At 54.2% G+C, this 138,451-nt stretch overlaps 4 protein-coding genes and 1 pseudogene across 7 annotated transcripts in view; 3 read left to right on the plus strand and 2 right to left on the minus strand.

The window, feature by feature from the left end:
* The first annotated feature begins 373 nt into the window (after positions 1 to 373).
* SPATC1L (spermatogenesis and centriole associated 1 like) lies at positions 374 to 9,826 on the plus strand. The gene is made up of 4 exons (XM_045852627.1): positions 374 to 810; positions 1,373 to 1,723; positions 8,857 to 9,008; positions 9,480 to 9,826. Exons 2-4 carry the CDS (start codon positions 1,612 to 1,614, stop codon positions 9,804 to 9,806), a joined length of 591 nt encoding a protein of 196 aa, XP_045708583.1. The 5' UTR covers positions 374 to 810; positions 1,373 to 1,611; the 3' UTR covers positions 9,807 to 9,826.
* LOC123828078 lies at positions 5,192 to 5,742 on the plus strand (annotated as a pseudogene).
* Positions 9,827 to 13,118: 3,292 nt separating the features above from the next.
* FTCD (formimidoyltransferase cyclodeaminase) lies at positions 13,119 to 28,387 on the plus strand. Of its 3 annotated transcripts, none has more exons than XM_045852530.1 (14): positions 13,119 to 13,276; positions 14,079 to 14,262; positions 15,644 to 15,772; positions 16,650 to 16,738; positions 16,876 to 17,055; positions 18,174 to 18,311; positions 18,438 to 18,569; positions 23,740 to 23,801; positions 24,195 to 24,324; positions 24,434 to 24,595; positions 25,268 to 25,311; positions 25,531 to 25,669; positions 26,864 to 26,959; positions 28,120 to 28,387. In XM_045852530.1, the coding sequence occupies exons 1-14, from the start codon at positions 13,223 to 13,225 to the stop codon at positions 28,294 to 28,296; spliced, it is 1,716 nt and encodes a 571-aa protein (XP_045708486.1). In that variant the 5' UTR covers positions 13,119 to 13,222; the 3' UTR covers positions 28,297 to 28,387. The 3 variants fall into 3 exon arrangements, with proteins under 3 accessions (XP_045708486.1, XP_045708484.1, XP_045708485.1); XM_045852528.1 differs by having other exon boundaries at positions 28,100 to 28,319; XM_045852529.1 differs by having other exon boundaries at positions 24,195 to 24,264; positions 28,100 to 28,319.
* Positions 28,388 to 33,857: 5,470 nt separating this feature from the next.
* COL6A2 (collagen type VI alpha 2 chain) lies at positions 33,858 to 65,700 on the minus strand. 2 transcript variants are annotated; one of them, XM_045852436.1, is made up of 28 exons: positions 65,547 to 65,699; positions 51,094 to 51,236; positions 50,301 to 50,899; positions 50,037 to 50,057; positions 49,221 to 49,286; positions 48,372 to 48,425; positions 48,245 to 48,289; positions 47,914 to 47,940; positions 47,640 to 47,666; positions 47,489 to 47,533; positions 46,836 to 46,889; positions 46,355 to 46,417; positions 46,139 to 46,201; positions 45,784 to 45,873; positions 45,070 to 45,132; positions 44,481 to 44,543; positions 44,201 to 44,263; positions 43,728 to 43,790; positions 43,426 to 43,476; positions 43,063 to 43,098; positions 42,631 to 42,693; positions 42,351 to 42,413; positions 42,136 to 42,171; positions 41,828 to 41,873; positions 41,479 to 41,631; positions 40,848 to 41,300; positions 40,633 to 40,671; positions 33,858 to 34,955 (listed from the first exon to the last, which is right to left on the minus strand). In XM_045852436.1, the coding sequence occupies exons 2-28, from the start codon at positions 51,206 to 51,208 to the stop codon at positions 34,357 to 34,359; spliced, it is 3,060 nt and encodes a 1,019-aa protein (XP_045708392.1). In that variant the 5' UTR covers positions 51,209 to 51,236; positions 65,547 to 65,699; the 3' UTR covers positions 33,858 to 34,356. The 2 variants fall into 2 exon arrangements, with proteins under 2 accessions (XP_045708392.1, XP_045708393.1); XM_045852437.1 differs by lacking the exon at positions 33,858 to 34,955 and adding an exon at positions 36,249 to 37,661 and having other exon boundaries at positions 65,547 to 65,700.
* A 70,268-nt stretch (positions 65,701 to 135,968) lies between these two features.
* The window catches only part of COL6A1 (collagen type VI alpha 1 chain), a 19,111-nt gene continuing 16,628 nt past the window's right edge, over positions 135,969 to 138,451 (minus strand). Inside the window, exons 32-35 of the mRNA XM_045852702.1 lie at positions 138,413 to 138,451; positions 138,137 to 138,317; positions 137,581 to 137,610; positions 135,969 to 137,402 (exon numbers count right to left, since the gene is read on the minus strand). The exon at positions 138,413 to 138,451 is cut by the window's right edge and continues 145 nt beyond it. Coding sequence (XP_045708658.1) covers positions 136,780 to 137,402; positions 137,581 to 137,610; positions 138,137 to 138,317; positions 138,413 to 138,451 — 873 coding nt within the window. The 3' untranslated portion in view covers positions 135,969 to 136,779. The remainder of the gene's footprint in view (positions 137,403 to 137,580; positions 137,611 to 138,136; positions 138,318 to 138,412) is intronic.

A 138,451-nucleotide genomic window follows, 5' to 3' on the forward strand; every position in this document is an offset into this window, starting at 1 on the left:
GATAGATTAGTTGGTCTCTGAGTAGCCACATTTTAGGATTTAATTTTGTAATATAGCTCTTAAACTATTTTTTAAAAATATATACATTTGAGCCCTGTCCTGCGTAGCTCAGTGGATTGAGCGCGGGCTGTGAACCAAAGTGTCACAGGTTCGATTCCCAGTCAGGGCACATGCCTGGGTTGCAGGCCACGGCACCCAGCAACCACATACTGATGTCTCTCTCTCTCTCCCTCTCTCTCTTCCTCTCTTCCCTCTCTAAAAATACATACATATATACATACATACATACATAAAAACATAAAAAATATATATACATTTGCTTTATTACTAGAAGAAAGGTGACACAGGAGTAGATGACCTAGGACTAGAAATGCATTTTATAAATCACAAAAGAACAGTAGGTTCTGTATGATAAGAGTTACCATAAAAAGGGTTAAAATGTCACCAAGGCACCCACTGGAAGAACACATTTTATCAATAAGCAATTGGGATGCGGAATACAAAAGTAATGCTACCGATAATTTAAAATGGCTACCCAACCAAAAAAAAATGAGCAAAGAAGACACATAGATAATATACAGAATGGAACCCTGACAGGCCCATGGATACATGAGATGTTCAGCGTCACCAGGGATGAGGGAAAAGCTATGTGTCATCGTCAGCTTGGCCTGCACATACCAAGGAGTGATGAGGGGTGGGACCAGAAGCTGCTGGTGCACGCCGAACTGCCATTGCTGTTGGAGAAAACAAAGTTAAACGCACACACCTGAGCCCTGCTGGAGACAACAGAAGTACTCTGGGAGCAAGGAGGTGGGTCAAGGGATGCTCGTCACAGCTTTGCTTTTACAAGAAAACCTGGAAACAGCCCCACGTGCAGTAGGGCGCTTGGGTAAAAAAGTTCACCGTGCCCAAGTGTGTACATATCCACACGTGCAGGAAGTGGTTAGATGAACCAGGGAGCTACCCAGTGACTCAACGTAGATAAATCTCAATGAGGATAATGCTGCAGCAATAGGTATGTTGCAGAATAAAACAGGCGTAGGTTGATACCATTTACGTGAAATTTCAAAAGCAGTCAAGGTCACTCTGCATTGGGTGTGAATGCACAGGTGGGTAGAAGCTACGGAGGCACCCTTGCTTACCACGCCCGTAAACTTGAGGCTGGTGGCTTCCTTGGACAGGGGTGGGGCCCACAGTCATCGCACCCACATCCTTCACCTTCTCCAGAGGGGAGGGCTCTGAAGATGGGGATTGCGAGCAGGTCTCAGAGCTTGGGGTGGGGCGTGGGAGTGTTCTTAGAGTGTCCTCTACACTTTCGGGGATGTTTTAGGAACATCAGCCTGACCTCTCCTCCCCTTCCTCCTTGTTTCAGTTCCAGAAATTGGAAGGTTCACCAGCGTTCCCGATGTGCCCTCCCAGCTGCAGACACCCTCCCTAGAGGATCTGCTCTGCTCGCACGTGCCCCTCTCCAATGAGGACGATGCTTCCCCAGGCTGCGCGACCACCTCCCAGGTGCCCTTCAAGGCTTTCCTCAGCACCCCGGAGCTGCACACACCTCGTAACACCGACAGGAAGCTCTGCCCACTCCTGAGCCCACTGCAGGACCCCCTGATGGACAAGACCCTGCTGGAGTCCAGGGAGATGGTGCGGCCCAAGAAGGTGTGCTTCTCAGAGAGCAGCCTGCCCTCAGGGGACAGGACCAGGAGGAGCTACTACCTTAATGGTATGGGGGGCGGGGTACCAGGCGGGCACTTGGTGCAGTGGCTAGCAGTTGGGTAGGGAAGCTCTGGGCGGACAGTTGGGCACAGCTTCTCCATCCATTTAGCACAGGGGGAGAGTGTGGCTGGGAGACCAGGGTCAAGGGCTGCTGTATCTGTTCACATTTTTTGCCCATTTAAAGAAAACTGAGTTGCTTTTCTTATTGTGCTGTAAGAGTTCTTCATATAGTCTGGATACATGTCCTTTTCTGGGTGTACGTGTTGCAGATATGGTCTCCCAGTTTGTAGCTTTTCCACTTTTATAACTGTCTTTTGAAGAGCAAAACAATTTAATGTGGTGAAGTCTGGTTTATTGACTGTTTTTCTGTCACATACTTCACACTTTCTGCGTCCTGTTTAAGAAGTCTCTGCCAAACTCAAGAATGTAAATATTTTCTCTGATATGTTCTTCTAGAAAGTTTGTAGCTTTAGGTTTTACATTCAGATTCCTGGTCAATTTAAAGCTAATGTTTGGTTATGGTGCGAGGTTTGCATTAGATATCTACTTCTTGCAGCATTTACAGAGATGACCTTTTCCCCATTGAATTGACTTGACATTTTTTTGTCAAAAATCAATTGTCCATATATGTATTAAGTCTATTTCTTGATTCTTCAGTTTGTTCTATTTTTCTGTGTCTATGTTGACTCTAACACATACCGAGTGAAGCAGATTGCTCTCCGTAATGTGGGTGGCCCTTATCTAATCAGACAAGAGCCCGAATAGGACAAGAACGCTGAGTCCTCCCAAGGAAGAGAGACTCCTTCCTGCCTTTGGACTCCCACGGAAGCCTCTCGGGTCTCTTGCCTGCTGCTCTGGACTGGAGCCACGTCGTCGGTCCCCGTGGTTCTCAGACCTCCGCACTCAGGCCAGAGCTGTGTTCACCAGTCCTCCTGGGCCGCCAGCTTACTGACTTGCCCTTCGGGTCTTAGTACTTGTCAGTCTCCATAATCACGTGAGCCTTCGTTGTCTGGAACAAACACACACATGCGCACACACGTACGGGTTCTGGTTCTGTTTCCCTGACAAGTGCAACCTTGTGTCCCGAAACCTTACTGAACTCAGTGATCTGGCAGCTTTAAAAAAAGATTCCTCAGGATGGATGATCATGTCGATTGTGAATGAAGACAAGGTTATTTTTTCATTTCTAATCTGTGTGCCTTCCCCCCACCCCATCTTATTGCATTGGCTGGAACCCCTGGAATAATGTTGCACAGAAATTGTAACAGTGGGCAGTTTTTCTTTCCTTGATTTAGGGGAGAGCATGCAGTCTGTCACCATTAAGTATGATGTTAGCTAGGGTTCTTGTGTGTGCCTTCATCAGGCTGAAGGACTGCCCTTCATTTTTCAGTTTGCCTAGAGTTTTATCATAAACGGATGTTGGCCTTTTTTCCTGCATCTGTTGAGATGAGCATCTGGTTTTCATTTGTAGTCTGTTGATACAGTAACTTACAAGGATGAATTTTAAAACCACCTTTGCATTCCTGAGATAAATCCCACTTGATCATGATGTATTATACTTTTCTGTATTGCTGGATTCAATTTGCTAAATGCGTCTTAAGAATTTTTGCTCTCTGTGAGAGATATTGGTCTATAGTTTCCTTTTTTAAAAAAGATTTTATTTATTTATTTTGAGAGAGAGGGGAAGGGAGGGAGAAAGAGAGGGAGAGAAAGGTCCATGCGTGGCTGCCTCTTGTGCGCCCCCTACTGGGGACCTGGCCCTCAACCCAGGCATGTGCCCTGACTCGGAATTGAACCAGTGACCCTTGGTTCGCAGGCTGGTGCTCAGTCCACTGAGCCACACCAGACAAGGCTATAGTTTCCTTGTAATGTCATTTTCTGGTTTTGATGTGAGATTAATGTTGGCCTCAATGAACGAGGTAGAAAGTGTTAAATCTTCTTTAATTAGCCAGAAGAGTTTGTCTAGAATTGGTATTATTTATTTTTTAGATGTTTGGTACAATTTTCTAAGCCTTGAATTCTCTTTGTGGGAATACTTCCCTTCTGCACATTCAGTTTCCTCAGTTCATACAAGGCTGTTCCAATGATCTGTTTCTTTTTAAAGTAAGCTTTGGTAGTTCAAGTACAAAAATAAACTTTTGTGTCTTTTAATGAATCGGTTCATTTCATTTAAGTTGTCAAATGCATTGGCATAAAGTTATTCCTAATATTCTGTTATTATCCTTTTAATGCCTGTAGGATCTGTGGTGATGCCATCTCTAATTTCTGATGGTGGTAATTTTTGTCTTCTTTTTTTTCTGTAGTAAAGGATGTTCATCAATTTTATTGTCTTGTTTTCTTCGAAGAACAGGTTTTGGGCTAGACCCTGGGAGGCCTGGGCTGGACTACAGATGGTTTCTAAAGTATCTCAGGGACAGCTTGTTTTTTCCGCCTGATTCATGCTTCAGAGAGAAAGGAGGTAGGGAGAGAGACCGATTCCCAACGAGGGGAGTGTACTGACAGAGAAGGGGGGCATTGTATCCGGCGCTTCTACCCCTCATCCCGCCCTAACCTACTCCTGTGCAGTGGGTCTGGTTCTCAGCTTTAATTCCTTCTGCAGCCTTGCAACGTGAGTAGGGAAGGAGCACACTGAAAACCACAAAACGCTGTGGGAAGAAAGGAAAGAAGAGCTAAATGAATGGGAAAACATCCTGTGTTCATGGATTGGAAGACAATATCATTCAGAGGGAAAACCTTCCCAAACCGATCCACGCATTTCGATGCAATCCCTACCAAAGTCCCAGCTGGCTTCTTGGCAGAAATGAACAAGCTGAACCCAAAATTCCTATGGAAATGCAAGGGGCCCAGAATAGGCAAAACAATTTCAAAAAAGGAGAGCAAAATGGGAGGGCTCACACACACCAGTTTCAAAATTTACTGTACAGTCACAGTAATCAAGACAGTGTGGCAGTCCTTAGGATATGTACACAGGCCAGTGGATAGAACTGAGGGTCCAGAAATGAACCCACGTATTTAGGGGCTTGATGTCTGACAAGGGCGCCAGCACAGTTCAATGCAGAGAGAGTGGTCCTTTCCGCCCGTGGTGCTGGGACAACTGGGTGTCCACATCCACACATGAAAATGAACTCGAAGTGTTCAAGGACTTAAAAGACAGAGCTAAACCCATAAAACTCTTAAAACAGAGATGAATCCTATGATCCCAAAGTTGGCAATAGATTCTGAGATATGACATCAAAAGCATGAACAACAAAAGAAGAAACAGGTACACTGGACTTTTTAAAAAAGAACTTTACTGTTTCAAAGGAACACATTTCAAGAAAGTAAAAATTCGACCTACAGAATGGGAGAACATATCTGTAAATCATGTATCTGACAAGGGAATAATACCCAGATTATCTAAGGACTTTAGCAACTCAACAGTAAAAGGACTAACAATCTAATTAAAAATGGGCAAAGAGAGCCGGCCAGTTCCTGGATGCAGGAGGATGTAGCTGTGGCGGACCCCCAGCTGCAGCTGGTGGCACAGCGCATCTGCAGCTTCCCCGACTTTCCCGTCTCAGGCGTGCTGTTCGGGGGCACCTTGGCCCTCCTGAAGGACCCGGCCCCTTGCACTTCCATCAGCCCACTGACGAGCCATCTGAAGAAGTCCCGCAGCAGCAAGATTGACGACATCGTGGGCCTAAACTCTTGAGGCTTTCTGTTCGGCCCCTCCCAGGCCCAGGAACTTGGTTTGGGCTGTGTGCTCATCCGAAAGGGAGGAGACCTACCTGGCCTCACAGCGTCCACCTTCTGTGCGCTGGAACATGGGAAGGCTGACCCAGAAACCCAGAGAGACACCCTGGAGCCAGGGCAGAAGGTGACAGTTGTGGACGACCTGCGGGCGGAGCTGTGCGTGTAGCCCGTGGGCTGCTGGGCCAGGTGCGGGCAGAGGTGCTGGAATGCATGAGCTTGGTGGAGCTGACCTTGCTGAAGGGCAGGGAGAAGCTGGGGGCTGTGCCCTTCCTCACCCTCCTGCAGTGTGATTGACCTCAGCGCCCTCCCCCACGCCAAGTAGAAAATGGAGAGGGCCCGCCTCCTTGGCTACAGTGGCCTCTCCTGGCTGGCAGCGGGCACGTGCTGCCCACCTGGACTTTTTTTTTTTTTCAATGTCTGTTTCTGTGGTGAGTGACTTTATCCAGCACCCAGGGACCTTCCTGCAGGTTCTGAACGTGTGAAGGCCCGGAGCCAGTAGCCCAGGGCAGAGCCAAGCACCAGCTGCTCAGGCTCACTTACAGTGAAATGAGAACATGAACGTAAAAAAATGAGCAAAGAACTTTAGTAGACATTTCCCCAGAGAAGATACACACACGGCCAATAAGCACGTGAAAAGATGCTCCATATCATTAGCTGCCAGTAAAATGCAACTGAAAACCACAATGAAATGCCACTTCATGTCCACATAGATGGCTAGAAGGAAAAAGATGGACAATGACAGCTGTGGCAGAGGGTGCGGAGAAATTGCGCCCACTGTGGAGAACAGTCTGGCGGTTCCTCTGGAAGTTAAACGTGCCGTGCCCGTGGGCCCCAGCAGTTCCGTTCCTGGGTGTACGCCAAAACAGCTGGAAACATTTGTCCACGCAAACGTTTTTATATGGATGTTCACAGGAGCATTGTTCACAGTAACCAACAAGCGAGAACAGCCCAAATCCCTGTCCATCTAGTGGAACATGAATCAGCTGTAATTAGGAGTGAAGTTCTGGAGCACACTATGGCATGGATGGACCTCAGAACGTCCTGCCAAATGGAAGCTAGACACAAAAGGCCACAGGCTATGCGATCCCATTCATATGAGATGGCCAGAATGGGCAAATTTATAGGGACAGACAGCAGGGGTGTGTGTGTGTGTGTGTGTGTGTGTGTAGAATTGTGAGTGACTGTTAAGGGGTGTAGGGTTTTGGTGATGACAATGCTTTGGAAGTAGATTGTGGTGATGGTTGTACAACTCTGCGAATACAGGAAAAACCACAGAATTGCATACTTTAAAAGAGTGGATTTTATAGTACGTGAATTATATCTCAGTAAACACCATTAATGTGACTGGGGAGGCAGTGGGTCCCGGGGCTCAGTTCCTTCAGCTGTAAGCAGGGTCAGCAGCCCCGGGAAGGGTCACTGTGAGGGCAAATGGGGTCAAGGACAGCTCCAGTGCAGGGCTGCGCCAAACCTCAAGAGGTACGGGTGGAACCTTAGCAGGACCTCCCTCCCTGATTCAACTCTGAGGCCCAAAGCTTTGCCGGGAGCTGCTCCAGCTGCCCAAGTGGCCACAAGACCACTTTCTGGACACCCTCACCCAGAGTTTCTCCTGGGCCCTGGGAACCTGGCCTCTGCCCCACATCCCTCCTTCCTCATCCTGTGACCTTGCAACCCTCTGCCCAAACCCCCCAGCCCTCGTGTAGCTCTGGGTCCTATGGCTCAGGAGGGGCCTTCTGCCTGGGTCAGCCACTCCTCTGTGGCCCCTCCCTTCCCGCACCCCCACTTGCAGAGCCCACCTCCCCTGAGGCCTGGAGTGTCCCCAGTGTGCCTCCCCATTCAGCCCCTGTGAGCAGGACAGGGGCCGCCTACCCAGAAAGGAAGAGGCCACCAACACCTGGGCTTGATTCGCCCGTGCCAACCAGTGGCCCAGTTCCTGTGTGAGAGTCACTGGGTGGGGTCCTGGGACGAGCGGTTCCACGGACACAGGATGGAGCCACGGGAGGGTGAACAACTGCCGAGGTCGCAGGCAGAGCTGTGACCCGGCCACTGAGGCCACACAGATTCCTGTGCTCCCCTTGGGCTGGTCTTGTAGTGGCCTAGCAACCCCTCAAAGGCCACAGAGCCAGTGAGGGCAGGGGGCCAGCTGACCTCTTTGCATGGTGTCGGGGGCAGAGCCTCTGGTGGGCACAGGCATCCGCAACAGGACCCGGGGCTGGCTGTCCACAGCACAACACCTGGCCCGTGTGCCCACTGCCGACCACTGGGCTGACCCAGAGGGGCTGCACGCAGTCGACACCCTGGGAAGGAAGGGCTCTGGGGTTTTAGAAGCGGGTGTGTTGTAAGCATCTCCTGTAGGGATGGATGAGCAGAACCTGGAGAGTCTGTGCCCACAGGTTGGGAGGGGGGCTGGCCAGGCATCCACTCCCCGCCGTGCGGCCTTCGGGCTCCGGGTGTCTGACCAAGTTTCAGGCCGCCTTTCCTCCCTTTGCGTCTTTCGGATTCGGAGGCATCTCAGTTTCCGTCAGTCGTCATTGGCGGAGTGTGTTCAAAGAGCACGCCCGCCGGTCTGAGGGGTGTTGACACGCACCACGTTGTGTGATGGCGACTAGTGACCTTGGGGCTGCAGTGGAGACTTGGAGGGGAAGGGTGGTAGATGTGACTGGTAATATCCGGGAAGCTATTAAAACTAGAATCCCCTGCCAACACAGCCATCCTCTGCACACACATAGGAAAGGAGTCTTGCTATCGAATGAACATTGAACCAGTCTGCGAGGCCCTGAGGTTGCTAAGACGGACAGAACCTCCCCTTCCACCAGCCGGGCAGACAGGGTCCTTCACGTGTCACAGACGTGCTCTCATGTCAACCGGTACCCCGCCCTCAGGGCATGGGAGACCCAGATGTGAGCCTTCACCTGGTCATAAGGCTGGGGGCTCCCTTGACCCAGGGCAAGCTGGCAGACCCCCTGGTGATGGGGGAACGGGGACACGAAAAACAATCCTGGGCTGTGAAACAGGCTTTTACACATTTCTGTCCATATCAAAGGGAGGAACGAAGCAAGGACTGAGCATCCCAGGTTTCCCAGGGAACGTGTTAAGAAAAGGGAAGAGAGGAAGGGTCCTTCCCCTTTTTGGCAATAGAAAATTCAGTTTTCCTTTAAATTAGTATTTGCCCTCACAGGAGGGCAAATCCTGGAGGATGGTGCCCCCCCACCATGATCAAGACCAGGGTGCTTGGGGAGCCCCCACCAGAGGCCCCCCAGACTTCACCAGGAACCCACAGAAGCCACTTTCAAATCGGTTCTTTGCCTACAGTGGACTCTGGTGCCCAGGCAGGAGGAAGGCGGGCGGCCCTGGACCTTTCATGTGGGGGGCCCCAGCCTGTCTCACCGTCCTCCCCACATCCCCTCACAGAGATTCAGAGCTTCACCAGCGCCGAGAAGGATGGGCGCATCGTTGGGGAGATTGCCTTCCAGCTAGACCGGCGCATCCTGGCCTACGTCTTCCCCGGGGTGACGCGGCTGTACGGCTTTACTGTGTCCAACATCCCGGAGAAGATCAAGCAGGTGTGCCTTCCTGCCCCATGGGGGTCCCCTCCCTGCCCCAGGGTCCCCTTTATACCCTGGGACGGGAGGCTGAGTGGCCCACTGCCCTTTCACCTGTGGTACCCACGCAGCTGTAGCTGGGCAAGGCTGAGAGGTGTCCGAGGCCCATGTACCACGGGGTGTGCTGGGCTCCTGCCATGAGTACCTCTGCTCTGTGGCCTGGAACAGCCTCAGGAGTGGTTCCTGGGGCCACGGAGCATGTTGGCTTTCTCCTCATCAGGGACGGGGCCTGCTCTGGTCCCTGACACCCGCAGCTGGAGGGGTGAGCTGGGCAGCTCACTCACCACGGTGGGGGGCTTGGCTCTGAGCCTGGTTCCCCATCTACGAAGCTTCCTTCATAGAAATCTGGTCACTGTCCCTACCCTGGCTTTCCGTGGTGGGTTCTGTGGCTCCTGTGGCTGGGCCCCACCTGCCCCTGTGCCGTGTCCCCAGACATCCATCAAGTCCCTGGATGGCTCGGTGGATGAGAAGAAGATGCGGGAGCTGACGCACCGCTACCTGACGCTGATGGCGCGCCTGGAGAAGCTGGGCTACAATCGCGACGTGCACCCCGTGTTCAGCGAGTTCCTCATCAACACCTACGGCATCCTGAAGCAGCGGCCCGACCTGCGCTCGAACCCGCTGCACAGCAGCCCGGCCGCCCTGCGCAAGCTGGTCATTGACATCGTGCCCCCCAAGTTCCTGGGCGACTCGCTGCTGCTGCTCAACTGCCTGTGCGAGCTCTCCAAGGAGGACAGCAAGCCACTCTTCGCCTGGTGAGCCCGCGCCCCAGCACCCGCCACGCCTTTCCTGCAATAAACGTGTTTGTTCCAAACCCGGGGGCAGCCGTGCCTCCTGCGCGTCCCCTCCAGCTGGGGGAAGGGCCGCGTCCGCCAAGGGAGTGCCCAGGGCCACAGGCAGGAGCGCTGTGCCAGAGCAGGCGCCCTCATGGACCGGCCGGGCGCACCCGGCGTCCACAGCCCCGCCAGCTGCCCACACCTGCGTGGCACTTGTCACACTTTATTAAATACATCTGTTTACTTGTTTACCTTTACCTTTGGCTCTTTGAGGGCGTGGAGAGCGTCTTGGTCACCCCTGGGGACACAGGAAATGCCCCTGGTATTTGGAGAAGGAGGCCTGGACACAGTCCCCAGGGGAAAGGCAGGGCCCCAGCCCCAAACCAGGGACTGCAAGAACCTTCCCCTCAAAAAGGCCAGAGGGTCCTGTCACAAAAGCAGTGTCTGAGGCAAGGGGTCAGGGGCGGGCAGGATGGCTGCAGAATCTTCGGGGCCCTGTGCAAAATGAAACCACAAGCTCCTAGTTCAAAATTCGGAATTTCGAGATGGCTATCTTGGAGAGTGAACCCAGGAGTGGGTGGGTCGTGCGACTGTGTGGCTGGTCGCCCGTGAAGCTGGCCCAGGGCCGTCAGTTTATCTGGGGGATAGTTCAGGGAAGCAGGGGCCTCCCATGGAAGCCAGGTGAGCCCCTGGTGTGCCCAGAGGCTCACCGGGCCTGTCTCCTGCCTGGGTCTGGAATGGGCGTGCTGACCCTTTCATCGGAGATGGTGACAGAAACCAGGGTGTGGGTGCCAGGTGAGATCACTTTTCCCTATAAACAGTGGAGCTTTCTGGAGTCCCCTATTCAGGGACAGTGTATAGCACCTACTAGAATGTTCACTGTCTCACAGCCCGGCATCACACCGGGTCCAGTCCCTGCATCTTGGGTCCCCACCATGGCCAAGCCCTGGCGCGGGACTTTCCGCAGGAAATGCACTGCAGCTCCTGCTGGAGCCCTCCGGGCCGTCTCTCCTGCGGGCCACGGCAGCGGGGGGGACCTCCTGGGCCCTGAGGTCAGGCCCAGGGCCTGGCGTCGCCTCCTTTCTGGGGTTTAGCTTCAAGTGCAGCGTCTCCGGTCACTTCTTTGTTGTGGGGGCTGGGACGAGGGTGTTGGGGTTTCAGGGCCAACCCGAGTGTGGGGTAGCCTGTCCCTTGGTGCTCACCGCCTGGTGGTGCTGGATGCCCAGGACCCCTTGAGCCCCTGTCTTGGTCAATTTGGGTCACAACAAACACCACAGACCAAGTGGCTGAAATGACAGACACTCCTTGTCTCACAGTTCCGGAGGCTGTGCAGCCGAGGTCGGGGTGTCGCTGGGCTGGTTCCTCCTGGGACCTCTGGCCTTGGCCTGTAGACACGGTTGCCTCCTGTGCCTCCACATGGCTGTCCCTCTGTGTGTCTGTGTTCTGCTCTCCTCCTCTTCTTGTTTTTCCTCTTCTGAGGACACGTTCATTGATTTGAGAGGGAGAGAGAGATGGGCCCCAATTGAACCCACAACCTAGGTATGTGCCCTGACTGGGGATTGAACCCGCAACCTTTTGGAGATGTAGGAGATGACACTCTAACCAACTGAGCCACCTGTTCAGGGCATTTCCTCTTCTTACAGGGACACCCATCTTGTCTGATTAGGGCCCACCCTTGTAGCTTCATTTAACCTAATTACCTCTGGAATGACCTCTCCCTCAGAATAGTCCCCTCAGGGGTTAAGGCTTCAGTGTGTGAATTTGAGGGTCACAGTTCATTCCATAATAGACCAGGATCCTTCCCTCCCAGCCGCCAGGCACCGGCCTCTGGCTGAGGGGCTCCTGCCTCTTGGGGGTTTCTGTGGGTACACGATGCAGCACCAGGGGCCTCCACTGGAAGAGGTGCTGGCGGGCACTTCCGGGCACCCCCGGGCTGCAGGCTGTCTCCAGGTGAGGCCTGGTGTCAGGGTGAGTTTGGAGAGCCGCCATTGCTGGGCCTTTGGCATTTGCCGGGTGTTGCTGAGGCTTCCACAGTCCCTCTGGGGGCCTGAAGATAGTACAGTGGGCACCCTCAGTCACCCACAGTCAGCCAGCGGAGCCATGGCTGGAGAGGGCCTGGCTAGTCCTCAGCCTCTGAGGGTCTCCGGGTTCACCTGTCTGCTCTGGGTGGTGGGGCCTCTTCTCCTCTGAGTACCCCTGAGTCGAACAGCTAAGAATCTGAAGATCTGAACATCTGGGCACCTCCTCGCCCTAGCCCCATGGAGACTGCCGAGGGGTGAAGTAGCCCCAGGCACTGACCGCCCTAAAGGCTGTGTGGGGTACCTGTGCCTGGGAGAAGGACAGATGGGGTGCAGCCTGCTCTTGGGAGGGGACTGTGGGGTGGCCACCAGATTGGTGGGTCTTTGCAGAATGAAATGCCCACCTTGATTAAAGATCATCAAAAATTTTGCCTGGCCGGTGTAGCTCAGTAGATTGAGCACAGTCCTGCGAACCAAAGGGTCACTGGTTCCATTCTTCGTTGGGGCACATGCCTGGGTTGTGGGCCAGGCCTCAGTAGGGGCCGTGCAAGAGGCAACCACACGTTGATGTTTCTCTCCCTCTCTTTCTCCCTCCCTCCCCCTCTCTCTAAAAATAAATAAATAAAACCTTAAAAAAGCAAAGATCATCAAGAATTTTAAGACAGCATTGACCTGAGTGGAGCCCTCCGAGCACAGGGCCTTGTGCTGCTGGCGGGGGTGCGTTGCCCCTTTGAGGGAGCCCCCGGCCTTGGGGAGCAGCGGCCGCAGCTGGGGAGAGCCGCCCCGGGCTTGGCCTGCCTGCCCCGCCAGGGCTCCCACGCCCCTGCACACACTCGCTGCCCTCCCACTCCCCTGCCGGGCCGGGCTGCGCTGGTCTCTGCCTGGAGCCAGGCCAGGTCTGCAGTCTCACAGTTCCCTTCTTGTCCCTTGGACGCCCTGATGCCCTGAGACTCGGGTGCGTGCATGAAGAAACGGAGGCCCAGCGGGCCACCTGGAGGGTCCTGAGGGAGGTCACACAGAGGGCCAGCTCTGGCCACAGCCTGGTAAAGAGTGGAGTCTCAGCTGACCTGGGGTCGCAGTCTGGCGAGGGCTTTTCCCCCTGCTGAGGGTCCTGGTCACAGGCGCTTCTTTCAGGGGTTCCCATGCTGGACAGAGTGATCCCCCCTCCTCCTCAGAGTCGCTGTGGATCCTGGTGCTGCCCCGCCCCGACCTCTGGGTGTTTGCCCAGGGGCCAGCCTGCCCCTGTCCCCTCGCCGTGGCTGGTGGTTAATGAGCAGCCCGGCGGGGAGTGTGCAGGCCCTGCAGGACGCGGAGAGCCCCGTGCGTCCTGCCCTCCTGCCTCACGCGAGCAGCGTCCCGACCGAGGCTCAAGGCCCCAACCATGTCTCGCCTGGTGGAATGCGTCCCCAACTTCTCGGAGGGGAACAACCAGGAGGTGAGGGGCCAGTGTGGGGGGCGGAGGGAGGGTGGGCAGGCTGGGGGCAGCGCAAGCGGCTCAGGTGTGGCGTTGGGGCTATCTTCTCTCGAAAGGGACCACTCCCTATCACCACAGTGACAGGCACGCCCGTGAGTGTGGGAAACTGAAGTGACCAGCCTGGGCAGTCAGGCAGGGGGCCTGACCCCAGGTTTGGACAAATCACTGGGCCTCTTGTGAAAATGGGGCCCCCGCTTCCCACCCACAGGGCTGTTTGAGGGTCCTCATCACGGTTCCTCCGTCGTCCCCTTCCCACAGCTTATTGGGTGGAGCTCGGTCGTTATCCTCACAGCACCTACGAGGGAGCTGAGGCGCGGAGATTGTAGGCCGGCTACTGCGGGCCCCGGAGCAGTTTGCACACTGAGCCCCTGCTCCTGACCCCTGGGCATTTCTGTCACCTCAGAAGGTTCTGGGCCTTTCATGCCCACCCCCGCCCCCAACACAGCTGTTCCCCTGGAGCCCTGACCTCTGTGACCTGGGCCTATCGGTCCCCTTCTTGGAGCCCAGGCAGCTCCTCTGCCTGTTCTGCTTTCTGCCTCAGTTTCTCCTGGAGGGTGCCGCTCATTGCCCCCTCCTTGGCAACCATAGCTGGCTGTGGGTCTCCCCGGCTCCTGCTCTTTCGGGAATTCCCCAGTGCTCAGTGCCAGCTTGCTAGGAACACCTTTGGGTGGGCGGGGGACAGGAGAGAGACAGCCACCTCTGAAGCTCCCATTCCTTCTTCCAAGTGGGGAAACCGAGGCGTGGGCCGGGCTCTCACCCCCAGGTGATCGACGCCATCTCCCAAGCTGTGGCTCAGACCCCGGGCTGCGTGCTGCTGGACGTGGACGCCGGCCCCTCGACCAACCGCACCGTCTACACCTTCGTGGGGTCTCCCGAGGATGTGGTGGAGGGGGCCCTCAACGCCGCCCGGGCTGCCTTCCGGCTCATTGACATGAGCAAGCACAAAGGTGAGGGGCCATCTCACCCACAGGGCACGGCCTGGGGTCTGGGGGCTTGTCCTGGGAGGACCCCTGCAGCCCCTGAGGGGTCTCGGATACAGCCCATGGAACCCGCTTGGCCAGGTGGAGGTGCCTGGTGACTCGGGGCACTGAGGCTCGGGCGCTGTGAGCGTCCCTGAGGCAGGGGGTGGAGGGCCAGGGGAAGCTGGCCCTGCTGGAAACCAACCTGCCAACAGCCTGCAAAGCCAAACACATCGGGGCGGCAAGCAGGGTCCAAGGTCTCTGGCCGCTCATGGGGGAGGCCAGGCCCACAGGCAGGGAGTTTGCAAGTGACCACAACTGGAGAGGAGATGGGGGCACATCTCCAAGAGTGAGGGGCTGCCTGGGGGATGGAGAGGAGTGCCGGGGAGCGGGGTGAGGTTCACCATCTCGAAGGGGCGCTGCTGGCCGGCAGCAGGGGCTCGGCATGGACTCCCGGCTGTCGGGGAGGGAGGACTGGACGGCCAGTGCTGGGCCAGGAAGCCTTCCAGCTTGGCCAGGACCCCGGGAGAGCATTGGCAGCGCCTCTGTGTTTTTTCTCTGTGGTTTTAAGGAGAGGGAGGGACTTACACTGTTAACCTGGAAGTAAAAGGGCAAAGTGAGAAACACCACTTATTTGAGATCAAAGAATAGCCACTCAGGCCCTGGCCAGGTTGAAGTGCTGCCCCCCGCCCCCCCCCCCCCCCAAAGGGTTGTGTTTGATCCCCGTGGGACTGGTCTGGGAGGTGACTGATTGAGGTTTCTCGAATCAGCGAATCAGCGATTCTTTCTCTCTCTTCTCTCTCAAACCAATAAACATATCCTTGAGTGAGGATTAAAAAAAAAAAAAAGACTAGCAACTCAGGAGGCGCTGGCTCAGGCAGAAGCCCAGACGGTGTTCTGATTAGGAGACACAGACAGAGGGCATCTGTGAGAAGGGGAGGGGAACTGCTTCACCAATAAAAGGAAGTCAGTTCTGTTGTGCAGATCACACAGCGACACTGATTCTAAAGAATGTCTCAGTCCCGTAGTCCTAGTATCTGCTTTCTATTATCCTTGCAAACAGTTCTCCGGGGCGCAGGGCTGCTTTGGGCCCAGTTCACAAGTTATGTTGCCCTGTTTTAACCTTCCCAGTGTGCAAGGCAGTTCCTCTGGGGGTCAGCTCGGGCTGCATTTTGAAATGGCTCCATTTATGTTATTTTTGACACAACACAGGTGCCAAAACCCCGGGGGCCTACTTCTCCCGGGGTCCCTGCGGTCGGTCGGTGTGAACAGCTGGGAGTGTGGACGGTGGGGCAGATGGGGGCCTGAGGGGTGCCCCTGCCCAGGCCCACCCAGGGCCTCCTGGCGCTCAGCCCCCATCCCTCCGCAGGAGAGCACCCTCGGATGGGCGCCCTGGATGTGTGTCCCTTCATCCCGGTGAGGGGCGTCGGCATGGCCGAGTGTGTGCTCTGTGCCCAGGCCTTCGGCCAGCGGCTGGCAGAGGAGCTGAACGTGCCAGGTGAGTGGCCCCTGAGGAGGGGCACCCCGATCCCAGGGGCTCCCCCAACCAGCCCCTCTTCACTTTCAGTTTCCATCAGCATCTCTCTCGCCCTTCTCTGCTTGGGACTCCTTAAAAATGCAGATTATTGAAACAAAACAAAACAAAAACCCGTGCCACTAGCGAATGGACAGAAAAGAATATTTCTGCTTCTTCCATAAGGAGATACAAGTGTTGGGTGCCCCAGCCTCTGGGAGGCCCTGGGGTCTCCTGCACTGAGGTGCGGCCGGGGGTGTGGAGCAGAGCAGCCAGTTTGTGATGTAATTTAGCAAGATGAGTGGGTAGCCCCATCAGTCCGTGCGTCCTAATGGAATCATCTCGCTTTGGAGGATGATTAACCGAGAACATGACTGGGAGAGAGGGGCAAATTGGAAACAATGTGTGTGGTGGATGGGGCACGTGAGCTCGGGGGCATACCCCCTGCCCCATGCAGATTTGGGGGGTAGCACACACCTGTTGCTATGCTTGTGCGGGCGTTGGGAGTCTGCGGGGAGTTTCCTCAACTTGTGGTCCTATTCACTGTACAGTGAAAATATACTTTAGAAAGAACTATGGGCGCCCTCGCAGTAGCATGCCCTCATTCTCCTGGTCAGCCGATGGCTTTTGCAGGGACACCTGTATAGGGGGAGCAGAAGGGTGGGGCCTGCCCTGTCCCTGGTGGGCAGAGGAGCCGTCCTAGCCCATGCCGAGTGTCCGCCAGTGAGCACCCACAGAGAAAGGGCACTCCTGGAGAGGCAGGAGCCGAGGCTGGCGAGCTCAGCCTGCCTCGGTTCTCCTCTGGGAATGGGGGTCTGGAGTGCCCACCTGCCAGCTCCTGACCAGCGGGCCCCCCTTGCAGTGTACCTCTACGGTGAGGCAGCACAGGTGGCCAGTCGCCGGACCCTGCCGGACATCCGGGCAGGGGAGTACGAGGCCCTGCCTGAAAAGGTGTCGTGTTCTCCTGAGGGCGGGCGGGTTTGGGGTGAACCCTGCAGGGGTATGTACCCTCTTCCTTCCCCCTCCCCTAACCCCAGCGGGGCGTCCCTTCCATGGAGTGCAACACCCCAGGGTGAGTCTTTCCACAGCTTAAGCAGGCCGAGTGGGCGCCCGACTTTGGCCCCAGCACCTTTGTCCCCAGCTGGGGGGCCACTGCCACAGGGGCACGGAAGTTCCTCCTCGCCTTCAACATCAACCTGCTCAGCACCAAGGAGCAGGCCCACCGCATCGCCCTCAACCTCCGGGAGCAGGGCCGGGGGAAGGACCAGGTGAGAGGCGGCCAGGCTCACCTGCCATGGCCGTGCGCCGGGCTTGTCCCATGGGCCACCAGGGGCACAGGGAGAGGGTCAGAGGCTGTGTGGCACCATGGGCTGGACCTGCTGACCATCCCAGCCTCAGAGTCCATGCCACGTGGGAAGAGGCAGGGTGGGGTTCCGTGTTTGCAATGGGGGAGCATTTGCTCTAAAGGGCATTTTCCGTGGAAGCAGGCAGGGCTGGACCTGCTGTGGAAATACCGCAGCATTTCTGCCCTGCAAGGAGGACAGCTGCTGTCTGAGACCCAGTTCCCCTCGGTGCTCTCAGGCTCCCCTGGACATTCCCAGGGACCCCAGATACTCCCAGGGACCCCGACCCACCTGGTCTGCCATGGCGGCTGTCGCCTGGGTTGAGCACCAGTGCTGTAGAAAGTCTGAGTTGGACAGGTAGACACAGGGACACCTGGTTAAGGAGGCGGAGGGCAATGCCCTGCCGGCCTGTTAGCCCACCACCCCCAGAGGCCCCCCACTCCCCCGCTGCCCCGTGTGGACACCATCGTGTGAGTACAACACAGAAGCAGGGAGAACCCAAACCCTTCTTCTGCTCTCAAGTCGGGGCCAGAGGTCCCTCCTCAGATGGGCTGAGTCACCCCGGGGCTGAGGGGCCGAGAGCCCCTCTGGAGTGAGGGGTTCAGTGGAAGGAAGGGTCCAAACGGGATTTCAGAGCTGCATAGGCATGGCCTCAGGTCAGCCCCCACCGCACCCCACACGCAGTGCTGACCGAGAAGCAGGGTCTCGTCTGAGCCTGAGGCCCGTGGGGTAGGCCGCCTGGAGCCTGGCCCTCTGGGGCCTCAGTTTCCCTGGGGCGGGCAGTCCCCTTCTCGCCTGCTCCTATGAGAGAGTGGGAGAACGAGGGGGTGGGCCATGTGTGCTCGGCCACCTGGAGTGCCACCTGCAGGCCATGGGGGGCCAACACACCTGCCAGCATCCTTGCCAGCCTTGTCCAGGGCCTCTCGGGAGGAAGGGGCCCCCTGGCCAGCGGGGGGGGGACGCAGGGGCAAGTAGCCCTCAGCACCGGTGACCAGGAGGTGTTGCACAGGGCATGGGCTGAGAAAGGCTTTTCTCCTCTGCAGCCAGGACGTCTGAAAAAGGTTCAGGGCATCGGCTGGTACCTTGATGAAAAGAACCTGGCTCAGGTGTCCACGAACCTCCTGGACTTTGAGGTCACAGGGCTGCATACGGTCTATGAGGAAACCTGCAGAGAAGCCCAGGTGAGCAGGATGGGTGCCCCTCCCGGATGGGAGATCCCACCAGGTGAGCAGGGTGGTGTCCCCACCACCCTCCTGGGGGTTCTCACGCCCGGTCCCCTGGGGGCTGACGCTGGCCCACCTCCGCAGGAGCTGAGCCTCCCAGTGGTGGGCTCGCAGCTGGTGGGCCTGGTGCCCCTGAAGGCCCTCCTGGACACTGCTGCCTTCTACTGCGAGAAGGAGAACCTCTTCATCCTGGAGGAGGAGCACCGGATCCGGCTGGTGGGCTGTGCCCCCGAGGGAGGGATCGGCCCGAGGGTGGGGAGCAGGCTGAGGGCTGAGGGGGGCCGGGCCAGCGGTGAGTGAGCGCCAGGCCCCGGGAACAGGACACCCGGGCCCGCAGCCCTGTCCCTGGGGCCTGGACTCACTCTTTTGTTTCATTGTCTGTGCTTAGAAGATGAGACCACGCTGTCTGCGTTTTGGGGGCACCATTGAGGTTCGCTTTGTGACCTAAAATGTGTTCTGTCTTGTAGAAATTCTGGTGGGAGGACTGTCTTTCGGCCCCCCTTCCTTCCCCCGGTGTCTGTTCTGGAGCCACCGTGCCCCCAGCCCCCTCCCACTTCTAGGGGTGGGAGTGAGTCTCCGGCCCCTGGGTCCATGGATTTTTGCGGTTCCACGAGTCCCACGTGACAGCTTTGCCTCGAGCTCCCCTGGTCTGGCATTCCTCCCATTTTGAGTGCGTTTCTGACGTTGAGCAATGATAGGATCTCTCCGACAGTTTTTGTTCAGTACTTTAAGTTATTTCCAAGTACTTGCCAATGTAGCAGGTGCTCCTGGACTTACCTATGTCCTATTTTCAGGCATGTCAGGGCAGGTGGGGGCGTGTCAGTGTGTCCTTCTGGTGACCATATATGGACGTTAGTCTATTTTTTAGGTATTCTGGTGATTACTGTTATAACTTAATATACTTACCTCTTTTTATTTAATTCTTTCCATTTTAAAATTATATCCAAATTTTCAACTTCACTGATTTTTATCGGTACATTGACTGCCTTCCGTGAAAATGGGAAAACAAACACACAATACTTAGTCCCACCTTTTTTTCTTTCTTTATTTCCTGATTTTTTTTTTTTTTTGAGTTACAGTATTTTCCAGGGAGGTTCTTTTGGTGGTCAATTTTTCTCCATTTTTTTTATTGTGGTAAAATAGGCAGAACATAAAATCTGTCATCTTACCCCTTTTTAAGTGTATAGTTCAATAATGTTAAATGCACTTGTAATGCCATGCAGCCCGTCACCACCACCCAGGATGGGCTTTGCTGTTTCTGCAAAACATGTCGTGGGAGTCCGGCGAGGTCCCTGCGGCTGTAGGGTGCTGGGCGGCATCGCCGTCCTCACAGCTCGACGTCCTCCATCCCTGAGCATGGCACGCATTTGCATTTTTTGCATGTCTTCAGATTCTTTCATCAGTGTTTTGCCGTTTTCACCGTGCAAGTCTTTCACCTCCTTGGTTCATGGATCCCCAGGTGTTTAATAATTCTTTTGGATGCTATTGCAAATGAAGTTGTTTTTGTAAGTTCTTTTTCAGATGGCTCATTGTCCATGTATAGAAACGCAGCTGATGCACGTGTGTTCACTTGGTATCCGGCTACTTGTCTAAATTCATTTATTAGTTCCAAGCGGTTAAAGTTTTAAGTTGAATAACATACGTCCTCTCTTAGCACTTTATGAATACCAGACAATGTTGACCCGGCGAAGAAAGACGAGAAGATTAATGCACTGCGTGAGCGCCATCTTTGCTCCAGATTTGAATTGTGGTGTTGTTACATGGTGGCATATATGGCATTGACCTTTTGTGCCCATAGCTGCATATGTTAACTGTACTACATATCCGCAGATAATTAATCTTAGTTCTGTAAGTAAGGTCAACTTGTGGCTCTCATTCCCCGCCCGCCTCCTTGCTTGTCTGTTGGCTGGATTTCACAATTAAGCTGATCTGTAATGAAAGGCTCACAGTGGCTTCCTTCTGTGGTTTGTGGCATGTTTGGGAATGTCTTTCTTTCCGTGACTTTACTCTTGCGAGACAGCTGGACAACTGAAACTCCAAGTCACTGGTTGTTCCCCGAGAACGATGTGATCGTACTTGTAATTACTGTCTTTTGGAATTAAATGTCACTTTGGGAGGTCATCTCCCCGCTCGAGGTGACCCATGCTTTCTCCTTGATGCCTGGCGGATTCCCCACCTTCCCCGGGAATTCAATAATGCTGCCTCATCTGTGTCACTGTGGGTGGTTTTATCTTACTTGGGAACAGTGTTCCTTGAGATTTATGGGTTCCATTCTTACTTGCTTTCAGGCACACTCTCTTTTATTATATTTTTGACCCAGTTATTCGGTTCTTTTACTTCAGGGATGCTGATTATATTGTAGAAGCAATTTCTGTCTTCTAAATATTGTCTTTTCTATACTTCCTTTCCATTTATTTCCCCCTGGATTAGTGTGTTTTTCTCAAACTTCACTTCAAGTCACTGGTACAGTTTATGGCCAGTTTATTTTCTCTTTCTTTTTTTTAATTCTCTTTGCAGCTTTTACAAAAGTTGGTGTAACTTTTTATTTTGATGTGGTTCTCTACTCACAGAGGAGATACGGGACTAGTACCAGGGACACTTTTCCACCGTCCAGGTTCACCAGCTGTTTGCAGTTTGCTCCGTTTGCGTTATTACTCCCTGTGTTCACACGCAATCGTATTCTTTTCTGGACCATTTCAGAGCAGGTTGAAGACACGGTGCCCCTTTACCCCTGACTTATTCAGGGTGTTTTTCTTAAGAACAAAACATTCCCTGACACAATAGTATAATTACCAAAATCAGGAAATTCAACATCTGTACAAATTCTAGCATCTGATCTATAGGCTATAATTAATTGCACCGGTGTCTCAATAACTTCCCTTGTAGATATTTATCCTCCGCTCCAGGACCCAGAGGACACAGGGCACTTAGTTGTCATGTCTTTTGTCCCCTTTAATCGGAAACAGTTCCCCAGGCCTCCTGGCTGCTCTTCGTTGACCTTGGCAGACCTTGAAGGACGAGCTAGTTGTTTTGTAAAGCGCTCCTCAGAGGTACGGGCCCCATGTTTCCCACGAGTGGATGTGGTCACGCATCGCCTGTAGGAGCAGCAGGGCAGGGCCGGGCCCTCAGGGCGGTGGGTCGGGAGACCACGTGCCCATCTGTCTCAGGGATGACTTGGGTCCTTGGCTGAGGTGGCGTGGGGACCCAGAGTTTTCCGCTGCCGTCTTTCCGTTCTTCAGCTTGTGACTAGTAGGCACTCTGTGGGGAGGGAGTTCGAGGCTCTGCACACATCCCGTGACTCCCCAAGCTCCAGCCCCAGGCGTCGGGGCCGGCAGGGGCTTTCTGACGTCACCCCAGAAGGAGCTTCCTCCTCGGCCACGTTCGGGCGTTCCGTGTCGACGTGTTGGGTGCTCTCCATTTTCTGAGGTGCCACTTTGTGCTCTTTAGCTGGAAGGTCTGATTTTGCCCATGGTTTCTGCTGACCCTCTTGTGGTGGTTTGTGACTTTGGGGGGTGAGTGTGGGCTCTCTGGAACTTTCTCAGTGGCAGTTCTCAGGCTCCTGGGTATGATGTCAGTGTTTGCCGGCTAGATGCTTGGGAATGCTGCCCCATGGGCCTCTTCATTTATTTTCTTTTTCTCATAACGTTTACTTTTTATTAAGTACATTTTATTGATTATGCTACTATAGTTGCTCCATTTTTTCTTTGCCCCCCGCCGCCCCATACCTCCGTTCCCTCCAGAAATCCCCACCTTACTTCATGTCCATGGGTCGTACATGTAAGTTCTTTGGCTTCTCCGTTTCCTATACTATTCTTAACCTCCCCCTGTCTGTTTTGCGCCTACCAATTGTGCTTCTTATTCCCTGTACCTTTCCCCCCCTCCTCCCCCCGGCCCCCTTCCTGCCGATAACCCTCCATGTGATCTCCATTTCTGTGATTCTGTTTCTATTCTGGTTGTTTGCTTAATTTGTTTTTGCATTTCAGATTCAGTTGTTGGTAGTTGTGAGTCTGTTGTCATTTTATTGTTCAGAGTTTTGAGCTTCTTTCTCTTAGATAACGGGTCACTTTAGACGGAGTCTCCCGCTTGCCGCTTTGGATGCTCACGGCTCGTGAGCTCAGTGAGAGCAGGGCCCACGCCTTCAGCAGGGTGACTCAGGGTCACTGTTTCCAGGAGAGACGGTTTTCTGCTTCCCCGAGAGGAAGGCAGAGAGACAGGGGCGGGCCCCAGTTGCGTCCTTCAGAGGACTGTTACTCTGGTCCACGCTTGGAGATGTCACCTCTCAGGGCTCTGCTGTCCGACACCCACTCGCTGAAGGCTCAAGGCCTCCCCAGGTTGGTGGGGTGGGGGGCCCTGGCGGTGCTCATGTGTCCCCAGGATGGACCCAGCCTTGGGGTGAGTGGGCCTTTCTGGCTCACCTTTCTGGTCCCTACCGGCCTTGAGTGATTTCCTTTACTCTGCAGCTTAGCTGGGTGTTCACATCCATTTTACAAATTCGGTTCATCTCTCTGGTGTTTTTTGTGTCAGCGGGGCTTTGCCTAGTGATGATCCACAAGCACACTCACTCCTCAAGGGCCCCTCCACCTGTCCCCGTGTTTCTGGAGACACCTCACGACCGCCCCGGGACCCTGCTGGCTTGTTCCTCTGAGCAGCACCTGCCGCCTTCTCTTGTTTTGGTGTGGAAATGTCAGCCTGTCTGGCTCAGAAAGAGCTGGGCCTTTGTCGCTGGCATACGGCACCACGAAGTGTTTTGAATGTTTTTTTAGCAGAAGGAATTCTCATCTTAAATGGGGGTTGGTCCACCTTTATTTTGAGTTTAGGTAAAATTCACTGTTCCCTGTGTAACAAGTCTTATGTTCAGGCCCAACAGGCAGCTGCTGGGCCTTGGAGGCTGGTTGGCTGCGGGCTCCTGAGGAAATGAAGCCTCGTCCAAAGGGCAGTGCTGCCGGCCTCTGTCCGCACGATGTCCCGCATGTGGTGCCACCTGCGTCGGGGCAGCCGGGAAGGCCTGCGTGGCTCAGAATGAGGGCCAGGTGCTGAGGGATCGAAGGGCCGGCTCCTCTCTCTGGGCCTCAGTTTCCCTCTGGAGTAACACCTGCAGGCAAATGCGTCAGAGGGTCTGGCAGGGCCCAGGTACCCGCTCTGGGCTAGGTGCTCTCCCGGGTGGGCCCAGCGTGGACGGGGCCCACAGGGGCCGGCAGGGGTCAGCAAGGCCCCTAGTGGGCGAGGGTGTGGCCGGCTCTCCCCGGACTCACTCCCCTCACAGCGGCCGGCGACCAGGGTGGGAATGCTGCCGTGAGCTGGGGTGGGACTGAGCCTTTGGTGGCCTTCCTTATGCGTGGGGGGTGGGCTGAGGGGACCTGTCAGTCACCAGCCCCTTCTTTTCCAGGTGGTGAACAGGCTGGGCCTGGACTCCTTGTCTCCCTTCAATCCTAAAGAACGGATCATCGAGTGAGCAGGCTCCCCCAGGCCCCCCCTTTGCCCCCACCCTGCTGGCCTTCTGCTTGGTCACTTATTCCTCAGCAAACGCCTTGGTGCCTGTGCCAGCCATGGGGTTGGGGGCTGGTTGGTGGGTGCAATGGGGCCCCAGTGAGGTCCCGCACGGCCCTCAGGGAGTTTCCAGGGTGACCACAGCTCCCTCCCTGCACCCCAGGCTCTGGTTGCTCTGCAGACCGGGACTGTGTCCCCTTTCTCATGTTGGCGAGGAGGAGGTGAGGGGCGAGGTGGAGTTAAGGACCAGGGTCTAAGCCAGACCTTCCTTGACAGTCTGTAGTTACCACCCAGGCCCTGTCCCTGTCCGCACTCGACTCAGGACCCCATCCCTGTCCCTCCTGGGTCCTGCAGATACCTGGTCCCCGAGGGCAGACCTGAGCAGCGCTTGGTGGACAAGTCCCTGCAGGCCTTTGTCCGAGAGGTGGGCGCCCGCTCCGCAACCCCGGGGGGCGGCTCAGTGGCAGCGGCCAGTGCGGCCATGGTGAGCTCAAGCAGGAGGAAGGGATGGGAGTGGGGGCGGGGTGGTGGGAGTGGTAGACAAGGACCGGGTGGCGGCAGGGCTCCCAGGCCCTCAACTTGCCCCTCCGCAGGGCGCCTCGCTGGCCTGCATGGCCGGCCTGATGACCTACGGGCGGCGCCAGTTCGAGCCCTTGGATGCGTCCATGCGGCGCCTGATCCCACCCTTCCATGCAGCCTCGGCCAAGCTGACGGCGCTGGTGGATGCCGACGCCCAGGCCTTCGGGGCCTGCATGGTGAGTGCCCAGAGGGGCCAGGATGTGGTCAGTGGTCAGTGGTGATTGGAGGAGAGAGCGCTGTGTGCCCTTGGAGGTATCCAGGCATGCTGCGGGAGGGCAGGGCCTGGACGGGGCTGTGCTCACAGCACAGTGGGGCACAGACACGGTGACCTGTCCACGCAGCGGTCAGAGGGCCTCGAGCACGTCGTGTGGAGAGTGACAGGCCTGGTGTGGCCGCTCCCAGGCAGAAGCGCCTTTGGGGAAGGGAGGGACACAGTCTGAACCTTTATGCCTAGACTTTGGGGGCCACGCTGTTGCCTGGGTCACTTCTGAACAGTGGCTGCAGCCTGGGGGCGGTGGGAGGGGCAGGGCGCAGGGACCTCACAAGACCCCTTTGGGGCTGGCAGCCCTGCCCAGCTGCCAGCCCTTCCTCTCCAGTCCCTTAGCGCCCTCTCTGGGGTCCCCAAGCCAGGTCGCCTGCCTCTGTGGGGGGCCCGACACCAAGGGCTTTAAACCACGAACCCGAACCCGACAGAAGCACTCTTCCCGTGAAGTCTATGCCGTGTGGAAACGCCAGCCCAGTTGGTGACGTGGGCGCTGCCACGAGGGCGCCCCCACCCTGCCCAGGCCCCGTGTGGCCTGGACCTGGCTGCCCCTCACCACAGGCGTTTCTGTGCTCTGTTCCTGCAGGAAGCGATGAAGCTGCCAAAGAACACACCGGAGGAGAGGGAAAGGTGGGTGTCGCCCAGCCAGTGAGGTGCGGGAGGACCTCCGGGCTCCTTGAAGGACTTCACCTCCAGTTAAGCTACCCTCGGGGCACGTGTTTGTGGTTAAAGAATGACCTTCCTGTCGTCCCCACCCTGGTTCCGTCCGCTCAGAGCTGTGGGGGTGGGGTCCCGGGTGGGGCTCCTGAAGGACCTGGGCCATGACCTTTGGCACTCCCTGGGTTTCAGCCGGGCAGCTGCCCTGCAGCGGGGGCTGAGGCAGGCGGTGGCCGTGCCCCTGGAGCTGGCGGAGACAGTGGCCTCGCTGTGGCCGGTGCTGCAGGAGCTGGCCCTGTGTGTGAACTTGGCCTGCCGGTCAGACCTGCAGGTACGTGGTGGAGCCTGGCCTCCCACGGTGGTGGGTCCCTGGGCCATCACGGACGTTTGTGAGTGTTTACCGAGTGCAGCCTGGGCGTGAGCACGTCCCGGGTGGTCTTGTGTGTTGATCTCGTCTGAAGATGGAGAATTCAGGACCTTGCCCGAGGTTTCAGGATAGACAAGTAACTCAAACGGGTCTCCAGAGTCCACCCCAACCCTCTCTGTGCCTCCCCCGCTGCCTCCTCCTGGCCTCCTGGTTCTAGAAAACACAAAGACCACTCTCGGACGTGCACACATCACACCGTCCGCAGCCTGAGTGCAAAGGGCTCGGGCCTGGGATTTCTGCAACTTATACTCAGACCCTGCAGTGTGCAAGGTCTTTATAAGTGAGACACCTGTGTTCTGTGTCTGGTCTTGGGGCTGCAGAGAAGTGTCCCCTCCTTCCCTGGGAAGGCGGCTGCATGTGATTTGTCAAGTACGGAAGCCTCCTGGGCACAAAGGCTGTGCCCCCCCCCCAGGTTCCCCGTGGGCCTCAGTCTGAGCTCTCCTTGCCCCGTGGGATTCTGTGAACATCTAACATGTTGGAGCTCATTGGTGAGGACCCTACCTGTGGCCAGCTCCACCCAGGCCCGGGCACCACGCAGCGTTTGGTGCATCAGGTCAGGGAGCTCTGGGGCCAGTGAGGTGTGGGCCTGGGTCAGCTGAGTGTGAGCCTCTGCATGCTGGACCGCACGGGGTCCAGGGACCCCCTGGGAGGGCCATGCTCCTACCGAGTGACAGGCCACCGTGCTCACTCCATCCCCCACCACCTCCACACCCGGGGTTTTGACCCAGGAGTGGGCCCAGGCTGCCCTGAAGCTGATGTGCTAGGAGGCCGGGCCTTGCTCAGATGAGAGGGGCCTCTGTTTCTAAGCTTGAAGGCGGAGAGTCGGCCGTGGTCATTAGCTTGGTCCTCTGGGTGGACAAGGCTGGAGCCCACTCCCTGCTGCGGGGCACAGGCAGGCAGCCTCAGACGGGCTGCCCGGCTGCCTCTGGGGGCCCTCGGTGATTGGCGTGCCGTCATCGCTGATGAGGTGTGAGGGTCCGAGGGGCAGGCACGTGCCAGGGTGCCAGACGCCGCTGCCCAGCCCAGGCCTAGGCCCCTTGCTGAGAGTGGACGGGGCAAGCCTCACGGTCCCCCAGCCCTGTCCCTGTGGCCTTGCAGGTGGCGGCCAAGGCCCTGGAGACAGGCATGTTTGGTGCATATTTCAACGTACTTATCAACCTGAAGGACATCAGTGATGACAAGTTCAAGGACCAGGTGAGCTGCAGCGCTCAGGGCTGGCCCCACGGAGGGGCCTGCAGGAGCCCCTGGGGCCGTGGTTTGCAGCCGTGGGCCGAGCCTCTGGCAACAGGCCTTCGAGGGAGGTGTCTGTTCATCTTTCTGCAGGGGGAGGAGGCCTGGCTGTGGTCCTCTCTCAGGGTTTCTGGGGAGGCAGGTGGCAGCTCCCTTTCCCTCACCGTGAGGCTATGGCTGGACTTGAGCCAGTCCTGACTGACTGGGGACTGGGAAGCTGCCAGCATCGGGGCCCCTGTGCCCTTGATGGGGCTGTGGCTTGGCTACCCTGCGACTGCCCACGGTGCCTACCTGACTCGTGGGGCTGCCTGGGCCCGGGGTCCCCTGGACCGGCCAGGCCAGACACTGGCACCAGCATCCCAGGCCCTCAAAGAACAGTTGCCCGTCAATGAAATTCCCTCAGCTTTGGCACTCACTGTACTTTCATTGTTATTGTGATTGAGGTCAAATTTACAGAACATACAATTTACCATTTTAACATGTATAATTCAGGGCTTTGGCATACTTAGAATGTTGTGAATTCACCACTTCTCTCCAGTTCTGGAACATTCTTGTCACTCCCAAAAAAGAAGACTCCACACCCCTTAGTGCCCTGTTCCGCTGCCCCAGCCCCAGCTGCCACCGAGCTGTGCGGTTTCTCTCTGTGATTTTGTGAGAATTGTTAGGAAGCGGGAATGGGGCCACAGTGGCCTTTTCAGGGCCAGGCTCTGCCTCCACCTGCCTGGTCCAGCCAGGCTGATGACGTTGGCCATCCTCAGGGAAGTCACTGTCCACGGTGTGGGCACTGAGTTAAAGGACTGACCACCTGAGCACTCCTCCTCTGGCCTTGGGGACAGAGCCCTACCCTCGGCAGTCATAGCTAAAGTGGGAAGACCGGGGGTGGGGGAGGAGCCTGGGGCCTGCCTGTCCCCAGAGCTCAGGACAGATAAAGGGCCCCTCCCATCTCCAGTGAGAGGCCTGTGAGGAAGCCCAGGATGGCCCATCGTCTGAGTGGACAGGCCAGGGAGCTTGGGCCAGAGGTGGCTCGAGGAGGTGGCAGGGAAAGCCTGGGCCGGCGGGGATGGGCACGGTCGCAGGGTGCTGACCAGGCCCCTTGTCTGTCAGATCCGCCAGCGCATTTCCAGGCTCCTGCAGGACGCCAAGACCCAGGCCGAGCAGGTGCTGGACCGCCTGGGGGAGCGGCGGGAGTGACGGCAGGGAGGGTCTCACTGGACTCCACACCCCCAGCGCCCTCTCTCCCTTCCCAAGAGGATCCGGCTCGCCTGACAAGACAGGGCGGCCTTTGGAGACCGTCCCTGTGAGGCCCAGGCGGTGGGCATGGGGGGTGGACGGGGCCTGTCTGAGGTTGGGGGTGTCGCCCACCATCCCCTGTGGCCTCTAGTAAAGTGACAACACACCACTGCCTATGTAGAGTGTTTGGGGTGTGGGGGAGAGGGCTGAGCCCAGTGGGCAGGAGTGGGGGCTGGTGACGAGGGTGAGCTGGGGAGATGAGAGGAAACGGAGGCCAAATGAGGGGACATGCCAGCTCCAGGGCCCCACGTGTGAGGTGTGACGGGCCTGAACCCGGTCACTGGTCACTCCAGGCACCTGGGCCCTGGTGCTGGGTACCCGGTGACCCGGCACGGTGGTCTTGGGGTTGAGTATGGGCACAGCCCCCATGGAGTGACAGGTTCCCTCCAGTCGCATCACTTCCAGTGTAGGGTGGCAGACAGGTGTCTGCAGAACAGGGTGGCTGAGTCCCAGGGACACGCAGGGCAGGTGAGAATGAGGAGCTGCCGGTGTGTCAGAGTTCCTGGGGAGGTGACAGTCTGAGCCCAGAATGAACCCCCTGGGCACGGGTGGCCCTACTGACCCACAGCCCTCAGCGTGAGTGGGGACTAAGCCCCCACAGTGTAACACGGAGCTGCCCTGGCAGGTGCGTGAGCATTGCCTGTCCTTCCATGGGCCTCCAGCTGCTCAGTGCACAGCAGGAGCGGACTGCCGTGCTTCCCAGCACAGCCTGCTGCCAGACTCGGGGTTTGGCCCTGAGAAGTGGCAGATGGGCATGAGTGTAGTCTCCCCATCTTTCCTTTCTTCTTCTTTATTTTATCCAAAAACTGAGGACATGCTTATTGATTTTGGAGAGAGGAGAAGGGGCAGAGAGGGAGAGGAGCATTGATGTGAGAGGGAAACATTGATTGTTTGCCTCCTGAACACACTCTGAATGGAGACTAACCTGCAGCCTTGGCATGTGCCCTGACTGGGAATCGAACCTGTGAACTTTTGGTTTATGCGACAATGTTCCAGCCAACCAAGCCACACTGGCCAGGGCTCACTATCTCTTCCTAGATCTGAGGTTGACCATCTTTTCATGTCATTAACGATCTATTTTCTTTTCTTTTTAAAAAATATATTTTATTGACTATGCTATTAAAGTTGTTGCATTTTCTCCCCTTTATTCCCCTTGGCCCTGTATACCCTCTCCCACCCACATTTCCCCCCCCCCCTTTAGTTCGTGTCCACGGGTCACACATATAAGTTCTTTGGCTTCTACATTTCCCATACTGTTCTTACCCTCCTCCTGTCTATTTTCTACCTACCATTCATGATACTTAATTCTTTGTACCTTCCCCCTCTCTTCCCATCCCACTCCCCCGCTGATAATCCTCCATGTGATCTCCATTTCTGGGATTCTGTTCCTGTTCTAGTTGTTTGCTTATTTTGTTTTTGTTTTTGGTGTGGTTGTTAATAACTGTGAGTTTTTTATCATTTTACTGTTCATATTTTTTATTGTTTTCTTTTTCTTAGATAAGTTCCTTTCACATTTTATATAATAAGGGCTTGGTGATGATGAACTCCTTTAACTTGACCTTATCTGGGAAGCACTTTATCTGCATTTCATTTTAAATGAAAGCTTTGCTGGATAGAGCAATCTTGGATGTAGGGCCTTGCCTTTCATGACTTGGAATACTTCTTCCCAGCCCCTTCTTGCCTGTAAAGTTTCTTTTGAGAAATCAGCTGACAGCATTATGAAAACTCCATTGTAGGTAACTGTCTCCTTTTTTCTTGATGCTTTTAAGATTCTTTCCTTATCTTTAATCTTGGGTAATATAATTATGATGTGCCTTGGTGTGTGCTTCCTTGGGTCCAACTTCTTTGGGACTCTCTGAGCTTCCTGGACTTCCTGGAAATCTATTTCCTTTGCCAGATTAGGGAAGTTCTCCTTCATTATTTGTTCAAGTAACTTTTCCACTTGTTGCTCTTCCTCTTCTCCTTCTGGCACTCCTATGATTCGGATGTTGGAACGTTTAAAGTTGTCTTGGAGGTTCCTAAGCCTCTCCTCATTTTTTTTTGGATTCTTGTTTCTTCATTCTTTTCTGGTTGAATGTTTCTTTCTTCCTTCTGGTCCACTCCATTGATTTGAGGCCCAGTTTTCTTCCCGTCATTGTTGGTTCCCTGTGCATTTTCCTCTATTTCACTTTGCATAGCCTTGACTTCTTCCTCTATTTGTGACCATATTCAACCAATTCTGTGAGCATCCTGATCACCAGTGTTTTGAACTGTGCATCTGATAGGTTGGCTATCTCTTCATTGCTTAGTTGTGTTTTTTTCTGGAGCTTTGATCTATTCTTTAGTTTGAGCCTTTTTTTTTGTCTTGATGTGCCTGTTACATAGTGAGGGGTGGAGCCTTAGGTGTTTAGCAGGGTGGGGCAACTCATGTGACTGAGTCGTGACGCTGTATGTGGGGAAGGGTTGAAGAGGGAGCAATGCGGCTTGCTCTGCTCTTGCCTGGTTTTCAGTCACTTCCCCTGCTACCCACAAGCAAACTGGCCCCTTCTGGTGCTGACTCCCGGGTGGGTGGTTTGTGCACGTCTTAGGACCCTGTGGGTCTCTCCAACGAACTCCCCTGTGAGGCTTGGAGTTTCTCCCACTACCGCCTCAACCCCCACAGGTGTTTTGAGGCTTTATTTCCCGCTGGGGCTCTGGTTTGTGCAGTCTGTCTCGCTCCCCAGTTGTTCCTCCTGGTTTATCTGCACATGAATGTGGGACCACCTGATCGGCCAGCCACCGCCTTGCCTCGAGTCCTCTCTACCTGGCTGCCCTTCTCCGCCCCTCCTACCGGTCTGGGTGAGTGTTTCTTCTTTAACTCCTTGGTTGTTGGACTTGCATACAGTTCGATTTTCTGTCAGTTCTGGTTGTTTTTTGTTTCTAAATTTGTTGTTGTCCTTCTTTTGGTTGTGCGAGGAGGCACAGTGTGTCTGCCTATGCCTCCATCTTGGTCAGAAGCTAGAAGATCCTGTAATTTTCTTAAATATCCCCTATTTTCTTTTCTGAGGCATGTTCATGTGTGTTGCCTGCTTTTCTACTGGCGCCGTCTCCCGACTCAGCCGCACCTGCGGAGGCGGCCTCCTGGCCCCGGAAGGTGCCCGACGTGGCTACCGCCGGGAAGGAGCAGTTTGGGGACATGGGAGCATCCCTCACACCTTTACTGTGTGTCTCCTACGTAATGTGCGTTTGTGGCAGCAAACATTCGAGGACTACGTCATACAAAACACCCAGGACCGCCGTGGTTCCTGTGAGTGAGCAGGTCCGTAGGAGTCACAGGTGGAGCCCAGGGGACTTGGATGTGGGGGTGCCGGTGAGGGAACATTGACGAAAAAATGTTGAAATGAGGATGTTAGTGAGGGCATGTGCCACTCCGAGAGACAGGAGCATGGCCGGTCCAGGCCCTTCGTCTTTGCTGGGTCCTCTTCACTCATGTTCATTCTTCTGAGGGGACAGGATAATGTCCAGATGGGGCCGGGGGGGACAGGCAGGCAGAACACAGGGCCCTGCCAACTGGGGCCATGGTGGAGGGTCCAAGGGAGTCCCATGTATATGATGAAGTGAAGGTTCCTGTATGGAACCATCATAGAACACTAACTCCAACATCACACATGACAGGCAGTGAGGCTGAGGGTCCCCGAGGGGCTGAGGGGTGGGGATGTCGGGCTCAGAGGACAGTCCCAAGAGAGGGTTGGCGTCCTTGCCCTCTGGGGAGGTTGGGTGGAGAGCTTTGTGGACACCAGCATGGCCAGCACTCTGTGGGGCTTAGAGCTGGGAGGCACCCTCAAAGAACCCCAACTGCCCACTCATGGGTATTGTAAGTCCCTTCCAAAGGGACAGATGTTCTTGCCTCCTGAGGGTCAAAGGCAGAACATGCACGTGCCAATGTCAGAGAGACGGATGTGCTTATTCTTGCAGAGGGGACCCCGGGCGGGGTCTGGTGGGCAGGACAGCAGCCATGTGGAGGTGGGGGAGTCTGTGCCTCCCACCACCCTTCCGACCCCTGGAAGTCCACAGACATGAATGCTGTGGTCTGAGTCTTCCAGGTGGTCGCAGGGTCTTCTCTTTCTCTTACTGGCAGTTTGTATGGCTCTTTGTGTGGTGGAGGAAAGGGGGTATCGGAGGAGAAAATGCTTGGCTCGAAGCCCTGCCTCCAGCTGCAGGCTGTGTAGGCAGACAATGAGCAAAGAGGAAGTACCTCCCGATGAATTAGTCAGCCCCACAAGGGAACCAACAAGGTGACAACATGGTCTGGGCTGAATGGTGTCCCCTCCAACTCACACATTGAAGTGACAACCCCTGGTACCTGAGAATGGGGCCTTATTTGGAAATAGAGTCAGTACGGATGTAATTAGTTAGGGTGACAGGAGGTCATGCTGGAGCAGGGTGAGTCCTAATCCCAAATGACTGGTGTCCTCATGAGCAGGGGAGCTGTGGGCACAGACATGCACAGAGAGAACAGCACGTGAAGATCGGGGTGCCGCCGACAAGTCAAGGAGCAGCCTGAACCTGGAGGACGCCTGGGCAGACCCTTCCCGGAGCCTGCGCTGGGGCCTCCAGACTAAGACGATCCACTTCTGCTGTCTCAGCCGCCAGCCTGGGGCCCGTGGTTAGGGCAGCCCCAGGAAACTGGGAATAGCAAGAATGGAGCATCTGCATGGGCCCCAGTGGTTTAATGGGGCGTTTCCCAAGGGGTGGGCTTGAAGACCTGGAAGTCTGAACAAGAAGTCACTGAGGTTGCCAGGGGAAAAAAAAAAGAATCTGTCCATCTAAATAACCACAAAGTAGCCTCATGCAAACCAACAAACATTTTTAAGCTCTTTGGCCCTAGTTTAAGGACAGAGGGAGATGTCATTGACCAAGTAGCATTGTTTTTAGCCCAAAGCTAACTAGATAGGTGTGGATTTCATGGTTGATGCTGTGAAAATGAATAAAGGAAAACTCATTAAAATTGGGGCAGGAATCTCTGAAGGGGGCGTTCTTCTGCAGGACCACCCAATGCCCACACCCCACTACTCTCTGCAGACTCCAGCAGGAAGAAGCTACTTTTAGACCATTTTACTACCCAGGCAGGAGGAAGTTTTTCTCTTTGCCCAGCAACAGCCCAGCCAATGAGAAGCTACCACCAACCTGAACTCTCACTCTCCTCCAGTGGGCTTCTGCCCATAACTGCCCCTCCCAGGTCCTCCTTTTTCTCTGTAAAGTAAGGCTCCCCTCCTTTGTTCTCCAGACTGGCCTACAAGTTTACCATGGTTTGCATGTCCCGAATTGCAACTACTCTGCTACTCCCAAAGAAACCCATTTTTGGGAGTAAAGGACTGGCTATTTTAAGGTTGACAAGACTGTCCGGTCTGTGCGCTTTGGGATAGTGTGGACAGTCAGGGCTGGAGGTGGCATTTGCTCCTACGAGTGGTCAGGAAGGCACCATCTCCACGTAAGTGCGGGCAGGAGGTTGGGAGTGTGATCAAGGCTCGTGGGCATGTGGGCTGGGAGTCTGGTTGGCCTCCCAGGAGCCCCTCGTGGGCACAGACACATGGAGGCTGGGGACCAGCAGGCAGGTGGTTCAAAGCCTTTATTGGACTGGGGTGTGTGCATACAGGGACATGAAGGACCTGCTGTCACAGCTGTGTCTGATGGAGGCAGGTGACCTCCAGAGGTGAGGCGGAGACCTGGGTACAGGGCTAAGGGGTGGCAGAGTGCCTTTGCAGGGTGCTGGGAAGGCGGGTGGGAGTCCAGGGATGAGGCCGGGCTGAAGGGAAAACAGGGCCTGTCAGTGAGGGTCTGATGCACGCCCCGGGAAGCCTCGGGGACTGGGGAGGGTGTAGGTAGTAGGGCGTCGCTGGACAGAGAGGAGGGGCGTGGGCAGCAGTGCCCAGGGCTGTAGGACCCCCGAAGACCTGGGGGCAGGGGGTGCTCCACTCCTGACTTCACACCCACACCTGGAGAGATCGAGTCTGCAGCATTCTGAGCTCTCTTGGCGGGAGCCGAGTAGCACCACGGACAGGAGGACAGCGCCTGTGGGGCGGGGCCGCAGGCCGGGATGGGGTGGGGGCGCGCTAGCAGATCCAGCGGATGAACCTGTCGAAGAAGCCCGGCTGGGCCAGGCTGTCATAGTCCTTCTCACGGAAGATGGCAGCCGTGTCGCCCAGGCTGATCTTGGAGAGCACGTCCATGTCCACGTCGCTGCCCACGGCCACCACAGTGGGCACCACGTTCTGCTTGCGCATGGAGTGCACCGCCTCGTCCAGGCTGATGTTGCCCGTGACGCCGTCCGTGAGGAACACGAAGGCCAGCTCGGCGTGGCGGCGCGCCCCGGCCCGCGTGCCGAGCACCACCTGGTTGATGGCGTGCACGATGCCGGAGCCCACGTGGGAGAAGGAGTTGAGGTAGCGCGCACTCTCCAGCGCCTCGTGGATGACCGTCAGGTTGGAGGTCAGCGGGAAGGCCACCTGCTGCTCGCTGGGGCCCCCGAACTGCAGCAGCGCCATGCGTGCGTTGAGTGGGTCGTCGTCCCTGCGCGCCAGGGTCAGCCGCCGGGACACCTCTTCCACGAAGCGCTGGGCCTTGTGGAAGTTCTGCTCCCCCAGTCGCTCGGAGCCGTCCAGCAGGAAGACGATGTCCACGGGCCGCTGGGTGCACTGGGCCACATACAGCTCTGGGGGGAAATAAGGGCGGTGGGCAGGGGCGACCCAGGCACGGCCCCCGCTGGCTCCGCCCTGGTCCTGCCACAACCCAGCCAGGCTGCACCCCCATCCTGGTCCAGCTGACGCCTGGCACCATGTCTCTCTGTGCGCCCACCCACCCACTGGAGCAACGTGGACCCTGCAGCTGGGGGCACTGCACCAGAGTCACCATTGTGGGAGTCCCCCCACCCCCTGCCACCAGCCCCTGGGCAGGGGCCTGGTGTCCCACACTGTCATCTCCCCAGACCCTCACCATCTCTCCTGGTTGTGCCTCTACCAGGAAATGTCCCCAAACCTGAGGAGGGAAGGCCCTTTCCACCCTGCGAGCACTGTCCCTGCCCAGTGCCTGCTCCAGGCCGTCCAGGAAGGAAGGGGCCAGCAAAGCCCCTTCACTTGGCCCAAGGACTGGAGACCCTCGGAAGGGCTGCAGTCCGGCGGGGAGTGGGGGTGGCAGAGAGGGGCACGGAGGCTGTCATCAAGTTTGTAATTGTGTAAAAAGACCTCTTGAGGACCTGGCCCCAAAACCCCCAGACGCAAGGACCCACCTGTGGCTCTGACCCCCTCACTGCCCCCTGCCCCACAGCTGCCTGGCCCAGCCAGACCACATCTCTCCTGGCCCTTGGAGCATGGGAAAGAGAAGAAGCCTGTGTCCCCTCTGACTGGACAAGGCTTTGGTGGGCAGTGGGCACAAGTGTGGCCAGACCCCTGCAGTAGCCTAGGTGTCTCACTGCTGCCTGAGGAGAGACCCTGTGCCCCCTTCTGGATGGCTGACCAACAAGGACATGCTGGACAACGTGGGGGCCGGGCTGCAGCCAGGACCGAGGCTGGGCCTCCGGGGGCTGTGGGCACTTGCACAGCCTGGAAACCCGCTCCCCACACACCGGGGCCACCGGGCCAGGCTTCTTCCTCAACGCCTCGCTCCAGACCTCAACCCTTATTGCCGCTGGGGCTGGGCAGGGATGGGACCGGTCCTCCCATCTCGGCCAGCTCCTCAGCCAGCCCCGTAGGCTCCCCTCCTGGACATGGGCCGGAAAGGACTCTTGTTCACGGCCCAGGTCTGCCCATCTCTGGGGCCGACTGCTCGGGGGTCCCATTAGGAAGGTGGTTCTGACCAACAGCATCAAAGCCCAAGGGCCTCGGCCCAGGACCTGACTCCGCCACGGCACCCACCTGCGCAGGTAGGCAACTGCTGTGGGCCGGCCCCCAGCCAGGAGCAGGCCACCCCAGCCAGCAACAGGCCACCCCAGCACACAACCGACCAGAGCCAGGCATTCACATTCTTTGTTTCTCAGCTTTTATAGAACATGTAAGAGGTGCTCACAGCAGCTACAGGGCACCCCGACCCGGGTGTGGCACCACGAGGTGCCGGGCGCCAGCGGATGGGAAGGATGCTTTTCTAAGGAGCTTATTAAGGACGTAGCTTATGTTCACGGCAGTGCAAACGAAGAGCAGCTTCTGCTTTAAAGGCACATGCTCTCTGGGCGCTCTGGCCCCGAGCCCTACAAGCAGGCGGACGTGTGGGGAGAGGCCGGTTTGCGGGAGGTTTTCCGCAACATGGGCACAGAGGCCGGAGGCTGAGCCAGGGCTGTTGAGGTGGTCGGAGGGCTCTGCTGGTCCTCGTCTTTCCCCCCATGGACCCCCACCCATGGCAGGGGGCCTGTGCGGCTGGGAGGTAGGACCCTGCCTGTGGGAACTGGGCTGGGTGCAGACAGCAGTGGGTGCAGGGGACCCAGCCCAGGGTGAGGCCTCCTCTGTATTAATCCGGCTTCTGGGGGGCAGGCCCCTGGGGCCCTGAGCATGCCTCTGAGATGGGGTGCCTCTGGGGTCCCCCGAGGGCATGGGGCAGGTGGAGGACAAGGAGGTGGAGCCTGTAGTCCCTTCCCTGCCTGTTGGCCAGCAGCTTTGACAGGGTTGCCTTAATGGGTGACTCTTAACAACCCTCACACGTGTGAGACAGCTCAGCTAGACTGGGGTGGTGGGGTCAGCTGAATTCTGTCCCCCCAAAATGTTTACATCCTAATCTCAAAGCTTGCGAATGTGACCTTACACGGTGAAATAGGGCTTTGCAGATAGGACTGAATTATAGACTTTGAGATGGGAGATTGTCCAGGGTTACCTGGTTGGCCCTAAATGCCCCCTGGGTCCTTATAAGGGAGGCAGAGGGAAGGTAGGTGACAGAAGGGAGGCCAAGTGACCATGCAGGCAGCTAGGAGAGGCAGGAGGAGGACCCTCCCTGGAGCCCCCAGAGGGAGCCTGGCCCTGCTGACATCTTGGTTTTGGGATCTGACCTCCAGACTGAGAGATTCCTGTTGTCAGAGCCCCCAGCACATGGCAGGCAGCCCGGGGGGGCGAACTTGGCCCTGTTGGGGTAGCCCCGAGGCTTCAGCAGAGTGCCAGCGCGGTCTCGGGGTCACCCACAATGTCCCTGTGCACCAGCTTAAAAGTGTCAATGAACAGCTCCGTCCATTCCTCCCGCTCGCCTCCTGTGGCGAACTTGGCCCGCTCAGCGGTGTAGACCAGCACGGCCACCAGCCTGGAGTAGGCAGCCGGGTCCTGCGTGAGCTCCGTGGCGTTTAGCAACTGTTGGATCTGGGGGATGCTCGTGGGGAAGGAGGCGTCCGGGCCCTCTTCCGTGCGGAGGAAGGTGACCGGGGGCACATCGCCAGGCCGCGGTCCATCTGCGGGGCATCCAGAGAAGGCTTTCAGGGACGTGGTCGGCGTGAGTGGGCCTCCAGCCGCCCTCCTCGGGCCTCTCTCCTTGGAGGTGAGTTAGGGCCAAAGCCAGGAGCAGGGCCGAGGCTCAGCCAGGGGCTGGAGGAGGAGACGGGACACTGCAGTGCCAGAGCTTTGGGGGCCGGGCGGAGCCGGGCACGTGCGGAGGAGACAGAGCAGGAGGCCTTCTTGTCCCCACAGACCTCAGGCACAACGACCAGACTCTCGACTCAGACCACTGCCCTGCGACCCGGTCAGACTCCAGTACGGCTGCTGACCGCTCACGGCCCACCCCGGGGGGAGGAGCCCGGCTCCTCACAGTCCTCCAGGTTGCCAGGAGAACTCACTGCGCGCTGCAGCCCGAACCTGACAATGGGGCCCCTCTCAGAACTGTTACTTTCGAAAGCCTGCAGTTATAAAACCTTCTCTGCCCTTCGAGACGTACATTTTCACCCACCCAGAGCTGTCCCCTCAAGGACCCGGGAGCGGCAAACACGGCAAACACGGCAAACACTCGGGGATGCCCCTGCCTTCTCCCCCAGGCCCCTGGAGGTCCAGCCTCGTGTCTGTGGGCACCGTGCCCCAACCCACACCACCGCTGCCTGCCCCGCAGGGCTGAGGAGTCTGCGTCCCCCCTGGGTACACAATCGTCAGCAAACCCAGGTGGCTGGTCACACGGACCCCCACCCCCATGCCCTCGGTGCCTTTCCTTCAGTGCGCCAGCCCTTAGAGAGTCCCCTGCCTTTGTCTGGGGGACGCTGCGCTCAGGCTCCCCTGGGCCCCCTCTCTCCTGCGGTGGCGATCTCAGAGTGAAACCTGCCTTTGCCGCCTTCACCTGGAGTCCAGCTTTGTTCCTCTGGGACACTCTCGTGGTTCTGACACAGTCAAGCTATCCCCCGGCCTGGTCCAAGCCCAGGCGTGGCTGGGCCTCTGGGTGGGTGGGGCCATGCCAGAGGTGGTGGCACCCCCGCCAACCTGCCCACCAGTGCCTGTTTGCAGCCCCGAAACACTGAAGAGGCGCCCAGCCTGCATTCCCACAGGGCAGTCTCTGCCAGTCACAGCACATTCTGAGGTCACGTCTGCTCTCTTCTCTCTGGTCCCAGTGTCTGTTGTACTTGGAAATTTCTACTTCCTGACGGGAGGGTGAGCCTTTGAGTTTGGGGGGAGGCAGTAAAGACAGCTCAGGGAAGGGCCTTCCAGGGGCCCGTTCCCTTTCTCTGCCAGGTCCTCGGGGCTCAGGGCAAGCAAGGTCACAGTCCCAGGGGCCAGCGTTACTCTGACTCAGAAACCAGACAAGGGCATCACAGGAAAGGGAACCACGGCCGGAGATCTCTCCATGAGCAGATACAAAAATCAACAAGAATCAGCAAATCAAATCCAACAATAGAGAAAACACACTTCACAACCACGCGAGGTTTGCCCCTGGTCTGCAAGGCCGGTTCAACACTGGAAAACCCACTACCGCGTCCGGCACACCAACAGGCTGAAGGACCACCTCGCGGTCACATCACCAGCCCCAGACACGCCATCTGACAAAGCCCACTCATCCGCGGGGCGGGGGGCTTCGAGGGGTGGAGAGACCTTCCGCGGCTTGGTCAGGAGCAGCTACAAAGAACCTCAGCTACCTCGGAACGACAGTGAGGTCAGGGCGGGGTGAGGATGCCGGGCACTGGGGTGTGGGGTCTGGTTTCTCCCCTAGTGGGGCCACAGTTACTGTGGGACCCACCCCCGAAGGACTGGGGCGCCCTGGGGGCGGGACACAGCCGGTGGGCTCACTGGGTCTCAGTGGGGAGCCCGGCCCCCTTGACTCAGGAGGGGCGGAGCCCTTGGGCAGCAAGCATCTAGGGTTTGGGATGGCTCTGGCCACCACACGGCTGTCCTCAGCCGACTCTGGAGACCCCAGGCCCAGGCAGTCTCTGGGGTGACCCCACAGCAACAACTTCAAGGAGCATTCCCTTGGAAGTTCTCTGTCAGGATAAGTGGGGACCCTGGTCCCCGGCTCAACACATTCCTTACCAAAGGTACCTCAGCACCTTTGAACCCGCTCGGTAGCCCCGGCCACTGGCTAGGAGCCCGCACACAGGCCCAGGAACGCCGGCCTCAGGTGCAGACATGGGTGTCCTCTGCGGACCGGCCAGCACGGCCAGCCCGTGCCGTCCACGGCAGCCCCACCTTTCAGAGCCAGCTCCGGTCCTCACCTCGACGCGCCCTGGGCGGTTGCCCGTCACTCAGCAGGAGGGGCCCGCAATGGTTCCTGGGCCCACGGTGGGGGCGACACATGGCTTGCCACCAGGGGCTCAGCTCCTGCCACCCCTGGGACACCCGAGCGGGCGCTGTGGTCCCAGTGCCCATGCAGCTGCAGAGGTGTCAGCTCGGTCCCAGAAGAGTGACAGTGCTGTCCTGCCCCTTGCCTCCTCTGGCAGGTCCCTCGCCCTTGGAAGGTGCATCAGAGATAGCCTCTGTGCACCCCAGGTCTCCAGCCACCTGTGGCTGTACACACTTCACCTCCCAGAAGGTTTTAAATTAGCCGTTTGTTTACTGGCTCCTGGGCTTCTGCCTGGGGCGGCTGGTGGGGTTGGAGGAGGGTGAGGGGTGGGGGGTGGGATGGGGGTGGGTATGGCCCTGCGTGTCTGTCTCTCTCGGGCAGAGGAGACCACCAGGCCTGAGCACGTGGGCACCAAGAGCAGGGCCAGGCCCGCAGCACCCGCGCCCTGCATGTGCCAGGTGGGTGGGCCGCTGGAGCCGGCTGAGCCCTCCAGGGCCCCTCCTCAGACCTGCTGGGGCCCGGGGGGCTGAGAAACCCAGGGCTCTGGGCTGAGATTCCAGTCGGAGGGCTTCTCACTAAGGAGGGGCCCCACGGTGCACTTCCCTGTGAGGCCCTCTGGGCCCCGGTCACCGCTAGTCTAGGGAGGGGCACTCAGTGGCTCTGCATGTTACCTGTTTGGCAGGGAAGGTCCGGGCACACGATCTGGGGGTCTAGGAGAGAGGAAAGGAAGCCGGGGGTCCCGGTCAGGCTCTGCTGTCCAGAGGGGGCTGGGCTTCCTCGGCGGCCCACTGACGCCCCGGCCACTCCCCCCCGGAGAGGTCCCCTCCCCTCCTGCAGGGACACGGGCTGACGGGCGGGGGAGGTGCGAGGCCCTGCTGCCGCTCACCGGGGCACAGGACGTCCTCCATGTCGTCGATGAACTTCTCGGCCACCAGGTCGGAGAAGAGTGTCATGTTGCGCACCTGCTGGGGCTTGTCACACGCGATGGAGTTGAGGTTCTCGCTCTCGTGCTTCTCGTGGAACATGTCCCCGATGCCGATGGCCGTCACGGTGACATCGTGGTTGCACAGCGCCCGCAGGTTGAGGTCGTCGTCCCGGGGGTCATGCCGGCCGTCCGTGATGACCACCGCGAACACGCGGGTCTTCTTGCGCCGGCTCTCCTTGATCAGCTTGTTGTAGGCGAACTTGAGGGCCGAGGGCGTCCAGGTGCCGCCTGCGATCCACTCGAGTTTCTTGACGGCCTCCTTGAAGCTGGACAGCGAGTCGATGCGCTCGTCGTCCAGCTGGATGGCCTCGAAGGTGCCCTCGTGGCTGTACTGCACCACGCCGACGCGGGTCCCTGCGTGGTGGCCGTGGGCGGGCGTGAGGGGCTGGCCTGGGCCGTGTCACCGCCCGCACCCGCCACCCGCAAGTGGGGACCTGGGGACCCTGGACCACACTAACGTCCCTCCCAGGACCGGATCCCAGAACGCCCTGCCCGCTGGTCTCCCGCCCCTGCCCCTGAGGGTGTGGCCGACCTGTCTCGGACTTGGGGTCCTTGGCCATGGCCCCCAGCCTGTTGACCACGTTGATGACGAAGTTCTTCTCCAGCGTGAAGTTGGTGTAGCCGATGCTCTCCGAGCTGTCGATGACGAACACCACGTCCAGGGCGCCGCACCTCTTCTCACAGTCTGCGGGCCGGCGGGGGGCGGTGGCTGTGTGTGCTGACCCGGGACCGGGGCGTGCCCCCAGACCACGGGGTGCACAGCCAAGTGCACCATGGGGAATGATCCCACGGGGGGAGGGTGGGACTCGGACGATGACCCCGACACCCCGGCGACAGCCCGGGGCAGCCCAGCAGCATCACCCTGCGGGGCTGAGACTCACCACAGCACCCACACGTCTCCCGAATGTAGGTCATGACGTCGCACTCCTGCAACACAGGGGTCACCCCAGCTAGGACAGCGAACCCGGAGGGAGCTGGGGTGCTGCTGCAGGGAGAGTCGGTGGCCCTGCTCCCCTTGCCTCTGACCTCCCCCTGCTGACCTAACCCTAACTCACCCATGCTGACCTTGCCCTCTGACCTTGCACTAACCCCACTCCTGCTGACCTTGCCCTTTGACATTGCCCTTGCTGCCCTAGCTTTTTCGGTTTTAGGAGGAAGGACCAGGATATCACCCCTGGGTGACACCTACCGTGAGGCCGGGGTCTCCGGGGGGGCCGGGCTCTCCCTGGAGGAGGAAGGACGACAGTGAGAGGTGACTGCTGTCACGTGAGGCCGGGCAGGGTCCCTGCACCCTGACCCCGCACTTCTACCACAGGCGCAGAGCCCTGTGGTGCCGGGTGTGTGCTGGCCTGCCTGGCCCAGGAGCTACGGCGTGAAGGCCACATGGACCGGCGGCTGACCTACCTCAGGTCCCGGGTCTCCTCTGGCCCCCCGAGGGCCTGGCTCACCAGGGGGACCAGGGTCTGCCTGAGAAGAAGAAGAAGGACAAATGGGCTCAGCAAACACCGAGGTGGTCCCTGCACAGCCCCTGGTTTCCGGGACAAGGAGAGAGAGAGAGAGAGAGAGAGAAGGAGCGGGGCGGAGAGGGGAGGAGACAGAGGTGGGGAGGAAGGAGGGGGAGGGAGGGAGGGGGAGGAGTGAAGAGAGGTGAGGAGGGACGAGGAGGGACGGGGAGGACACTTACAGTTTCGCCCTTTTCTCCTTTCAGCCCCGGTGCTCCTTTCACTCCGAAGTCGCCTCTGCCCCCCTGGGACACAGGGCACACAGGTTAGGCCGGCGGAGGGGACATCTGCGGGGGAGCTCTGCTCGCCCCCACCCGGCCGCCCCAGGCCCTCGGCGAGTCTGCGGAGTCCACTGGGGACAGGGCGTGCTTTGGGACGGGAGGACCCGTGCCTGGCTCTCGGGCTCGGTTAGACGGCAAGAGCACAGGCCATCTCGGGGGACCCAGGTTTGGGTTTGGCAGAGACTATACTCGCCGGCTGGCTGCCACCCTCAGCACTCAGCACTCAGCAGGGGCAGCTGCTGGTGGCCAAGCATGAGGTGAGGGGCATGGCGCTCCAGCCACGGGAAGCAGAGCAGGGGCCACCCCAGGTGCGTGCAGAGGGGCCCCACGTACCTCGGGGCCAGGTGAGCCTGGCTCGCCTTTGTCTCCCTGGAAGAAAGGAGGGGTGGGAGTTACAGGGCACAGACCCCTGAGAGCCGATGCGCTAACCCCGGGGACACAGCTGGGGACCTGTGGGTTTTCTGCACCCCCTCCCTTCCCTCGTGGTAGTCTCCGCCGCCGTCACAACCTGTGGGCGAATGTGCCCGCACTGTCTCCTGACAGTTCCTGGGGGACTTGCGTCTGCCCCCGAGGTTGTGCCCCCTCTGCACCCTGAACCCCAGGACGAAGGTGCTCCAGGGAACCAGTGGGAACCTTCAGGGCCTTCCCGGAGATGCCTGCCCTTCCCCGAGGCTCCCATCCTAGGCCAGGACTTACAGGTGCTCCTCGGGGTCCTGGGTAGCTGATTCCAGGCCTGCCGGGGTCTCCCTGGAGGAGGGGTGGGCCCACCAGGGCAGGTCCGGTGGGAAACACAAACAGTCAGCACGGACGGAGGGCCGGTGGGGCTGGGCTTTGGGGAGGGCATGCTCCCCCACAGGGTGAGAACTACAGTGGCTGCCCAGCTCCTGCCGGCCCCCCACACTGAGGGCTGGTAGGCACACTGCAGGCAGCCTCCCTCCTGAGCTGAAAACGGCCCCGCCCCCACCGCTGTAGCCCGGCCAGACCGGGAGGGGGCGTACCTTCGGGCCAGGCTGTCCCGAGTCTCCACGGGGGCCGGCGTCACCGGGGTCTCCCTGAGATCCCTGCGGGCGGAGAGAAAGACCGGGGTTGGTGCAGACAGACTGACTGTGTGCAGCTCTGACCACCAGGCCACACTGCCTTGCCGGCCTGAGCGTCACTGCCTGGCTCCTCCTCTTCCACGTGCCCCCTCGGGGCTCCCAGCACCCCCCCACCACCACGCCCGCTGCTTCCTGCTCACCCCCACCCCCACCTGGTGAAGCTGGACCATTCAGGGCAGGACCAGGATGTGAGGTGCACGGGGACCCTTGTCCCTTGCCCCACTGCCTGAGTTTGTCATGGGGACAGTGTCCTGCCGAGGACAGGAGAACCCAGGTGGCACTACAGGGCGGGGGAATTAGATGGTGAGGCTGACGGACAGACCGGGGCCTGAGCCCCAGAGCCTCGGGCCCCTCCCAGGTGTTTTGCCACTGACCTGCTTCCCGGGCTCCCCCAGAGCCCCCTGGGGACCTCTGGGTCCAGGCAGGCCTCGGTCTCCCTGGAAAGAAAGGGCACCTCAGAGACCCTGTCATCACCACTGCAGACATTGAAGGGTGGGGGGCAGCTGCCACCGTCCTGGGCGTGGCCTCGGTCCTCAGCCCTGACCACAGCAGCCCGGGCAGGGGCTGCAGGGAGGGAAGGTCAGGGGAAGGGCAGGGGTTCCAGGCTCAGCCCCCTCCGGCCAGGGTGCTGGATGCCGCTTGCCCCCCACTTACCTTGGCTCCTTTGCTGCCGATCTCCCCAGCCAGGCCCCGGGGCCCCTCGGAGCCAGGGTCACCCTGTGAGAGGAGAGCCCAGTTATCTGGGGTGTGTGGGAGGAGGTGCAGCAGGAGGGCGCCACCCTTTCTGGAGAGGACCCCAGGTTGTGGAGGTGATGTCGGAACAGCAGCCTCTTGCAGCTCAGGCAGGACCACCACCCGCTCCCGCAGGAGGGGACCCCCCTCAGCCCTTCACCCACACGCACAGGAACCTGCGGTCCTGCCCCAAAGACAGGACACCCTGCCCCGCTGCAGGAGCGTGTGCGTGTGGCGGGAGCCTGAGGACGGAGCAGCTGGCAGCCCTCACAGCTGTGCGCTGGGCACACGGACCTGGCCGAGCCCCACCCGGGTTCCTCCGCAGGCAGTGCAGGTGGGGACGCCCCGGCTGCCTCTCGCGTCCCCAGCCCTTTCAGGGAGTGTCCCCACTGAGAGGCCCTGGGGTCACTGCTGCTCTCTCTTGCTGTGGGCCTGTCAGCACCGCGGTGGGAGCCTGGCACAGAGGCGGGCGCAGCGACAGCACCCGCGCTTCCCAGGCACAGACACTCACCTTCTCGCCTTTGCGGCCATCGCTGCCCGGGCCGCCCTTGGCTCCAGGGTCTCCCCTGCGCCCCTGCAGAGAGTGGATGTGTGGGTGGGGGCCGCAGGGGGACCCCACACTCTTCTCCACCCACAGGGACTCTCGTTTTGGGGTCCGGAAGCCCCTCGAGAGGGCCTCAGCCTAGACCCTCATCCTCTGCCCGGTTGATGTGATCCTAGCCATAGATTTAGAAAACGGTGTGGGGAGGGGTCTCCTGGTCAGCTGTCAGTTCAGGTCGCCTTTCAGCTGATGTGACTGGGCCCTGGCTCGCACTGGCTATCGGTGCAGCAGCTCAGCTCACTTTCAGGCCGGGCCGGGCCTCGGCACGCACCTCCTGGAGGACCAGCCCTGGGACTGGGCCCCTCCTGCCCCATGGTGGGGCACCCCGGGGCTGGCCTGGTGACACGAGGAAGCTTATGTTGGACCCACAGAGTGTGTGCCTGGGCCTACGTTCAGCTCTCAGGGGTGTCCTGCAGGAGGGCAAGGTGGGGATGCTGGGCCACTTCATGGGCACCGGATGGCCGGCAGGGGCGTGGCTGACCCTTTCCTCCTCTGCAAGGGGCATGTGGAGGCACCCTGGGGACCCTCAGGCTCAGAGGGGCCCAAGCAGGGCACAGGCCAGGAGGGGCTGGGCAGGCAGTGCTCTGGACCCTGGGCTTGGGGGCCTGAGACGTGTGGACTCACGGGCTCGCCTTTGCGTCCTCGAGGCCCGGGCCCGCCTTTGGCTCCTTTCACGCCAGAGCTTCCTGGGGCTCCGCTGTTGCCTGGATAGCCCTGTGGGGAGGTGACCACTCAGCCAGGTGGGGTGGCCCGGGCCACATGAGCAGGCTTGACCTTACTTGGTCAGGTGGGACCGGGTGTGACTTGGGGAGTCAGTGCTCCGTCACCCAGCCGCAGGACAGAGAGGCTGGTCGCTTGCTCAGGTGTGGGGCTGGCGAGGGTGCCTGCTCTCCGTCCTGCCCCCCACTTCTGTTGGCCCAGTGGGCACTGCGGTGTGTGGCCGGGACAGGAAAACGGGGACCCCCCCAGGGGCACTTGCCTTGCTTCCCTTGGCCCCGTCGTCTCCTGGGGGCCCTCTGCGTCCAGGGCGGCCAGGGTCCCCCTGGAAGGGTTTGGAGAAATCAGCCTCTCATCCCTTGGAGGTGGGCCAGGGGCAGGACTCTGGAGGGGCTGGGGTCACGCGCCTCCCCCACCACGTTGGCAGAGCACACTCTTGGTCTGCTCTGGCCGCCGCCCCATGGGCTAGGCCACCTACCTTGGCACCCTGGTCTCCAGGTTCCCCAGGGCTACCTGCGTCCCCTGGGTAGCCATCGGGGCCCTGTGAGAAAATGGGGAATGAAGCTGTCTGGGTCTCTTACTGAGAGCTGCACTTGGGGTTTCCCCACTAGCTCAAGGCCCGCTGACATGGGGATGGTGACCAGCCCCTCTCCCCCCTGCCCACATCCTCTGGATTGCATGCTCCACCTGGGTCTCGGTGGCCAGAACCCGCCAGACCTGGGCGGGATGACCAGATGAACCTCAGAGCTGAGCTGCCAGGACTCTGGGGACAGCTGCCCTGAGGCCATTCCATCCTGTTGTGACCCCCAACCCAGTCTGGTCCCTGGGCAGCGGCAGGGATGGGCAGGGCAGGGCCGAAGACAGAAACCAAGCGCAGGGACTCCCGGCTTCCCCGCCCCCACCTGGCGCCCACTCAGGGTTTCAACGTCAATGCAAAGAGGAGCCCGAGCCGTGCTCACCCGACTCCCGGCGTCTCCCTTGCAGCCAGGAGGCCCGATGCGCCCCAGCTTGCCCTGAAACAGGAGAGGGGAGCAGGTGTGTCAGGGGTGAGAGACAGGGGAGGGTGCACCGATGGCAGGTGTAAATGTGACAATGTGATAGGTACAGGCGCAGTCCGTGCCAGCCTATGAGCACTGGGTACACACGTGTGCTACTGTGTGTTTTAACGGCTTGACTGTCACGGTGGCATGGCTGTGGGAGCAGGAGAATGGCTGTGGCACAAGTGTCTAGAGCATCTCCTCCATGTGTGTGCATGCCTGTGTGCCGATGTGTGTGCATGGGTGAGTGCATGCATGAGATGTTTGTGTACTTGTGTGTACGTGTGTGAACTGCCACTCAGGCCAGTATGGGGTTGTGCAGGACAGACTGGAAAGTTCCTGCAAAGCTGTGCCTTGGTTTTCAGAAGCAAGCGTCCATTCCTGCGCTTGCAATGGCCCCATTTGTCCTGCGTCCGCAGCACAGGCACCGACTGGGACTGCTGCAGCCACGCACTGGGGAGAGGCCAGGCCCCAGGGAAGGAGCCGGGAGCCTGAGAGACGCTTGTGCTGTGCACAATCCCCCCCCACCCCCCACCCCGCCGGCCTGGGCTGCAGCCCTGGGGGGAGCACTCTACCTTCTGTCCATCGGTCCCGTTCTTGCCGGGCAGGCCGGAGGCACCCTGGAGGGAGAAGGGAGAGGGGACTCCTGTCAGCCCCGACCGTCATCCCTCGGCAAGGAGCAGGAAGGTAGGGTGCCCTGCCCACCCGGCCCAACACGCGGCTTACCTTCCGCCCGTCAGCTCCAAATTCTCCCTGTGCAGAAGGAAAGTGAGGCTGTGAGCTCAGGTCTGCAGCATTGCAGACCCCCCACCTGAGGGGTCCAGGTCTCCCCTTGGCCAAACACGAGGCCAGAAGGACCCCAGAACAAGGCCACCGCAGCACGAAGCCATCTAGTGGCCCCAGCAGGAACTGCAGGCTTGCCCAGGATGCTGTGGGGAGTCTGGGCTGAGGCTCAAGCAGACGCCAAGTGGAGTCTGGCCACTGGGAGCTGGACTCTCACCTTCTCTCCTTTGAAGCCAGGAACGCCCTGAGGTCGGAAGGAAAGAAAAGCAGCATTATGGCGGGGAGTATGTGTGTGACCCAGCAGGTCACCAGAGGGGGCAGTGGTCACCAGCCTCGGGTAGGGAGACGTGACTGGGGCTTGGGATAGACGTTTGGGTTGGGGACAACACTCAAAATGCTGAGGTGCTTCACTTCCTTGAGGTAGGGGAGGGGAGGCGGGCTGGGCCAGAGACATCCTGGTCCTTTGGGCTGGTCCCACCTGGAGCCAGGCAGCCCTTGGCTTGTCCCCAGTGTCCCCAGCCATCCGAGCTGGGCTGGGCGCAACTTGCCTTGGGTCCTGGGAATCCGATGGGGCCTTCAATGCCTGGGTCCCCCTGCGGAAGAACAAGGGGCCATGGGTGTAATAATTCCAGCCTGGAGAGCAGGGGCCTCGGGGCTGGGTGGGAGGACACGTACCTGCCGTCCTTTCTGTCCGGGCTCTCCAGGCTCACCCATGTTGCCCTTGGCGCCCTAAAAACAGACAACGGAAAAGGGGTAAGTTGAGGCAGGGAGGGGCAGGGTAGGCCATCAGGGACCCTATCACTGGCTCCTGGGAGGTGGAAGAGTGACGGTCTCGGTGTCAGCGTGGCTTGGCTGCTGGTCCCGCCCAGGCGACAACGGCAACGCCACATCAGGATGTCCCAGAGCACGGTCAGTGGCCCTGACCTCTGACCTCAGACCTCAGAGAATCCTGACCTCTGTCAGTCCCGGGCCTGTTTTGGCCTTTCTCTGAGCTCTGACCCCAGGTGGGGCGCCCACCAGGCCTCTCCGCAGCAGTGGCTCCGATCCCGCACCGGCCTGGGCAGCACCCACCCTCACGCCGTCCGAGATACTGACTTGTTGGCTTTAGAAGAACGTTTTAATGGCAAATGTTAATTTCAAAAATGTCTCTACTTTTGCCCTGGCTGGTGTAGCTCAGTGGATTGAACTCGGGCTGCGAACCAAAGTGTCACAGGTTCGATTCCCAGTCAGGGCACATGCCTGGGTTGCAGGCCATGACCCCCAGCAACTGCACATTGATGTTTCTCTCTCTCTCTCTCTCTACCCCTCCCTTCCCTCTCTAAAAATAAATAAATAAAATCTGTAAAAAATGTCTCTACTTTCCTCAAAATGTCACTTAAAAGGAAGTCGATCAAATGGAGCTTTAGTTTCTCCAGGGTCAGAAGTGTTGAACCCGTCGAAGTGTAGCTGGCCCGAAACTCATAGTTCAAGAGAGTCTGGGGGCTTCCCAGCAGGGCAGACTCCAGGGTGGGCCAAGTAGCTTACCTTCTGTCCGCGGTAGCCTTTGGGGCCAGGGGGCCCGGGGATCTCCAGACAGCTCACCTTGTAGCACTGAAATAAGAAGCAAGGGGCAGCGTGAGGGCAGCATGAAGAGTCCAGCTGTGGGGGAGGGAGGATGCTGCCCAGGCCCCCAGCCTGCTGGGGGTAGGCCACCCCGAGCACGGGGCTGGATAAAGGGCCAGAGTCAGGAGGTGCCCACCAGGGCGGGGGTCTATACATGCTGTAGTCCAGCTTTGGGAACCGAGGCTGGGCTGAGTGGTGACTAACGGCAGCAAGGACGAAAGAGCAGTCAGCTAGGCACCCCCATGCTTGCGTGTCACGCTGCTCTGCTGTCCCGGGGAGGGTGTGCCGGCAGGAGCCTTGCCGAGTGGGAAACGCTCCCTCCCCGCCTGTGAGCTGGAGCTGGGTGCACGGGCATGGCGGGGGGATGGGGTGATGTCAGGGACCCGGGGCCACACATCCCGTGCTGGGCATCCCACTGGCCACCTGACCTAGCTCAGGGGCACGGAGCTTGTCAGTCCAGGAGGCCACCCTCAGCCTCAATGCTCACCCACTTGGCGTGTGCTTGGTGGATGACCCTAACGTTGACCTCCTGGGTCCAAACAGCCTGGTTTGGACCGGAAGCCATCGTACCAAACCCAAGAGTCTCAGGCCCTACATGGAGCAGAGGGGTCTCTCTCCCGGGCGCCCAGGAAGTGCCAGGGGGCTGGCAAGGCGAAGTGTATAATCTCTGCTGGGTCAGCGCCTCAGAGGGCCCAGGGCACACCCGGCAGGGCTGGCAGGGACAGAAATGCCTCTCACCTCTCCATAGGCCTCATGTTTCTGCAGAAAAGACAGAGAGAAACCTTGGTTAGCCACGAGCTGGAGATCGGGGCTGCTCCGCATCTGGCAGGGAAGCCAGGGTATCGGAGCAGGCGGGACCTTGACCAGGCCTACCTCAGTCACAGAGGGTAAACTGAGGCTGATGCCCAGTGGTCAGGTCCCAGGGCTCCTGAGCCCACCCTCCACCCCACGCTGGTGGGTTGACGGTGGCCTTGGGAGGATGGGATGCCAAGGGCTGCTCACCATGACCTTGATGATGCGGTTGATGGTGTCCTGGTCGATCTCGGTGGAGTCCGGCCGCATGGTGGCGTAGTTGCTGCGGTAGAGCTCGTGGGGCGAGCTGGCGATTTCACGCAAGCCCTGCTCGTTCAGGTTCCGGTTCGGGGCCACAGCGAAGAGCCGGATGCCTTCTTCGCGGGCCCGCTCGGCCTGCAGCTTGATGCCACCGCACGGGCTGCCAGTGACGTGGCCGTCGGTGATGACCACGGCGAAGTTGACCGCGTCCTTGGTCCCCTGCTGCTGGACCTGCCTGGTCATGTTGGCCAGTGCACAGTCGGTAAAGGTGCCGCGGCGGAAGGAGCGGATGCCCTGCAGGCCCTTGATGAAAGAGGCCCGGTCGCTGCCTGGCTGGCTGAACACCTCCACCTGGTCGGAGAAGTGCAGGCCACCGTAGCGCCAGCTCAGGGCCACCTGGTCCAGGTACAGCTCGTCCTGCAGCTGGCTGATGAACTGTGGCACAAACTGCTGCATGTGGTAGAGCAGGCTGTCAGTGGGGGACTGCATGGTGACGCTCTCCGAGGTGTCCAGCACAAAGTACACGTTGACGGGGCAGTCGGCTTTCTCTGGGGGACACGGGAGGAGTCACTCGGCTGCACACCGGGGGCCTGCGACGGGCTGTCCTGGGACCCTGTGCACGTGGGCGGTCCTGGGCTCTGCCTCACACCGGCCACACCTGCACGCAGGGCCCTGGCTCCCCACCAGCTGTCCCTGCTCTGCCCTCTGCTTACCACAGGAGCCCCAGCCCCCGAGGCTGTACCTGGACAGGTGCTTCTCTCTGAAGTTTCGGGCGCGATGACGAGCTGCTGCTGCTGGGCGTGCACAGCCCCCAGGAGCCCCCAGAGCAGGAGGGCAGAACAGGAGCCTCGGAGCATCTTGGCAGCACCCGTGGTCCCTGACGTCCTGCAACAGGGAGGAGTGGCTGCTGCAGACAGTGCCCTTCTCTCCCTCCTGGGGAAGCCCTCCTCCCCAGGTGGTGGGGGTGGCACACACAGTGGGTCAGCCAGCATGGGGCTCAGGGACTCAGGTGGGGGCCACAAATGACTAGGGGGTGCAGAGAGCACCAGCTTTGGGCTCAGTTCTGGGTGGGATTAGCTCGTTCCCCATTGTTCCCACCCTGGAGGCTGGGTCTGGAAGACAGGCAGATTGACCAGTTGACCACATTGTGAGAACAGAGCAGCATGGACAGGGCAGGGGGTGTGCTGGTGGGGGGCAGGGCAGAGAGGTCAGCTTGGGCTGACTGGGAGGAGAAACATCAGGGGACGGGTGATAGAGGGACCGGCCAGGGTTGGGGGTGGGCCTTGGTACTTGATTCCATCGCTTAAATGACCCCACACTGACCAGTTAGGGAAAATGGCCTCTGGGATGGAATATAGGGGCCAAGACCCAGACAGGCCTGGAGGCTGGCAGGCAGTGGGTGCTCGGAGTTGGGGTACCTTCCCCAGAGCCATTCACTGTGCCCAGGCGTGTTTCCACAGACGTGAGCTTTCCCTGCCCCTTGCTGCCCTCTGCCAGGCCCACCCTGCAGCTGCACAGCCTGGAAGAGCACCTGGAGGCCAGGGCAGGGTGGTGAGGCTGGGCTTTGGGGACCAGATGTGAGAGGAATGAGGACTGTCTGTGGGAAGGTGGGGAAGGGACATGGCTTGGCTCTTCTGGTGGGGACCCCTGCAGCCCCCAGCTGCCTCTCAAAGCCCCAGAAACACTCTCAAGCAGCCTTGGCAGAAACCCTTGAGAGGAGGAACCGAGGCCTTCAGCTAACAGCTGGGGGAGTGAGCCATCTTGTAGGCATATCCTGCGTCCCAGTCAGGGCGTCACATGACCATGACCCTGGCCAATACAGACCATGGCTGCGCCTCCTAAGGGCCCTTGAGCTGGAACCACCCAGTCAAGCCCCTCTTAAATTCCTGAACCACATAAATTATGAGACAGTAAATGCTTCTTGCTTTAAATCACTGAGTTTTGAGGCAATTTATCATGTAGCAATAGATAACTATTAGAGACATCAAACTCCCCACAGCATTGTAGACAGAAGGCCATGAGACAGTAACTTTGGAATTTTGAGAAAAACAAAATGCACCAACAATGTCTTCCCAGTCCATTTATCTTTCATGTACAAGAATCCAAGTCTCAAGTGAAAATGGGCTCAGATCTGCACTACCTACATACCATTGTTAAAAAAAAATCTGCAAGGAATTTATTCAGATAACAGAATAAATAAAAAGGCAAAGAAACTTGAGAAATACCACGAAATGTAGAAAATGAAGAGAAAAGGAGTCAGGAAGCATAAAATTCAATGCCCGAAAAATGACATAGATCCGTTGTGACAATAAACGTGAATGGCTTAAACTCTCCTGTTAAAGAGAAACCTTCCGCAGTTGGACAGAGAAATGGAGCCCATGCCAACGGCGTCTATGAGAGCCACACTTTAAGGTGAGTGTCACAGGTGGTGCAGAGACAGTGAGTGGGGACAGGTGGGCGCAGGTGGGAGAAAAGGGGCAGTGCTGTGTGAGACTGGGTAGCACTTACCACAGAAGAGTGAGGGATGGGGCCAAGGGACAGACACAGGCTGCAGTCTAGTTATAAGTCTTTATGTACTCAATGTCATGATATAAACTGTGTAAAGCAACATCTAAAAAACTGAAGAAAAACTTACAAACGTTAGTCTTCTGGTAGAAGACAAACTCACCTTTTTAAGTTGTTGACAGATCAGATACACAAAATATAGAATCTGAATGTCCATTTTTATGAAACTTTGAGAGTAACAAATAGGGAATATATATACATGTGCATTTTAAAGATTTTATTTATTTATTTTGAGAGAGAGGGGAAGGGAGGGAGAAAGAAATGGAGAGAAGCATCAATGTGTGGTTGCTTCTCGCATGCCCCCAACTCGGGACCCGGCTCGCAACCCAGGCATGTGCCCTGACTGGGAATCAAACCGGTAACCCTTTGGTTTGCAGGCCGGCACTCAATCCACTGAGCCATACCAGCCAGGGCAGGAATATGTATTTTTTAAACATAAAGGATTTGGATAATGTGAATAAAACACATACATATTAATTACCTATTTATGTCTTTGAAGCCTAGAAGTAAGAAATATATACCATATTTTTCGGACTTCCCCAAATTTGGGAGGAAAAGGGGGTGCATCTTATAGTCCAAATGTAGCTTACCTGGTTCGCTGTGGGGGTGGGGCAGCTGTGGAGTGGGGTCACAGGTTATTAAATATTTTACCACACTTTTTGCTTCAAAAATTTTTTCCTATTTTCTGCCTCTAAAACCCAGGTGTGTCTTATGGTCCGGTGCATCTTATAGTCCTAAAAATATGGTATTTTTTTTTTAAATTTTATTTACTTATTTTTAGAGAGAAGGGGGGAGAAAGAGAAAGAGAGGTAGGAAAACATAGATGCATGAGAGAAACATCGATCAGTTGCCTCTAGCATACTTCCAACCCAGGGCCGGCCCACAACCCAGGCATGTGCCCTGACTGGGAATTGAATTGGCGACCTTTTGATTTGCAGGATGACACCCAACCCACTCAGCTAAACCAGTCAGGGTAGGAATATATATATTTAAAATTTTTTTTACAAAACTTGCTCCTAGAGTATGCTACAAGGAAAGCTTTAATTTATTTTTTTTAAGTGGGAATTGTACAGATCAAATTCTCTGAGTTGCAATGCACAACCAGCCACTGATAAGACAAAGGAAAAAATCAAAACACCTGAAAATTAAAAAATTCAGTTTTATAAAAACTACATAGAAATTAATAACAATGAGAATTGTTACACATAAAAACAAACATGAGAAAGCCAAAGCTATAATCAGAGGAAAATGTATAGCCGTAGATACTTCATGTTATAAAATGAGAAATTATCATAACAAGTTAGGCATGTAGTTGAAGTAACTAGAGACAAAGAAAAGGAACAAGATAAGTCTCAGGAAAGCAAGAGAGAGAAAATAATAAAAAATAAATCAATTGATTAAAAAGTACTCAGACTAGAATAAAAAATAGATCTAAGAGCTGACTCTTTGAAAAGGACAATAAAATAGAAAAAATTTTTTAGCAAGTCTAATCATAAATACAAATATGAAAATATACAAATTTAAGAATAAGTAAAATAATATAATATATGAGGGAGGTTTTTGTGGCTGTTTGTTTTTAACAGCCATACCACATGCAGCTCTGAGCTAGTGCATGTGAAAGACTATTTTCTGGAAAAATTTTGAGGAGAGGTGATGAATTGGCTAGACTCTGTTCTAGAAGGAATGGACACACTGGAAGGAAGTATATCCCCAAAGGCTCTTGCCCAGGCAGCTTTTGAATGATTCCTTTGCATCTTCTAGGACAAACACATATCTGCTATTTAATCTGCTTCAGGACATAAAATTATAAGCTTCTTTTCAATTCATTTTTAAACGTGGCAAAACTCGAGACCAAAAGTTGACAAAAGAAATCCCAAAAAGAAGTTCTACAAAAATTTTAATTAATCTTAGAAAATAAAATCCAGTAGTATATTAAGGACCACTAGACCAGAACAAAGATTTAGTTACAATAAAAATACAATGATGCAACACTAGGGAATATATTGATGTAAGTCACTTTACTATAGAAAATAGGAAATCATTTTCTGCTTTAATAGAGCCCCCAAATGCCTATTACTGATTAAAAAAAAAAACAAGGAAAAACTTCACAACAAACGTGTTGGATTAAGATTATAAAGTATATATATTTTAAATTTAGACCCAATATCATATTTTATGTGAAAACTAAAATAGAGGTTCTTTTCTTTGTGGGTCACAGACCCTTTTAGGATTCTGGACAATTTCACCTGACAGAAATGCACAGATATGTGTATATCAGAAATCATATCCTTTAAGAATTCAGGGAGTCCATGGACCTGATCCTGGATTAAAAACTCTTGCACTCAAAGAATGCCTATTAGAATAAAAAAAAGAAAAAGATAAAGAGTGTTCATCTCCCTCTATTATTCAGTGTTGTGTTGGAAGCCAATGCAATAAGACAAAAAAAAACCCCCCACAAAAAACCCAAAGTATAAACAGGACGGTAACTGCCCTGTTTAAGATGGGACTGTCTACCTAGAAAACCCAATGAAATCAACTGAACACAGTTTAGGGGAGAGAGAGAAAGGTGGGAAGAGTAGAATGCAGTGAGGCAGTTAACATTATTGTGTATATACACACACATATATGTTCAAAAGCTATACATTTTCTTTTATTAGTAACAACCAATTAGATAATGTAATAAAAAAACCCAGAATTTAAACTAGCAAGAAAAAAAAACATGTAAATCCAAGGAATAAACTTAACAAAATTCTATTTTCAGAATGTGCAAGCCTTAAGAAAAACTAAAACGTTTTCTAAGGAACACATTGGAGAGATAAATCTTGGTTTTGGATGAGAAATACAGTATTTAAGAATATTAGTACTTCTGACTAAATATAAAACTGAATAAAAATTTGATTAAAATCTTCAAGAAAAGTTTTTGTTTTTTTGCTCCTATGTACTGACAAAATAAATCTAAGGTTAATCTGGACGCATAAGTAAAAGTAGCTCAGAAAAATAAAAAATAAGGGGTGATGAGGAAATACGCTAGCAAGTGCGAATGATACAATCAGCTTATGGTGATTGAGCATTTGTGGTTTTGGTGCTGGAACAGGGCAGCTGACCACACAGCAGTGGGCACAGTGACATACACGGACTGAGGAAGTGAGATGGTGGCCTTCAGAGCAGGAAAAAAAAAGGGCTGGGACAAGGGCTCACAATGTGAGCAGGAGTGAAGGTAACCCCGCCTCGCACAGGACACCCAAATAAGTCTCAGGAGAAGGAACTGAGTGCCAAACATGGGCCAAAAAAGTCTTTGAAGAAAACAGAAAGGATGAAATTCAGTACAGCATCTTCCACAGTCACTCTCCACTGGACACTGTGCTCCATCACTTAGCACTCACGCAGTCCTTGGACGTAGGCACTATGAGAACACCATTCCATAGAGGAGGGAGCTGAGAGTAAGTGCAGGTAACCTGTCCAAGGTATTCAGCTAAAGGCTGAGGTCCAAACCCAGGCAGCTTGGGTCCAAGTTTCCACTCCTGACAACTGGGCTTCCACACATGACCCTCATTACAACAAAAGCAACATGAGCAGAGTGGGAACAGACTAAGAACCAGGCAACAGACTTCCCAATTCGTGATCAAGATGTTACATTTTTAAGGTTTAAAATTTGTGATGGCTTCTTACTAGGTGTGTACATATTTATAATGGTCATATCTTCTTGCTGTATTGAACCTTTTATTAGTATATAATGTCCACCTTTGTCTTTTATTATTGCTTTTGATTAAAGTCCACTTTCTCTGTTATAATATAACCACCCCTGAATTCTTTTGGTGCATGGAATAAACTTTTCCACCCTTTCACTTTCAACTTATTTGTGTCTTTGGATATAAAGTGAATATTTGTAGAAAGCAATATAGTTGAATTATTTTTTATTTATTATTATTTTAAAAGATTTTATTTATTTATTTCTAGAGAGGGAAGGGAGAAAGAGAGAGAGAAATATCAACGTGCAGTTGCTGGGGGTCATGGCCTGCAACCCAGGCATGTACCCTGACTGGGAATTGAACCTGCGACACTTTGGTTCACAGCCTGCGCTCAATCCATTGAGCTATGCCAGCCAGGGCTTTATAGTTGTATTACTTTTAAAAAATCCATTCTTCTAGTCTCTGTCTCTTGATTGGAGGGCTTATCCATTTACATACAACTAAAGGAACTACTGATAAGGAGAGGCTTACTTTTGTCATTTTGTTATTGTTTTCTTCATGCCTTAAAGCTTTTTTGTTCCTCGTTTTCTGCATCACTTTCTTCTTTTGTGTTTAGTTGATTTTTGTAGTGAAACATTTACATACACTTTTCACTTCTTTTGCATATATACTTTAGGTATTTTCTTTGTGGTTACCATGGGATTACAGTTAATATCCTAAAGTTATAATACTGTAATTTGCAGTTATGCTAGCTTTATTTCAATAACATACAAAGTCTTTGCTCTTTTAAGAGCTCCATCCCTAGCCCCTTCATTTATTGATGCCACAAAATTACATCTTTAATAAATTTTTAAATTAAAAACATTTTTTCAAATACACTTTACATTCAATATTATTTTGTAATAGTTTCAGGTGAAAAGGACATCTTTATCAGTGTGTCCAAAAATGTAAACAAATATTTTTAATACATTAGTCCCTTAGATCATGTAGAAAACAAAATATGAAGTTACAAACCAAAATTACAGTTATACTAGCTTTTAGACTAATGATTGTTTTTTAAAGTATTCATGTCTTAAATCATGTAGAAAACAAAAAGTGGAGTTACACATCATTGTTACAACAAGAATAGATTTTTTTTATAATCGCTCATGTATTTATCTTCATTGAGAACTTTATTTCTTCTTAGGCTTCGAGTTACCATCTAGAGTGCTTTCATCTCACCTTGCAGGGCTCCCTTGGGCATTTCTTGCAAGGCAGTTTTGGATGGTTTAACAAACTCCCTCAGCTTTTGGTTTACCTGGAATGTCTTAATTTTACCCTCACTTTTGGAGGACAATTTTGCTGGTATAGGATTCTTGGGTGACAATTTTTATTTTCTTTTAGTATTTTGAATGTATCAGCCCACTGCAGCTCATCTCCAAAGTTCCTGATGAGAAATCTGCTAATAACCTTATTGAGGATCCCTTGGGTATGATGAGTCATTTCTCTCTTGCTAATGTCAAAATTCTCTTATCTTTTGAGTTGTATTATAATGTGTCTCAGTGTGACTTTCTTTGAGTTCATTCTACTTGGAGTTCATTGATTTACTTCAATGTTTATATTTATGGTACTCATAAAATTTGGGAAGTTTTTGACCATTATTTCTTCAAATATTTTCTCTGCTCCTCTCCCCACCCCACCTCCTTCTGAAACTCCCACAATAGGTATGAAGGTCCTTTAGGCTTGGTTCACTTTTCTGTAATCTTTTTCCTTTCTGTTCTTCAGAACATTGTCTTATCTTCAACTTCACTGATTCTTTCTTCTGTCTGTTCATATGTCTTCGACTCTCTCTAATACATTTTACAAATTATAGTTATTGTACTTTTCAGCTCCATTGTTTCTAGATTCTACATAGGTTTTCTGTGTCTTTATTGATATTTCCATTTTGTTCAGGCATTGTCTTCTTGACTTTCTCCATGCCTTCCTTTATTTTAGTTCTTTGAGCATATTTAATGGTTGTGTTAAAGTCTTTGTTTAGTAGATCCACCACCAGGTCTCTTTCAAGGACAGTTTCTGTTGGTTTATATATTTTTTCCTTTGAGTGGGCCGTACTTTCTTGTTTCATACATGTATGTCTTGCAATTTTTGGTTGACAACTGGATATTTGAATCTAATAATGTGGTAACTCTGTAAATCATATTCTTTCCCTTCACTAGGGTTTGCTGGTTGTCTTTATTTGTTTTTGTTTTGATTGTTGTAGGCTGTCTCTGTGCCAAGGATCAGTCTGAGATATAAATGTAAGATCTTCTCAGGTTTTTCCTGAGCCTGCACCTTCCCCTGGGCATGTACATGTAGCTGTTTTTGAATGTCCTAGTCTTCAGTGTCTGGCTCCCAAAAGGAGAAAAAGAAAAACAAATGGGAGGAAAAGATGCCAACCCTTTAAATCCCCTTGAAGTAAATTCAGCCGGGGAGGAAAGGACTTGCAGTGATGGGGGAAATGTAACAACAATGGCAGCCTCAACAGGTTTGAAAATAAATTACACAAAGTGTCTTCTCTGATCATGATGGGATAATGTTAGAAGCCAGTAAGAAAAGAAAAATAGAAAAATTTACAAAATTGTGGAAATTAAACAACTCACTCTTAAACAACCAATAAATGAAAGACAAAATCACAAGAGAAATTAGGAAATACTCAGACACTAATAAAAATGAAAACAAAATATACCAAAACCTAAGAAACACAGTGAAAGTATTGCTAAGGAGAAAATTTACAGCTCTAAATATAAAAACATAAACATAAAAAACAAGAAACATTTCAAATTAATAATCTAAGTTTATAATTTAAGGAACTAGAAAAAGAACAACAAACTAAACCCAAAGATAAGGAAAGGAAAGACATAACAAAGATTATAGGAGAGATAAATATTAAAATAGGTAATAGAAAAAAATAGAGAAAATAAATGAAACCAAAAGTTGGTTCCTTGAAAAGACCAGTATTTTTTTTATTCACTTTGAGAGAGAGAAGGGAGGGGGGGAGAGAGAGAGAGAGAGAGAGAGAGAGAGATATCAGTGTGCGGTTGCTGGGGGTTATGGCCTGCAACCCAAGCATGTACCCTGGCTGGGAATTGAACCTGCGACACTTTGGTTCGCAGCCTGCGCTCAATCCACTGAGCTATGCCAGCCAGGGCAAAAGACCACTATTGACAAACCTTTAGCTAGATCGACTAGGAAAACATAGAGAAGGTTCGAATTACTGAAATCAGAAATGAAAGTGGGGGCTTTACTAGGAATTCTACAGAAATAAGAAGGATTATAAGGGAGTACCATAAGCAATTGTATGCCAACAAATCAAGTAACCTGGATAAAATGGATGCATTCCCAGAAACACAAAGCCTACAAAGGCCAAATCATGAAGAAATAGAAATTATGAACTGACTTAAGTAGTAAGGAGATTGAATCAGTAATTAAAATCTGACAAAGAAAATCCCTGTACATGATGGCTTCATTGGTGAATTCCACCAAACATTTAAAGGAAAGTCTAACACCAATACTTCTCAAACTTTTGCATTTCAATTCACCAGATTTCAATTTAAGAGGAGGGAATACATTCTAAGTCATTCAATGAGGCCAGCATTACCCTTACACCCAAACCAGAAAAAGACACTACAAAAAAAGAAAACTAGAAACCAATACTCCTTATGAACATTGGTACTATAATCCTCAACAAAACATCAGCAAACATAATTCAGTAGAATAGTAAAAGCATTAACCATCATGACCAAGTGGGTTTTATTTCTGGAATGCAAGGATGGTTCAACATATGAAAATCTATCAATGTAATACACTGCATTAACACAATTAAGGAAAAAAAAAACCCTAATGATTATCTCAATCAATACAGAAAAAACCTGTGATAAAATTCAACACCCTTTCATAATAAAAACACCCAACAAACTAGGACTAGAAGGGAACTACCTCAATATTATAAAAGCCAGATATGAAAATTCCATAACAAACATCATCAAACACCAACGGTGAGAGACTGAGCTTTTCCTCTAAGACCAGGAACAAAGCTAAAATGCCCACTTTGGTCACTTCTACTCAACATAGTGTTAGAAGTCCTCACCTTAGCAATTAGGCAAGAAAAAGAAGGAGAAAGCATTCAAATAGAAAGAATGAAATAAAATGATCTGTTTACAGATGATATGATCTTATATGTAAAAATTCCTAAAGATCCCACAAAAAGAAGCTTAGAATAAATAAATTCAGCAAAGTGCAGGATACAAAATCAACACTGAAAAATCAGTTACAGTTTGGTTCACTAACAATGTACACTAACAAGGGAAATTAAGAAAACAATTCCATTTACATTAGCATCAATAGAAGAAAATAGGAATTACTGTCACCAAGGAGGTGAAATATTTATTCACTGAAAACTATAAAACATTTCTGAGAGACATTAAAGATATAAAGAATATCTGTACCATGGATTAGAAGACTTAATAGTAAGATGTTAATAGCACCAAGGTGATTTACAGATTTAATGCAATCTTTACCAAAATCTCAATGTTGATTTTTACAGAAATAGAAAAATCCCTTCTAAAGTTAATAAGGATTTTCAAGAGACCCCAAATAGCATTAAAAATCCTAAAAGAGAAGGACAAAGCTGAAGAGCTCATACTTTCTGATTTCAAGACTTACTACAAGGCTACAATAATCAGAACTGTGGTAATGGCATAAAGACAGATAACATAGACCAATGGAATAGAATAGGGAATCCAGAAGTAACCCTTGCATATATAGTGAAATGATTTTCAAAAAGGGGTCATGACCATTCAGTGGGAGAAAAGACAGTTTTTCAACAAATAGTGCAGGAAAAACTGGATATCCACCTGCAAAAGAATGAAGTTGGAACCTTACCTAACACCACACATAAGAATGAACTCAAAATGGACCCATAACCTAATGTAAGATCTAAAACTATAAAAATTTAGAGGAAAACATAGGGTGAAATCTTCACAATGCTAGGTTTGGCAATGGTTTCTGGGACATGACACCAAGGGCACAAACAGCTCAAAAAATTGACAAATCAGCTTTCATGAAAATTGAAAACAAAATTAGGAGTAAAAAAGCAACCTGCAGAATGGGAGAAAACATTTGCAAATCATTTTTCTGATAAGGGATTAATATCCATAATACATAGAGAACTAAAAATCAGCAATAAGAAATCCCCAAACAACCGGAGTCAGGATGAGCAGAGGACTTGAACAGACATTTCCATAAAGAAGAATTACCAATGGCCAATCAGCACACAAAAAGATGCTCAGTATTACCATTAGGGAAATGCAAGTCGAAATTATGGGATGACACATCACACTGATGGGGAGAGCTACTATAAAAACCCCCAGAAAACAATAAGTGTTGGAGACAATGTGGGGAAACTTGAACTGTTTGCTGGGAATGTAAAATGGTAGGGCTGTTGTGGAAAACAGTATGGTGGTTCCTTAAAAAAAATAAAAGGTTTACCGTATGTGTATGGTCTAGCAATTCCACTTCTGGGTATATACTCAAAGGAATTCAGAGCAAAGAGATAGTTGTACACCCATATTCACAGCAGCACTACTCGCAGTGGGTGTGCATAACATGCAAGCAACCTAAGCGCCCAGTGATGGATGAATGGGTAAGTGTAATGTGGTCTGTACATACAACGGAATATTACTCAGCGTTAAAAGGGAGGGGAATTCTGACACCTACTACAACATGGGTGAGCCTCAAGGAAATTATGCCAATAAAATAAGCCAGTCACAAAAAGACGAAAATTAATGATTCCAATGATATGAGATACTTACCTCAAAAATCATAGATAGGAGGTAGAATGGTGGCTGTCAGGGGCTGGGGGAGGGGCTGGGGACTTAAAGGTTTAAAGGGGACAGACTTCAGTTTTGTGAAATGAAAAGAACTGCAGAGATGGATGGGCATAACAGTATGAATGTACTTAATAGCATTGAACTATACACTTAAAAATGGCTGAGTTGATAAATTTTGTTATGTGTATTTTGCCACCATTTTTAAAAATTGCGGGGGGGAAGCTCTTACAAATTAGCAAAAAATCAGCACCCATGAGACAATTGGGGAAATCATCAGCTGGCAAGTAAGCTGACAACCCTGCAGGCAGTAATCCAAACCTGTTGGACCAAGCAAAAACCCAAGACTCGCAGACAAACCAACCAGGCGGCACTCCTCATCTAGGAAATTGGCAAATGAGGAAAAAGGCAGGGACTCTGCCCGTCGTTGGTCCCTCATGACGGACACCAGGGTCCTTCTCCACCTCTCTGGTGGGCGTGTAACAACAGCCTTGAAAAAGCACTGACACCTTTCACAAGCTCTGACCCAGACTCTGCCGTCCTGGGAGAAGGGGCCCCTCCCAGCTGCCCCCGCCCCCCCAATCTGCTCATCACAGAGTCTACAATGGGCCACCACCGCTGGTGTGGCGTGGGGCATTGACATGTGTTAGGTCCCCAGTGGGTCTGTGGAGAATGCTGCTCTATGACATGGCCCAAACCCAATGTGCGCCCTCAAGTGGGAGCCACCCCCCCCACCCCCCACAGCCTGTTCAGTGAGCTGGACCCTATGAACCCAGGGTCCCCTCTGGCTTTGCACAAAGGTGCCAGAGGAACCACAAGAGGGATTGACCCACTGACATGTGGGCCCATGTTTTTTTAAAAAAAATCAAACTATAGTATCTGTGTTGCTCCTGAAACAATCACAAGAACTCGTTTTCCCAGGACTGTAGAGTGTTTCGTGGCTGCAGACATGATCTGCCCACACCCCGTGCGCCTGGAGGGCCCCCTAGCAGCCCTGGCAGGTAAAAAGGGCAGGTGCTGTCTATTTATCCCGGACCCCTTCTACAGATGAGAAACCGGAGGCCGAAGGGGAGGGTGGGAGCGGCCCAAGCCCTTTGCTGAGGCCCAGGAAGAGCCGTTGGGCCCAGCCCCTTCTTCCAGGCACTGGCCATTCCATTTCTGTCCTGGTCCATGCCTGCTGGGGAGCTCGTATGAGGCTCCTCTGCTGTCCAGGGCTCCCCACACGCCCAAGGGACCGTAGGTAGCCCCCTCCGCAACAGAGCCACCCGTGCGGGCTGGCAATGCAGAGCCACCACTGGGCGTCGGTGTGCACTGCCCAGTGCGAGGGACCTGTGCCCCACCTGACCAGGTGGCCCGGTGGATCAAGCCCAACTCTCGCCCTGGACATTACCTTCCCTGTGGCTTCTCCCGCTGCAGATGAGCCCAGCGACGGGCCCAAGCAGCTGTGTTCTGCACAGGTCTCCCAGGTCACTTTCGTCAGCACAGTGTGGCAGCTCCCAAGTGGCCAGAGTGGCCCAGAGACCCACTGAAACCCATGTCCAGCCACGGGGACACACCTAGGCCCTGGGCACCCCGGGCCTCAGGGTACCAGGGGATCAGGAGTTTCTGAGTCAAGTACGCCTGGGGGGCCCAAGCCCTCTCCCCGCCCCGCTCTCCTGCTTCCGAATGCCTGCAGGAAGGCAGACAGCTTCCCTCCTGGAGCCCCAAGGGCCTGTCCCGCCTCCCGGCCTTGGATGTTAGGCAAATGCAAGATGGCCTCCTGGCCAGAACTCCTATAATGAAAGGAAAAAGCCAGGGGAATCTGTGGATCTCCAGCCTACTTCTTTTTGGGCATCCATCTGAAAGTGAAATTCCTCTCATCTGGGACAGCTGGGTAGACCAGGGGTGTGGGCGTTGGGGCTGGCCACCTCTTCTCTGGGTGCAGGGTCGTATTCTAGGTGGGCACTGGGTGGAACGGTGAGAACACCTGGGCCACCACACCCTCCTCTTTGTGTGTGTTGTTACTGTGTCACTAGGGTCAGTAGGCCTCTCAGAGGTTGCCCCCCCACCCATTCCCTGAGGGTGCTGGAACTCTGCTGGGATGGGTGAGGAGTCCTGGGTGGGGCGGGGCCTGGCCCAGCAGGGAAGCCACCACAGGCGGGATCAGCTGGGCTCCCCCCTCACTCCCTGCGACTGCCTCTCACCCTGCTGCTTAGTCTCCCACTCACCCTGCTGCTTAGTCTCCCAGCGGAGTTTGCGGGAGGAAGCCGGGCTGTGGAGGGCTCCTCCAGCCGCAGGGGAATGGGGGAAAGGCTGGGTTGTTGCTCACTCTGTGGGCAGGGGTGTATGACCTGTTTCCCTCTGCACCCTGTTCCTACCCTGGGGGTATTGGAGACCCCGTCCTCCCCTAGTGCCCCCAGGAGCTCATTCTATCCTGGCTTCTCTTTCCAGGAGGAGAAGCACCCTCTCCCTCAGCCCAGGGGAGAGGGGCTAGCACCTTTGGAGACCCTGTGCTCAGTTCACATCACAGCTGGTGAGGGGGGGGTGGTCTTCCCAGGGGCTCACTTGGGCCCTCAACCCTTGAAGGTGTCTTCCAGGCCTCAGACCTCCCAGCCGCTCACTGGAACAGATCTGAGTTCAGATGCTGAGCCCCTCCGGCTGTTTGGCGACTTGGGGAGGTGGTGAGGTCCCTGCAGACAGCCCCAATTTCTGCATCTTAGCGTTGAGCCCAGGAATAAGGAAGGAGTCCCCTTCCCAACTGCGTCCCAGAAGAGACCAAATGGGGGGTCAGCGCGCAATTAACTCGGCACCCCCTGGTCCCACCGCCCAGGCAGCTAAGGCGCGGACGTGAGGAACTGTGATCTGGCGCCCAGCGGTTGGAGTGGGGCCGTGAAAGAGGGCCCGTTACCGCGGGCGGGGGGAGCCCGTAGGGACACCGTCCTAGGAGGGCCCATCCCGGGTGCCCTTGGGACCCAGGTCCTGCGCGCTCCTGTCCTGTCCTGTCCTGTCAGGCAGGACTTGCTAACGAGCGGGAAGCGGCTCCCGGCGGCTGTCCGGGTCCCAGGGCTAGACCACATCCCCACGCAGAGGGTCCCGGTCCCAGGTCGAGGGGTGCTTACCTGACCCTGAGCGCGCGCGCGGGGCGCCCTCGCCGGACACGTCCCGAGGAGGCTCCGGGTCTTGACCGCCGAGAGTCGGCGCGGAGTGGGCAGGAGGGAGGGGACCACGGGAGGGGCCGCGGTCTTTATACCCACCCCGCCCCCTCCCAGCCCGCCCCCAGATGCGCGGCCACCGGGAGGCGCTGCGGCCACGCGTATGGGCCGGTAGGGGGTACCGCGGGCAGAGGGGACGGTGGGGGGAACCCGGGAAGGGCCGAAAGGGAGTGAGGGGCGGAAAAGCTCCCCTCCGGCTCCCGAGGCGCGGCGACGGTGGGGCACTGCCACTTCTCCACAAACTATCCTGAGCGAAGTCAGAGGCCCTCCCCACGACGGGCTGGTCTGACTGCTGCCCCCGCCCCACGTCCCAGGACACGTCCACTCGGGGCTGGGGACCACGCCCGGCACCGAGGGTTGACCAGGGGCGACCTGCACTCCCCCTCAAAGGAGCTGCCCTTGGCTACTGTGCCGCCGGACCCTCCCGCCGAGGCGTCCCCCAACTCAGAGTCCCCAGCTCAGTGTCTCCCTGTGCAAGCACAGCGGGTCTGCGGCCTTTCCCTGTCCGCGGAGGACCCACAGCTCCCGCCGCAACGCGCAGGTCGGAACACGTGTCCTTCCTTGGTGGCCTCCTCCGGCCCTGCACGCCCTGGGCTGACAGGGGCGAGGTCAGAGAGTAAGGGCCTGCCGGGAGGGCTGCAAAGGGCAAGGGCAACCAGGACAGCAGGGGCCTCAGGTGCTCTGGGTGGGGAATAAGGTCCCTCTTCCTTGCAGGAACCCCACAGGTACCCATGGCGCTGGGCCCCGGGGACACTGTGATGTCCCTGCTGTGGTGGGGATCCCCACTCTTGACTGTGGAACGGCAGTCCCCCAGGGCAAGGGTTTCTCCTTGAGGTGAGATGTTGGCAGGACTGGGGGCTAGGTTCCCGGACTGTGGGACAGGACCCCCACACCACCTGGCTGGGGGCGGGGCAGGCAGCTCGCTTTGGCTGCAGCCTTAGATGAGCAGCTCCGCAAATCTCTGGTTCCTCGCTCTCCCACGGAGAGGAGAGAGACCCCAGAGCTTCCCCGTCAGCTGTCTGGGCCCCAGGGGGTGGGGCACTGCCCCCCTTGTGTGCACACCCTCTGGTCTTCCTGACCACCTCTTTCCATCTGCGCCCCGATTCTGTGCCCCTGGGTCCCATCTCCTGCCCGGATAGTAAGTGCCAAAGGCGGGGTCTGTAGGGGCAACAGCTGTGTTCTTAGTGAGCCCAGCAGTGGTGGCTGTTGAAGCAGAGGAGGAACAACCTCCTGTGTGAGGAGGGGCAGGCTGCCCCGGCTCTGCTCTCCGAAGTCCTGCGCGTTTGCCCTGCTCCCCCACCTGTTTCCGGCTCCCAGAGCCCCTCAGGCCGGACGTCCACCAGTGCCCACTCTGCTTTCCACGGCCTCCCCCTGGGCAGCGCCAGTCCAGTGCTCTCCTCGGCCACCTTTCCTGTGGACAGTGGGTGCCTGGAGCTGGGGAGCACTGGACAGGGTGTGTGTGTGTGTGTGTATAAGTGTGTGAGTGTGTGTGGAGTGTGTCGGTGTGTGCACCTGTGAGCATGAGAGTGCACGCGTGTCTGTGTGTCATGACCAAAGCCCCGGTCCTGCTCCTGGGGCGCACAGACTGGGGCCCTGGGTGCTGCCGCCCGCGTCCTGCATCCACCTGCCCTCTCACAGGGCTGCGCTCCCCACGGCTGCTCCCCGGGCCGGAGTGCAGGCCCACTCCTTTAGTTAGGGATGCATTTGGCTCTGCGTGCTCCCATCTGCCATTCCCCCCACCGAGCCCCCACCTCTCCTCCCACTCTGTCCTTCACGGGGCTCTCACCCGTGGTCTGCAGGCTCCTGCATCATCTTCAGCCCCTCCCTGGACCCTTTGCAGCCATTGCCCCCTAGATCCCTAATCCCTCATGGCATCCGGCCCTGCCTAGGTGCCCCCGCAGAGGACCCCAGTGGGCACAGGGCATGCAGGAGGGGCTTCCTGCTGGCCCACCCACCACTGGCAGGTGAAGGGGACACTGTCCTTGTTGGTGTGAGAGGTACAGTAGTTCCTGGAACAAGGTAGAGGCCCAGTTGTTAGATTTCATCAGGGGTGACCTGGGAAACTGTCCCTGTGGAAGGGGACAGCTCGCAGGTATGAGGACTCAGGTGTTTGCAGGGGGCAGTGGGTCGGCTGCTGGGTTGCACTGATGGTCCTGCAGAGGGATAAGGGAGCTGCCCAGCAGTGAGGGGCTCAGAGTGAGGACCAGAGGCCTCTCTGGCCTGGGGAGAACTCGCATCGCTGGCAGAGGAAATGATGAGAGAACTCCAGCTGCAGGTGAGTTTGAATGTTTGCTGATGCTGCTCTGTGAAGGTCAGGACCCCAGCCAGGGTCACTGAGACCCTGAGACATGGCCTGGGACATCCAAGGGGAAGCCTGAGGACATGGATCTGCAGGCTCTTGACCTCTCGGAGCCTTCGGAGGGCCACCCCTTCCTCATCAGAACCAGCACTTCCTCTGCGCTGGAAGATGCTGAGCCCCTGTGTCCCAACAAGGCACCAGGCGCCCTCATCAGATGCCGCTCCACCCCATCCTCTGGCTGCCAGGCTGTGGTCGGGAGATAGGCCCACTTGTCCTAGATGGGAGCGTGCTGGGCCCGGTCAGGGAGGGAAGGAGCTGCCAGCACAGCAACTGCAGGAGCCAGAGGCACCCCTGGGGAACGATGCGGGGTCACTGACTCAGGGACCGGTGCAGAAGACGGGAAGGAAGCATTAACTGACTTGGAGGCACTTTCTCGGAACATGCAACTTAATCTCCTGGCAAGCTCTTCAGGCCATGAGCAAACTGAGTTCTGGGGAAGCTGACAGCCCGTGCTGAGCAGAGCCGACATGTCCAAGCTGCTCTGGTAGGTGGCCACGGAGGAACGAAGGGGCAGGGGCTCCAGTAAGAAGGCAGGGGCTCCAATAAGAGGGCAGGGCCCTGCTCTGTTCTTGGGCTGCAGCTCATTTTTTCCATCCGGAAGTGCGACTGCAGAGGTGGCCAGTCACCGGGAGGAGGGGCCAGCCACACCTGCACACACGTACACTGTACTATCCTCCAGGTCTCCCCCAAAGAGACCTGTAACATCTACTGGGCGACTGAACACTGGGGAAGGGGCTGAACACTGGGGAAAGGACTGTCAAGACATTTCGAGGACAACTGGACAGGGAATCTGAGTGGACACTGACATCGGGAGACCCAAAGTGTCATCGTGGCCTCCCTGTGGGTGGAGGGGCCAGGTAGTAAAAGGAATCCTGGCTGAAGTGTTGGTCACTGTGGGTCCCCTGGTACAACAGACCACCCAGGGGTCATTTCCCTGGTCCCCAAGTGTGTCATTGTACCTGCACACCGGGATCCTGGCCTGTGTGCTCAAAGACATTGTGGGAGGGACGTCTGGGGACAAACCTGGAACACTGCCCTCTCCACAGCTCGGGTGGAGAAGCACGAACGGCGTCCCTGGAGGTCAAGGCCTGGAGGACGCAGCTGTGATGGCCCGTCATGTCTCTGTCCGGTCAAGGGCTGGTCTGGGCCTTGCAGAGAACCTCAGACTCTGGACAGTGACCCCGAGGCTTCACCAAGTGGCAGCCCAGCTGCATCTGCTGTGCCGCACGTCGTGTCCTTGTCACAGCCGATTAATAAGGCTGTTGATCAGCAATTACACTCTTTTTCATCCCATCTAGAAAACAGGATTAGAACAGTTTGCATTCAAGTGGGAGGGACAGTAGTACTCATTCACCATTGGCTTCGGGGCTGTGCTAACTCGCCCTCTGTCCTAGTGCAGCCTGAGCAGACCTCGGCTGCCTGGACATCCCACAGGACACAAGAAAGATCTGTTACAGCAGTGATGTCACGCCGACCGGGCAGGACACGGGGAGGAGCCTAGTGTGCTGGAGGCCGTGAGACCCCTGTGCCCTGGAGGGTGGGAGACAAGCTCTGTAACTCCAGAGACCTGCACTTCAGGGGAGTCGGTAGGGGTCTGGCGCTCGAGGGTGTGCTGTGGTAGCCCCCCAAAGTAAAAGGCTAATTGCCGCACCTTGCACCCCTCACTTGAAAGGAGGGCGCATAGGGCCCGGTAGGCCTTTTTGGGTTCTGAGGGCAACACGTCCACTTTGAGGAATACTGCTCCGGCCCATGTCTCAGGTGCCACAGAGGCCTCCGGCTTGGAGGGGGCAGAAACAGGGACATCTGTGTGGCCGGCCCGGGCTGGGTGCTTGGACCACCCCGTGCAGGAGGTGTCAGTGTGGGGAGAGACGCCCCGCGGAGCTCGGGGTGAGCCGGGGGCTCAGCAGCAAGGCCGTGCGCCTGCAGAGACTTCACCTTCAGGGAAATGCTACCCCCCTGCCCGCTGGGCAGGCCAGCTGTCACCCCTAGCTTCTGCCCTCAGGACACCAGGCTCCAGCTTTGAGTTGGGGTTATCGGAGAGGCTGGGTAGTTGCTTAGCGACCTTGTATGTTCCTACCCCTTCCTTCTGTGGGGGGTCTGGCGGTGACGGCCGGCCACCCCACACGGTGGGCTTTAGTTTGCCTCTCCACGCAGTAATGAGAGCATCAGCCACACAGCTGCTTCATGCCTCCCGAGGGTCATGCCACACAAGTCACCGCGCGTGCAGCTCTTGAGGCCCTCTGCGTAGCTCCCCCCTGCCCTCTGCCATGAGGGAAACAGGCTGGAGAGCTAAGTGACCCTCCCAAGGCCATACGGCCAGCCAGGGCAGGCGTGGGCACAGAGTGAGCCCTGTGCACATCCACAGGGATCCTGGGACCCTGGTATTGCCCCCTCGGTTGAAACTGCGGCCCACCCCACCCTTGGCTGTGGGGTGACAGTGAGCTCTGCGAGGTGTGGGTCGGACCTCAGACTGCAGCAAGACACCAGATGCCCGTGTTTCTGTGGAAACCAACAGGGCCTCCGAGGTGGCTTTACTGAGACAGCCTGAGAGGCACCAGACTGGGCCTTGCTGTCTTTGTTATCGTCTCTTCTCAGACCAGATTTGCTCCCCTCGATGTGCCGAGAGGTGGGCTCATCCTGATGCTCTAGAAAGCAGGTGGGCTCGAGCTGCTCCCTCCTCATCCTGCCCCTCGAGGCACCCCCGTTTGCTGGGCCCACAATCCCGCCAGCACCCACACTGCCCCCTCATTCCTACAGGCAGGGGCAGGACAGCACAGGGATGCTGGGTTGCAGAGGGATGGAGAGGCACCCAGGAGACCCGGGGGCCTGGCGGGCTTCGACCGAGCTGCTCCCTGCTTGCAGGGCCTGCGAGGCCGGCTGCCTGAGGCACACCTGTCCCTCGAGAGTTGTCCTGCACCCGGTTTCCAGCGAGGAAGCCCAGGCCAAGATCAGGGGACTGTGCCTCTTCTCTGCTCTGCAGCCTGTGTGTGGGGAGATGGCGCCCGGATGGCTAACACGGACACACCTCGGCGCTCAGGAGACGAACGGGCACCTATGGAGACATGTGCGAGCCATTAGCGCAGGAGCGTCTATATCGGGCCGTCCGCCGGAGCGGCGCTGAGTAATGCCATTTCCGTCTGTCTGCCCACACGCTCGCGGGCCGAGCGGGCGGTAAGTGGTTCCGTGTGCACCAGCCCTCTGCGGCTTTCTCATGCTCAGCACATCTTGTGCGGCTGTTCCGGGCGGCGGGGCGTTGCTCCTGCGGCCTCAGACACACAGTGACAGGGGCCTTTCGGAACATGACTCTGCACTCACATTTTCCTCTGCTCTCGCTTGGGTTTGGGAGTAATTTCCTTCCCCGCCCCGCCGCCGCTGCCCCCAGAGGCTCTCGCCTTTCTCCAGGGACGACTCAGAGATTACAAACCCCGCCAGGGTGTCACTGTGTGCTCCCAGTCAGTGGCAGGGCAGCAGGCTTTTCCTTTTCAAGCCCACACTAAGCCACCAGTCTCAGCAACCTCTCCTGGTCCTGGGCAGCGGCCCCTAGGGCTTCGGTCTGGTTTCCGACAGCACGTGCACGTTGTGAGAGCCTGCGCTGGTGACTGCTCACTTCTTGAGTGGGCGCCGGGCCAGAGGCCGGGCCCTGGGGAGAGACCCTCAGGTGGCAGGCGAGGGTACCAGAGGACAGGAAGGTCGAGGCTCGTGTGCTGGTGGGCAGTGGCTGCCTCCCGGGTGGAAAGGGGCCGTGAGCGTCTGGTGGACTCAGTCCAAGCCACGATGATGCCCCCGGGGTGGGTCTTTACTTCTCCTGCATGTCCGGCCGTGGGCACACGGTCATTTCTTGGACAGTAAGGCCGGCCCGAGGGTAGCAGCACCCCAGCGTAGCGTCCACAGACCTCCCCTCACTCGCCTGGGACAATCGATCCTGTGTCACGAGGGTCTCACAGGAGACGATGATCGCAGGGGAAGGGAGGGCAGGTGGGGGAAGATTTCAAGTCTTTGAACTTCTTCCTCCTCCACCACCTCTGAGCGCGTCTAAACTCCATTAAGTTATATTACAAATATTTCAAAATATTTATGTCGCCTGTAAAGCTCCTCTTGACCAGCTGTGCCGTCCTAAATGCAAAGGGTCAGTAGAAGGTCACGCAACTAATTTCTCCGCTGGCTTAAGAAGGCCATGCTGGACACTCCGGGAGCTGGCCTGGCTTGTTCGGTGTGAGAACGCCAGGTAGCCACACCGCAGGACTTCTCACTGGGAGTCCCCAAGGGGGATCACCAAACCCCCAAGTCTGAGCAAAACTTTGTGCGAGTTTTCCTGGGATGAAGGCCTACAGGTCTCACTGGATTGATTCTCAGAGGACCATGTGACTCCAAAGACGGTGCAGGCTCGTGAGGAACTGGGACTCAGCAAAACGCATAAGAGCCAAACGAGCGAAGATCGGCCTTCCTGCGGTGACTTAGTGGTCTGGAGGCATCGCCCTCGCCACCATGACCATGACCATGACCATGACCGTGACTTCCCCACGGCTGTCAGTCCCGCCACCGCCATCACCACCACCTTCATCCCCATCAGGACCACCGCCAGCCCCCTCACCCACAGCGGATATCTGCTCCTCCATGACAAACCATCCCAACACCCAGTGGCTTAAAGCAGCCGTTCTATTTGCTCGCTCTTCTGGTGGGTTGGCCCTTTGGGCTGGGCTCCCACGGCGGGGCAGTTCTCGGGATGGCTCACCGGAGTGCGTTCCTGTGGTGGCCGTCAGTGGGAGGCTTGGGCGGGGTTGGGCGACCTGGGATGGCAGTGCTGGTAGGTCTTGTGGGGCCGGGGTCTTGGTTCTCCTCCGTGTTGCTCCTCTAGAAGGATAACTCAGACCTGTTTGCACGGCGGCAGGACAACGGCCGAATGGGAGCAGACGTAAAAGGTTCTTGAGACGCAGGCTCAGGAGCCATTCCACACACTGCGCCGAGTGTTGCCTGCCGGTCAGAGCCAGACGCAAGCCCAGCCCGGGCTCGGGAATGGAGAACTGGACTCCAGCCCTGGTGGGGCTGAGACCACAGCTAGTCTGTGTCACCTCCCACTGTAGCCTCTGTCACCTTCATCCAGCCTCCCCAGCCTCTCCACGGGGCAAGCTCTGCCCGTGTTGGGGGCTGGGGTCTTAGAAAGACACAGCTTCTGTTCTCACGGGTTTTGCCATGCAGGTGAGCACACGGACATAGTCATGGCGGGCAGACAGGTGTGGTGTCGTGCTCACAACGTGCTCCTCAGCTGCACTCTCGGCGTCTCGAGGGGGAGAGAAGGACAGGGGTCCTGGGTGTCTGGGGCTCCCCTGCCTTGGGGCAGGAGGCAGGGCCTCTGCCTAGTGCAGGTGAGCAGCGTGCCTGCCTGGAGGACTGTCTCCCGCAGAACCCTGCTGCCCGCAATGGGGGTCAGGAGGCAAAAGAGCCCCTTGGGCACCAGGAGCTAAAAGTGCTCCCTGGACACTAGGAACACTGCCTGGGAGGGACACTTGGGGCCACCTGGGGGGACGCACATTTAACAGACCCCATCCCCGCTCCTCCCCTCAGGGCCAGGACTCGGGGACTGTGTGACCCCCAGTCCCTCCAACTGTGACACTCCCCGAGGTCAGGGACGGCGGGAGGCTGTGACGGAGCCCGATTCCGCCCTGTGGGGTTTTCTGGGGACGTTTGGACGGACTCCCCACCTCACCCCGCCCAGTCTGCGCCCTCACGAGGCCTGCTGCCCTCTCCCCTCCCTGCGGGCTGACGCTGGGAGGGCGACTCAGCGGCATCAGCCACAGAGAAGAATCAGTTCCCTTTAATGGAACCACTTTCTGGCAGGAAGAAATTTTAAATTGTCGGACAAATCAAGCCCTAAACAAAACCAGCTTGTCTGAGGGTTAACAGCCTTGGGACCCAGAGCAAACGAGCAGCCCGACGCGTTCCCACAGACCTGCACTGGGGGCTCAGCTGCTCTGTGGGTGGTGACCGGAACGGATTTGCGAGTTGGAAGCAACTTCAAGGGAGCCTGGTCCGGGGCTCTGGATAATCATGGTGCGGGGCGTTCTGAAATGCCTCCAGGGCCCAGCAATTTCCCCAGGGCCCCAGCAATTTAGGGATCAGGGACTCCCAGTGCCAGGAGGGGCTCAGGCGCAGCCACCCTGGAAACCCAGAGCCTCCTCTGCCTGGCCCTTGGCTACACAGGCCCTCCCTCGTCGTGAGCACAGGGCCACCATGGACGAGGTGCCGTGAGGCTAGCAGTGTGCCCACCGCCCTCCCTCTCTTGGCCCACTCAGTTATCCACACACTTAGTCTGCTGCGTGTGTGAGCATGGCGGCAGGCGCAGGAGGGACACTGGTGGTCACCGCTTCCATCTGCAGGGGAGGCGGCGCCATCCAGGGCCTCGTGGGTGCATGAGCTCCGGTGGGAATGATGCTCCTGCAGAGAGGTCCCCGCCCCGGAGACCTGACCTGTGAAGCCGCCTGCATCCTGCTGACGGGGGGCAGGAGAGGCTGCCCTGGCCTGAGAACAAGGTCCCCTGGGCTGGGGGTCAGATGTGGCTGGAGGGGCAGGAAGCTGTCGGGGGCCCTGGAGGGCACGGCGGTGCCTGGAAGACACGAGTGAGTGGGTGAGAGGGCCAGGGCGCTCCCTGCAGGAGGAGGGACCAGAGCCCCTGCCCGTCTGCTGGCCCCACAACTGGAGGAGGCTGCCTAGGGCCCTCGCCTTCAGCACTGACATCGGAGCCAGGGCTGATGCGGGGCGTGTGGACCCGGAAAGCCGTTCCTGGTGCAAAGCCACTGAGGTCCCTATCTGCAGGCCCTGCTGCTCCACCCTCTCAGCCTGACCCGAGGAGCAGGGCTGTCCTCCCGGGGGTGGGCTCTGGCACTGCCCATGCAGCCCGAAGGGGCTGGGGCTCCGAGCCAGTGGCTCCTCAGTGGCTGTTCGCCTGGCAGCCTGGGTGCCAGAGCCAGGTGACGGGCTCACCTGCCAGCCCCACCCACTGCAGAGGCCCCCGGCAGGGCTCCCCAGCCCCTCCCTACTCAGGGCGCCCCTCTCAGGGGTTGGGGATGGGAGTCTTCTGTGGGGCCTAAGGGAAGCGTCACACGGCTGTGGGTGACACAGCCAGAGCGTCCCTCCCTGGACCAGCTGAAGCGGCCATGGGGACTCCTGTATGACACACTTTCCAGACCTGGGTTACCGAGCTGCATTAGTCACTCAAGGAAGTGCTCTGGAGGTGGTGGGTCCAGGTGAACGTGTCACGGCTAATGTATTGGGAAGGAATCTGGCCGTTTGTGAGTAAATGTGGAAACAAACACGCACGTTTCCGGCAGCACAGGCCCTCCCTGCGGGCGCGGTGGGGGGAGACCTGTGGCTCGTGCCTTTGTGTCTTCTCTTATCAAGTGGTCCCAGGGAGGCCCCTGCATGCCCACAAGGCCTATGGGGTCTGCACCGGCTCATGCCACGCCTAGCCTCGCTGTCCCCTGCAGCCTGCCCGGCCTGGGGCCCGGCTCAGGGTCCAGCTTTGTTCTCCGGTGGCCCCTGGAGTAAGTACTGCACTAATCTATTTGCAGGTGCTGTGAAGGTGGCCGAGACGTGACCTTAGTATGGGAGACCACCTGATCCCGCAGCTCAGAGACTCGGGTGCAGGAGGGGGTTGCAGGCAGGACGGGGTGCTGAGGGGGAGGGGATGTGCGGAAGGAGCAGCAGGGGCCCCATGCCCACAGACGGTCAGAAGACCTGGTCCTCCAGCTGCAGGAAACTGAATCCGGCCAAGGATCTTCAGTGAGCTTGCAAGACCGTCCTCTTCAGGACCCCTGGTCGGAACCCAGCTCGGCGGTCACCTGGATGTCATTGTGTGAGGACCAGCTGAGTCTGGGACTTCTCACTAACAGACCGTGGGCTAAGAGCAGGCACCGTTTAAGATGCACTTTGTGGGAAACCGATACGCTCCTGGGTGTGCCCCCCACCAAGCCCAGGGCTCTCCAGCTCCTCGCAAGGCCAGCATCTCTCACATCTGCCCTGGACATGGAGCTGGGCTCAGGACCCACTGGACAGCACCCGGGGACCTCACCGGCTTGCAGGCTGCATGCTCCCGACACTCTCCGGATGTATTCCCAGCTCCCAGTAAGAAGCTCGCATTCCAAAGAGGACACGTGGATGGCTAACATGTATGTGAAAAGTCCTAGTCACCAATCAGCAGGGAAATGCAAATCAGAACCAAACTAGGTACCACCTCACACCTGTCAGAATGGCTGCCATCGATAAGTGAGCAAACACAAGTGGGCCGGCACTCGGAGAAAAGGGAACTGTTGTGCACTGTTGGTGAAAACGTGATGGGCTCAGCCACTGAGGAAAATGGTATGGAGATTCCTTAAAGAATTAAAAATAGAACTACCCTACGATCCAGCAACTCCGCCTCTGGGTATTTATCGGAAGAAACCCTGAACACTAATTAAAAAAAAATACATATGCACTGCTATGCTCATTGCAGCATTATTTATAATAACCGAAATATGGAAGCAACCTAGGTGTCCATTGATACACTTGCCATTTGTGACAACATGGACAGACCCCTTGAGGGCATTTGCTGAGGGAAGGAAGTCAGACAGAGAAAGACAGATGTCACGCAATTTCACTCACGTGTGAAATTCTAAGAACCAAAACCAAACCCAAACACAACAATGGAGCTCACAGATCCAGAGGACAGACAGGTGGTCGCCAGGGGCGGGGAGCGGAAGGTGGGCGAAGTGGGAGAAGTGAGTCAACAGGTACGAACTTCCAGTTATGGAGTAAGTTAGTGCTGGGACCAGGCATGCAGCACGGTGACCGTATTGTGTACTGGGAGTTTCTAAGAGAGTAGATCGTAGAAGTTCTCATCATAAGAAAAACAACTTGTCACCGCGTGTGGTGGTGCCAGCCAGACTTACTATAGTTACCGTTTCACAGCACACACAAACATCGAATCATCACATTAGACCTCTGAAGCATAATGTCGTCTGTCAAGTACACCTCAATAAAAAGAAACACAGTAAGAAGAGACAGGCAATCCCCAGTCGGCTGGGAGTGGGCTCCAGGGCTGGGAAGCCAGCGGACACGTGGGTGTGGTGTGGGCAAGGCATTCCGCCCGCACCGCCCTCCAGGAAACGAGAGCGGGCAACACAGGGAGGGGCTCTAGGCGATGACGGTGCTCAGGCCGGTGCGTGTGTTTCATCAGGGACGCAGCACACAGCACACTCACGGTGCACACACCTCCCATGATGCACATGCCTCACGGGGCACACGCCTCACGGGGCGCACAGTGCCCCATGGCCCCTCCCAATGACATACTCCCCTTATGGCACATACATCCCCACGACACACACCCCGTTGTACAAACGCTGCACAGTGCAGAGGCTGATTTGCTGTGGCATGAAGGCTGCTTTTCCGGAGGAGTAAGGGACAGTCCTGTGACTGGGAGGAGGGTCTCGGTGCTCCTCGCACCCCGTGGCAGAGCCTGTCTCCGTTGGGAGCCCTGGGTGGTCACTTCACTGTGCTGGGGTCCTGTGTCCTCACAGGCATGAGGAGCGGGGGGAGTGTGCTCTGTGTGTGTATGTAGGTGTCTGTGTGCATTTATATAGTCACACACATGTGTGCGCTTGTACAAGCGCTCGCACATCTGCACGCTACGTGTATTATATGCACACATGTGTGTGCTCTGATATGCACGTATTTGTACATGTGTACACACACGTGGGTGTACATAGGCACACACATACATGTGGGTGTCTCACACACGTGTAAGTGCACGTGTGCACGTGTTTATGGGCGTACATGTGTTTATCTGTATGCATGTGTGTGCATCTCTCTCTGTGTGTATGTATGTGTGTGTGTGTGTATCTTGGTAGGGATGAGAAATTGTGGTGACCGCTCTCCTGGATCAGGGTGGACATGCATGGGAGCAGCACCTTCTAGAATGTTCTGGCTGGATGAGATCAGCTGTGTGGCCTGCATATGTCAGCCAGACCGAGCCAGGGGCTCACAGGAAGGGAAGAATCTGATTGAAAAGCCTGTGAGAGTGGTGGGGGAGGGAGGCGCTGGTTTCCTCTGAGTCACACGTGGGGTCTGTTTCCAATTACGTGTCCTGCTGGTAGAGACCGGCGTGGGGGAGCTCGGTGTTGGAGAGCAGCCCTGCGCGGCCTGGCGAGCCCCTCTGGCCGCGTCCATGCCGGGCCACTGGGAGCTCCTGACCGGGGGCCCATTTGGCAGCAGCTGCGTGTTAGCGCTTCTGACCCCACATCTGGGACCACTTGGCCTGAACCCTCATTTGTTATAGAAAAGTTTTTGTATTTCTTTTATTGACAAAGTGGAATCTTTTCCATGCATGTCCATTTATATTTATTTTTTGTGAATTACATATCTATATTCTATGCTTTTTCTTACTGATTTGTAGGAGGTTTTGTTTTGGCAATTGAACTAACACTTTCATTACAATGTTCAAGCTTTTCTTTTCCGTTTCATCTCTATTGACATTTTAAGTCACTATTATAAGAAGCATGGCCTGGTTTTTCATCCGAATCCTTGGGCTTTGTGGACAGGTCAGCAGCCGGGTGGGCCCACTGTGGCCCGCTGCTCTCTGAGGGCCCACGCTCACGGGGACACCGTGTTCTTCTCTTCCTTGTAACTCAGCTCCACGCTAGCGGATCCCTGCCCCTGGACCTCGGCTGTTCAGTCTCCACCATCGGGAGTTTTCTGACCCTCCCCTAGGGAACCCAGCAGGTCCCTGTGGCGGGGGAGTGGGGGTGGGCAGAGGGGGGCCTCTTCGCAGGCCAGAGCCAGGAGTGTCTGCTGCCCAGCTGGGTCCTTGGTGCCTCAGCCCCAGGCTCCAAAAGTCACCGAGCTCTCTCTGGCCAGGCCCCTCGAGGAGTGGGGATGCCCCTTCTCCTTTGTCTCTGTGCCGAATGGGGAAATTTCAGGAGGCCTCAGGCCCCGTGGTCCTGCTGTGGGACCCTCCCCCCTGCCCAGCCAGATGGAAGTGGGGTGGTCCCACCCCATCTTGGAGGTCACTCTCCCTGCCAAGGTCGCCTTCCCCAAGCTGAGCCTGAAATGCAAGATCTTTCTGGAATGTTCTATCTACCTGAGGTCCTTCTAGCCCCCTTAAGGACTAAGATTTTGAAACATGAAAGTCAGAACAGGCCCATTTTCGCTACTTTCTGTGTTAGCTGCAGTCAGGAGGGCTGGGAGGTGCACGGGGGGCCAGTACCGCAGAGAAACATCAGTGACTCTTTCCACCAAGGCCACCCACAGGCCACCCAGGGCCGTCTCAGAGACCTAACGCAGGCTCCCTGTCACCTCTCTGTGTGAATTCACCCTGCAGCACCTGCGTGGACCCCGGAGAAAGACTGCCATCTACCGCGACAGCCACCAAGCCGTCACTGGCACGCGGCTGCTGTCCCGGGCGCGGTGGTGTCGGCACAGCGGGCTGACGAGACCTCAGTGCCTGGACGTGACCACCGGTTGGGCGGATGCTTTCTTTTCTGCTCCAGTGAGAAAGCCCGTCAGAAACAGCCTGTCAGTACGCGGGACGGACTACGATGTTCTCTTCCCGTTTCGCCTCACGTTCTGTCAACTCACGGCCTCTGTCACCATACGGCCCAGGGAAACACGGACTGCCTGGCTCTCCCACGGAACACGCCATGGGAACTACATGGATGACATTCTGCCCATTGGGCAGGCCAAGGATGGGAACCCCGCGTCAAGCCCGTGCCACCCACAGCAGAACACCGTGTGCACTTGGAGAAACGCTCCTGGAACGGTAAGGGCCTTGGTGGGGCCATGGGTGCAAAAACATGAACGCACGCTTCCAAGGCAGATCCAGCTGCCTCCAAACGGCCAAGTTCTGAGCAGAAGAGAGCAGTGCTGGGCCCCTGTTATTCCTCCGGATCAACTGGGTGCATGGCAGCAAGCCAGCTGCACTGGGCTACCTCGATCACGGAAGGGCTCGGTGAGTGGGCAGGTATTCCAGGACAGGCCTGCCTTACTTACAGTGCTCTGGCCCACACGGCACAGGGCCCCTGTGGAAACTCACAAGCATCACAGGCAGTCGGAGACCCACGTCGCAGTGACAGAGTGTGGGAGCGGGCTCATGACCTCAGGCCCAGGAGTCATACTGTGGTCCGTACTGCCCAGAGTTGGCTGGCCTGTCAGACGCTGAGGAGGCTTTCTAGAGCAGAGCTGAAGCAACAGTGAGGAGACAACAGTGCAAGTGTGGGTGCCCGCATCAGGGCGCAGTGTCGGAGACACTTCTCCGGTGCTCCGTCTCGCACAGGAAGGATGCACGGGCCCAGGAACCAGAGCGTCAGAGCAGACATAGCATCTCTGCCACCGGCCCATAGCGAAATGTTGGACTTCCTGTCCTTGCAACTCTGGGCTCTACAAAGTTGAAGGTCAGGTTCCTAAAGAGTCCCACTGGGCCAGCAGGGCACTTTAGACTCCTTATGTCCAGGGTCCAGCAGATGAGGAGTCGCCGGCTTAGCAGAGTAATTAGTTCTGGTCATCCTGAACGAGGACTGCTTTCACACCAGGGGGGCCGGGAGGGACACCTCTGAAACCTGGGTGGTTCACCCTCTCCCCGTCGGACACACGCATCCATGCAGCCTGAGAAGGTTTGACTGCCGAGGGCTCAGACTGCTCCAGAACGAAGGTTTGAGCCACACCCCAGGGAAGCCACGGGGACCTACTCTGATGAAGGCCTCCCAGCTGGCAGGGCATTCAGAACAGATGGTGGGGGAAGACCAGGGTGAGTGCTGTGGCCCTGAGACCGGCTGCTGTGATGGAGGCTGCGGTTCACCCCACTGACCTCCCGCCTCTAAGTTTCCCCGGAACGAGAGGCCTGTGGACCTGCCCCAGGACCTGAGTGGAGAGGTGGATCCATGCAGGGTGAAGCGTGGCAGCGGCCACGCCATGTGCGCTAGGAGAGCAGAAGTGACTGACAGCCCCCGTGTTGTCCTTCTTGGACCTTCCACCATGCACCCCAGTCACACGTCAAGGGACACTCCCGCCTAGTGACTCCCTTTGTGGGGATACTAATGCAGGTCATTCCTGTGACACACAGGGCCCCCGTGAAAGAGAATTAGGCTCCAGGACCCTCACTGCCGGCCTGACCTCCCTAGCCCCTGCCCTGTGGCAGACCCGGACTTCCTGCCCCACCCTCCTCCTTTCGCCCACCCCGCCCCCCCGCGCCTCTCGTTTTATCTTTCCCTAATGCTTCCCCCAGAGAGTGCACTAATCCCATCTTGGCATGCGTCTTGAAGGACTAGAGCTAGTACTTATTTTCTCTCTCTCTCTCTTTTTTTTAAATGCTAGTGTTTTTTTAATTAAACCCAGGGATCACTCAGTGTTTCTGAGAGAAGTCTCTGTCTAAATGGATTTAAATGGTTCATTGCTTAGGGTCCTGTTAGAACTGAGATGGCGCCTGCCCGAGATGGAAGTGTGCTTGCATTAAAATTCCTTCAGAGCCAGATGAAGGGAGAAAGATTTACCCTGAGTTTACAATGTGCACTTTGATATCCAGCCGCCACTGAGGAAGGCCATGGCGGCAGGCCCTGCAGACAGTTCTGGAAGGGAGCAGAAACTCTGTGCCAGTGAGGTTGCTGGTCTAGGGGCAGTCCTGGCCGCCCCGCCCCCGCAACCCAGCTGATGATGTGACCCCAATGCGGCCGCCTCTCAGCAGAGACAGGCAGTCTGAGCATCTGTATGTTCCCCGACTGTCCCAGGTCTGCCTTCTCTCCGGCCCCATGTCCCGGGCCTCGGTCACTTCCAGGAGAGCCGCAAACAGCCTCCGTGGGTCCTGATGGGCTTGTCACTCTCACAGAGGCTGCGAGGCTTCTGGGCCGCTGCCCGGCCTCTCCCTTGGCTTCCGGCCTGGACACATTTTTAAGGGGTGGGTGGGGAATTTCTAGCCTAGATAGTTTTATAGAGCGCTTGGTTGGGAGAGTTACATGTTGCTTTTCAAAGTACTACTTTGCTGGAAATTCTCTCCCCAAGCTGTACTGTAAGCTGAAATTACATTGTACTTATCTTTGTATGTGTTCTCTAAGGGGGGTGCTCAATAGGCTCACGGTTAGCAAGCAGTAAGAAGAGAACTTGAGAGTCTTCCGCCATCATCCAACCCAGCAGCGGCCCAGAGCGATGGACAGCTGCCCAAGACGACACAGGGACGGGGCGGCTGGGAGACACGAGCGCACCCAGGACGTCAGAACACCTGAGGTGTCTGCACCTGGCAGGCATTCGATAGCCATTTGGCGAATTAACGGGTAAAAGGGGCCATTTGACAGATAGGGTAGTGCGTGCTAGAAAAATATCTGTATCATCAGAGTACATAGTTGAGATTCAAAACCGGGGAGACATTTGGAATTCCTTATTCAGGACAAGAGCGGAACAAGTCCGCAAGGAGAGAACTGGCGAAGTGGTCTCCAGTCCCCTGGGCTTCCCGGCTGCCTCCTCTCAGCCCCGTGGGGACTGGCCTCGCGGGGACTGGCCTCGCGGGGACTGGCTGAGCGGGGTGGAGGGCAGACAGCAGTGCAGTAGCGAGCTGCCTCTCGCTGGCTTTGCCACTGATTTGCTGTGTGGCCTCTTTGCTCCCCAGCTGCTTTGCTTTACAACGAAACCGTTGGAATAAAGGAACAATGTTTTCCTAGCAACCAAATTCTGTGATTTCTAGAGACAAGGATTCCTCGGCTTCAGGGTACAGACAGTTTCAGAAGCTCCGGGTGTGAGAAGGGGGAGGCCAGCACGATGAATGTTTCTGTTCTTAGGCTTGAATCACGAGCAGGGCTGGGGTATGTGGGAGCAGAGGTCGCCCCTGCACGGGCTGGGCCGGGGGGAAGCCTGTCCCAGGGTGGAGGAAGGAGTGCCACGGCCCTTTGTCCTGGCAGCCCCAGAAGGAAGCCGGCGTCTGCTCGCTCGGCTCTGGCGGGGGCGTGGTGCAGAGGGAGCTGGGAGAGAAGGAGTTAGTGAGAGTCCGTCTGGGTTTCTGGAACCCACGTCCTGCTGAGTTTCCAGCCCTAGGTGTCTGCTGGAAAAATGTAGTGTGAGCCGGTGACACAGCTGCGTGTGTTTGTTTTTTGGTGTTTCCAGAGAAACAAGAGGGGGAAATAAAAAAAAAAAATGAAGTTTCCACACATATCCACACTGACTTCAAAACCGTCTGTGTGCACGGAGAGGGGAGGAAGGCTCGGCCCACGTGCCCATAACGGCGCTCTCTGTCCCGCTGGCGGCCCCCGCCCACCCACACCCCAGTGCACACACGCTCACTCACACACAGCAGCGGAAAAGCGAGTTAGTTTTTCCATGCGGGAACGGGCTGCCCCTTGGTCTCGGTGCCAGGATTGGTGCCACCACATGAAGTAACTCGTAGCCAGGGTCAGGAGCAACACACTGCGCTGACTGTTACATTCGATTACTCAGTGGATTAAATAAAACCACCCAACCTCCGAGAGCCACACTGGTCTGCAGTATTGCGTGGCTATAAATAGGAGGGAAGAGACTGCTATTAGCACATTAAACGTCAGAATTCGGGGAACCGGAAAGGAGGAGGCTTCGTCTCCCCTGACTTAAAGAAAAGGCAGAGTGCCAGACGGGGCAGGCCAGAGGGGCTGTCATGTATCCCATAGGACTGGACACGGGCCCTTTTACAACGTCGGGTCTTTACAGAGCAGACGAGGTGCAGGGCCCTGCCAACGCCCTCTCCAAGGCATGGAATGGGGTGGGGCCAGCCTTCTACCCAGGCCCAGAAAAAGGGCACTGCGTGTGCAGGGTGCCAGGCAAGCATGCCAGTGGGTGGGTCTCGGCCTTGCTGCCAGCTGGTCATCTGGGCAGTCACCGGGCTCTTGTCTACCTGTGAAGTGATGCATTGCCCACTCTGGGCCTTGGCACGTCCATCTCCCTCACTCCTGCACGACTTTCAGGGCCTTCGTGGATGCCTCCAAGGGAGGGCACCTCTGGAAGTCTAAGACACAGTGCCTGCTCTAGGGCACTTCCCATGGAAACGGTTTACATATACCTTTTTCTTTCCTCCCTCCCTCCCTTTTTTACCCTTTCTGAGATAAAATTCATTATTTTAACCATCTTAGAGTGTACAATTCACTGGTGTTTAGTGCAGCCATCACCTCCTCGCCCCCGGGAGAAACTTGTCCCCATTAGCCAGTAGCTCCCTTCTCCTCTCCTCCCCTCCCCCCCAGCCTCTGGCAATCACCAATCTGCTTTCTGTCTCTGTGAATTTGCTTATGCCAGACAGTTCATACAAACAGAATCACATAGTATGTGATGTTTTGCATCTGGATTTTTTCACCATGCATAATGTTTCCAAGGTTCAACCCGTTGTAGCATGGATTAGTGTGTCATTCCTTTTTGTAGCTGGTAATACCCCATGGTCTGGACAAATCACAATTCGTTTATCCACAGGACTGTCTTTGGGAGAGTCACATGAAATTAGCTTCACTGCTGCCCTTCACTGCGTGAGGGCAGCAGAGACGGGGTGGTGGGCCCATTCCAACCAGTACTGACCCCGAACAAGCTCTCACACAGGGCTGGAAGGCCCCCAGCACCCACTGGAGTTTCCACCACTGGCACCTGAATCGAGCCTCCAGACCGGCAGGGCTTCCTAAACTTCCAGTCTGGTCCACGTGACTCCCAGTGGGGCGGGACTTCCTTCCTGGGACTCAGCCATCTCCAAGAGTCCCGAGCTCACCAGAACCCGAGCTCACCTGCCCAGCTCCTCTCTATGACTTCTGGGGGCGGGACTTCCTCCTACTGGGACTGGGTTACTTGTATGCTTCCTGCTTGCCAGGGCCATCGTGAGTGTGTTTAGAGTTGGGGCCCCTTGGCAGCTGAAGGGACACATGGCTCCTGAGCTAGGGTGAAGTCCTGGTCATGCAGTGGGCCACTCTGTGCCTTCCCCAGGCTCTCTTGGTCCCCCTCTCGGTCTTGGAGTCCACGCTTGGGTGGCTGCTGTTCTGGTTAATGACGGCTCGCAATGGAGGAGACACGAGGAAGGCATTAGAGCTGCAGCAAGGAAGGGGCAGAAAGGCGGCGTCCTTGCAGGGGTGCTGTGCAGACTCAACTGGACAACAGCCTGCGGAAGGCAGCTGACTTCTTCCGGGCCTGGGGGTGTAGCCATGAAGACTTGGACCCCTTATCCAGCGACCCAGGACTCTTCCTCGTGTCTTCACAGAGTAGCTAACGATGCCAAGGAGGGTGCACGTTCCTGAAGCGGTGGCTGCGCCCCGCTCCCTGTCCTTTAAATTTGCATGTTTCTCTCTCGAAGGCAGCACCTGGGGAGGATGGGCAGAGAGAAGGCACAGAGGGAATGTCGCCTTAGCTCTCTTCATTAGAATCTGCTGCAATTTGACTGCTTTACCATTGCAGGGGCGGTCCTGTCCCGAGGACCATGCCTGTTGACCGAAAGGGGTACACTTGCATTTCTCAGCTGCCTGTGGAACCAAGTTGTCTAATTTCAGCCCTGCTGCCCCGTGCTGAAACCCTTTCTGGAAAGCCAGACCCAGAGCCCGTGCTCTCTATACAAGGGGGTGATTACCACAGCTGGGAATTAGGGACATGTCTGCCTGGTTTGGAAAAAATGTAAGAATGTCTTACAACAGCCAAAGCAGGGGTCATGTTGAAGGCTTGAAGTGGTATGGGAAGGGCCAAGGGGGTGGAGATGAGAGGTCCCTACCGAGGGAGGTTCTACACTGACCACTGGGTGACGGTCCAAGGGAGAGGAAGAGTCAGGCACAGTCTGAGACTGAGCCTGGGAACTCTGGGGTGATAGGAACTCCAGGATGGCCCCAAGAAAGTCAGGACGGAGGGAACACATCACCGTAAAGGGTTGACTACGAGCAGATGCTCTCCACCCACCAGCAGCCCGGAGCTGAGCGTCGCCAGCATGGCTGGTCTGAAAGAGACCCTGTCCATTCTCCAGGGACTGTGCGTGGGAACCCACCTCCCCGACTTCACCTGCACTCTTCCTAACACCAGAAATGCCTTTCCTCCCGGCTTTAGCTGTGGGACTGTCAATCACCTTCCAAGACTTAACTAACTATTGCTCCTGCATGAAAACTTTTCTGGCTGCCGTCCAAAGGTATGTGGCCTCTGTCCTGCTCTGAGGTCATGCACAGGGTTTGGCCAATGTACATTCACAAGACTCGATAAACATTTATTTTAAGTAGAGCTTATTTCCTTCGGTGTCCTCAGCGGGACAGGCCATCCCATCCTTCTTGGTCAGAAGTGTGGAGACTTTCCACTGGAAATTCCCAGAGGGCCCGGTAGCTGGGGCGGAGGTGTGCGTTGTACCCCATCCAGAATGACTCACTGTGGTCACCCTGTGACCCATTTTCCACTGTAAATTTTGGCCGAGTGGATTCTTAGGATGCTTCTTTTTCATCACAGCCGCCTCCTCACTGGAAAAGCAAGGCTGGAGGAAGCGAGGCAGAGCTGGAAACGCGCAGCTGCACGATGCCACTTCTGGGGGCGGAAAGGGGGAGTGGGAAGGTGAAGGCGGGTCCTGCAACACGGTGGCATTACCTGGATCGCTGTTCTCCTCCACAATAAAATAGTCGCCTCCCTCTCTTCCCTTCACGAGTCCTGTGACAAATGGGACAAGGAGTCTGGGTGGGTTGGGGGGACACCTTGCCCATGGTACAAAGACAGTGAGCAACCAGTCCACGTGACTGTACGTCAGGGAAAGGTAGGTGTTTCCTCTCCCTCAGAATCATCTAAAAATGATTTCCTAAATGTGGCTGGCTTTTTAACAACTGCTTCTACCCACGGGCTACTCTTTAGCCTCCAGAGAGTTCCAGGATGAGCTGCGTCAGCTTTCCTGGGGCCTCCTTGTACCCCAGTGTATTTCATGGTGTGCTCCATGGGCTGAAGTGGGTTTTGGAACTTTTCAATTATGCTCCACCAAGCACTCCCTTTAGCAATATAAAACATTCTGTTAATTTCTCAAAATTTAGAGCATGGTACATACAACTCTGCCGCATTAGTACTGTAACATAACAACAGTGTCGTGGCTTTTTGAGGTGGCCATGTGTGAGAGCAAGAACCACGAGGGGCAGGCAGACACACGAGCCCGTCCACAGACACGCTGAAGGGTGCAGGGCCATCGGGAAGCACTGATAACGCTCCAGCACTTGTGCTGGCAGCCTTGGGCTGTTGAAAACCTGGAGAGAAGGCAGAGAGATGAGCGATGTGCTCTTCCAATGTCACACTGGGCCACGGGTGAACCAGCTCACCCAACGGTCAGTCAGGACTGCGTGCCTGTGCTTGACAGGACCATTGACGGAGGGTGCAGGGTCTGCGGGCTTGCAGGCTCTGTCCAGGGAAGAGGCGAACGGCCCCTATTTGGCAGAAAGGGTAACTCTAGAGGCTGTGATCTGTCTGCTCTGGAGGACGCAGCGCTCTGGTTTCTAACTCAGCACGGTCCTCTCAGGAAGCCCATCCCCCAACGGATGGGCGGTCCCTGCTCATCTAAGGCCCATCTGCATGGGCCCTACCCTCTCCCAGCTCTTCGCTGAAGAGGCTCCTTGCCACGTCCTTGTCCCGTCTCTTACTTGTGCGAGAGCCATGCTTTTAAGTTTTTGAAGTTGTACTTTGACAGTGAAGATGTGCATGTCCACGTGAGGCCTTTGCAGTGATAGACGAGAGCAACAGGCCCTGTCACTTGCCTCACGAATCACAGGAACTCCAGACCCAGTCTGGAGTAGAGGTGACCCCTACGTGCTTTCATTCGGGTGTCTTCTAGGCACACACACACCCACCACCCTGGCCGTGATGACGGGCCAGACCTCTCTCCCTGGGTGCGAGAGGCAAGCCCAGCCCAAAGGGGAAGAGCTCTGTTCTTTCTAGGAAGGAATTTTTGCTCCAGGCACAAAAGTAAGTCTCTTGAGAGGAGGTGTGGTATAAAGCTAGAAAGCATGCAATGAATGCCATCGTTCCTTCGTTTTTCTTCCCTCCCTCCCTTCCTCCCTCCCTCTGAGCATTCAGCACAGTGAAGAAGACACAGTTTCAGTTCTCATGGGGCTTGTAGTCCAGGTGACAGAACTCAGAGGTAAAGACAGTAGTTTGTTCTTTAATCTGTAATGTGACATAAAGGGAGAGGACTGTTATTTTGAAAACTGGCTGCACTCGAGCTGGTAGCTTGAAACGCCCTGTTGGGGAGAGACCCTCTCTGGTTGTGTGGGTTGTGGGAGGGACCCCTGCTCTATCTGCCCCTTCCGCTGGACCAGGTGGAAGAGGGGTGGGTTGTACGGAAGGTCAAACCACAGGAGTGCTGAGCAGACCCTGAGGGGCTGGCATCCTTGGAGAAGAGAGATGGAAGGAAGATTTCTGGACATGAAGAAGGCACAGGGACTTGAGGGGCCAGGCCCATAGGCCTGGAGGCTGGCTTCTGGGGCCTGATGTACATACGGCCCATGGGTCTCCAGAAGCCCGCGATCATCATGGTCACCCCAGCCTCGGTCAAGAGTGTGCTCTTGGGCTGGGTTCCAACTTAGGCTGAGGCAGTGACCAGCTTGGGGGCATCCCCACCCTTCGCTATCTGTCCCTCCTCAGAGTGGGCAGGGTGGTTCCTGCCCTAGTAAGACTTAAGGTCTCCTGGAAGATTAGACATGAAATACGCACGGAAGAAACTAGGTAACAAGACTAACTGTGCCAGGCCCCCCTGCAGTGCGGATTCCCCACTGGGCACGGGCTCCATGTATGATGGGAGGTGGTGATGCATGCTGGGGAGGAGCGTAACAGTGGCGTGGACTTCCTGGCAGGCGGCGGCCCTTCCACGGGCCACCCCTGGCCCTGCGGTGGTCTGTGCAGTCGCAGCTGCAGCGGAGCCCCCTTCACCACTAGCCCCCCGGGCTCTCGCTTTGGCTGCTCTTGAGAGAAGCTCTTGATGCTGCCTGTTCACTTAAGCTTTTCCATCTGTGGGACCAAACTGGGAAGACCAAGTCCTAACCATAAATGGAAACATTTTGAAGGGGCCACGGACCACTGCCAAATGACTTGGGAGATGACTAAGCAGCCAAGGGAAGGCAAGACGTTGCGTGGCCCAGAGGTGCTGGCTCCTGTCTCGGAGGGCCGAGAGGACGGGGTGCCAAGGGCCGTGTGTGAAACTCGGCGAATGCGACACCAGCAGCAGCAACAGTGTGCTCGCCCGGCTTTCTCAGGGCGCCTTCTAGTAAAAGGCTAAACCGGGAGATTCTCCCTTGGGCAAAGGAAATCTCCATCCTGTTTGACCTCCTTAAAGTCAGGTACAAGTTAATGAACGAGGACCTCCTTTTTCAAAGTGAGGACTGAATAGTGACAAAAATCAAAGATAAACTGTTTCTACATAGACCGACACCTGGTATATTTGTACGTACCACAGAACAACCAAGTATCAGCAGATTTGGTCAATTGAATGAAAAACAGGCAAGAGAGGTCATTATTTAGTGTTTATTTAAAAAAGTTTTTCATCTATTGCTATGTGGACTCAAGTTCTTTAGCTCCCAAATAGCGCTTTTTTTTTTCTTTTATCGTTTCACATTTACCCCAATTCTCCACCTGGAACTCGGCAAAGCCGCAGCCCAGTCCCGACGGGCCGTGGGTGGCTGTGCAGAGAGGAGGCAGCGAGCGGAGGGTGAGGTAAGACTCGCCGGGCAGAGGACACGCCGGGGCTCATGGAGGCATCTCTGGCTCCTCACACAGCGACGGCAGCTTCGGGGCCTCGCCAGCTGGATGTCTGTCAGGCAAGTGAGAGTTCACACGCTGGGCGTGTAGGCAGCTCTCCACGGCCCCAAGGCCCAGCAGAACAGTCCTGGGGCTCAGCGTCTTGACAGTGAGTCAAAATGGAAGAATCAAAGCGGAGAACCCAAGGGGAAGGTCAGGAAGGGGCAGACGCTCTTGGGACTCATGCTCACGCTGGTGACGAGGAGACCTCACCCCAGAGAGGTGGTTTGGGCTGAGCTACGCAGGTGGTGCATGGCAGGTCGGAGACTCGAACTCAGGCTTGCTGCGTGTTCGCCCACCTCTAGAGCACACAGGGACACCCTGTTTTCCAGCTTGTTTCCTGTTGGATGGAGCCACATGAATGGGTTCTGGCTGGGGGTCATAGGTAGAAGTGATGGGTGCCTGGCCCATGAACCACCGCTGTGTGGTCCTCCACACTTTCTCTTGCCTTTCACCTGCCTGGCTGCAGAGGGCTCACCATCCCGCTGGGGACAGCAGGCACTGGCGGGGACAGAGCCATCAGTGGAAGGATCCTGACATGCCACACGACCCCGTGGATTGAAGCACCTCCACCCTGACCACTTGCTCTGACTCACGGCAGGAGCAGCAATAAGCCTGTACGAGCTAAGCTGCTGGGATATTAGTCGCCTGTCCCAGTACTCAGCTTGCCAGCTGCCTTGAGAACACCTCCCACTCTCCCACACTGCCGTCCGGGCTCTGAACTCGGCCAGATCCTGAGCATTGCCCTGGTGGGGCTTGCTGCCACAGAGGACACATAAGAGGTTGTTTAATTTGAAGTTTTGACTGAGGGACCAAGATGCAAGGAAGAGACACTCAGGCAAAGAAGGTCCCGATCACCAGCGGAAATCTCTCACCGGGCGACGGAGACCCAGTGAGGAGGCACGGTGCTCTCAGACTGTCTATGGGCGGGTCCAGGGTGGACAGCGGAGGGTTTGTGAAGCTATTTCTTTGCAGGCAGCTGCTGCTGGTGCCTCCGCTCCCCAGCTCCTCGGTCAGGACCAGCTGGACACTCCACCTGAGGGGTTCCTCTGCTGTTGGTGGACAGCAGGAAGCTGAGCCTGCCTGGGGCTTGTGGGACCGTGAGGAGGCCACGCAGGGTGGAAAGGAGACAAAGCGCTGGGCTTGGGACAAACCACACTCCATTCAGAGAAGAGGGAGTGGGAAGAGGTGCGTGCGTGTGGCCAGATGTGGGCCACGTGGAAGGGGAAGCTGGCAGGTCCCTCTGAAGTCCTGCCACAGGAGGTGCCTGGGAGGGGGAGAGGACTTACCCAGAGACAAACCCCTTGGACAGATGGACCTCTGGGGCGCTGGAGAATCGGACTGGCAAGGGAAAAATGCATCACCACATCACCGGACACGGGTCAGAGGGCCCGGGGCCGGGCTGCGCACTGGTCTGCTGCCTTCAGAACCTTCCCCACCGTTCCACTGCTCTGCTCGTACCTGAGCGGGGCTGCCCCTACAAATTCTACACCTAGGTTCTCCTGTGGGAAGCCATGCTAATACAGGAATCCAACAGGATTTTCATATTTTAGCAAAGAAAAATTTACAAATCGTATCATTTCCCATAGCGGTAGGGAACCACTTCACCTGGCGTGGAAATGTAGCTCAGCCTTCACGTGAGTGATGCGGGTCCTGGCCGGCATGATCCGTGTATGTTGCGGCTGTTAATGCACAAATACACACAGACTACAGAAGTCCTGTGGGAAAAAAGGGGGTGGCACGGCCGCTCTCTAAGTGAGAGAGAGGGCCCTGACCCCCACCTGGACAGGCTTTTATTGGTTTCCTGGGTACATCACATGGAGGGTAGTCCTCACTTACTATGCAGAGATCCGCATTAGGTGGTTACCTTTTACAGAGAACAAAGGAGAGGATGTTGCTAATCACATCAAAGAAGAAGGATGTTTGCAAATGTAAAGGGGAAAGTGGTTGAACCGGTCACACTCCATACTTGGGAGGTTTAGCTCAGATTTTAGGAAGTTGCAGTAAGCCCTTGCTGCCTCAATTCAGGGTGAGGGAGTTTTAGCAAAAGCAAGTCTCACAGTGGCCTAGGTACAATGCAGTCCTGATTCCCCACGGGAAAACCTCTCCACGGGTGTGGTCCTGCGTGCCACTGGCTCCCCACTGGTTTTCCACGTGAGTGCTGAGCTACATTTCCACGCCATTTGAACCGGTTCCCTACACATAGCATCAAATATAACTTAGGGGAAAATCTAAGAAAATAGGTGCAAGACCAATCCACTGAAAACTGAAACTGAGGCTGAGAACACAGATGACTTCACAGCACAGAAATACACCAGGCTCATGAGTCGGAAGGCTCAACATTACTAAGCCCAGAGCCTTTCCCAAACAGATCTTCAGATTTAACGTGATCTCAATCGATCCCACGAAGCTTGTTTGCAGACATTGAAAAGCTGATTCTAAAACATACATGGAAATTCAAAGGACTTTGAATAGGCAAAATAATCTTTAAAAGAACAAAGTTGCAGATGTTAAACCACTTGATTTTAAGAATTACTATAAAGCTATGATGACTAAGACTGTGGTATTGACATAAGGAGATATAAATACACACATATAACATAATATCTTAATATATAGTATGACACGTTATGTACAGTAGTTAACGTAAGTAGTTAATGTAATGCACGCTGAAGCCACAACGAGAAAGACACCACAGTCGCCGGGCGGCGGCCCTCACACTCCACTCTCCTGCCCCCACGCCACACCTGCAGACCGTGGGAACCGCAGAGAGCTTCTGTCTGCACAGGTCCCGCCGGTCAGTATTTATTACACTAGAAATCAAAGCAGAAACTTAAGATACTGATTTATTGGTTTACTTCAGAGCAACAAGGATCAACCCACCAAATCTTAACACAAACAACATAATTTTAATGAAAAAACCCGTTAAAACAAACAAACAAACAAACAAATGGACCACAAAGCAAACCTGTGAGGGGAGCGGCACCGACGCCCCTTTGCCCAAACCTTCAACGTCTGGCAGGGGGCCGGGCGCTACAGCTGCGTCTGAACTGTCGTGACAGGTTGTTTGGGGTGAAACCTGGGAGGGAAGTCCGGCCTCATCCAGACTCGTAGTTGGAGGGAGGAGCATTTTGAGGGTCTTTGAAGATACTTGTGGCTGTTCTTTGGTGGGGCACCAAAAACTAACAAAGCCTCCCTTCTTAAAGATTCGTTGCCACCTGCGATCAGAATCAAACCGGCGGATTCTTGTGCTGGCTACATCGGTGGAGAATGAGAGGGAAGAAGGCAAGTGGTACATCAGTGTTATTATCAAGATAGGTCCGTCCTCATGGACCCCTGAATTCCACAGGCACCCTGCGGCCCCCAGACCACGCGGCGCTGTCATCAGATGGGTGGGAACATTCTCTGAACAGACAAGACCCGCTGGAGCACTGGGTGGGGCTGTAGCATCTATATTTCTAGAAAACTCCTGGTGAGTCCCGTGATTAGTTATCTTCACCACGCACCATGCAGGGAGCAGGCCACCAAAGCCGGGAGGGAGGAAAGCTGAACGTCACAGCGAGACGCGGAGGGCTCGGCCTCTCCGAAGCCAAAAGGGGCAGGTGGGAAGGGAGGAGCAGGTGTGCCCCACACTCCCCCTCAGCGCCCTGCAGCCTCGTTCACCAGTCACAGTGTGTCCCCCTCGAGCCCAGTGAGACCCCAGCAGTGACCAGGCCTCACAGTGTCTATTTCCTCACAAGGCAGTTTGGTTGCGTCCACAAGGAGGATACAGATCCCGTCTTCCTGCTCTGTCACCCTCGATAGCTGACTTCCACGCTCACAGTCACCTCATGGATCCTGAAGGCTGCAGAAAACACTGCCCTCACTTCTGCATCCCAGGAGGGCAGTGGGAAACATCAGGGACCACAGGGAGCTCTAGAATAGTCAGCTTCCTCCCAGGGACCTCCCAGGATGGCCTCATACTTCTGCTCACAGCTCATGGGCTACGACTAGCTGCAAGAGAGGCTGGCAGATGCTGTGTTCTAGGTGGCGCAGTGTCGCCCTGAACACCAAGGAGGGAGAGGAGGGTAGGTAAGTGTGGGGTAGCATGGAGCAGCCTTAACCCCTCCTGCACTCACCCTGTGAGATCAGGAGGTCCTAGAGTCCCCCTGCCCAGCCCTGACAGGAACGCTTTTTATCTGGCCTCCAGGGGGCGGTAGGCTGATTCCCAGACTTGGGTCCTGATCCTGAACCTGATCCATGCATTCTTCGTGGAAAACAAATAAGAAGCCTTCACTCCGCCTGCCCCTACCGGCCTGTCATAAATCCTCAGGGCTCCCGGTAAGACCCTCTCGTGATGTGGGCTGCCCGCAGGGGTCAGTGGGCCCCTGGCTTTCCTGCCCTCTCTGCGCAAGTGGAGGGTGAGTCAGCCCCCTCCCCCGCCACGTCCACAGACCCTTATTCCCTTCCCCTCAGCACCATGCCGCAGAAGGTAGGCCCCTGAGCTCCATTTTGCGGGTGAAGAAGAGTAAGAGAGGGAGAAAGAGGGCGCGGCAGGAGGAATCGCCCATCTCGCCCTGGGAGCTGGCCGCCAAGGAGCCTGCGTGCCAGCGCGTGGGGCTGGCCTAAGGGTTTCCAGATGTGCTGCATCTCCGCGTGACTCTCGCGGGCGGCTGGGCTGCGATAGGCTGTCCCTGAGGACCCTTCGTGCAGCTGAAGGATGGCAGCCCTGACGCTTGTGCTGTGTCCCCTGGGTGCAGTCACCGAGATCAGCAGCTTGGCCTGGAAAGCCCCTGCAGGCCATAGGCCCCAGCCGGCTCCAGGGAGGATGCCCTCCGAGTGCAGCACGTCTGGGGGCGGGGCGCGGTAGCGAGTCTCAGGGCCCAGGGCAAATGCAGAGGTCTTTGCCCCGAGAGGGGCTGCAGGTGATGCACCGATAGGCGCTCTTCAGGGTCCCGGGTTAAGTCACAGGCCTCGGTGGGACTCGCGTGCCACGTGCTCCAGCGGAGCACATCCGGTTCAAGTCCGGAGCCCATGAGGGCCCTTCCTGCCCCAGTGAATGCCTCTGGGCCTTAAAGACGGGTGCCCTACGGTGGTGTTGGGGGTGGTAGTGACAGCAGGGCCCCCCACCCCCACCCCGCTCCGTCCAAGCACACTCTGTCCACTGCTGTGTTCTTGCCAGGCCTCCCTGCGCCTTCTTGATCCCTGCGTCCTCTTTCCCAGGTCAGTCTCCCAGCGGATGTTGCCTGTAAACGTTGAGAAGACCAGACCCCGCCCCCCTCCCCTCCGCAGGTTACCAGCTCCTGAGAGCTGGGGGGTGGGGGCCAAGGTGGACGCCTTCTGTGCGGAGTATTGGAGTGCTGCGCCTGCGCGCTCCCAGCAGACAACAGGGGAGCTCATCCTGCCGGCCTCCACCACCCCCCCATCCCCCCACCCCACCTCCTGGTGGTGGGACTCTAAGCACGCATTCTGGCCCCCTGCCATCACTTGTTTGGATTTGCTTTGTTTTGTTTTGTTTGAATAACACGGTCTTCCATGTCACCCATTAAAAACTGCTGTGACCAAGCAAAACTAACATTTCCTCCTCAGGGACAGGGAGTTTCCAAGCATGCATCTTGAATTAAATGTTCTTCTGCATGAAAAAAAAACCTACATATTTAAAGATAACACTAGCACACCTATGAATCACATCCATAGAAAGAATAAAAAAAAAAAAAATCCCCTCCCCAGTGCGAGGAAGCAACAGAGGATTGTGCAAAGAATAAATCTGATCATACATTCTTGGAAGAGATGTTTGCAACCAACTGTGAAACTGTCCGCTCAAGTCTCACGGTTCAGCTCCACCGCCACACCCCCCGCCGTCCCCCCGCCCCCCCAGTCCCCTGATAAACAGCTACGAACTAAATAGGCCAAAGGGAAGGGGGAAGGGAGGCAAAGCTGGCTTATCTCCTTTGCTTTGTGACTCCTCCTCTAACATCCCTGCAGCATTTGCCTGAATTTCCTCTGCATTTGGATTTGCAGATGTCTGGTTATGCAAGACTCTTTTCCATTTCTGACCAAGGAAGTTACTTAAGGGGGGCTAAGTTGGAAGGAGCGTCCTGTGGCTGCCGGCCAGCTGGCCGGTGCGGAGGCCCTGGGCTCCCTGGGACCAAGGGTGAGGAAGGACCCAGGGCTGGTATGAGAACGCCTGCCCCTGGCAATGTCTCTTTGGCTCCAGAAAGCCTTTCCAGAAGCTGTCAGCAGACTCCTCCCTCATCTCCTTGCCAGATGTGGGTCACGGGCCCTCTCCTGCCCAGAGCCTGGTGGGGAGGGCCCGACTGCCTCCCAGCCCCGGGGGACAGCCCTGGAGCCCAGCCACTCAGGGGAATGTGGACAGGGAATAACAAGGGAGTTGTCAAGAGTGGGGAGGAGTGGATGAGCGTGGATAGGCAAGTCTCTGCTGTAGCGATGGCTCTTGGACCACCGTTCATCTGGGGAGTCTCAAGGGCGGGTCACAAAGTCATAGGCAAGTCCCATGGGCTGTAATAATGGTCGTTGGAGTGGTGGTTCTCAGCGGAGGTTTATCACCCTCTGGGGGTATTTGGAAATGTAGAAGGGGCTTCTGAACATCAAAGTCATTGAGGCAGAGTATGCATTGCACGTATAGGTATACACACAACAAGAGGCACCCATTTAAAATGCACATTTTGAGCCCTGGCTTGTGTAGCTCAGTGGATTGAGTGCAGGCTGCGAAGCAAAGCATCGCAGGTTCGATTCCCAGTCAGGGTACATGCCTGGGTTGTAGGCCATGACGCCCAGCAACCACACATTGATGTTTCTCTCTCTTTCTCTCTATCTCCCTCCCTTCCCTCTCTGAAAATAAATAAATAAAATCTTTAAAAAATATTAAAAAATAAATAAAGTGCACATTTCGGTGCATTTTGACAAGTTTATGTAACTATTAACCATTAACACTCTCACAAAGAACATGCCCATCGGTCTGAAAGGATCCCTCATGCCCCCCTCCCAATCATGGACTTGCAGTTGTAATTGCGATTCGTTTTCCACATTAATTGCACGTACATGGAAAAGACAATATTTGTTCTTCTGGCTTCTGCATAATGTCTCGGGATGCATTCCAGTTTAATGGCTATCTTATCATATGGATATACCACAGCTTGTTTCCCCATTCACCGGTCTATGGGCACTGCCAGCCCATCAGCTGGTTTCCAGGGCGGGGCCGTTTTGAATACAGCTGCTACAGGTGCTCATGCGCGAGCCTTTTTGAGAATGTGTCTTTGCATTCCTTGTGGGTAAATGGATAGAAGGGAACAGCTGCCTCACCCAGTGAGTGCACGCTCACCTCTCTAAGACCATGCAGGTTCCCACAGTGGCCGCAGCGTGTTACGTTCCCGTCAGTGGTGAGTGGGAGTTCCAGTTCCTCTAGTCCTCACCAGACACTGGCCATAGTCAGTCTCTCAAACATCAGCCATTCCTGAGGGTGTGGAGTGCTATCTAATCACAGTGTTAATTGGCATTTCTCTGGTGACTAATGATGCTGAGTACTCTTTCATGGAAAGAGTACCTGGCCAGTGGTATATCTTCTTTTATGAAGTGTCTGTTCTGATCATTTGCCTTCCTTTAAAAAAATGCCTAATTTTGAAATTGAGACTCACAGAGCAGTTGCAAGTAGAGCAGAGTTCCCATGTAGCCTTCGCCCAGTTTTCCCGGTGATATCATCCTTCAGAACATCAAAATCAAGCGTGTCACACCAGGAAACTGACACTGGTACGGACCTGGTCATTAAACTACAGACTTCGGATTTCACCAGTTTTCCTGTCTGTTTCTCCCTCCTTTCTCTCCTTCCTTCCTCTTTTGGTACAGAGTGGACAAATTTGTAGACTTGTGTGATGATGATCACAATCAGGACGCAGAATGTTTGCCCCCCCCCCACCCCCCAAAGACAGCCCCTCACTCACGCTTCCCCCTAGTGGTCACGCTCTCCCTCCAGCCCGCTCCCCTGGCAAACACGAGTCTGTTTTCTATCCATACAATTCGGTGATTTCAAGAACACTTGTACATGGAGCCACACCATAGGCGATCTGTGGAGGCTGACTTTTCTCCCTCAGTCTAATGCATTTGAGATCCATTCAAGTTGTTGTATCAAGAGTTTGTTCCTTTTTGTTGCTGCATCAAATCCTGTTTTGCGGATAGAGCACTCGGAGTCATATTTAACCACTCACCTCTTCAGGGACATTTGCATTTCTGGACTAAACCCCACTTGGCCCTAGTTTATCATTCTTTGTGCATATTGTTATATTTTATTTGCTAACATTGTGTTCATTATTTTTGTATTTTTGCGTATGGATAGCATTGGTATGTAGTTTGGTGCTGTCTTCAGTTTTGATATCAGGGTAATGCTGGCCTCATTAAATCGCTTGGGAAGTGTTCTCGCCTATTTTCTGGAAGAGATTCAGTAGCGTTGGTGTTATTTCTTCTTTAAATGTTTGGTAGATTGATAGAACCCTCTATGCTTCCTGAACTTGTGGGACTTTATTCTGTCAACAAGTTAAGGAAGTTTTTTTTGTCATTTCTTTTTCCAAACAGGTTTTCTATCCCTTGCTTCTTTTCTTCTCCTTCTGGTAATTTCTATGATGTGAATGTCATGTTTCATGTAGTCCTGAAGCTCCCTTAAACTATCCTCTTTCTTTTTCTTTTAAATATATTTTATTGATTGTGCTATGACAGCTGTCCCATCCCCCACCTTTATTCCCTTCTGCCCTGCACCACCCCCTCCACCTGCATTGCACATCCCGCCCCCTCAGTTCATGTCTGCAGGTGGTACATATACGTTCTTTGGCTTCTCCATTTCCTATACTATTCTTAACCTTCCCCTGCCTATTTTCTACCTACCACTTATGCTTCTTATTCCCTGAACCTTTTCCCCCCATTCTCCACCCTCTACCTCCCCGCTGATAACCCTCCATGTGATCTCCATTCCTGTGATTCCTTTCCTGTTCTAGTTGTTTGCTTAGTTAGTTTTTGTTTTTTAGGTTTAGTTGTTGATAGTTATGAGTTTGTTGGCATTTCACTGATCATAGTTTTGATCGTTGTTTTCTTTTTCTTAGATAAAGTCCCTTTAACATTTCATATAATAAGGGCTTGGTGATGATGAGCTTCTTTAACTAGACCTTATCTGGGAAGCACTTTATCTGTCTGCCCTTCCATTGTAAAGGAAAGCTTGGCTGGATAGAGTAATCTTGGATGTAGGTCCTTGGCTTTCATGACTTCAAATATGCCTTTGCAGTCCCTTCTTTCCTGTAACGTTTCTTTTGAGAAATCAGCTGACAGTCTTATGGGAAGGAACTCTTTTGTAGGTAACTGTCTCCTTTTCTCTTGCTGCTTTTAGATTTTCTACTTACCTTTAGTCTTGGGTAATGTAATTATGATGTGCCTTGGTGTGTACTTCCTTGGGTCCAACTTCTTTGGGACTCTCTGAGCTTCCTAGACTTCCTGGAAGTCTATTTCCTTGGCCAGATTGGGCAATTTTTCCTTCATTATTTGTTCACATAAGTTTTCAATTTCTTGCTCTTCCTCTTTTCCCTCTGGCACCCCTATGATTCAGATGTTGGAACATTTAAAGTTGTATAGGAGGTTCGTAAGTCTCTCCTCATTTTTTTGAATTCTTGTTTCTTCATTCTTTTCTGGTTGAATGTTTGTATCTTCCTTCTGCTCCAGACTGTTGATTTGAGCTCCAGTTTCCTTCCTGTCACTATTGGTTCCCTGCACATTTTCCTTTATTTCACCTTTCATAGCCTTTACTTTTTCCTCTATTTTGTGACCATACTCAACCATTTCTGTGAGCATCCTGATTACCAGTGTTTTGAGCTGTGCATCTGATAAGTTGGCTATATCTTCCTCGCTTAGTGTATTTTTTCTGGAGTTTTGATGTGTTCTTTTGTTTGGGCCATGTTATTTTGTCTGATATGCTTGTTACGTGCAAGGGGCAGAGCCTTAGGTATTCGCCAGGGTGGGGCAACCCACATCACTGAATAGTGACACTGTATGTAGGAGAGGGGTCTGAGGGGGAACAATGCCTCTTGCTCTGCTCTCGGCCGACTTTCAGTCACTTCCCTCGATACCCACAAGCCAATTTGGCCCTTCTGGTGCTGATTCCTGGGTGGGTGATTTTTTGTACATTCTAGGACCCTGTGGGTCTCTCCAGCAAAGTCTCCTGTGAGGCTGGGAGTTCTTCCTGTGACCTCAACCTCCACAGGTGTTTTCAGTCAGAGGTTTTGAGGATTTATTTCCCTGCACTGGGGCCCTGGGTTGCACAGTCTGTCTTGCTCCCCAGTTGTTCCATCCAGTTTATTCACACTCAAATGTGGGACCACCCTGACCACCAGCTGCTACCTTGCCCATCCCAGTCTGCCAGCAGCTGCATTGCCATGAGTCTTCTCCCCCCTGGCTGTCCATCTCCGCCCCTCTTATTGGTCTGGATGAATGTTTCTTTAACTCCTTGGTTGTCAGACTTCCATACGGTTCAATTTTCTGGCAGTTCTGTTTGTCTTTTGTTTTTAAATTTGTTGTTGTCCTTCTTTTGGTTGTGTGAGGAGGCACCGTGTGTCTACCTGCGCCTCCATCTTGTCCAGAAGTTCCCAAACTATCCCCTTTATTTTTGAGTCCTTTTCATTTGTTGCTCTGACTGGGTATTTCTTTCTACCTTTCTTTCAGCTCACTGCTTCATCTAGCCTGCCCTTAATTCCTTCTAGTGTGTTTTTCATTTCAGATGTTGCATTCTTCATTTCTCCCTGGTTCTTATTCATAGTTTCTTTGTCCTTTTTTCATGCTGCTGTAGTTCCCACTAAGTTCCTTGTAGCTCCCATAAAGTTTCTCGTAGTTCTCACTGAGTTTCTTGAGCATCCTTGTAACCACTATTTTGAATTCTACGTCTGATAGCTTGCTTGTCTGAATTTCATTTAGCTCTTTTTCCGAGGACTCCTTGTCTCCTCTCAGCTGGGGTTATGAACTACACCAGCCAGGGCTACATGACTCTTTTTGTTTGTTTCTGACTCTCGGGTTGCTCTGCTTTGTCTGCCCATCTTCATGGGCTGAACGTCTGTGGCAGGAGTTCCGTGGGGCTCAGTGATGCGGTCTCTTTGATCTCCTGATCTGGATGCTCTAGAGTTGCCCTTTATTCAGTTTATGTGGGTTCTCTTGTTGCACGTGGGTTTTGATTATTGATGGGTCATTTGTCGGTGAGTTCTTCCCTCCAGCTGGCTGGCTGGGAGTCACAGGCCTTGCCATGTCTTGTATGCACTTCTGAAGATGATTCAAAGCTGGCAGGGATACCAGACACATTAAAGAACAAAAACGGAGATTAAAAATGAGTTCAGAAGGGCTGGAATGCTGGTCTTTTCCAGTCTCTTTATGGCAAGAGTGAGGGGGAACCGCTGTTCGAGGTTCTGCCCTTCACTGCCAGGCAGGTGGTGCTGGGGCTGGGAGGAGGAGCAGTAACTGGACGAAGAAGGAGGCCGAGAGGGGACAGGAGACACAGATGCAGAGGCTCGCTGGTGGCGGTGGTAGGAGGACAAGGAAGAGGAGAAGAGAGGGAAAATATTTTGTAGAATAGAAATCATGTAGGTCTAAATATTTCTTTTCTGGAAGGTTTTCAACGACAAATTCAACTTCTTTAAGAATTATAGAACTATTCATATTAACTATTTCATTTTGGGTGAAATTGGTGGGTTTTAGTTTTTGAGAAATTGGTTCATTTTATCTAAGTTGTGATTTTATGTGTGCAGAATTGTTTGTATTATTTGCCTATTTTCTTTTCAACATCTGCAAGGTCTGTACTTTTTATATTTATTCTTTTACTTCTGATATTGGTAATTTGTTTTATCTTCTCTTTATTAGTGTCAGTTTTGCCGAAGTTTTGTTGCTCTCAATTATCTCAAAGACCCAGCTTTTGGTTTCATTGATTTTCTACATTGAGTTTTGTTTTAAATTTCATTGACTCCTTCCCTTATCTTTCTTTCTTTCTTTTCTTTCTTTCTTTCTTTCTTTCTTTCTTTCAATTCAATTTGGATTTATTTTACTCTTTTAAAATAGTTTCTTTTAAAAAATATTTTATGTATTTATTTTTATAGCAAGGGGAAGGGAGGGAGAAAGAGAGGGAGAAAAACATCAAGGTGTGATTGCTCTTGCTTACCCCCTACCAGGGATCTGGCCTGCAACTCAGGCATGTGCCCTGACTAGGAATTGAACCTGCAACCCTCTGGTTTGCAGACCAGTGCTCAATCCACTGAGCCACACCAGCCAGGTTAAAATAGTTTCTTGAGGTGAAAGCTTGGATTATTGTTTTGAGATTTTCCTATTTTTTAATATAAATATTTAACATTTTAGTTTTCCCTCTAATCACACCTTTAGCTACATAGCACAGATTTTGGTAGGTTATATTTTCACTTTCATTCAGTTCAATATAATATTTAACTTCCCTTGAGACTTTCTTTTTGTCCACAGATTATTTAGAAGTGCGTTGTTTAATTTTTAAGCATTTAGAAACATCCATGTTATCTTTCTGGATCTCTCTCATTTGATTTTATTATCATACTCTGCATGATTCAATTCTTTTATCTTTGTTAAAGATTTTTAAATAACACTGGGTACCATTTATTTTGGTAAATGTTCCATGTGCACTTAAAAATATTTGTGCCCTGCTCTGGTTGGGTGGAGTATTCAGTAAAAGCCAGTTAGTTCTCATTGATGAACAATTTTGTATCATTGCTAATTTTTTATTTGTGCTTGGAGAGAAGCATTGAAGACTTCAAGTACAATTCTGGATTTGTCTAATTCTTTAAAATTTGTCTTCATGAGTATCGCTTCATGCATTTTGAAGCTGTGTTGCTAGATGCATACACATTTAGGACTGTTAGGTCTTCTTGGTGAATTGATCCTTTTATCATCAGGTAACTTTCCTCCTTATCTGTGATCATTTTATTTTCTCTGAGGTCCACTTTACCTGATATTAACATGGGCACCCCAATTTTTAAATTTGTTTTGCATATTTTTCCCTTCATTTTTACACTAATATATTAATATTATATTTGAAATGAGCTTTTGTAGATAGGATAAAAATGGGTGATTTTAACAAATTTGTTCTGACAATCCCTGTCTTTAAATTTAGACCACTTACAGTTAATGTAATTATTAATACATTTGGATTCTGGCCTACCATTTTATTTTTTTCCTCCTTTTTTTTTTCTATTCTTCTCTTTTCTAATCCTTGCCTTTGTTTGGGTTATTTGAACATTTATTGGTATTCTATTTTAATTTATCAATTGCATTGTTATGCATATAGCTTTTGAGAATTTTAAAGTAGTGTCCTATCAATTACAATGTGCATACTTCACCTTTCACAGACTACTGAGAAACACTGTTTTACGAGGTCTCACATCTGGTTCCCAGCTCTGCGGGGTCAGGGACTTGGAGCCTCCTCTGCTGACTCACTGGGTCTATGGCCAGGTCTGGCCACTCACTTTCTCATGACTTGCTGCGAGGTTGTTTTGCATCTGAGGGACATGGTTTAATGCCAACTGTCCCCAAACCTGTTGGAGCTCCTTTGCGACTACTCCCCATCCCCATGCCCTCCAAGTCAGGCCCACTCCTAACCAGAGTAGGACAGGTCTGCTTGGGAATGAGCTTGCCGTAGTTCTCCACGAGGCCCTGAGTGAGGTGGAGCCAGACAGTTCAGTTCTGGGAGCCACGAGCTTCAGTGGCTAGGATGCCAGCACTAGCTACACACTGACCACCAGCCTCAACTCATTCACTCATTCATTTCTGTCTCTCATTTATTTATTTACTTTTAGAGAGAGGGGAAGGGAGGGGAAAGAGAGGGAGAGAAACATCAGTGTGTGGTTGCCTCTTGCGTGCCCCCCATTGGGGACCTGGTCCACAACCCAGGCATGTGCCCTAACTGAGAATTGAACCAGTGACCCTTTGATTCGCAGGCCAACACTCAATCCACTGAGCCACACCAGCCAGGGCTCACTCGTGCATTTCTTATCAAGTCTTTTCCAAGCATCTAGGGGTGCCTTTTCCTGAATAAACCCTCCTGGCTGTGCCCTCAGAGGGTTCCACTGTGGCTTCCCTGGGCAGCCCAGTAGGCCACAGGAGCTCTAGGCACGCCAAAACAGTGCCTTCATCACCCCTTCAAAGGCCGGAATAGCCCCACTTTGAATTCTGGTCACATCTTTATTTGTGGTTTGCCTTTCAAGTGGTTGTTCTAAGATGTAATCTCACTTTATTTTGCATTGAGTGAAATATTTTTGATCAATATATCAAATCCTGCACAAGGCTTTTTTGTTTTTTGTTTTTTTGGTAATTCAAAGTCAGACTGGCTCCTTTACAACTGGCTGTGAGTTTGGGCCAGTTTTCAGCCATGCTGATGGGGGCAGGGGGCATGCTTGCTTGCGTGGAAAGAAGGAGACATTTGGGAAAGGAACTGATCGTTATACAATGACAATAAGAGTTGATTCCTTGAGAACATCTTCCACTGAATGATTTTCTGGTTGTTTAGGTTTTCTCTTTGAGCGGAGCTGGGTGGCCTCTCCAGACATCATGGGGGAACCCCAGACCTGCTACTGGGGACAGGGCGGGTAGATGGGGTGAAGCAAACCGTGGGAAGTTTGCTGGCTGGGAAGATGCCACATCTACACATGGCCCAAGGGCATGTCCCCTTGTCCCCGTCACCCCAGTCCCCGACTTCAGTCGGTGTCCCCTGAGGCTCTTCTCTCTCTGGCTTCTCTCCCTCATTTTCTCCTTTTCCTTTGTTTGTGTGTTTTGGTTTATTTCCCCTCTTCCTTGGCCCTCACAGTCCTGTCTCTCCGGCCAGCTTCCTTTCCGGGAAAACCACTGAATCCCAGAAAGCCCCCAGTTGCAGAGCTGAAAGCCTCGGACGGTTTCCATCAGGGAGCCGGCCGAGCACGGGAGGGTTGCCCGGGGCCGCTGGGAGGTGTGATGGGAGCCAGCTGGGGTCTGGTCCAGGCCGGGACACAGCCTTCCCGACCGCAGTTTTCTGTGGAAGTCGAAGGCTCTGTGGGATGGCTCCCAGAGTGGGCTGTGGTTTGGAAACTGGAGAAGTGTAGCCGAGTTGTGAGGATCCTGGAGTCTGGCATCTGAACTTGTTCCCGTGAAGGCCGTGGGCCTCCTGACGCCGGCCCAGAGCCCAGAGCCAAGGGCTGCTGCAGGGAGGAGAAAGCTGCCCATGGAGGCACTGAAGTTGGGACAGCGGTCGCCAGGCTGGGACAGCTTCAGCTTCTAGTCTCCCAGCACCAGCGCGCACAGCAGAGGGGCTTCCTAGGTGCCACCCCTCACCAGCTGCCCACTGTCCTCAGGACAAAACTTCCAACAGGCTTGTCTCTTGTCCCCTTTGGCTCCTTTTGATCATTGCTTTGCCCTTCCCCCCCCCCCCCCATTCAAATCCTGTCCCCAGTGCCCAGTGTCTGTCCCTGTTTTCTGGACCACTGTCTGTCTACAGCATTTGCCCTGGCACTGGTGCCTCCAGCCCCAGTCAGGCCCGTGCTTGGGACCCAATTTTCCGATTTCTCATCTTAGGGGATACAGATGCATTAACAACAATAAAATTATTCAAGTGGGTGGCCATGAAAAGCTCATCATGCTGAGTTTATTTGTTGCTGTGAGCTGAAGACACAACTCCTACCTTTGCACTGTACCCAGACCTCTCGTCCTGAAGCACAAGACCAAAGGTGGCCAGTCCACACCCAGCAAAGATGACCCGGGCTCCCAGGCCTCTTCTGGGGCCTCTTTCGGGCCAGCCCTCATCGCAGCAAACCCAATCAAAGTCCCTTCTAGTGGCCAGCTGGTGGCAATCTTCACAAACACGTCTGTGTAAGATCACGTTCAAAACTTCAGAGACACCTCTTCTGCTGGGCAGGCGCCCACACACGCCCCGTGCAGCTGATGGCAGTGACAACATCTGCCTGGTCTCTATGTGAGATTGCTTTCCTATTGCTTTTTAAAATGTATTTAAAAATTTTCATGCATACAAAATGCCTAAAGCTATGTTCCCCCCCCCCGCCCCGTCCCCCTTCCAGAATCAGGGCACAGAGAAGTTTCCGGATCCTACAAATTCCCTGGTGCTTCCCGGTGTGAACAAATACTGCCCTCTCCCCAGCCCCTGGTGGCTCTGCCTTTTCCGGGCACCCACAGCAGGGTCGGTCCTGCTGTGCCACCTTCGGATTGGTGTCTGTCACTCGGCACGGTGTCTTCGAGAACATCTATCTGTCGAGTGTGTCTGCTCTGGCCCACGGTAGTGCTCTGGGCTTTTCTGTTCTGTGTTCTGCCACAGCCCGGAGTTGCTAAGGGACATCTGGGCTTTCCCAGCTTGGTGCGCATGAGTCACGCTGCCACAAACATTCATGGGCAAGCTTTAGTTGTGATCGTGGGTTTTCGTTTCTCTGGGAGTGGGCGTGCACAGTACAGGGTCAGCGTGTGTTTGTAAAGGCTGCGCACTGTCTCCCAGACGGGCACCGGTGCCGGTCTGGGCCTGCGGCCGCGGAGGACACCGCAGCTGTTCTGCACACTCTCGGGCTTACCGGAGGGCTTGTTTTTTATTGTTTTTATTTTTCTTTTATTTATTTATTCATTTTTGGAGGTTTTTCAAACTGAGCTATTTCAGAAGTGTGTAGTCATGTTGCATGTGATGTGATTTGCATTAAATCGTGATCAGTGACCCTGGACACCTTCTCATGATCTCACCTCTCATCAGAGATATTCTTTGTGATATGTCTTTTAGGTACTCACTTTTAAAAACTGGGTTGCTTTTCTTCCCCTCATTGCTGAGTTTTGAGGATTCTTTGGGTATTCTGGAGATGTCCTTGGTCAGTTATGAGATTTACTATCATTTCCCACTGTCTGTGACTCGTCTTTTTCGTCCCTCGATGGTGTCTTTCAGAAAGCACAGTTTTTAATTTTAACGAATTATGATATTTCGGTTCTTTCTCTTATTGATCATGCTTTGGGTGTCATTTCTAAGGCCCATGGCCTAATGTGGGGTCACAAGCTTGAAGTGCTACATTTAGGCACGTGACCCACTTTGAGTCTCTCTCTGTGTGAGGTGAGGCACCTGCTGAGTTTGCCTTCTTTTCGTGGAGGGAGGACCCTCTGCTGCAGCACCGTTTGCTGGGAAGAGCATCCTTCCTCCGAGGGATTGCATGTCCATCTCCAGCAAATGTTCCAGTTTTCCCAGTGGAGGTGAAAGTCTGAGGATGGCTCAGTAGGGCTTCTGGGAGACCCAGTCACATGTCTCCTTCCTGGGTCGGCAGAGGGCAGCCTGGCCCTCCGTGACCTCCGGGAATGAGCGGGCGTGGGACGGATTGGGTCCTCGTTCTTTCCGTGCTGGGGCTGCCTGCTCCAGGCACCTCCCAGCCTCGGGGCCTCGGGGGCAGTACCTCTGAGCGGCCATCACACCATCGCTTCCCACTGTCCTCTTCAGCCCGGCCTTACTGTGCCAGGGTGCCCCTGCCTCTGCACCCAAGCAGCAGGCACTCCCACCCACTTTCCCAAATCGGCCTCTGCCGACCTGGAGCCCAGCCTCACCCCAGCCTGGAGGCAGAGCTGTCGCCAGGTCACCCGCATAGCCATGGTTCCCACAGTGGGGTCCCCACCACTCAGGAAGCACCTTGAGAAGGCCTGGCCTGCTGCCTGGGTGTCCCGAACGTCCCCTGTCTTCCGGGAGCTGGGGAGGCTGCGGCTCTGGCCCCGACTCCCCCCGCCCCGCCCCACCGCCCGCCAGCCCTGACTCTCAGCAGAGCCCTGCCTTCCTGACAAGAGGTTTCCTGTAATGCTGGGCATTTACATTGCTTCCACAATTTGAGTAAATGTTTACATTTCAGACTAATTCATTGGTAAATATTCCTAAAAAGAGTAACTGGCTCCCAGAGGAATAAACTTTTTTTTTGTGTGGATGTCTGTGCCTCTTTTTAAATTGAGGTCGCATTTGCAATGTGAAAAAAAGTACCAGTCCCAAGCGCACAGCTGCAGAGTCGCTCCCCCAGATCCCTCAGCACCACCTCCCGGATCGGGGACCCCAGGGGCAGCCCCTCTGCTCAACACCACATCCGGCCTCCGAGTGTCAGAACCTCACAGGAAGTCTGAACCCCAGCTCTGTGGCTGGGTTGCCTCGCTCGGCGTCATGGTTTGACAGCCATCCGTGTCCCTCCACACTGCTCAGAGGTATCCCACTGTATGGCTACACTCCCGCTTGTTGGTTCCCTGCTGGGGGACATTTAGGCTGTCTTCAGTTTGGGGCTGTGGGGTGACACCATGGCGAATGCCACAGCGTAAGCCGTCATGTGGGCGTCGGCGGGGTCTCTGCTGCATAAACACCTGGGAGTGGGCCTGTGGCCTCCCGGGAAAGGAGGGTGCATGGGGGAGCCGTTTCTACCCAGCCGGACACCCTCAGTCCCACCAACAAAGTCCAGGCATCTGGTTGTTCCCCATCCTTCCCACGCATGGCTCAAGGTTAACCATCTCAGCAGGAGTTGGGTGATAACCTCATCGTGGATTTCATTGACATTTTTCTAGTAAATAGTTATGTGACACACTTTCAGATGGGTCTGAGCCTTTTGGATAATTTCTTTGACAGCTTGAAACGACACAAGTTTATCGTCCTACATTTCTATAAAGTAAACATGCACTCAGGCCAGAGTTGAGAGGGCGGTGCTCCTTCTGAGGCTGGAGGAGCAAAGCCAGTTTCTTGTCTTTTCCCACGTTTCCAGGCCACCCGCTTCCCTGGCGCGTAGTACCCTCCTCCCCGCCCCCGCCACCCGCCTAAGCCAACAGCAGTGGAATCTCTCCTCCGCTTATCACCCCGCCCAGATCTCCTCCGGCCCCTTCTTCCCTGGGAGAGACCCTTGTGATTCCTCTGGGGGCAGATGATCCAGAATGACCTCCCTCTCTGATTAGTCACTTTAATTCCTCTTTGCCACGTGACCCACAGAGTCATCGGGCCCAGGGATCGGAGGCGCACATCTTTGAGGAGCTGGATACTTTCACTGAATATAGAATTCTAGGTTGACAGCATTTTTTTTCCTTGCATCACTTTAAAGGTGTCGTTCCATTGTCTTCCACTTGCATTGTTTCTGACAAGAAATCTAAATCCTTATCATCATTCCTTTATAAGTCAGGTGTCTTTTTTCTCTGGCTGCTTCTCCTACTTCCCCGTTACATCACTGATTTGTAGCAATTTGATTATGATGGACCTTTGCTTGTTTTTGTCCTGCTTGGGGTTTGTTGAATTTTTTTTCTTCATCTGCAAATTTATAGTTTTTATCACATTTTGGGGTAAATCCAACCATTATTTATTCTAATGATTTTTCAAAATTCTTTTCTCTCTCTCTCTGGGGTTCTTATTACATAAATATTAGACCCCTTAATGTTATCTTGCAGGTAACTGCAGCTCCATGTTTTTTCTCTTGTTAAAAACCTCTCTCTGCATCTGTTTGCGCCCTTTCTATAACTGTGTCTTCTGGTTTGATGATGTTTCACTCAGAGTCCGATATGCTATTTCATTCGCTCAGTAAGTTTTTCATTTTGAATTTTTTTAAAGATTTTATTTATTTATTTTTAGGGAGGGAAGAGAGGGAGATAGATAGAGATAGAGAGAGAGAGAGAGAGAGAGAGAGAGAGAGAGAGAGAAACATCAATGTGCGGTTGCTGGGGGTTATAGCCTGCAACCCAGGAATGTACCCTGGCTGGGAATCGAACCTGGGACACTTCATTTTGAATTTTTTTATTTTTAGCTCTAGAAATTCCACTGGACTCTTTTACATGTCTTCCATTTCTCTCATTGTGTTCATGTTTTTCTTTAAATCGTGTTCAGCTTCCAGCCACCACAGCCGTTCTTTGCTCAGCTTTGTCTGCTACAAATTCAAGACCCCCTTCCAGCGTTCTGAAGTTTGCTCTTAATAGGTCCTTCTCTGTAATTCTGCCCTTCGAAGTCTTGCCGTGTCAGCCTCCCTGAGCTCTGCTGTATCTCCTCAGCCCGACAGGGCGATCGTTTGCTGCCCGACTCGCCTTCCTTTGTTCTCAAGTTAAAAAAGACCCTCCGGAGTGACCGCCAGGGCACCTGTGGAGCTCATCACCTTTTTTTCCCTCTTACGGTTGCTATCCTGCACTGACTCATGTCCAACGTTTGAAAGAGGTCTTCTACATGTTTTATCCAGTTTTGCAGTTGTTTATGGTAAGTGGGCAATTTAGTACCAATAACCCATCATAGCTATCAGCAGAAACTATGTCTTAGTTTCTTAAATAATATTTTTATTGGAATTTTAATATAAAATTCTAGGTCGGTGTTTACCTTTCAGCACTTTGCAGATGTCATTCCATTGTCTTCTGTCTTTTGTTTCTAATGAGGAAAGTCTATCATTTTTCTTTTTTGTTCTCCTGGAATTTAATGTATTTTTTCCTTTGGCTGCTTACAAATGATTCTCTTTACCTTTGCTTTTTATCAGTTAGACTTCAACGTGTGAAGGTGTTGTTTAGTCTACATTTACTTTAATGAATGTTCACTGAAGCTCTTAAAGTTGTGTATCGATAGGTTTTATAAATGTTGGAATTTTTAGCTATTACATCTTTATTTATGTTTTCTGGCCTTTCCTTCTCTCTTTTCTTTCTGGGCTCCAGTTACACACATGTCTTAGGTCACTGATGGGGTCCCACATGTATGTGACGCTCTTTCTGCCTTTTCCCCTCCTACTCTTGTTTCTTTATCTGCTTCATTTAGAATAAACTTGTGTTTATCTGTCTAGGAGTTCACTGATGCTTTTCCACTGTGCCTCGTCTTCTGTTTAGCCCATCCATTAAGTTATTTTATCAGATATTATAACCTTCAGTTCTAGAATTCCCATTTATTTCTCTTTTTGAAGTTTGAATTCCTCTGCTGAAACTTCCCAGTTTCTTACCCATTTTTCATCTTTCTCCGAACATTGTTATTTGTGATAGTTATTTTAAAGTCTTTGGCAATCCCAGCATCTTTGTCATCTGAGAGTTGACAAGCTTCTGTTGAGTTGCTTTTTGTTGTGGTAACGGATCACATTTTCTGGCCTCATCGCCCATCTCATAGTTGTTGATCGCATGATCTGTATTTTGTACAGAAGAACCACGGAGACTGAAGCAGATAATACCATTTCTCAGGAAGTGTCAGAGAGGTAGGGTGAGGGGATGAGCACTCATATATCATAAGGGGTTGGGGGGGGCTGAGCTTGGCTGCATCTCCACTTAGTCAAAGATCTCATACGGCTGGAAGTGTCTGGCAGCGAGCTCTGTCCCATGGGACTGTAGCAGGACATTGATCTTTGACCTCTGTGAGATTAGAAGGGTATGCCTGCCTTTTTATCCCAAACCATAGCCTCCCAGACCACCGTGACCTTAGCATAGCGTCTTCTCTGGAATTTTGTCCTGCAAATTCTTGCTGCCTCCGCCTTCCTGAGCTCTGACGTGTGTCCTACGCTCAGTGGGACCGGTGTGTTCTGCTTGGCTTTGCTGTCTTTGCTCTGGAGTTCGTCAAGGTCCCCTGAGCAGGGAGGACGAGCTTTGTGTTTGAGAATCCTTTGGATTCTAATTCTCACCAACCCACTCAGTTGTTTAAAGGTTTTGAATTTCTCTGTACCCCAGGAGAATTCTTCTGCCTCGAGAGGCCTGATTTCCATTTGCCCGAGTTCAGATTTGACAATATGCTTGGGGAGAAACGTGGCCACAAGTTCCCCAGTGAACTCCACCCCTCCCTGGGGTTTCATTCATTTCGATTTCTCATCTCCGTGGCTCCACAACGCTTTTACATTTTTGCTTCCTAGTGGGCCCAGTGTTTTCCATTCTTCTGGAGAAGGAGGTATGATCATGACCACCTACTTTTTGACTGGAAGCAGAACACTTGGCACACACAATGTAGAGAGGGGAGGAAGGGAGAGAGAGAAGAAGAGAAACATCAGTGTGTGGTCGCCTCTCGCACGCCCCTTACTGAGGCCCTGGCCTGCAGCCCAAGCATGTGCCCTGACCCGAATTGAACCAGTGACCCTTTGGTTCACAGGCCAACACTTGATCCACTGAGCCACACCAGCCAGGGATACTTGGTATACACTTTTAAAGTATCTTGATATGGTTTCTAATTTCTTGCAGCAATATTGAACTTGTGTGTAGTCCCAAGAGCTGTGCACATGTGTGCATGTACCCGTCTTACTGATTTCTTGCACTATTATTTGTTGTTCTTTGTATTTTTGACTAACACTAAATTTTATATTTTCATATATTTAGTAGGCATTTCTACTTTTCTTGTAGGCTTTTATTTATTTTTTGGGATCATTATCCCTTTATTATTAGTTTATAGGGCCTCTATGTGTTTGGAGGTTAATTTTCTCTAAAAACTATTCATGTTACACACAAACACATATTTATTAAACAATGCTAAAACTGCGGTTCTTTTCCCTGTGCCCTATTTTTATTTCTTTTTCTCGGAGATACCAACTCTTAACAATTTGACATCTATATTTTCTCTTTTGCTTTAAATGCATTTATTTATGTATAAGTAGATCCAATACGAAATTGTTGACATTCAATCACTTTCGTACTATGGAAACAACGTTTTCATGTCATTTATCTAATGATTAGTTGCAACTTCAAGATAATAAAGTCCCGTCTCCTGCACATGTACAGCTCTTTGGCCTTTCCTTATTTTGTATTGGTGACTTTTCTTTGTTATATAAAAATACATATATTTAATAGTACTCATAAATGGTTTTAACTTAATTGCTTCCTTTTGAATACATTTATGTTGTCTCTACATTTCTGCTATTACCAGCGATGATGTAATCTTCTTTGTGCACATATATTACTTTTCTCTAGGAGATACATGTGCCAGTGAGATTATATTTATCTCATGCTCTTTTTATTTCTATAGCTTTGTATGTTTTGATGATTGATGAAGTTCTTCTGCTTAAAAAAATTTTTGGCAGTATTTTCTGTTTGCTCATTAAGGTAAATTTGAGAATTAGCTTGTTAGTTTGGGATTTAAAATTGATTAAGAACCGACATCTTTACAATGTTGAGACTTCACAACCAGGAATGGTATGTTTTTTTCTTTATTTAGGTCTTTCTATTCATTGATAAAATTTGTAGATTTTACACTGTTAAAATAAGAACTTCTTAGTTATGTTATTTATTTGCTATTGCAAATAGGTCAGTTTTTCCCATTACATTTTCTAATTTTGTATGTATAATTTTCTACGTAGTTATCCAGTTTGTCAATGAGTTTGGTTTAGGTAATAATTTTTCTAGATATGGTACTGAAAGCATGAGTTACAAAAGAAAATATGGATACATTAAACTCCATCAAAACTAAAAATGTGCTTCAAAGGACGCATTAAGAAAATTAAAATATAATGAACGGAAAGGGAGAAAACGTTTTCAAATTGTATATCTGATAAGAGATGCATATCCAGAATTGATAAAGAACTCCTACAATTCAATGATAAAAAGACAAATAACCTGATTAAAAAGCATACAAAGGATGTGAACAGACACTTCTCCAAGGAGACACATGATGGCTAATAAATGCTTGAAAAAACACTCAACATTGTTAGCCGTTTGGGAAATGTTAATCACAACCACAGCGAGACCACATCACACCACCAGGATGGCTAAAAGGAAAGACACACACAGGATCCAGCCTTGGGGGTGGGGGGCGGGTGCCGAGTGATGGGGAGCGTCATACCCTGTGAGACAGGGCGCAGCCACTTTGGGGAGCAGCTCAGCAGTTCTTCAAGAAGTTAAACTCGGAGCTGCCGTATGACTCAGCAACTCCATTTTCAGCTGTACATCCAAGAGAATGTAAAACAATGCACACACACAAAGACTTGTACACAAATATTTATACTGGCATTACCCATAACAGCCAAAAACGGAAACAAATGCCCCTTTACTTGATGAATAAAGGGAAGGTGGTCCGTCTGCAGGAGGGAATGTGACGGCCGCAGAAAGGGGGGTGGGGTGGGGGGTCTGACTCTCTGCACAGCCCGGATGAGCTATGAAAACGTGGCACCGGGGGAAGGAAGCCAGGCACTGAAGGCGGCAGGTGGTGCGATTCCATGCACGTGAATCTCCGCAGCAGGCACGCCCATGGAGAAACGCAGTGGGTGCGCAGTGGCCGGGCGCCGGTGGCGGGAGGGCGAGGCGTGGCCACCAAAGGGCAGAGGGTTTCCCTTTGGAGGGTCGGAGACACCGTGAAATTCGGCAGTGGTGATGTGCACGCGCACTAAGAACCTCCCATGCTTGAAACTGGTGGACTTCATGGTATGTGAGTTTTATCTCAAAAAAATTGCTCCTGGTTTTAAAAGAAGAAAAGAAAGAGAAAAAAAAGGTTATCTAGGTCCCCTGAGAGGATGTGGACAAGTCAACAAAGAAGGGTAGAAGATTAATTAAGTACCCCCCACAAGCCCGCCCCCACCCGTCACACCCACTCCCGTGCTTGCGTGTGGTGATGTGGGCATGCACGCACGCGTCTCCACGGCCGTAGACTGCTTTTAAAAACAGGATCCTTGGGCCCTGGCTCACGTGGTTCAGTGGGTTGTGAACCAAAGGGTCGCTGGTTTGATTCCCAGTCAGGGCACAAGCCTGGGTTGTGGGCCAGGTCCCCAGTAGGGGGCGCACGAGAGGCAACCACACACTGATGTTTCTCTCCCTCTTTCCCCTCCCCTCTCTTCCCCTCTCTCTAAAAATAAATAGATAAAACCTTAAAAAAGGAAACAAAAACGGGATCCTCTGCAGGTACCTGTTTGTAACTTGCTTTTTCCTATGTATCAACATAAAATAATATAATATAAAACCACACACACACACACACACACACACATATATACCCTTTCATTTCAATAGACACTTATTGCTGTGTAAAAAAGTAAAGAGCGGCAGGAGCGCCGTGCAGGACGAGGCCCCCGGGGAAGGAAGGCAGCCCTTCCAGGCCCTCCTGGCTTCAGTCTGCCCAGGGCAGGACCGATGTCCACGGGAAGCAGGGCCACCGAGGAGGGCCGGCTGGCTGGGGTTGCTGCCGAGGGGGGACAGGGTGGGGGGAAGGGAGGGGCTGCCCCAGAGCAGGCACTGGTCCGCCTGGCCCTGTGGCTGGGGACACGGGAAGCAGCACGTCTTCCATCCCCAACAGCTCTAGCTGGAGGCCGTGGGCTTTTGGCCTTCATTTCTCACATGCTGGGAGCATTCAAATGTCATCACTACAGAGAAGAAAAATTGGTCCTGGGATGAGGCCCAAGTGTGCGGTGGCCACGTTCGCTTCCTGAGAGGAGGGCTTGGGAAGGCCCACCGTGCGCCCGCAGGAGGCTGAGACTCTGGACGTTTGCAGGGTCCCCGCAGCAGCAGCAGCAGCAGCAGCAGCATTGGGCCCGAGGCTCCGCTGGGCACCCGCAGAGGAGACTGTGTCCTCCCCCAGGGGCCCGGGCCTCCCTCTGGTGCGCTCACCAGCCCCAATGTGCACCTCCTCCTGGGCTCAGCGGGGAGCTGGTGGGGGCCCAGTGCCGTGTAGGACTGCAGGATGCCTTGGCAGGTCACTCGCCAGTTGCAACTGTGCACACGGCGCGTGTGCGTGTGAGCTCATGTACATGTGTGTTCTCTTGCGGGTGGGCCTGTAAGACAGAGATGGGACAGAGCGAACCACGGAGGCAGAGAGATGGAGAGGAAGCGGATCATGCCTCTGCAGGCAAGACCTGCCTCCTGTCCTGGGAACCCCTTGCGGGGTCATCTGGGTCCACAGGGAGCTGGGAACCCTGCCAGGTCACACAATGTGGTAAATGCAATCCTTGGAGATGCCTGAAGATCGCCAGAAGCCGTGGGTGGTAAAAGAATGCAGGGTTTTGACTCAAAGGCGTGGGCTCTGACTGCCGGGTCGGCCTCCCACCCCATGTGCGCAGCCAGCGTTTGAAAGGCCCGGTCTGCCGGCCAGGCCCCACTCCTGCCCACCTAGCGGGGTGCTGGAGCCCCCGGGAGGTCCCACCTGCAGTCAGGTGTGCCTCGGTTTCCCTGTCTGGAAGGAGGGGACGATGACAGCATCGTTCCTCTTTCTCCAGGCCCCCCCAAACCGGGCTGCTGCAAAGGTGCACGTGGAGGGCTCAGAACCCGAGCTCCGGGCTCCCGTGTAGCTCCCAACCTGTGTTGACGTCGTTGTTGCTACTGTCACTCCCACGGCTGCCAAGTCAGGTGCCAGGACCGTGTTCGCCTGCTCCCACGTCAAGTGCGAGAAACCCCTGCTAGTGTCGGGGCTCTGCTGCCCTCCAACCCCGGCCCTGCCTAGCCCCTGGCCTCTGACCCCTGCAGTCTGGGGAGTCCTGTGTTCCCCACCAGGGGGATGGCTGATGGGACGTGTTCAGACAAGGCGTTCGGGGGGAGTAAGCAGGGACCCCCTCCTACCCCCACCAGCAGACAGGGCGACCCCAGCAAACCCTGGATGTGATCTGGTGGGATGGGGGAGAGGCAAGCATGAGGCCCAGCAGGCCGACTCTTGGGGGGCCTTCGGGTCCTTGACCGGAGGAGTGGGGTGGGACTTGGAACCCTGGACACGCAGCTGCAGGGACACAGAGCAGCTGGTGGGCGCAGAAGCCCCTCTGGCCGCCCAGGCCTGCCGAGCCTCCCACAGCTCCCCTGGAGGCCCCGTTTCCTTCTGATTCAGAAGAAACCCTTGTCCAGATGTGTTCCACTCCAGGCGTTTGTTTAATGTCAAGTGACAGTTTCTGGGAAGGGCAGTGGCGCCTGAGATGAGCGCCTGAGCAGAGAGGCCCCGGGCGGGGGGAGGGCGGCGTGCGTCCCCCAGCTGGACAGCGGGGGTGGGGGGGGGATGACGGGCGCCGTCTGGCAGCAGGGGCGTTCCCCCACCCGCCTGCCCCACTGGCCCAGTGCCGTGGTCACCTCTGGGCCCAGCGGCCGCAGGAGGCCGCTCCCGCAGCCAGTGAAGCCCACACGCGTGCGGTCCAGTCTTGGTTACTGCTGTCACCGATGCATCACCCCCCGGGGGCCCTAAACCCAGTCCAGTCACCAGCTGCCTCTCTCGGCCAGGGCACCTGGCGGGTGCGAGGGCCCCACCGTCTTCATGAGCCCGACCTGACAGGAGGAAAGAGGGAGCAGGTGACATACAGAAACTAAAGGTGCCACTTCCAGCTTCTGCCTTTGTGGGTGTTTGTCACACAGGATCTCTGACCGGGGCAGGTCCCGGACCCCCACCCACAGAGGGGGGCTGCGCCCCCATGGCACCAACAGCTGCAGAGTACGGAGCCGGGACAGGGCTTTGCCTGGGGTCTGTAGACATACCACTTTGTCTTCTGTTTCACGGGGTCTCGCTTCTCCACCAGGCAGAAGGTTCCCCACAAACTGAGACTCCCACAGCGGGAGCCCTGGGGGGGGATGGGCACAGGTGACTGCTCCTTCTCAACAGCAGATGGTGCCCGGCCCTGGGTCCGTCCCCCCTCCTCACACGGGGGCGTGGGCCCGCTGGCTGGCCAGGGCCTGGCTGACTGTCCAGCCCGGCTACCTCGCTTTTCCCTGGAGACAGCAGGGCCGGCCCTGCCAAGGCTCAGCCGAGGGGGAAGGATGACCCCCTCCCTACGCCACCACCAGGACTGGCCCCTCAGGCACTCACAGACCTGCACTCTTTCACCTGCTCCGGTGATGCAGCCATGAGTTCCCACCCAGCATGCCCTCCGCCCCGACGCTGGGACCCTGTGCTTAAGGTAAAGCTCAGGGTTAGCGGTCTGCCTTCTCTGGGCAGAGGCTGGATTCACGCCTTCCTGTGACGGGAGGCAGACATTCTTCCTTGGGGCAGCGCTCTGCTCTGGGAGGGGCGCCCGGGCAGCTCTGCCGCCTGAGCAGAGCCCTCCGTGCTGTGGAGACGAGGGCTCCCGCCGTCTGGGGAGGACCCCGTCTCCCAGGCTCGTTTGCTCTTGGGGACTGCACTCCCGCCGAGGGGCATGAGCTGCAAGGACAGGTGTGAGATCCTGGAGTCTTCTGAGGGCTTGGCGAGAGGGCCGAGGCAGCGGACACTGAAGGCCCACCTTGAGCAGGTCACTGTGGGCACCCGGGGCCTCCCTGGCCCCGATCAGATGGTTGCAGATGGCTCTGGGCCGGAGACGGAGCCGGAGAGAGCACGTGGCTCCCGAAGCTCCACGTTAAAGGGCGCGGACAACGAGCTCCCTCCCCGACCGGAGAAGCCCTGAGACAGGCAGTGGGTCTTCTCCGAGCCCCTCCTCTTGGTTCTCCTTTCCCTGGAGTACCTGGGGACCTCAGACAGAAGCACTGGCCACCGAGGAGGCCTGGGACCACAGGTCACTTCCCTCCCGGGCCACGGGTCTCCAGCCCGCCTACTTTTCCCATAAAGCTGCCCGCATCTGTGTGCTTTCTCCAAGGAGGCAGAATTTCTCCGTTTACATAGTCACCGTGTTCCCAGGACTGCATGCACAGTCGAACCTCATCTCTCCAGCACCCCTCGCGGGTCTCCAGAAATTGGTGTGGAGACAGCGTCGTGTCTGGCTTGGCAGGTGTAGCAGGAAGGGAAACCAGCCTGGCCCCGCAGTGGGGTGCCCAGGCTTGGGAACCCCAGGACTGTGGCCCAGTGACCTCTCCTCTTCTTGGTGTGAACTGCAGGCTACTGCCAGAGTAGGAAAACGCCAGGAGTGCTGGGAAGGCGAAGAATGTGACCCCACAAATACTCTGAGTTCCGCTGTGAGCGAAGAAACCTGGTGTCACGTGACCCCCCAAAGCTCCTAGGGTTTTTATTGTTGCTGAAGTGATTGGAGGCTTCATAGGTGAGTTTTTAAGTAATAATCAAATAAACTTAAAGGTTAAACATATAGCTTCTTTTTAAAAAGTACTTGAATTCAATTTTAGAGCCAGGGAAACAGCAGTTAATGAAACCCAGCTCACCACGCTAAGTTTTGACTTCTCCCCACTGTTTTCTCCCCATTGTGTCTCCCCTGAGTTTGTAGTTTTGCTTATTTCTCCATGAGTTAAACCAGCCTCCAGCCTCTAACCGTCCTCCTGTCTGTGTGCGTGTGTCTGTGTGCGGGGGGAGGGGGGGGCACAGAGACCTTTCATATACGCTACTTTTGATCTGTTTTCTATACGTCTTAATTTTCCTCTCGTATTTTCCACTGCATATTCTCTTCAGTATCCTAAGAGGTTTTCTTGCACTTTGCTTTGCAGTGATCTGGTTTTCTGTAAAAATCCAAACTGCTATGCATTCTTTGCGTTTAAAAAGTGGTGGAATGTGTCACAGAGGAATCACACAGAAGCAACGTGGTCACCTCTATGGAGCCATCATGCGTTGGTTTACCGCGTGTCCGCATCTTGTCCTGTTTGCTCTCTTTAAGAATGAAACACGCAAATGCCATCAGACCTCGTGTGTTCCTCCCCAGGTCCAAAAGCACGGGTCCCTGAAGGGAGCAATGACGATGCTGTTCCACATGAGAAAACGAACTAACTCAAACCACCCCATGAAAACAGAGAGGAAACCCACCCGGTCGTGATAATAGATGCAAAACAGCGCTTAGGAAAGGCCAATATTCACTCAACACATAAAATATTAGCGAGTCAGACTCTCTACCCAAGGGAAGATATTTATCAAAATTCACAGTTAACATCAGGCTTGGCAGTGGAACTAGACGGTGCCTGTTGGGCTCAGGAGCAAAGCGGAATCATCTGGCCGGGCAGGCGTGTTTTCGGGGGGCCCCATGTCGCCGCCCCACTGTTTGCAAATAACCCCCAAGTGAAGGGCCGTGGTTTCCTGGGAGCGAGACGCGGTGGGACTGTCCCACCCTTCTTCACCCTGACAGTTTTTAAAATGCTATGTTGTCTAATATTCATAAAGACGATTTTTGTTTAGTGTTTACTTGATCTGTATTTTTCGTCTTGCGCTTAGCCTGTTCATGTGGTTTGTTTTAGGTGTGTGCTGGGTGAGCAGCATTAACTGAACATTGTTTCATTTTATTTCTGTATGGTCTGTTGATCTTTATCCTTAAAATGAGTTTCATCCATGAACAGTTACAGTGATTACTAACATATTGAAACTTTTTTTTCTACAAACTTATTTTGGATCTGCTATTTACTAGAGTTTTTTCCTATGCTTTTTTCTTTCTGACTTTTGGTGCATTTGTTTTTAAAAAACTTATTTTTCCCTTTCTCTGCTAGCTTAGCATTTCTATTTTTTCAGAGTTTACCCGAACATGTGTTATACACGATACACTAGAAATTTTCTAAGAAAATCTAAAGTTACTCGGTATTTCTATCATTCTCATAACATGACACTTTAGCATGCCTTAACTACGCACTGAACTGTGCCTCATCTCGTTATTATTGGCTACGTTAGCTTAACCTTTTTAAAAGACTGAAGCGGCCCTGGCCAAGTAGCTCAGTTGGTTAGAGTGTCATTTCAACACGCCAAGGTTGCATGGTTGCAAGGTTCGATGCCTGGTCAGAGCACGTGCAAGAATCAACCAATGAGAGCCTAAGGAAGTGGAACAAATCAATGTTCTTTTCTTTCTCTCTCTCTAAAAAATGAACAATAAAAAGACTAACTTTTGAAATAGTAATTTATTATAGATGCCACAAGAACCATTTTTTCTTATAACTCATGCCATTTCTTCAAGTTTTTTTTTCTTTTTGAAATAGTAATTTATTATAGATGCCACAAGAACCATTTTTTCTTATAACTCATGCCATTTCTTCAAGTTTTTTTTTCTTTTGGTTATAGTACATCCTCTACTCTTTCCCTTCGTGAGGGCCTTCAGATAGTAAGGCTTCTCGGTTTTGTGCTCTGGTGTTTCGCTGCTGCTCAGCGGCCCAGGCTGAAATGCGGTGGCGTGAACAACTACGGCGCTGGCCTCCCAGAACCTGCAGGCCAGGCGTTCAGACCGAGTGCGGCAGAAACGACCTGTTTCTGCCCCATGGTGCCTGGGGGTTCCTGCTGGAAAGACTCGAATTGCTGAGGGCTGAGATCACCTGCAAGCTTTTCACTCACAGGCCTGGTATCTGGGCCCGGGCACCTCGAAGAGCTGGCCCAGCGGGGCACCTGTATATACACGGCCTCTCTGCGTGGCTGGGGCCTCCTCAGAGGTGACAGCTTCACGGCGGAGTTCTCGCACGGTGGCCAGAGCTCCCAGAGCCAGCATGCTGCTCCAAGACAGAAAGCGGCACAGCCTCTTATAAAGGTCCAGCCTTGGAGGTCACATGGCGTCGTTCCCAGGTCTTCTGTCCCCCGAAGGAGTGCCAGGCTCACCCAGACTCACCCAGACGTGGAAGAAAGGGTCACAGACTGCCACCGCTCATGGAAGGAGCGTTGAAGAATTTTCAGCCCTGTTTTAAGACTGCTCTGGTCTGTCTCTAACAAGAGTCATTTCTACTCCTCCCCTCAGCAAAGTGCACTCATTTTCCCCAGGACTTCCCCAGACGGCTTCACACTGCTGCAGTTTCAGGTGCGTGCTCGAAGTCAAGGCTCTTTTTGTCTAATGAAGTCCAGGTGTGCACAAAACTCCTCAGGTTTGGTTCTTTGGACAAAGTTCCTCTTGTCTGAAGACTTTCGGAAAAAGGAGACACACTGTCTTCGCCTTGCACACTCAGCGTGCGATACCGGGCGCCGACAGGATGGTCAGAGCGACCGCTCCTGACTGAACAAGAGCGGAGTGGGGGGCACGCAGCCGTCACCAGCCCCCAGTGCGTCTGAAGGCAGCTGGACATCCGCCACAGGCCCCTGGGCCGGGCTCCACCCACCCGTTCCTTGTAGAGAGACCACCCTCTAAGCTCTGTTCCCTGCGCTCTGCTCGGCCCTGGGTCATCTTCCATCCCCCGCATGAAAGGACCAGCACGTGCGGCTGAGCGCTCGTGGCCTGCCATTCTGTGGACGTTCAGGAGCCTGAGACCTCGTCCGACTCTGTGCTACCACCCCGTTCCCTGTAGGCCGGGATGAAGCGCTCCCTTAACAACACCGCAGGGCTCCGTGTGTATAAATGGCATCAGGAGAAAGCCGCACCTGGAAATGGACCCTCCTGCACCTCAGTCCCACCCCCCACCCCAACAGGGGGCTGCTGTGGGATGAGTGGCCTGAACATTCCTAGGATCCCGATGGACAGTGCAGAAGGTCTGGAAAGCACACCGGGCAGGGCCTCAGGAAGCCGGCCATCTCTCTGGGCAGCTCTTGGAGACCCAGCTCGTGGCGTTTCCGAGGCCTCGACCAGCCGACCAGCCGTGTCACTGCCACACCGTTGGTGTTGGCTTTCCTCGGGGGCCACGGTTTCTGGACCCTGACCTGGACTTGACCTTTGTTCTTAAGATCTGTATGGCTTGGAGAGTCATTTTCTTGCAGAAGAGACTGTCCTTCTGCAATTTCTCTAAATTTTCCTTGAAAGCTGAAAAGTTTGTCTTCGGTTCATCTCCTTCCTGCTGCATTTTATTGCAGGCAGCTAGAAGAACCCGGCAGAATCGTCAGCAACGGCCTGCCCAGAGACAACCTCAGCTGGACCCTCGAGTGTATTAAGAACGTTTCCTCTTTTCTAGGGTGCTGCGGGTGAGGGCTGCCGAACTTTCTAAGCTATGTAACAACAGTTCCCATTCTTCCTTTTCTCTCAGCCCTAACCAATAGTCTCCTCAACGTCCGTCAGGTTAACCTGCCTCCCTACTCGCCAGGTTAACAAACTTCTAGTTTTTGTTATAGCAACACCCAACTTCCAGCCACCAAAACCCTCACTAGGCATTTTGGCGTCACACTGTTGGTTTTATCCTTCCCCTGGGACTATGCTTCCCGGTAGGGCCCTGGGTTTTAGCTGACCCCCAAGGCCCTTTCTTGCTTTGAGAGCTCTTCGCTGCCTGGAAAGATGGTCCTGAGCCCCCTAGGTTGCCTCTAAATTTGACCTGGAAACTGAACAATTCATTACTGTAGTTTATGTCTCTACGCACAATTGTGTTTACTGTACCCTCACTGTTGAATGAAAACTTAGCTGGGTATCAAATTCTAGATTGATAGAGCTGCTTCTCCATTGTTTCTTGGTTCCATTAATCTGGGTGAGAAGTCTGCTGTTAGTCTCTTCCTTTGTGGCTGTTCTGTCTTTATCTCTGAGGTTCTGTAGTTACATTTTGTGTCTGGGGGCAGGGCCAACACTGTTTTCTCTGCTTGAAATTTGGAGCCTGCTTTTTCTCTCTGAGGCAAGGAAAGGAATGAGTTTCTTGAGACCTCACAGAAGGCTGGCGCCAGAGCTAAAATAAGAACCCAGGCCTCTGACACCCCCGTAAGTGCTTTTCTGCAGTCCTGCCTTCTTCCCATGGGACTGTGGCCTGCTCGCTGCCACTGTGGCTGCCTTCTGTAGAGTGGGTGGGCAAGCACCCAGGGGGCTCACTTACATGATGATGCACTTTCTTTAATTGGATGTACCTTCATGGAAGGCATGGATTCCATCTTTCTTTTTCTTAACATTGTTGACAGTGCACTGTCATGGAGCATGTATGCATGCTTGTTTGAGAGAGAACAGACTTTGGAGCTGGGCAGACTTGGGTTGGAACCTAAAGAGCCACTGATAGCTGTGTGGTCTTAAAAAAATTGCTATTATCTTGGAAGCTTACTGTTGTCATTTTTAAATTGAAAGTATCTCCATCTTTCTTTTAAGACACACAGAGATGTTTGGCAGGTGGTCAGCACAGGCCTGCTGGACAAGGGACTGTAAAAAACCACCGGGACACCGCACTGTGCAAGAGTGGGGGTGCGACTACAGATAGGAGGAGAAAGATTTGTTCTTCACTTGTCCCCACAAACATTTGCAGACTGGAGGGCACCTCCAGGCAGGAAACATGTCAGGCTTCTATTTGCACTGCTAGGTGGACGGTGTTGCTGCTTTCGGCTGCCACGTCTTTATGTTTCTGCATGTGGAGGAGGTTTATGAAGGAGGAAAGCCAGATCCCTAGTCCCTGACTCACTCTGTAAGTCCATCCCGGAGCTCCCCAGTGACGTTCCCCAGAAGCCTCCGAGCGAGTTCCGAAGAAGGAGTGGGGGTGAGGTCGCAGTGTCCGGTGTGCTGCTGTTGGAAGCCGGCTGGTTTCCCCCAGCGCTGGGGCGAATGGCCATCTCCAGATGGATTTAGGTCGCTGCTATGAATAATGCTTGTTTGCTTCATAATTACTTAATAACAGGGTGATACCCAAGTGGATTTAAAAAAAATATTTTGAATCTGTTTTCTTCAGGACAAAGCCTGTGCATTGAAGGGCTCTGAAAAGACAAATTAGTTCACTTAAAACACGACTTAACCCTTCTGATGTACACGTTCTGGGTGCCCTGCTGGTCTAGCGGTTCTTTGTCACGCGGGTGTTGTGGTCTACCTGAGGTTGGTGCCAACACAGCTGCAGAAAGCGCGTGGCTCAAGCAAAAGGAGAGACCGAATCTTTTTTAATAAAAGTTTTGGCAGGTCAGATAGTCCTCCATCCAGCAGATTCCCCTAAAATGAAAGCTGTTCTCCAGGAGATGCCAGATCCTGGGTCATGCTTTGAGAATGTTCCCCGGGCTCCGTGATAACCTCCCTGGGGTCACATCTGGCCCAGAGGCCACGTGCCAAACACTTCCTATGTAGGGCTGAACTTGCAAGTTTACAACAGGAGGGAAAAATACAGCAGCAGTGCGTGCCAGAAATACCTTATCTAGAGGGAACCTAAGGACACAGAGTTTGACGATCACCAACCCTGCTTAGTTAATGGTTTCGTGGTGGGTTCATGCATGACCAGCTCCTCACATGCTCACCAGCGGTAGGTGTGGTCAGCCTGCTGCGTTTCAGCTTGTGTCCATCAGCGTGCCCACATCTGACGTGTGCCACCCAGTGAATTTCACGTACACGGGTATGGGACCAACACTCAGATCAAGACACGGGACATTCCCATCACGACTTGTCTGGGTACATTTTCTCTTCCAGAGAGAACTGCTATTTCGATTACTAGCATAACAGATTAATTTTTACCTCTTTTGCTCAAAAAAATATCTGTGAGAATCATCATATTGTCATGTGCCTCTGTCATTTTTCAGTGCTGTATACTAGTCTATCGATGAATTATACCGAGAGTCTGGTTTATTTCTTCATTACGCAGCTGAAGGACTACCGAGTTGCTTCCAGCTGTTGGTTTGTTGTGAACGTGCTTTCTTTTGTAGGCATATGCACTGACATTTCTAATTTTACCCAGGGTGGGACTGTTGTATCACAGTGAGGTGCATACACAGCTTTAGTAAAAAGAGGCAGATTTCCCAAGTAATGAAGCCGCTTTACTGTCCAGCAGTTTCATGCTCTCACTGGCATTTGGTGTTATCTGCCCTTTTGGATTTCTACCATTCCAGAGCTGATTTAGTCATTTCCTTATCGACGGATATTATCTGTGTTTGCAGTTGTCGTGAACTTGAACACACTGTGGCATTGCACCGCGCTGACCACACCTTAGGGCCCACGTGGAAGTATTTCTGGGCGCAGGTCACGAGGCACTTGGCCCTGCAGCGTGAGACTCCAGGGAGCACGCCCATCGTGCAAAGCCCACGCAGCCTGTGCACAAGCCAGCTGTCCAGCATTGTGCTGCTTTGTCTCGTGGGACACTATCACACTCATGGAAACATGAGGACTTCCCATGCTGAGACCCTAATGTAAAGGTACCGAGGTCACTACCCTGAGGAGCCCGATCCCAACCACCAGGTGGGCCCCGGAATAAGCCTTCTTTCCCCACCTGTGATTGGTTTAGAAATGCACATGTGGTGTCTCTTTGGCCAATGAATTATACGAAGATGGGGGCTGGGGTTCTGAGAAGGGGGTTCCTCTTCACAGGGAGGGAGAAGGAGTGAGGTCCAGGGCTGTTTTCATGAGGTGGTCCCCATAAGGGGGCCTCGTTGGGGGTCCTGTGAGATGGTCCAGTGAGGGTCCTGTAAGGGGAGGGGGGACCTGGGAGGGGGCATCAGGACCAGGGGCGGATGGGTAGGAATCCAGCCTTGGGCTCTGTGCAACCAGAGCACCATCAGCAAGAGCAGGAAGACCCTCCTCCTTGAGCCCTGTCCACTGGGTGTCTGCGATGCCATGTAAGGCACCTTCCGCCCAGGGTGGCAGCCAAGGACTTCCATCTCCTGGGACACTAGCCTGGGAGACAGAGGTCACATTGCAAGCATGTCCACCCCCACCCCCCACCCCATCGAAGTAATGCTCTGGTGTAGCCAGAGCGAGCAGCTCTCATCTTCCTCCAAGTGGCGTCTGGACAGAGCGTTGTGTTTGGCTTCTGAAGCTCCCAGAGCATGTCAGGAATGCTGGGCCTCTTCTCAGCAAGTCAGTAGCTGCTCGTCAGCACCACCTGGGTTCCCGTCCAGAGGTGGGGAGTCGCTTAGGCTGGGCTGGGCCTGGCATCACAGAGCTGAAGAGCCCCCTCTCGCCCTGTCATTGTGTGAATGTGAAGCCAGCCGAGAACTTCTGCTCCGAAGGCTTGATCAGGTTGGACTGAGGGCCGCCTGGAAGAGGCGGCAGCCTGTAGAGTCCACGTGGCGACTCTAGCTCTCAGCCCGACCTGTGCTTTGGGTCTGCCAGGCCAACTCTGCTTCTGCAGTTAGTGGGGTGCGGCCTGACACACGGAGAGTCCATCACGTGTCTGGGACTTGTTGCTTCCATTGTGTGCTCCGTCTCCGGGAGCCAGTTCAGACCTCGCCGTCCTCGGCGCAGGTGTCCTGCACGTGGTCTGCCACAGAAAGAAGTCTGAGCAACACCGTGGCAGCCGCCCGGACAGACTCCCCCACCGCATTTGGGGACCATCTGGGAGAAGCGGAGATCAAACGCGAGCCTGTGAGGAACTCTCACGGAATCCAACTGGCAAAAGATGAATGGATATGCAGAACACAGGGCGAGAGCCCTCAGAAAGGCAACACGAAGGCAAAAGTGGTGGAAAATCTAACCTAGGAGCAACGTCTTGCAACAGGCAAGATGGTGGGCGGCGGTGGCTCCGGTGCATTGAGCGCTTCTGGAGTGCAGGTTGCAGTTACGGTTCCCGGGTCCCTTCACCTACAGCCCTGAAGCAGGCAATTCTATTGGTTAGCAGATTTTATTTAACCACTTCCCATTGCACTTCCCATGCCCTGGGCGCTGTGTAGGTGCCTTACAGAGGTCACTCTAACCCTTAAGACAGCAGCCTGCTGTGGGAGTGTCAGCGTTCCCACTGCCGAGATGAGCAAACGGAGGTACCGGCCACCAAACTCTGAGTCCCGGCGGAACTGTCCTGAGCCTGTGCTCAGGCCCAGCATTTAAAAGACTGATCAGACCCAGTGTGGTGAGGATATGAAGCAAAGGGAGCTCTCAGACACCGCGGGTACAAGTGTAAAATGGTACAACCACTCAGGAAACAGTTTATCTGTTTCCTAAAGACTTAACCATATCACCCTGGCTGGCGTAGCTCTGTGGATTAAGCGCGGGCTGCGAACCAAAGTATTGAAGGTTCGATTCCCAGTTGGGCCACATGCCTGGGTTGCAGGCCACGGCCCCCAGCAACTGCACATTGATGTTTCTCTCTCTCTCTCTCTCTCTCCCTCCCTCCCTCACTTCCCTCTCTAAAAAATAAATAAATAAAATCTTTTAAAAAAACCCTCTATGGTCTTTCTTTCATTTAAAAAAAAAAGACTTAACCATATCTGTTACCATATGGCCCCATCAGCCCAGGTCTAGGTATTTACCTAAGACACATGAAGACATGTCCACGTAAGGACTTGCCTACCAATGTCATAGCTGGTCCTGGCCATGCACTGTCAGTAGGACTACAGTTCTGCAAACTTTGCAGGCCGTGGGAGCAATTGAGCAGCATCTATCATTTTTTTTCCCCAAGAGAAACTCAGTCTCCAGCTTGTACGAGGCTGGCTATGGATTCCTATGGATTCCTCCTTCTTTGGAAACATTTCAGGTTGCTCTGAATATTCAGAGAACAATAAAATGGAGCTGCTATAGAAACACACACTGAAATATGCTAGTACTTGTTTGTTAGGGTTTCCCTTTCATGCCCTTTCATAAGGAAGAAAATAGGGCTATTTTTCGTCCTTAATGAAGTAGCATTATAAATTTCTTCCAAATGGAAACAGTGTTGAAAACATTTTAATCATGTGGCCATTAGTATATTTGCAAAAGTTGTTCATTAGAACTTCTAAACAAAAGCTAATTCCATCGCTGAGTATAATTGGTATTATTTTTATCCCTAAATACTTCAGTGTGTATTTCCTAAAACCAAGAACACTCTTTTACATAACCACAGTGCAATGATCCCAGTTAGGGAACTTAACATTGATACAATGTATGCATCATCTAATCCAAAGACCGTATTCCAATTTTAGTGATTGTCCCAATAATGTCCTTCACCACCCCGCACCCCGACCCGGTTCCCAGTCCGATCCCGGATCACCTGCTGTGTTTGGTCGTCACGTCATCAGGAGTCTCCTTTCATCTGAAGCAGTTCCTTAGGGACAACGTGATACAACTAGAAATCAAAGCAAAAAATGTAAGTGTCCTGTGTCTGTATATTCTAAAACTTTGTTTAAAAACTCTTGTGTCAAAGGGTAAATGCAAACGAATTTCGGAATTGCTAGGAAATGGTGATAATGAAACATATCAGAATCTAGGGTGTATAGCTTCAGGCAGTGCTCAGAGACAAACTTATAGCTTATATTTATATCAAGAAAAGTAAAAGAAAAGCAATAAGTGAATTAACTGTCAACCCTAGAATTTAGAGTAAGAATGACTGAGGAAACTGAAAGCCATTAATAAGGCCAAGTCAGAAAATAACTTGGAAAACAGAAAAAAAAAAGAATCAACAAATAAAAACCCAGTTCTTTGAAAACAACAAACAAAATAGATAAACCAGTCTCTAACCTCATCCTGAAAAAAAAAACCACAGTAAAACAATAAATACACATAACAAAAACCCTAAAAGGAGGAGGAGCTGACCATTAGAGAAAATTAAATAAATCTTAAGAGATTACTTATAGCTCTAGGCCAAAACTCTTGAAAGCTGCCTGGCTGAGAAGCTGATTTTCCACTATTTACCGAAAATGAGTAAATAAATGCAGAATGACTTACGCAGACATATTCACCCAGAAAAAACAGAACCGCTCCTTCTCACCTCCTGTTCTCAAATCGCCAGGCTTCAAAGGGAACTGAAAAGAACAGTATAGGATCATCCCCACATGTGCAAAAGATCTATTTCCTCCTCCTCTTTGATGAATAAATAAGAAAAATGTGATTAATGGGGTGCACTGAGGCATTCCTGACAAAGTCAAGGCCATGGCCAGGATACTCACTGTCATCGCCTCTACTATTTAATATCCTACTAGAAACACCGTCATGCGCAGTCACACACACACACACACACACACACACACACACACACGGAGACACAGGAACTGGGGAGGGAGAGATAAAACAACCCCTTGCAGAGTGCAGCATTGTAGCGGTGGTAGAAATCGAGGTAATCACCTGAGAAACTACTAAAAGAAGAGCATGCACCGAAGTATCAGGATATACAATTAGCACGGAAAAATAAGTAGTCCTCACAAAAACGATGACTGAACAATCGTAAAAATAGATAAAATAGAAGTGAGCAACGAATATGCAAAACTTACATGAAGAAGGCTGATGTTGGGAGACAGTGAAACAGGCCCACGAGGGACAATGCAAGGCGTGGTCTTGGACAAGAAGACGCAGCGCCGTGAAGCTGTCAGGTCTCCCGAATGTATAACTGAAAATGCCAGGGGGCCCTTCCTGTCCTCCAGCTCCCAGGGAAACTGGTTCTAAAGCTCCTATGAAAAGGCGAAAAGGAAGAGTCGGAAAAGTGCTGGGAAAGGTTAGCACGGGTTGGGGTCAGCAGGGAAGGGCCGTCCCTGGCGGATGTTAAAAAAGTACTAGAAAGTGTCCGTAATTAAACACGTGATTCTGGCGTATAAATAGACTGATCAGTGAAACAGACTAGAAGACCAAAAATAGACTCATATACATATATACAGTTCAAATACGCTAAAGGCGGCACCTCCAGTTGGGTGAAAAGTGGAATTTTTAACACATTGTAGTGGGTGATTCGGACAGTCATTTGGAAAAATCAAATTGGGTCTGTATGTCACATGATACATAAGATAAACTTCAAATACATCAGAGATCTAAACATAAAACATGAAGCCATATATAAGTGCTAGAGGAAAATATGTGAATTGCTGTATAATTGGGAGTGGGGAAATGTTTTGTAAATATCGTTCAAAATTCGGTATCAATAGAGGAGATAATCAATGAATTGAACTATATTAAAACATAAAACATCCCTGACCAAAAAAAAAAAACCCCCACAAAAGAGCGATCAGCTGGGAACAAACCCTCGTGGGTTGTCCCTAAGGGCTGGATCGCTCACCGAGACAGGAGTCCCTGGAAACGGGGAATTAAAAACTCAGAGCAGTGGGACCATGGGCAAGAGCCGTGAACGTGCCTCTCCTCGAGAAAAATGGGTGTCCACGGCCCTCAGCGTGTAAGTAAGTGCTCAGCACGACTTGCAGTGACAGAAATGCAAATAAGCGCGCCGAAATCCTGGCTCTTAGCCATCAGGGTGACAGAACCCCAGAGGTGTGGCTGCGAATTTTACCGGCACGGCTGTGCGGAGAGGCGCAGTGTACGTTGTTGGCCGCAGCACAAAACGGCACAGCCAAGCCCTGGCTGGCGTAGCTCTGTGGATTGAACGTGGGCTGGGAACCAAAGTGTCGCAGGTTCGATTCCCAGCCAGGGCACATGCCTGGGTTGCAGGCCATAACCCCCAGCAACCGCACACTGATGTTTCTCTCTCTCTCTCTATCTCCCTCCCTTCCCTCTCTAAAAATAAATAAATAAAATCTTAAAAAACCACAACCTCCCCCCCCCCACACACACACAAAAACGGCACAGCCTATGGAGGGAACCTGCGGCTCTAGCGAAGCTACAGATGTGTTTCCCTTGGTCTGTCCTGAGGAGGCACACACGTGCAGGAGCAGGGAATGACACACGCACGGGGGCTTCTTCCCAGCCGTAGGACAGGAAGCCACCCAAGTGTCTCACTCGGAGACGTGGCTTGAAGCCGAGGCAGACCCACAGGATGCAAAGCCCAGTCGCTGCAAGGAACAAAGACACAGCGGAGCGACCTCCGGCTCCTGTCGGGGATGGAGACGCAGGGTGCGGGTCTGTGCGCACACACGCACACACACGGCGCTCTCTGCGGAACAGAAACGGTGTCGGAAAGGAGGAGCACCGAAAGAACCACCCAGAAACGAGTGAAAATGGGCGCCTGCAGAAGCGGACCACAGTGGGGTGGGGGGACAGGCTGGGGGGCACGGCCTCTCGGGGGCACCCTTTAACCTCTGACTTTTGAGCCAGGACAATATTTTACATATTTGAACAATTAAATTATTATGAAAAAAAATCTCCAGTACTGAAAACAAGCGGAGGAAAAGTACACCCAACTGTGTATCTTACTGATAATATGACCTCCTAAAGGAAAAATTTGGCTACTTCTGGAACACTGATACAAGAGGGCAGGACTGCAAAGAAGCCTCAAACCTCAGTATTTAAGGGGAGGAATCGCCTGTAAAAGGCAATTTTGGAAAATTGTGGAAATTTAAATGTGGCCAGGCTTCAAAGGGTGTTTCAGAGCTATTTTTAGCTCGGTATACTGTATTTTGAACTTGATTCAGCAATGGCTTCACACTCATGTAGAAAACAGTTCTGATTTTTCAGAGATGCGTGCTGAAGCATTTATGTGGGGAGCGCCATGTCTGTGACTGAGCGAGACATGTCAACCATAGAGTCGTGGGAGCAAGTGTGACCTACGGCGAACAGTGGTCACCGAGGAAGCGGGTGCAGGGTGGTCAGCGTGCTGCTCTCTGCGCTATGTTTGAGACGGTTCGGGAACGAAAGTCGAAGTGGTGATTACAAAATGAACGAGAGGGATCTAATTTAGGCAAGGGGACCCTGTTGGCGGTGGGGGCCTTTAAGCTGGTCCTTGAGAATGAAGGAGTGCGGGGAGAGGAAGGGACTGGGTCTCAGCAGGAGCGAGGGCTTGTGGGGGGGGGCGGGGGTCACAGGCAGCTGACACGGTCTCCTAACTCCTTATTTTTCAGCATCTTTTCTTACCCTTGAAAAAGCATTTCCTCAATAAACCAACCAATTACTCTGAGGCCTGTTCCCATGAGGAGCCCTTCTTCTCTGCCCTCCAAGTTTGGACTCAGCCTTCCACACAAACCAGATGCTCTCGCTGGCAGCCAGCGCTTCTCTGGAAACCATTAGGGTGCCTCGGAGATGGTGCAACCACTCCTCTTGGCCCCAGCAGGCTGGGGAGGGCTGCGCGTGCCTCTCCTCTGACCCAGAGGAACACCCCCCGCCCTCGGTAGGGCTGCAGGCAGGGTGAGAGCGGTGTAGGGTCCCCAGCTAGGGGTGGGGAGAGGAGTGGGGTCTCTGACACAGACCGGCACATCTCAGAAACCGGTCACCGGTGGGTCAGCAGTTGACTGGAAACCTCCTCCTCTCTCAGTGGAGTGTGAACCGAGGGCACCCCACAGCCGATGGGCTGGACTCTCAAAGCACGTGTGTGTAGCTGACTGGCCCGGATGGTGGAGGCTTCCCTGGGGGCGTCGTCCTGCCAGGGAGCTGAGGCTGGGCTGGGGGCACGGAGCCTCCTCCAGGCCCCTGGGTGCTGCGGCCCAGGCTGGGCTGGGGGCGTGGCGCACGTGTTCTGTGGACTGAGTGTTTTCTGAGGAATCCAGAGTCTGCAGCCAAAGTGATATAATCCCCGTGCAAGATGTGAGAAGCAAACTCGACTCATAAACATGTCAACTCACCATGCACTGACCAAGCACAGCTTTGGACCCGCTGGTAGATTTTTGACAGAAAAAGAGTTTCCAGAGGGTCCAACTCCTGGCTGCAGGGCCGGGGCTGGGTTGGAAGACGGGCTGCACTTCAGCAAGAAAGTGTGGGGCCTATCGATGCCGCGACAAATCGCCACGAACTTGGCTGCCTGAAATAACACACATTTATTTGTCTAAAATCATTCAATTTAGTTCTGGAGGTTGGAAGTCCAAAATGGGTGAGCAGGACTGGGTCCTGTTACCCGGGCTCCAGGGGCGACTTGGTTTCCTGCCTTTTCCAGCTTCTAGAAGCTTCTGCACGTCTTGGCTCATGGCTTCTTTCTGCCTCTTTAAAGCCAGCAGCATCCTGTCTTCCAGTATCTCTGACGCTCTCCCCTTTTTCCGTGACCACATCTCTTCTCTTCTCTTCTCTTCTCTTCTCTTCTCTTCTCTTCTCTTCTCTTCTCTTCTCTTCTCTTCTCTTCTCTTCTCTTCTCTTCTCTTCTCCTTTTCTTTTCTCTTTTCTTTTCTTTTCTTTTCTCTTTTCTTTCTTTCCTTCCCTCCATCCTTCCTTCCCTCCCTCCTTCCATCCTTCCTTTGGGGCATCCATACAAAGAGTTGTGCAGACCTCATAGGCACGGTCCCAAGAATTTTGACAAACGCACATGATGTAACCCACACACCACCAAGGAAGACAACACATCCATTACCCAGAAAGTCCCCGTGCCCTCCCAGCCAATCCCCACCCGCAGAGGCAGCTGCTGCCCGATTCTCACCGCGACTGGCCTCACACCTCCTGCAGCGGATCCTACACCCTGTGCTCCGCTGGCTTCTGTCACGCAGCGCTGCGCCTGTGAAACTCACCTGCAACCTCCACTCCCTTGTGCCACGAGTCAAGTTCACGTCAGGGATGAGCCACAATTTTCTTGTCCAATCTCCTGTGGACGTGCAGTCAGGTTGCTTCTAGTTTTTGACTCTGATAAATAAGGTTGCTATGAACTTTCCTCTACAAGTCCTTGTTCGGACGTAAGAGTTTATTTTTTCATTGCTCTTGTCCAATGCTCAGGAGGGGGTGGTGACATTGTACGGTGGGGGCATGTGTGGCTTTAGGAACTGTTGAGGATTCTGAAGTGGTTGCACCGTTTCACACAGCCACCGGCAGCTGGTGAGGCTCACAGCCTCCCGCACGTTGGTGGTGTCAGGAAAATCCCAGCCATTCCAGTGCGCTCCCAGCTCACGGTGTTCACCTCCCAATCCCCTGAGAGGGCGTCAGTCTTAACTGGGGGTGCATCTCAATCTCCTGGGGACCCCATCTCAGTAGCTAAAAGACACAGGAACCCTGAGTTTAAAGTCCTGCCTTGGGGAGGACATCCCTTTCTAGAGCCGACAATGTCCTTGGTGTCACCACCGTCTCTTTGGAAAGTGGCCGCCATGCAAGCGGAGGGGGACTCTGGGTTGCCGACACCTCCGGCGGGGCTGGCCCCGCAGGTCCTGGCCAGGGCACTGCGCGGCCAACGGCCCTCTGACGTGCGCCTCCCGTGTGCTTTCAAAACCATAGATGGAAAAGTGTTCCTTCCTGCACATCCTTAGCGTAAAGACGCACCATAAAGACCAAGTATTGGTTGTAGGACTAAATGTGAATGTGTTTGATTTTTCCATAAAAAAAACAAGGATGGGTGAACAAATGCCGCTACGGGCTGTCTAAAAAACATGCGCTTACACTATGTGTCTCGGGAAATAAAAAGTAAAAGGACCACAAAGAAACGTTCAAAAAATGCCAACTAAAGGAACGGGCAACGTGCAGCTGCCCAGGCAGCACCGACTGCAGGGCCACGGGCACCGAGGCCACTTTCACAGGTGGGGGAGAGTGGACCCAGCCGAGGGACCCAGGGGTCGGCACCTGCAGTGCACAGGCAGCCCCGACATGGGCCACGCTAACGGGGGCTCTGAGTCCCCTGCAGAAGGGGACGGATTATGGCGGTGGGCGCAATGCACCCTGCACGTCCCCAGTGCTAGTCCTGCACGTTCCCAGTCCTGGCAGCGGGGTCCTGGGGGCGTCCAGGATCAGCAGGTGGGGCTGACCTGCCAGTGGGGGGGGATGTGGGGGTTGGGGGCCCCTCCTGAGCACTCCTTTGGACCACACACGTCTCCCCTTCCATCAGAGAAGACCCTTTCTGGGAGGAGGAGGGAATTGCAGCCCCAAGGCTCCTCCGTGAGAGGTCAGGGCCTGGGGGCGAGGCCTCAGCACTGTTCCCTGAGAGCCTGGCCGGGACGGAGGGGTGCCGTGGTCTGAAAACACTGCTTTTATAAACTGGGGAAGGACTCGGGCATGATGGGTCTGAGGTTTCCTTCATAACACATTTTTAAGTTTTAAAAAATCTTCACCTGAGATGATGTTTATTGATGTTGGAGAGAGAAGAAGAAAGAGAGAAAGAAAGAGGGAGAAAGATCGGTCAGCTGCCTCCCGTCTGTGTCCTGACCGGGAATTGAACCCACAACCGTCTGGTGTGCGGGGACCACCCTCCAACCAACTGAGCCACCTGGCCAGGGCCATAGCGTACTTTTAAAATAAATGACTTCCGTAGAATGAAGGGGCCCCTCGTGTCTTCCTGGTGGGTGCGGGGAGGCGGGGGCTGGGAAGGACAGCGTGGAGGGAAGAAGTGTCGCTGACTTCGGTTTGCCTTCTCCGCCAGCTGGTTCCAGTTAGAGAGGATTCCAGTTAGAGATGAGTCACGGGGACTGAAGCGGCACTTCCTTCTTAAAGGGGAAACGCGTATTTCCGATTCTCCCTCTCCCTCAGGAAGAGATCCCTGGGTGGCCACCCCCCCGCCCGCGGGCAGAGAGAGACCCCAGACCCAGCTGGAGGGAGGCTGGGGAGGGGCAGGCGCGTCCTCCTCACGCGTCCAGGCCCAGGTCACCCTCCACGAAGTTGCCTTTGTCAGGCTGGCCCTCCGGCCTCCCTGCCGTGGGCACGTCCAGAGGCTGGAGGTGCCTTGGCTCAAAACAGGGAGGTGTTCGATGTCTCCTCTGATGAGGACGCGGGACCCCACCGCATGGGTGTCCTGTCCTGCACTCCTGCTGGCCGAGTGCGGCCAGGACCCACATCTTCCCCTGGTGCCCTGCCAGCCCTGCCAGCCCTGCCAGGGAGAGGAGAGCACTGGGGCTCTGATGGCTGTGACTTCGTCCCACGCACGTGCGCAGGCGTGGCATCCCCCTACGCCTCCCCCCAGCACTGAGCCGAGGGCGGGCATCCCACCAGACACCCTAACCTCCTCCAAGTCCTCCTGTTGGCACCAAGTGCGGGCACGGCGGGGATTCTAATTCCTCGAAAAGACAACCACAGAGAGAAGAGTGAAAACTTTTATTTGGAGAGTTTGTGGACAGGGACACGGTTGAGGAAACACAGGAAGGAGTAAAAGTAAAACTAACGAAGAAAGAGGGTCTTCTTTCTACAGGACACAGAACCAGCCGCTCCCTTGAGGGAAGGGAGCTTAGCTTGTTTTGAAGATAGCATGTCACTCCGGGCCACCAGATGGCCCGGGGCCGGGCCCCTCTGTGCAGATGGGAGGGGGTCGACAGGATAGCACCGTTGTTCTCGGGTCTGCGAGGACACAGGGTCAAGGAGACACTATTTTCTGCGGCTCTCTGGCGGTGCTGGCCCGTGCTGGGGCGCCGTCCTGAGCTCTCCGGCCGGGGCTGCCGGAGCCACGGTCTGGGCGGCGAGCAAGGGGACCCTCCTGGGAAGCGGTTCGGAAACCCTCCAACGCTGGCTTTCCAAAAGCGAGAGGCAGCTGGTCGTCTCCGTGAACTAGGGCGTGGGCTCCGACTCTCGAGGGTAAATGAGATGGTATGTGGGGGTCCCACAGGGCTCGTGGGGGTCCGGGACAGCGCACAGCTGACACCCCAGGGAAGTGAGGGGTCAGGGGTTCTGATGGGCGAGGGGCCCGCACGCCAAGGGAGGTTCGGGGTGTTAACTCGGGGCGGTGCGACGAGGGTTCGGGTGTGCAGGGGAGGGCGCAGGGTCCCAGGACCGGGGCGCGGAGCCCGCTCGAGTGGCAGCTCTTCAAGCTTTTCTTTAAAAAAAAAAAATCTAGCAATTTGGGTCAGTTGGGAAGATTCATGTCACATTGTTACTTTTCTCCGGTTGGGGAGGCCGGCTAGCCCAGCGCCACCTTCCTGGACACCGTCTGGTAGAAGACGCCCCGCGTCAGGGCCGCGTAGCTGGGCACGCGGAACAGGTGGCGCTCGCCGAAGGCCGCGTCGTACTCGGCCGTCTTGCCGGTGACCAGGACGCGGATGTGCGGCTCGTTCACCTGGTGGCCCACCACCACCACGAAGACCTCGATGCCCGCCCGCTGGGCCTCTTGCACGGCCTTCTCGATGGCCGCCGCCGTGGCCCCCTGCGAGTTGCCGTCGGAGAAGAGCAGCAGCCTCTTCTTGGTGGCGCCCGATGAGGCCTCGCGGTAGAAGCGGGTCACGTACCGGATGGCGTCGTTGACGTCAGTGGCGTCGTTGAGGAAGTCCATGCGGTCCACGGTGCCGGCCAGCACGGTGTAGTTCTGCAGGAACTGCAGGGCGGCGCGCTCCGGCTGCTGCTGCCCCGTGCCGCTGTACTGCACCACGGCCACGCGCACGTCCTGCGAGGCGTCGGCCCGGCCCGCCGTCAGGAAGCGCTCGGCCAGCTGCTTGGCGAAGCGCTTGGTGGTCTCGAAGTTGTGGCTGCCCACGCTGGCCGAGCCGTCCAGCAGGATGGTGATGTCGGCCGGGGAGGAGAAGGTGACTGCGGGGGCAGGGGCGCCGGTTGGCATGCGGCAGGGCCGCCCAGCACAGCCGGTAGGGCCGGCCAGGGGCGCCCACCCGAGCCTGGGGGAGCCAGGCCCCCTCCAACCTTCATTATCTCCGGACCCTCCCCACGGGAGGCCCCCCACCCCAGCCCTGTCCACGCCCCAGGTACTCACTGGGGCAGGTGTAATCTGGACACTTCTTGTCTGTAGGAGAAAGACAACGCGGCATGAAGCCAGCGACCACGGGGACCGTCATTCCACCTGTCACCCACCCCTGACAAAGAGGGCGCCAGCGCACCTCCACGGAAGGCACGGTGCAGACGCGCACACGGGCGGTGCCCCCGAATGCCTGGCCAGCCTGCCCCCTGGCCCGCTCCACCCCACCAGGAAGGGTGTCCCCTTGTTCAAGTGTGGACCTTCGAGCTGAAGGAATGGTCCCCAGGCATTACTTTGTGATCGTCCCACCAAGCCAGTGAGGGGTGAGGCAGAGACTTGGCCCCTCCTGGGAATGGGGAGACCGAGGCTCGGGCAGCCCGTGACACACTGTCACGGTGCCATGCGACCCCCGGGCGATGCCGATCACGTGCCCGTTGTGTTGGGGGAGGGCCCACGTCTGACCCGGCGGCAGCTGTCTCTGGCCGTCCGCCAGCTGCCTGCGCTCGCTGGGAGGCTGCCTCCAGCACAGCCGCGCGGGGGCAGGCTGCACCCGGCCGGCCCCGCCCCCACCCACCTATGCAGATCTGGGTGGTGATGTTCTTCAGGAAAGCGTCCTCCAGCAGCTCTGCGTAGTTCTCCTTCACCAGCGAGATGCCCGGCCGGCCCTGGGGTGCCAGGCCTTGGCAGGAAATGACGTTGAGCTGGTCAGAGCCCGCGACGAAGCCAAACAAGTCCTTGATGCCCACGGAGACCACCTGTGGGGAGGGACAGCATCAGCCAGCCCTGGTGGGGGGATGCCCCACACCTCACGGTGCGGAGGCAGTGGCGTGCGGCTTGGAGGTGGCCCCACCTGAATGTCAGGGCCACAGAGCACGTTGAGCGGGGTGGT

Source organism: Phyllostomus hastatus, unplaced genomic scaffold (assembly GCF_019186645.2).
Source record: "Phyllostomus hastatus isolate PE091 unplaced genomic scaffold, TTU_PhHast_1.1 phas_contig_948, whole genome shotgun sequence".
Taxonomy (NCBI): Eukaryota; Metazoa; Chordata; class Mammalia; order Chiroptera; family Phyllostomidae; genus Phyllostomus; species Phyllostomus hastatus.

What these genes read in the sequence shown, in the direction of transcription:
- SPATC1L (XM_045852627.1), top strand. Translation starts at nt 1,612, where the DNA reads ATGGACAAGACCCTGCTGGAGTCCAGGGAGATGGTGCGGCCCAAGAAG. An exon ending in GAGGAGCTACTACCTTAATG is followed by an intron (nt 1,724 to 8,856) that starts GTATGGGGGGCG and finishes ATCCCCTCACAG; the next exon opens with AGATTCAGAGCTTCACCAGC. An exon ending in TCCCGGAGAAGATCAAGCAG is followed by an intron (nt 9,009 to 9,479) that starts GTGTGCCTTCCT and finishes CCGTGTCCCCAG; the next exon opens with ACATCCATCAAGTCCCTGGA.
- FTCD (XM_045852530.1), top strand. Translation starts at nt 13,223, where the DNA reads ATGTCTCGCCTGGTGGAATGCGTCCCCAACTTCTCGGAGGGGAACAAC. An exon ending in AGGAGCACCGGATCCGGCTG is followed by an intron (nt 18,570 to 23,739) that starts GTGGGCTGTGCC and finishes CTTCTTTTCCAG; the next exon opens with GTGGTGAACAGGCTGGGCCT. An exon ending in CCTGCCGGTCAGACCTGCAG is followed by an intron (nt 25,670 to 26,863) that starts GTACGTGGTGGA and finishes GTGGCCTTGCAG; the next exon opens with GTGGCGGCCAAGGCCCTGGA.
- COL6A2 (XM_045852436.1), bottom strand. Translation starts at nt 51,208, where the DNA reads ATGCTCCGAGGCTCCTGTTCTGCCCTCCTGCTCTGGGGGCTCCTGGGG. An exon ending in ACGGGACCGATGGACAGAAG is followed by an intron (nt 46,890 to 47,488) that starts GTAGAGTGCTCC and finishes CTCCTGTTTCAG; the next exon opens with GGCAAGCTGGGGCGCATCGG. An exon ending in GAGGACGCAAAGGCGAGCCC is followed by an intron (nt 45,133 to 45,783) that starts GTGAGTCCACAC and finishes CACTCTCTGCAG; the next exon opens with GGGCGCAGGGGAGACCCTGG.